This window comes from Triticum aestivum, chromosome 4D (genome assembly GCF_018294505.1).
Source record: "Triticum aestivum cultivar Chinese Spring chromosome 4D, IWGSC CS RefSeq v2.1, whole genome shotgun sequence".
Classification (NCBI taxonomy): Eukaryota; Viridiplantae; Streptophyta; class Magnoliopsida; order Poales; family Poaceae; genus Triticum; species Triticum aestivum.
This window is the reverse complement of record NC_057805.1, coordinates 258744947-258889125: the sequence shown is the minus strand read 5'-3', so window position 1 is coordinate 258889125 and position 144179 is coordinate 258744947.

The following is a 144179-nucleotide window of genomic DNA, read 5'->3' as shown; positions in this document are numbered from 1 at the left end:
CAGATTGCATATTAACATTATAGAGGACAAATCACTAGAAGGCACTGGCGGTGGCCTCGAGAAAACATCACGAACTGTATTTTAAAGTAGACAACCGCGTGGAGGTGTCTACGGTGGCCTCGAAGACGAGGTGCTCCTCCAAGATCTGGCGGTCGACACGCATGGTAGCCATAGCGACCTTGTTCGTGCATGCGGCCGCATGCTACTCAGCTCCACGTTATACTGCGCGTAAAATGGCTGTGGGCGGCGCTTAATTGGAGGAGGGGGTAGTGATTTCGGTGGAAGGTGTCGCTTCGTCGGTCGGGGCATGTGGGACGGGAAAGGAGGAGGATGGTGTGGGTGGGGTGTGGATTACCTGACCATATCAACGATGCCGTGCAGCAAGAAGAAGGGTCGGCGGCGAGGAGGCCGCACAGCAATAAGAAGGCTTGCCCGCGAGGAGGCGGCGCTGCAAGAAGAAGGGTCGCCGGCGAGGAGGCGGCGCTGCAAGAACAAGGGTAGCCCGCGAGGAGGCGGCGCTGCAAGAAGAAGTGTCGCCGGCGAGGAGGCTGAGCTGCCAGTAAGTAGCAGTGAAGATTTGAACTTGGAAAGCAAGGAGGAACGGTGGAAATGTGGCTTTTGGTAGGAGGGAGGGGGCGGGGAGATAGATATTTCTGCGGTGGCCAAAAAATTTCGCTCGGTGCCGCGAGAAACTGGCGCGCAAGTGTGGTTCAAGCGGGGGCGATGGATTGTAGACGACGAAGATTCCCACTTAAGCTAGACAAGACGGTGCGCCAAGATATTTTATATCGCATCCCACACGATTCTTTCAAGTAAACTGTTTGTGGTATACCTGATTTTTTCATTATGTTTTGAAAGACAAAATGGTGTTACGAAGGGAAACGATGGTGTTTGAATTGCTAGAACATTTACGTATAGTGAACAAGCAACTAGTACATGAGTGTTGTGTTTAAATTTTGAATTATTCCAGGTTTGTTTGGCATTTTTATGCATTAATTGAGTTTCTGGGCATTTAATGTGCATAATTCAAATTTGAACTACAAGCATATGCTCCAATGCACCAAAGTTGTTTGAAAAATCACATGTGTGTCCTTGGGTGAATTTCTAGGTCCCATGCAAGAGATGGGAGTGAAATTCAAACATCTGGGCGTCGTGGCTTGGCCAGAAAGATTGAGAAACTTGGTTTTTTAATTCCTGTAAATCCAAAACACGCCTGAAAATAATGAAACTTGGCATGGTGTCATGACATGGCACCAACATGCAGCGGTAATTTTTTTGGCCGAATTGGGACAAGCTTTGGTGTAACCTTCTTGCAAACCGGAGCTTCCCTCAAGAAGGCTCGTGGTTCTGAGAGGGAACGTGTCACCTCCGTGTGCGAAACGACATACATACAGTGCCTTCTCCTGCCTTAATTTTTTTACATAGGCAGATTAGACCAAATGGAAGTACCGCGCTAAATTTTGGCATTATTCCGGGTTTGTTTGGCCTTTTTATGCATTAATTGAGTTTCTGAGCATTTAATGTGCATAATTCAAATTTGAACTACAAGCACAGGCTCCAGTGTACCAAAGTTGTCTGAAAAATCACATGTGTGTCCTTGGTTGAATTTCTAGGTCCCATGTAAGAGATGGGAGTGAAATTGAAACATCTGGGCGTCGTGGCTTGGCCGAAAAGATTGAGAAACTTGGTTTTTTAACTCCTGGAATTCCAAAACACGCCTGAAAATCATGAAACTTGGCATGGTGTCATGACATGGCACCAACATGCCGCGCTAATTTTTTTGGCCGAATTAGAACAAGCTTTGGTGTAAGCTTCTTGCAAACAGGAGCTTCCCTCAAGAAGGCTCGTGGTTCCGAGAGGGAACGTGTCACCTCCGTGTGCGAAACGACATACGTACACCGCCTTCTCCCGCCTTAATTTTTTTACACAGACAGATTAGACCAAATAGAAGTACCGTGCTAAAATTTGGAATTATTTAGGGCTCGTTTGGCCTTTTTATGCATTAATTGAGTTTCTGGGCATTTAATGTGCATAATTCAAATTTGAACTACAAGCATATGCTCCAATGCACCAAAGTTGTTTGAAAAATCACATGTGTGTCCTTGGGTGAATTTCTAGGTCCCATGCAAGAGATGGGAGTGAAATTCAAACATCTGGGCATCGTGGCTCGGCCAGAAAGATTGAGAAACTTGGTTTTTTAATTCCTGTAAATCCAAAACACGCCTGAAAATCATGAAACTTGGCATGGTGTCATGACATGGCACCAACATGCTGCGGCAATTTTTTGGGCCGAATTGGGACAAGCTTTGGTGTAACCTTCTTGCAAACCGGAGCTTCCCTCAAGAAGGCTCGTGGTTCTGAGAGGGAACGTGTCACCTCCGTGTGCGAAACGACATACATACACTGCCTTCTCCTGCCTTCAATTTTTTTACACAGGCAGATTAGACCAAATAGAAGTACCGTGCTAAATTTTGGCATTATTCCGGGTTCGTTTAGCCTTTTTATGCATTAATTGAGTTTCTGAGCATTTAATGTGCATAATTCAAATTTGAACTACAAGCGCAGGCTCCAGTGCACCAAAGTTGTTTGAAAAATCACATGTGTGTCCTTGGGTGAATTTCTAGGTCCCATGCAAGAGATGGGAGTGAAATTCAAACATCTGGGCGTCGTGGCTCGGCCGGAAAGATTGAGAAACTTGGTTTTTTAATTCCTGTAATTTCGAAACACGTCTGAAAATCATGAAATTTGGCATGGTGTCATGACATGGCACCAACATGCCGCGGTATTTTTTTGGCCGAATTGGGACAAGCTTTGGTGTAAGCTTCTTGCAAACCGGAGCTTCCCTCAAGAAGGCCCGTGGTTCCGAGAGGGAACATGTCACCTCCGTGTGCGAAACAACATACGTACACTGCCTTCTCCCGCCTTAATTTTTTTACACAGGCAGATTAGACCAAATAGAAGTACCGTGCTAAAATTTGGAATTATTCCGGGTTCGTTTAGCCTTTTTATGCATTAATTGAGTTTCTGCGCATTTAATGTGCATAATTCAAATTTGAACTACAAGCACAAGCTCCAGTGCACCAAAGTTGTTTGAAAAATCACATGTGTGTCCTTGGGTGAATTTCTAGGTCCCATGCAAGAGATGGGAGTGAAATTCAAACATTTGGGCATCATGGCTCGGCCGGAAAGATTGAGAAACTTGGTTTTTTAATTCCTGCAATTCCAAAACACGCCTGAAAATCATGAAACTTGGCATGGTGTCATGACATGGCACCAACATGCCGCGCTAATTTTTTTGGCCGAATTAGAACAAGCTTTGGTGTAAGCTTCTTGCAAACAGGAGCTTCCCTCAAGAAGGCTCGTGGTTCCGAGAGGGAACGTGTCACCTCCGTGTGCGAAACGACATACGTACACCGCCTTCTCCCGCCTTAATTTTTTTACACAGACAGATTAGACCAAATAGAAGTACCGTGCTAAAATTTGGAATTATTTAGGGCTCGTATGGCCTTTTTATGCATTAATTGAGTTTCTGGGCATTTAACGTGCATAATTCAAATTTGAACTACAAGCATATGCTCCAATGCACCAAAGTTGTTTGAAAAATCACATGTGTGTCCTTGGGTGAATTTCTAGGTCCCATGCAAGAGATGGGAGTGAAATTCAAACATCTGGGCATCGTGGCTCGGCCAGAAAGATTGAGAAACTTGGTTTTTTAATTCCTGTAATTTCGAAACACGTCTGAAAATCATGAAATTTGGCATGGTGTCATGACATGGCACCAACATGCCGCGGTATTTTTTTTGGCCGAATTGGGACAAGCTTTGGTGTAAGCTTCTTGCAAACCGGAGCTTCCCTCAAGAAGGCCCGTGGTTCCGAGAGGGAACATGTCACCTCCGTGTGCGAAACAACATACGTACACTGCCTTCTCCCGCCTTCATTTTTTTACACAGGCAGATTAGACCAAATAGAAGTACCGTGCTAAAATTTGGAATTATTCCGGGTTCGTTTAGCCTTTTTATGCATTAATTGAGTTTCTGCGCATTTAATGTGCATAATTCAAATTTGAACTACAAGCACAAGCTCCAGTGCACCAAAGTTGTTTGAAAAATCACATGTGTGTCCTTGGGTGAATTTCTAGGTCCCATGCAAGAGATGGGAGTGAAATTCAAACATTTGGGCATCATGGCTCGGCCGGAATGATTGAGAAACTTGGTTTTTTAATTCCTGCAATTCCAAAACACGCTTGAAAATCATGAAACTTGGCATGGTGTCATGACATGGCACCAACATGCCGTGCTAATTTTTTTGGCCGAATTAGAACAAGCTTTGGTGTAAGCTTCTTGCAAACAGGAGCTTCCCTCAAGAAGGCTCGTGGTTCCGAGAGGGAACGTGTCACCTCCGTGTGCGAAACGACATACGTACACCGCCTTCTCCCGCCTTAATTTTTTACACAGACAGATTAGACCAAATAGAAGTACCATGCTAAAATTTGGAATTATTTAGGGCTCGTTTGGCCTTTTTATGCATTAATTGAGTTTCTGGGCATTTAATGTGCATAATTCAAATTTGAACTAGAAGCATATGCTCCAATGCACCAAAGTTGTTTGAAAAATCACATGTGTGTCCTTGGGTGAATTTCTAGGTCCCATGCAAGAGATGGGAGTGAAATTCGAACATCTGGGCATCGTGGCTCGGCCAGAAAGATTGAGAAACTTTGTTTTTTAATTCCTGTAAATCCAAAACACGCCTGAAAATCATGAAACTTGGCATGGTGTCATGACATGGCACCAACATGCTGCGGCAATTTTTTGGGCCGAATTGGGACAAGCTTTGGTGTAACCTTCTTGCAAACCGGAGCTTCCCTCAAGAAGGCTCGTGGTTCTGACAGGGAACGTGTCACCTCCGTGTGCGAAACGACATACATACACTGCCTTCTCCTGCCTTAAATTTTTTTACACAGGCAGATTAGACCAAATAGAAGTACCGTGCTAAATTTTGGCATTATTCCGGGTTTGTTTGGCCTTTTTATGCATTAATTGAGTTTCTAAGCATTTAATGTGCATAATTCAAATTTGAACTACAAGCACAGGCTCCAGTGTACCAAAGTTGTTTGAAAAATCACATGTGTGTCCTTGGTTGAATTTCTAGGTCCCATGTAAGAGATGGGAGCGAAATTCAAACATCTGGGCGTCGTGGCTCGGCCGAAAAGATTGAGAAACTTGGTTTTTTAATTCCTGCAATTCCAAAACACGCCTGAAAATCATGAAACTTGGCATGGTGTCATGACATGGCACCAACATGCCGCGCTAATTTTTTTCGCCGAATTAGAACAAGTTTTGGTGTAAGCTTCTTGCAAACCGGAGCTTCCCTCAAGAAGGCTCGTGGTTGCGAGAGGGAACGTGTCACCTCCGTGTTCGAAACGACATACGTACACTGCCTTCTCCCGCCTTAATTTTTTTACACAGACAGATTAGACCAAATAGAAGTACCGTGCTAAATTTTGGCATTATTCCGGGTTCGTTTAGCCTTTTTATGCATTAATTGAGTTTCTGAGCATTTAATGTGCATAATTCAAATTTGAACTACAAGCGCAGGCTCCAGTGCACCAAAGTTGTTTGAAAAATCACATGTGTGTCCTTGGGTGAATTTCTAGGTCTCATGCAAGAGATGGGAGTGAAATTCAAACATCTGGGCGTCGTGGCTCGGCCGGAAAGATTGAGAAACTTGGTTTTTTAATTCCTGTAATTTCGAAACACGTCTGAAAATCATGAAATTTGGCATGGTGTCATGACATGGCACCAACATGCCGCGGTATTTTTTTTGGCCGAATTGGGACAAGCTTTGGTGTAAGCTTCTTGCAAACCGGAGCTTCCCTCAAGAAGGCCCGTGGTTCCGAGAGGGAACATGTCACCTCCGTGTGCGAAACAACATACGTACACTGCCTTCTCCCGCCTTAATTTTTTTACACAGGCAGATTAGACCAAATAGAAGTACCGTGCTAAAATTTGGAATTATTCCGGGTTCGTTTAGCCTTTTTATGCATTAATTGAGTTTCTGCGCATTTAATGTGCATAATTCAAATTTGAACTACAAGCACAAGCTCCAGTGCACCAAAGTTGTTTGAAAAATCACATGTGTGTCCTTGGGTGAATTTCTAGGTCCCATGCAAGAGATGGGAGTGAAATTCAAACATTTGGGCATCATGGCTCGGCCGGAAAGATTGAGAAACTTGGTTTTTTAATTCCTGCAATTCCAAAACACGCCTGAAAATCATGAAACTTGGCATGGTGTCATGACATGGCACCAACATGCCGCGCTAATTTTTTTGGCCGAATTAGAACAAGCTTTGGTGTAAGCTTCTTGCAAACAGGAGCTTCCCTCAAGAAGGCTCGTGGTTCCGAGAGGGAACGTGTCACCTCCGTGTGCGAAACGACATACGTACACTGCCTTCTCCCGCCTTAATTTTTTTACACAGGCAGATTAGAGCAAATAGAACTACCATGCTAAAATTTGGAATTATTCAGGGTTTGTTTGGCCTTTTTATGCATTAATTGAGTTTCTGCACATTTAATGTGCATAATTCAAATTTGAACTACAAGCACAGGCTCCAGTGCACCAAAGTTGTTTGGAAACTCACATGTGTGTCCTTGGGTGAATTTCTAGGTCCCATGCAAGAGATGGGAGTGAAATTCAAACATTTGGGCATCATGGCTCGGCCGGAAAGATTGAGAAACTTGGTTTTTTAATTCCTGCAATTCCAAAACACGCCTGAAAATCATGAAACTTGGCATGGTGTCATGACATGGCACCAACATGCCGCGCTAATTTTTTTGGCCGAATTAGAACAAGCTTTGGTGTAAGCTTCTTGCAAACCGGAGCTTCCCTCAAGAAGGCCCGTGGTTCCGAGAGGGAACATGTCACCTCCGTGTGCGAAACAACATACGTACACTGCCTTCTCCCGCCTTAATTTTTTTACACAGGCAGATTAGACCAAATAGAAGTACCGTGCTAAAATTTGGAATTATTCCGGGTTCGTTTAGCCTTTTTATGCATTAATTGAGTTTCTGCGCATTTAATGTGCATAATTCAAATTTGAACTACAAGCACAAGCTCCAGTGCACCAAAGTTGTTTGAAAAATCACATGTGTGTCCTTGGGTGAATTTCTAGGTCCCATGCAAGAGATGGGAGTGAAATTCAAACATTTGGGCATCATGGCTCGGCCGGAATGATTGAGAAACTTGGTTTTTTAATTCCTGCAATTCCAAAACACGTCTGAAAATCATGAAACTTGGCATGGTGTCATGACATGGCACCAACATGCTGTGGTAATTTTTCTGTCCGATTTTTGAAGGCGCACACATTAACAATCAACAAAGTCATTTTGGAACAAGTGTTGTCACGTTACAAATCGGAAACACAAGTATTATTGAAACCGTGGATGTTCTACTTACCAATTACGTGCGGCCACGCGTCCCCTTTTTTTATTGGCTAGGAGGTGTCGTGCGGGGTAGCTATTTGAGTACGGGAGGCGTGTGATCGGACCCTAGCGCGTGCTCATCGGGAGGAGGGCCCTTTGACCGTTACTCGCTGCACACCTCCCCCACAACGTCTCCATTAATGGCGCCCGAGCACCTGTTCTACGACGTGGCTATATGTCTCACGGGACTGAGATTTAAGAGAGAAAAATGAAAATCTGAAAAGAAAGTTTTGCATGGATCTTGATGTAATATCCGACGGACTTATATAGCATCGACTGCGACTTATAGCAAGCATGATGAATATAAGGACGATGACAGTGGATAATAATTGTCTTACATATCTAGAAACATAATTACAAAAAGCCACATGCGGCAACGCCCGAAATACACAAGGGCAAAAGAAGAAGGAAGACAACGATCTGGCTCGCTGATCTCTACTTTCTTGATGCGTTGCTGCAGGCCACAGGAACTAGTCTCCGCGGCGAGCGGCGACAAGTTCTTTCTTGTCCTCAAGATGCTTCTTGAGTGCATCCACGGATTCCTCCACCAGCCTTCCGCGCTCGATGCGCAACATGACATTCTCGTCCATAAGTTTCTCAACGATGACGCTGGTCCTCTTCAACAAGGCAGTGGTCTGCTCCTGCTGCTCCGCACTTCCGACGATCTTCGCCCTCAGCAGGTCGCGCTCGGCCTAGAGCTTCGCATTGCTCTCATTTAGTTGCCGGATGACGCCGGTAGACTGTTCAAACGAGGCTTTCAGGTCATCCTGCAACCTCGCCCACCTGGAGATCTGATCCATCTGCCTAAGGACGAGGGCACGCATGCGCCTGTAAGAGTCCTCGCCTGCCCGCGAGACATTTTCCCAGGCCGCCGCGGCACAGGAGGACATCTCTGCTGCATTCGCGGCACGGCGGGACATCTCTTCTGCTTCCGCGGCGCGGCCGGCCAAGTCTGCTGCATCGACGGTGCGGCGGGACCTCCGTGCTACTTCGGCGGTGCGGCGGAACCTCTGTGCTGCTACGGCCGTGCGGCGGGACATGTTGGTTGCTTTCGTGGCGAGGCGGGACATCTCTCGTGCTTCCGCTTGCAGGCTCGCCTCTCCCTGGTGGCAATCTCTCGACCCAGAACTCACGCTGGCCATGGCGGATGCAATGGAACGATGATGAATGACTTGTTTGTTTTTAACTTTTTGTGGATGAGGAGTTGAGGAGGAATGTGCAGTCATCTTGGAGTAGTAGTATTTATAACCGCGTAGTAATATGCTCCTAAGTGGGAAACCGTTTTGGTTTTGATCGGTGTGAACAGGTTTGAAATTTGGAATGTGATGGGACGCATGCTCAAAATTTACTGACGGTTATAAGTGCGGCACTATTCCCGGAAGGCGTAACGTGGGCACGTACGCCTTCTCGGCCGCGTACATGGCGTTTGCACCATAGGGTGGACCGCAATAGGCAATGTTAGCACATGTCTTGTTCCAACAACCGTGCGCGCTCGTTATTACCATCGCACATGCTTCTTTTAATTAGAATGTGTGTGCCCGTCTAGCGCACACACGTTGATCTATCTAACTGTTTCAGTTTGTTGTGGCTAATCGCAAACAGTTCATCCATGCAAAGTGTATGCCATCAATCGCAGACACTTTGATCTGGCTGACCCGTTTCTGTTCTGTTGCCTAATCGCAAACAGTTAATCCTTCTGAAGTGTATGCCCTCAATCACACACACCTTGATCTGGCTGACCGTTTCTTTTGTGTTGCCTAATCACAAACAGTTCATCTGAGTGAACCGTATGCTCTATATCGCACACGCCTTCATCAGGCTGCCCGTTTCTTTTGTTCCGCCTCATCGCAAATAGTTCATTGGACTGAACCGTATGCCCTCTATGTATGCCAAAACTGGGGTAAAGATAACTATTGCTACATCTCGCACCGGCCCCCTGCACTGGCGAGCCGATGTAGCGGGAAAAAATCAGGGACCCGGACTCCGGAGCACGTAGTTGCTCTGACGCCCAGTTCCTTCATGCCATAAAGATTTAGTATTTTACTGCTTGGCTGCTCGGATGTGTGGGCCAATGTTGGCTGCACAAACTGCTGAAGCGATGGCAAATAATTTTCTAATGGCACCGCTGATGAGATGGCAACAATTTAAGATACTAGGTACAAACTGTGACACTGTCTTAGGATGCGTTTGGTTGAAGGTGTGGTATGAATGGGTTGGGAGCGTGATAGTGTCTGAATCACATCTAACAAATGATATGTAACAACAAAAGAGGGTCTGACCTTCTCTGCACATGCCAAAAACATCCTCCCACTGTCCACAGAATCAAACGCAAGTAGCTTCACGCATGGAGATTGATGGTGACAACGAGCAGATAGATCTTCAGCCACCTCGCTCCATTCGTTGCCACTGATGGTCCTAGGGAGCTACAAGAGGAAGAAATGGCTCAAATCGACCGCCTGGTAAAAATCCTTCATTCCAAGTCATAGCCCGAGAGAGAGAAGAGAGGCATACCCGGGTGGTGAAGGAGTAGTCGCCGGAGGAGGAACCGCTGGAGAGGTCTTTGAAGAAGACCATGGCGACCCTGGCGGTAGGATGCGAGACGGCGAGAGCGAGGAAGCGGCTATAGCTTAGCAAGGAAGGAAGGAGGAAATAGGGGAAATGTGACTTGTGGTCGGTGAGAAAAGGGGGTGGGGAAGGGGGGAAGGGCGCGGGGGTAAATATTTTGGCGGTAGGCCAAAATTTTGGAAATGTGGAGGGAAACTTTGCGCGCGGTGCTGCCGTACCATTCACTTTGAATGATTGTGTGCATCGCAAACGATTCTTCTGCTTTACGCGCATGGGATGAGTTTGATAATTCAAATTTTGGTGAAAATTTCCCCGGGTACGTCATTGCATAATTTAACATCGCTTGCTAATTTGGGCACACAAAAGAGCGTACAGCAGATAGACCACACTTACTGAATTGAGCAATTTTAGTAATTAAACAAAGCTAATTGGCCTAAACATTGCTCTAACAAAAGACGAGCATTAAAAACAAAGCCTAAGTACGCATAATTTTAACAAATCCGCTGCCGTGGCGGCCTTTGCATCGCCGGTGTGAGATTAGACGTCGATGACTTGTCCTGGCGACATGCCACAGTTGGTGGACTCCGTGTCCCCCTGCTGAAGTCGACCGCGTCCTCATCCTCGTCCTCGTCCACGACGCCGCCCTCAAGGTTGTAGTACTCATAGTAGTGGCTGCGCCAGAGCTTGCGTTGGTACTCCACCATCGATTCCTCGACAGAGAGACTCTTCTCTACCTCGACCTCGGCCACGCGCAACTCCTCCTTCCGGCGCTCCTCGATCTCTGCCGCCTCCTGCACCTCCAGCTTCCACTCGGCGACCTCATGAGGAAGCAGGTGCTCCATGGCCACCGCCGCCTTTTCAGACATGGGTTGCATGCTGGAGTCTAAGGTGGCCTGAAATATCTTGGCGTGTGCATCCTTGATCTTGGCGTGGATGGCCTTAACCCGGGACAGGGTGACATCAGTGGCACAGATGGCAGCTCGAGCGCTCTCGGTGTTTGCAGCCGCCGTTGCAGCAGCAGTTGCAGCTGTCTCGGCTACTGCAGCTACCCTGTCAGTTGCCGCAGACGCCCTATCGGCGGAAGCGACCATGCTCAATGCGGATGCGGCGGCACTCTCGGCGTAGGCGGCCGTGCTCTCGGCGCAGGCGGCGGCGCTCCGGGGGGGGACGCGACCATCGTACGAGCCTTCACGAAGCGTTTCTGCGACGTCATCTTTGCAAGAAGGGGGTGCGGGAATCGAGATCGAGATTCGTGGATTCAGGGGTAACCGGCACTGGAGCAGACGAGCCGGCGAAGCTTAAGGAGGGACACTTAAATGGACCCAGATATTTTCATCGTAAACGGTTCCTAAAAACAACTGTGTGTGATGTTGTAGATATTTTTTGTTAGCTGTGAAGGACGAATTTGGAGTAAAGTGCCAACAGATGGTGTTTTAAATGAACGAGAAATTTTGTAGTAATAATACAACCGTCATGTCAAATTTTGGAAAATTTCAGGGGTCATTTGACCTTTTAAGACATTTAAGTGATTTTCTAGCCATTTAATGACCGTAATTGAAATTTGAATTACATGTACATGCAACAGCTAACCATAACGGTTTGAAAACTCATATTTCGTGTACTTATGTGCGATTTAATTCCATGTGCAGTAAATTGGAAGGAATTTTCAAACATATTGGTCTAACGGCTATGACACAATTAAGCATGGAGTGACATGGCATTTTAATTCCAAAAAATAAAAAAAATCATAAGCACATGAAACCTTGGTTGATGTAATGTCATGCCACCAAGATGATGTGGTAAAAAAATTGGCATGTTTGACGAAAGTTTGGACACACACCCCTCAAAAACCGGAGCAACTCACTAGAAGGCTCGTGGTTCCGAGAGGGAACAATGCATGTTTGATGACGAACGGGAGATAGCTTCCTCTTACGGCCTTCAAAGTTTTTTCCTATGTTTAACGTGCACTAATACAACTGTCATGTGAAAATTTGGAAAATTTCAGGGGTCATTTGACCTTATAAATGCATGTTCGATGACGAACGGGAGATAGCTTCCTCTTACGGCCTTCAATTTGTTTTCTACGTCTAACGTGCACTACTACCACTGTAATGTGAAATTTTTGAAAATTCTAGCGGCCATTTGACCTTTTCAAGACATTTAAGTGATTTTCTAGCCATTTAATGACCGTAATTCAAATTTGAACTACATCTACATGCAACGCCTAACCGAAACGGTTTGAAAAATCATATTTGTGTACTTGTGTGCAAGTTAATTCCATGTGTAGTAAATTAGAAGGAATTTTCAAACATATTTGTCTCACGACATGGACACATGCATGCATACGTATGCATGGAGTGACATGGCATTTTAATTCAAAAAAAATCAGAAACACATGAAACCTTGGTTGATGTAATGTAATGCCACCAAGATGTTGTGGTAAAGAAATTGACATGTTTGACCAAAGTTTGGACACACGCCCCTCACAAACTGGACCAACTCACTAGAAGGCTCGTGGTTCCGAGACAGAACAATGCATGTTTGAGGACGAACGGGAGATAGCTTCCTCTTACGGCCTTCAATTTTTTTCTACGTCTAACGTGCACTACTACAACTGTAATGTGAAATTTTGGAAAATTCTAGAGGTCATTTGACCTTTTAAAGACATTTAAGTGATTTTCTAACCATTTAATGATAGTAATTCAAATTTGAACTACATCTACATGCAATGCCACACCAAAACGGTTTGAAAAATCATATTTGTGTACTTGTGTGCGAGTTAATTCCATGTGTAGTAAACTAGAAGGAATTTTCAAACATATTTTTCTGACGACATGGACACATGCATGCATACATATGCATGGAGTGACATGGCATTTTAATTCCAAAAAAATCAGAAACAAATGAAACCTTGGTTAATGTAATGTCAAGCCACCAAGATGATGTGGTAAAGAAATTGGCATGTTTGACGAAAGTTTGGACACACACCCCTCACAAACCGGAGCAACTCACTTGAAGGCTCGTGGTTCCGAGAGGGAACAATGCATGTTTGATGACGAACGGGAGATAGCTTCCCCTTACGGCCTTCAATTTTTTTCTACGTCTAACATGCACTACTACAACTGTAATGTGAAATGTTTGAAAATTCTAGTGGTCATTTGACCTTTCAAAGACATTTAAGTGATTTTCTAATCATTTAATGACCGTAATTCGAATTTGAACTACATCTACATGCTACGCCTAACCAAAACGGTTTGAAAAATCATATCTGTTTACTTGTGTGCGAGTTAATTCCATGTGCAGTAAATTAGAAGGAATTTTCAAATATATTGGTCTCACGACATGGACACATGCATACGTATGCATGGAGTGACATTGCATTTTAATTCCAAAAAATAAAAAAATGATCAGAAAAACATGAAACCTTGGTTGATGTAATGTCATGCCACGAAGATGATGTGGTAAAGAAATTGGCATGTTTGACGAACGTTTGGATACACACCCCTCAAAAACCGGAGCAACTCGCTAGAAGGTTCATGGTTCCCAGAGGGAACAATTCGTGTTTGATGACGAACGGGAGATAGCTTCCTCTTACGGCCTTCAAATTTTTTCCTACATTTAACGTGCACTAATACAACTATCATGTGAAAATTTGGAAAATTTCAAGGGTCATTTGACCTTTTAAAGACATTTAAGTGATTTTCTAACCATTTAATTACCGTAATTCAAATTTGAACTACATCTACATGCAACGCCTAACCATAACGGTTTGAAAAATCATATTTTTGTGTACTTGTGTTCGAGTTAATTCCATGTGCAGTAAATTAGGAGGAATTTTCCAACATATTGGTCTCAAGGCATGTGCTCATGCATGGAGTGTCATGGCATTTTAATTCCAAAAAAATGAACAGAAAAACATGAAACCTTGCTTGATTTAATGTCATGCCACCAACATGATGTGGTAAAGAAATTTGCATGTTTGACGAACTTTTGGACACACACCCCTCACAAACCGGAGCAACTCGCTAGAAGGTTCGTGGTTCCAAGAGGGGCCAATGCATGGTTGATGACGAACGGGAGATAGCTTCCTCTTACGACCTTCAAATATTTTCCCACGTTTAACGTGCACTAATACAACTGTCATGTGAAAATTTGGAAAATTTCAGGGGTCATTTGACCTTTTAAAGACATTTAAGTGATTTTCTAACCATTTAACGACCGTAATTCAAATTTGAACTACATCTACATGCAACACCTAACCATAATGGTTTGAAAAATCATATTTTTGTGTACTTGTGTGCGAGTTAATTCCACGTGCAGTAAATTAGAAGGAATTTTCAAACATATTGGTCTCAAGGCATGGGCACATGCTGGAGTGCATGCCATGGCATTTTAATTCCAAAAAAATAAAAAATGAACAGAAAAACATGAAACCTTGCTTGATTTGATGTCATGCCACCCAGATGATGTGGTCAAAAAATTGGCCTGTTTGACGAAAGATTGGACACACACCCCTCACAAACCGGAGCAACTCGCTAGAAGGTTCGTGGTTCCAAAAGATAACAATGCATGTTTGATGACGAACGGGAGATAGCTTCCTCTTACGGCCTTCAAAGTTTTTTCCTACGTTTAACGTGCACTAATACAACTGCCATGTGAAAATTTGGAAAATTTCAGGGGTCATTTGACCTTTTAAAGACATTTAAGTGATTTTCTAACCATTTAATGACCGTAATTCAAATTTGAACTACATCTACATGCAACGCCTAACCATAACAGTTTGAAAAATCATATTTTTGTGTACTTGTGTGCGAGTTAATTCCATGTGCAGTAAATTAGAAGGAATGTTCAAACATATTGGTCTCAAGGCATGGGCACATGCATGGAATGCATGCCATGGCATTTCAATTCCAAAAAAATTAAAAATGATCAGAAAACCATGAAACCTTGCTTGATTTAATGTCATGCCACCAAGATGATGTGGTAAAAAAATTGGCCTGTTTGAAGAAAGTTTGTACGCACACCCCTCACGAACCGAAGCAACTCGCTAGAAGGTTCGTGGTTCCGAGAGGGAACAATGCATGTTTGATGACGAATGAGAGATAGCTTCCTCTTACGGCCTTCAAATTTTTTCCAACGTTTAACGTGCACTAATACAACTGTCATGTGAAAATTTGGAAAATTTCAGGGGTCATTTGACCTTTTAAAGACATTTAAGTGATTTTTTAACCATTTAATGGCCGTCATTCAAATTTGAACTACATCTACATGCAACGCCTAACCATAACGGTTTAAAAAATCATATTTTTGTGTACTTGTGTCCGAGTTAATTCCATGTGCAGTAAATTAGAAGGAATTTTCAAACATATTGGTCTCAAGGCATGGGCACACGCATGGAATGCATGCCATGGCATTTTAATTCCAAAAAATTTAAAAATGATTAGAAAAACATGAACCTTTATTGATTTAATGTCATGCCACCAAGATGATGTGGTAAAAATATTGGCCTGTTTGACGAATGTTTGGACGCACACCCCTCACAAACCGGAGCAACTCGCTAGAAGGTTCGTGGTTCCGAGAGGGAACAATGCATGTTTGATAACGAACGGGAGATAGCTTCCTCTTACGGCCTTCAAATTTTTTCCTACGTTTAACGTGCACTAATACAACTATCATGTGAAAATTTGGAAAATTTCAGCAGTCATTCGACCTTTGAAAGATATTTAAGTGATTTTCTAACCATTTAATGACCGTAATTCAAATTTGAACTACATCTACATGCAACGGCTAACCATAAATGTTTAAAAAATCATTTTTTGTGTACTTGTGTGCGAGTTAATTCCATGTGCAGTAAATTAGAAGGAATTTTCAAACATATTGGTCTCAAGGCATGGGCACATGCATGGAATGCATGCCATGGCATTTTAATTCCAAAAAATTTAAAATGATCAGAAAAACATGAAAGCTTGCTTGATTTAATGTCATGCCACCAAGATGATGTGGTAAAAAAATTGGCCTGTTTGATGAAATTTTGGACGCACACCCCTCACAAACCGGAGCAACTCGCTAGAAGGTTCGTGGTTCCGAGAGGGAATAATACTTGTCTGATGACGAACGGGAGGTAGCTTCCTCTTACTGCCTTCAAATTTTTTCCTACGTTTAACGTGCACTAATACAACTGTCATGTGAAAATTTGAAAAATTTCAGGGCTCATTTGACCTTTTGAAGACATTTAAGTGATTTCCTAACCATTTAATGACCGTAATTCAAATTTGAACTACATCTACATGCAACGCCTAACCATAACGATTTAAAAAATCATATTTTTGTGTACTTGTGTGTGAGTTAATTCCATGTGCAGTAAATTAGAAGGAATTTTCAAACATATTGGTCTCAAGGCATGGGCACATGCATGGAGTGCATGCCATGGCATTTTAATTCGAAAAAATTAAAAAATGATCAGAAAAACATGAAACCTTGCTTGATTTAATGTCATGACACCAAGATGATGTGGTAAAAAAATTGGCCTGTTTGACGAAAGTTTGGACACACACCCCTCACAAACCGGAGCAACTCACTAGAAGGTTCGTGGTTCCGAGAGGGAACAATGCATGTATGATGACGAACGGGAGATAGCTTCCTCTTACGGCCTTCAAATTTTTTCCAACGTTTAACATGCACTATTACAACTGTCATGTGAAAATTTGGAAAATTTCAGGGGTCATTTGACCTTTTAAAGACATTTAAGTGATTTTCTAACCATTTAATGACCGTAATTCAAATTTGAACTACATCTACATGCAACGCTCAACCAAAACGGTTTGAAAAATCATATTTTTGTGTACTTGTGTGCGAGTTAAAAAATCATCAGACGATGTTAATATTTGGTGTTCAAAAAAGAAATGTAAAGATCTGGCAAGACAACCGGCCCCCACACGATTGGCACTCTGTCTCGCGGCTCGAGGTTTGGTAGGTGATTGGCGGGGATCATTAATTAGACATGGTTCTGTATTGGAAACCATCTGCTATTATGTTCACACATGGATTTTGCTGCGGGAATCGTTTGTCATTCAAACTACAATACTCGTAAATTCCAGTGTACTGTCCCCGTCGATCTAGATTCCGGCCGCCAATAAATACTACCTTGCTCACGTTGTCCCGCCTGCATTCTCATCTACATCCTCCCCTCGCTCGCCCTCTCTCTCTCTCTCAAATCTCTGCCATGGCGCCGCCGGTCTACCCACGCGCCGACGAGGAGTCGCCGCCCACCGAGGATGCTCACTCGATTAGAAGTGAACAGGACCCCTACGTGCCGCCTGACGAGGTTGCGCCGGACACCCGAACTTTGGATTGGATTTGGGGCCAGTACAATCTTTGTCTGTGGAAGTCGCTGCTGCCGGCTAAGAAAGCCAGGCAAGTGGCGTTCAAGAAGGAGATGGCGGAGGAGGAAGCTAGGTATCAGGCGGCCTGTGAAGCCCGTGATGCCGCCTAGAAAAAGGAGTCGGCGGAGCTTTGGGGGCGGGCGCGTCGTCGTGCCGAGGAGGTGTACGAAGACGTGTACTTCGCGAGGAAGGTCATAGGCGTTGGGCGCCTCGTCGCTGCGTGGGTGTGTGCCGATACGCTACATCATGCCATCGACGAGGAGCTCCGGTGGGCGCCCAATGAAATGACAAGATCGGCCGCACGCGTCCGCCAGCAAGAGGCAGATCGGTACGTCAAGCGCTGTGAGGCCGAGGAGTCGGAGTACTGCCTCCGCACTGGGAAGACGCCGCACACCAGGGAGCTGCTGGTGAGGGGCTGCCGGAATACTGGCCCCAGGAGGGATTATTAGTTTTAGTATTGTTTGTTTTTAATTTTATGCATTGTACCTAGTAGTTAAGTATCATCACGTATATGTGATGATATTTTATATATATATATATATATATATATATATATATTCTGTGATGAACTAATGAACAATTAATATATATATATATATATATTATGAATTCCATTTTCTATCTGTTTTTGTATACTAATTTGAATCTAGCTGTTATCATCCACATATACAGAATGGAAAGCGTATACACACACATTGAAACAGAACATATAAGATGGAAAACAGATTACACACATTGAAACAGAGCAATAAACAGAGCAATACTATGATTGCTGTGAGTACATAGCTATCCACGTCGAAATGACTTTTCAAAATAAAACGCGTCCATGAGACCATGACCAGCATCCCTTGCCTAGGGTAGCTCTTGGCTCTGCCTGAACTCGTGCAGGCGTTCGTCCAAGCGGTCGACACGCTCGCGGTACATCTGGAGCGCGATCCCGAGCTCCAAGTTGGCTATTTCATCAGAGATCACCAGCTCGAGGATGTGACGGCCATGTTCCTCTACAGCACCCAGGTGGACACGTGGGCCAAGGAGGCGGTCGAGCCTATGGACGAGTGCGTTGGCATCCAGCGGGCCGCGGACAAGGCGAACGGTGGCACCCATGCGAACGGCGCGGCGGGCGTCCGGTGCAAGTATGGCGCGGCCGACCTCTAGTGCAAGTACGGCGCTGAGGGCCTCTGCCCACTCCTGGCGAGGAATGGGGGTACTGACGGACGTGTACCCAGCTGCGATGCCGTGTCGACAGCAGGCAAGCGCCAATGGATCCGCTCTTGCTGTGCGGTGCGCCGTTCCTCTCGCTCTGCGGCACTCCAACGGTCTCGCCGCGCCGCGAGCCGCAACCTATCGGTGCAGACGCGCCTAGCTTACTCTGCGGCTCGCCATCGATTATGTTGTGCGGCGAGCTGCAGCCTATCGGCGCAGACATGCCTATCTTGATCCGCGACGCTCAAGCGCCATGCGCCAAAGGTCTGCTCAACCCTGGCGATGACACGCATCACGGCGTCGTCCATCGCGTTGCCGGGGAGCGCCTCGGCCTCGACGGGCTGTGGCGCCTGCTCGTTTTCCTCGTCGACGAGGTTGATGGCGGAGGCAGCGCTTTGGTGGGTTGGCATGCTTGGAAAAGGTGGATGTGCTACAGGCTGCGCTTGTCGGCTCCATGCGTCGTGTGCCGCCTATGCGCAATATAGCTGGTTGGCAGGAAATAGGTGAGGAAATGGCGGGAAACGGTGGCGTGTTCATAAAACACCATCAATTAATGGAAACTTAGCATAAAAAGAACATTGAGCTAGAACAAGAGGTAGATGATGATCAGATGAACACGAACCACACTAGGGAACCCGTCGGTGATGAATTCATCAATCCCAAACGGTTGAATACTAGCAAGCGTTTTCCCACAACACACACGGCCTATTCCATCACAAACAGGTCGGATGGATCAACTGTATGCCACGTATCGCACATTGTCAAAAAGTAATGCGATAGACCTTCTTTAACATGTGTTAAAAAAACAAGGACCTCGAGGTTAAATTAACTCATGGGATGGGTCGTATCAGTCATTTAATTTGACAGGTATGACCCATCCTATCAGTTAATTTAACATCAACACAACTTCCCATCTAGTCACCCATCTCATGGCTGCTCCAGCCTGAGCACACTTAACTTGAGAGTTTTCTTACATAAGCTACTGGTGGAACAGCTAGTCCTTGCTGATAGGATGCCTCTTCGCATCCTTACGGCGTATCCGGATGACCGCCCGTCCCCCAATGGCCAATAGATGTTGTGTAGACAGGGCATATCACACGTCTTATTAGCCACAACCGTCTGTATTATTATCGGTCGTCGCACACATTTCTGATTACAGACCTGTTTGCCGCGTATCACACACATCTTGTTATATTGAACCGTTTCTGTTCTCTTGTCTCAACGCAAACAGTTCATCCGAGTGAACCGCATGCCGTATACCGCGCACACCTTCATCTGGCTGACCGTTTCTTTTGTGTTGCCTAATCACAAACTGTTCATCCGAGTGAAGCGTATGCTGTATATCGCACACACCTTCATCTGGCTGCCCGTTTCTTTTGTTCCTCCTCATCGCAAACAGTTAATTGAGCTGAACCGTATGCCCTGCATCGCACACGCAACTAAAATCTGAACCTAGTTTGATGCATCCTCCATCGCAAATGTTTTGCAACTTTTTTGACGGTTATTTTACACCACCGTTTGCGATTATGGCATCGCACATAGTTTCGTAGAAGGGTCTCTGATCATTGTGTCGTGTTTGCAGCAACCTGCAGTAGTGACATGCTAGAGCACACCTCACGAGGATCAAGAAGTTGGTAATACCTTTGAATCACCTTCGCCCCTCCCGCGTGTTGAACATGTGCAGGTGGACTTGTTGCTCCACGTTCTGCAGCTGCAGGCGCATCTTCATTTTACTGCCTGTTTTTGCTAACCAATGTGCCAATGGAAGCATGCATGGTTTGGATATATGAAGTTCATCAAATCATAAAAGAGTGAATAGGTGTTGTCTTCAGAGTGCTAGCTCATATACGCTAGCAGGCGAAGCACGTACGTGCAAGCTAACTTCAACAAAGCAGACTAGTAGCTTAATTGATTCTTTGTTAGCTAGCAGTACTCAGACGTGCAGTCTCATGTATACGTATGAGCTTAGCAGAGCTAGCTAAGCTAGCACCGATCGATCCGATTTCTTGCGGCAGACCGTAGCGACTTCGTAACTCAGTGAACTAAAAAACGATGGAGATTTTGTGCATAGTCACAGGGGCGTGTCGCTCCTGGCTTTCTTTGTATTGATTTGGTCGATTTAGAAAGATTACAATGGCTAGGTGCACTTATGGTGCACTTAGTGTGCCACCTCTAGATGACTGACTGACTATGTATTTGTACTAGCGCGTGCCGACGAAGCAAGAACACACCTAGTGCCCTGGCAGGAACACAGAGTTGCGGAGAGCAGCAGCTCGCAATCGTGGTCAAGGACCGACCATCCAAGAGTAGACCATGGAGACATGGAGTTCAGTCCAGGCAGTTCCTTGTAATATTTTGGATCTCATTTTTGTTATGATGAATTGATATATAATGATGTTTGATCTGCTTCTGCTTGATTCCTTGTTGTAGGACATTGCAGTCATATACATTTTGCTGGTTGTGGCATTGCTTGAATTTGGGTTATTGGATAGCTGGAGCTGCGTAGGATTTCATCTAATTTACTCCAGGAGACGAAGACCACGCTTCATGAATTCAGGTGCTCTCTCTCATTTTTCTTCTAACAATGTTGCCAAAAAGGCATTTATCTGGTTGTGACCAAATAAAAGAAAGAAGAAACTTGTAGATAAAATCATTGGAGCTTGTATCCTAATCCTATAATTACATACTCTATCCGCTCCCAGGGCGATGCTGAGGTGGTCATGTGGGATCCTCTCGAACAGCTCATGCTCACTGTCGACTACGATGGCAGGGTCACCCGCTCCATCGGCCCCCTCTCCGACGGGATGTACTACTCGGATTTGATCCCCTACGTCAACTCATACATAGAGATCTACATGTACTACTTGGATTAAACTCTGTTCTGCTGTACAATTACACTCGCAAGCTGTCTTACCGTATTATTGGATCTATTAATCACTGCCTACATGTTAGATCGGTTTGATTTTGAGATGCAGCGAGACTTTGATGTTTCTAAATTGTGATTTGAAAGCATGTCTACATTAGTTGAACTTTGTACGTCTGTTCCTGTAGAACGATGGTGATATCAGCATGCATCCTAATTGTCAATCTGGAGTCTGCACTTCTGTATGTTTTTTATGTGAAGCACTTATGCATGACTAATTGTTAAGATGATACAATTTCTTTGGTAGACAAGCATGGAGATATGTATTAACTTTCCTGAAAATTGAGCTTTTCTTAACTAATCAAGAACTCCCCTCATTATGTGAAACACCTATGCATATGACTAATTTTGCACGGCAATTCTGTTCAACTCTGATTTCTTTGGTAGTCAATTCTGTTCAATTGTGAAACACCTATGCATATGACTGTGAAAGCATGTCTACATGAGTACAACTTTGCATGCATATTTTATTGACTAGATATATACGTGTTGACTGTTCGTCTGTTCCTATGTGTTGCATATTGTGTAATGGAGTTTGCTTGTATGGTGTTTTCGAAAATGTTTGTATGAAAATAATTGACATTGGTGACAGTGTACATGGCCATTAGAAACGCGGAAGCGTACATCGGCCACGGCCGCCCACGCCCCGCTTCTCCTGGTCTCTGTGTACCCTGCCTGCATACTGTCTGTTTGCGATTTGTTCTAGCAAGTATCTGTTCATGAGAAATAATCTCTCTAGGATTCACTGGACCAACAACTACTTGTTCTAGCATGTTTATTTCAAGCAATTTGTGATTCATGATGTTTGATGAGCTAGTGCCCATGTCGGGAGACCAGCAGAACTTGCAAACTTCAGTTTTCTCAAGAGTGGTCACTTATCCCGCTGTTCATGTCCTTACGACATTTGTATTGGTTCTATGTTACAGCTGCTGCAAACAATTTATTAATGTGGGATTTGGCTCTATGTCCAGTTCTATTTCTCTTCTAAAGAAACCCCCTCTGCCTCTGGTGATAGATGCGGGGGTCTCAATCTTTCGGTGAGATGATAACTATCGATTTGGTGGAGACGACTTTGACGATCCGACTACAAACATGCAACGACGTTGCGCCTTAGCAATCATTAAACCAACTCCGAAAGGTTATTGACCACGCCGGAGCACGATCAACCTAACCACAAAGGTCTATTCCTGCAAGCAATCCAAGAACAAGCAAGAATATGATTAAGCAATCTGAATATTGCGAATATGGATGAAGTATTGATAAAGGTGGGGTTTCATATGCGGCCTTGGTCTGGTCGTTGGACACAAACGAAGTACATGAAGTTGCAGCGATGGCTAACTTTTAACTAAATAAAACCCAAGTCTAAATGATGCCTTAAGGGCTATATTTATAGGGGAAAAGAGAGGGATTTCGTCCTCACTTGGCGAGGTGGGACTAAAATACCTGCCGGTTCGTTTCCCCTACAATATGGACTCTAAAAACACCCTATGAAGTAGTATTTCAAAATTACATGGGCCTGGCCCAAAAATAAGGTGGCGCAACACCAATAATAAGCTATGAACGAAATTTATAAAAGGCCATCTTGTATATTTCGTCCATCTTCTTGTATGTCATCATGGTGGCTTCAAAGTCCGAAAATATCCACTACAAACTCTGTTCTTGTTCTCTTCGCATGTGCCTTCGTCTTCATGCTTGATAATGCTCCAATGTTCATCCTTCTTGTCCATGCTAGGCCCTTCAACTGTAAGCAACATAAATGTATCGAAGATAGGCAACATCATATCATGAACTTCAGAAACATTACCAAGAAATGAAAGTACCTGATAATATAACTGGCGTGCGCGATCTATACTAATCGATCCAATAGGTATAGCAATAGGGGCTGTGGGTGTAACTACGGCCTCCATGTCCTCATCATCATCCCTTTCTTGAAAACAAAGCCGTCCTCAGCGTTGGTTAATCTGAAATGTGGCTAACAAAAGAGACGAGGTGTACAAGTTGTATATGTATATGTCATCCATTTTTAGTGATCTCAGTTGTGGCACATGTGACACAGTTATACAATAGCACCCTTCAAAAGTCGTGAAATATAAAGCCAATACATTATCACAAGAAGTGAAAGGCATGAAAATATTGCAACTCAATTTCACATATAAGTGAAGCTCTTATTCATATCAAAAGATTGACAATGCTTATCATTAAACCATCACAACATTGGTGAATAAACTTTAATTGTTTCAAAATTACATGCTACAACATGCTTAAATAAGCTAACATGCAACAAGTTATTTGACACGGAATCATCACCAAGATTGGAGGTCATATCAAAATGATTAAACATTCGCACAATTATTTTCAAATGTATTTGATCCAAATCAGAGTTATTCCCTGATTCACATGGTTCTTTCGCATCAACAGTTAGTTCAATGAGTGCACTCAAAATTGTTGTTATTGCATTCATTTGATCACATGGTGAAGTCAAATCATGAACATAGTCCTCTGAAATAAGTGGTGTGATCAAAGTAGTGGGTAGCTCATCACATGGTGCATTTAAATTGACAAGGCATCCATTATAGTCATGTGGAGGTGGAAGATCGGTACCTTTGTCATTACCTCTTATGATCAACTCAGATGATGTAGGCACTCTCGGCGGTGACAGGTCACGTGGTGGAGGTGATGTAGTGCTCTCAACAACGGATGTTGTTGTCATGGGTGCAATGGAAGGAACAATCGTATCATCTATTGGAATTTGCACCTTCCGCTTATTCTCCTTGTGGACAACACGTCGTTTTATTTCCTGTTCAGCTTCGCAAGCAAGATGAAACAAACGGTCCATAGGATAACACTCTTCATGAATTAGTATCTCCTGAATATCACGGTTTAATCCTCCCCAAAATCTATCCATAAAATCATCTTCACTTTCCTCGAACAACGAATGCAACAAGGTAGTTCGTAAACCATCATAATATTTTGTTATAGTGTCACTACCTTGTTTTAAATGTTGTAGTTTTTTAATCATGCCACGAATATAATAAACATCGACAAATCTATCTCTCATGACAATTTTTAAATCATCCCAAGTAGTAGGTACATAATCAGGGTATAACCGACAATGTTCACTCCACCAAACAATAGCAAAACCAATGAATGTACCAACCGGGACCTTAACTTTTTCACATTCAAAATAATTATGGGAAGCAAATACAGCATTTATTTCGAACTCCCATTCAATATATTAATCAGGCTTAAAACGACCATTAAAAGGTGGCATGGAAACAAGAACCTGATCATGTGCATTTGGACTTGTGTGCACCTCTCGTGATAGTTGTGGTATTTGCTCCGGTGGTGACACGTCTCCCACGATCGACAAAGCCCATGAATTGACTCTAGATCCTGTCATGATTAATAGAAACAAGAAATAAAATCCAAAAATAATGTTCCTATAAACTACTGGGATGTGGTGGTAAAATGCTCACAGTATAGCAAATATCAAAGCCTTACAAGTTCTTACCATGCAGAGGTGGTGACCGGCAACCAGTGGTGTCAAGTAACTCCAAAAGTTGTGTAAAGTAATTGCCAGGTGAACGTATGTATGCACGATGTAGAAATATGTGGAGCTGAGTTAGCTTTATATATGTGAAAAATGCTACAACCACGTTAATTAATGCAGGCTGAAATTTCGCTCAAAGTGGTCGAGTGCTAGTCCTAGGCTAGACTGTACTAGAGACGCGAGCTTAAGACACAGATGAAAATTCACGCATTGAACAAATATGAATGACCATCGGGAGAGGCAAATTATGCCTCAACGCGACAAGATGTGTACACAACAGTACAAATAGATATATCAAGCAAAAACATAGTTGTGGCTGAAAGCAGTGCCCAATCACAGGATCAGAATCACACTCTAGATCATACCTTTCACGTAGACAAGGTAACAAATGCACACAATGAGTTTGATGTGCAGTGATACGTCTCCAACGTATCTATAATTTTTGATTGCTCCATGCTATATTATATTCTGTTTTGGACATTATTGGGCTTTATTATACACTTTTATATTATTTTTGGGACTAACCTATTAACCGGAGGCCCAGCCCATTGCTGTTTTTGCCTATTTCAGAGTTTCGGAGAAAAATAATATCAAACGGAGTCCAAACGGAATGAAACCTTCGGGAACGTGATTTTTGGAACGAACGTGATCTAGAGGACTTGGACCCTATGTCAAGACTTCAACCAGGAGGCCACGAGGTAGGGGGCGCGCCTACCCCCCCAGGCGCGCCCTCCACCCTCGTGGGCCCCACGTTGCTCCACCGACGTACTTCTTCCTCCTATATATACCTACGTACCCCCAAACTACCAGATACGGAGCCAAAAACCTAATTCCACCGCCGCAACCTTCTGTACCCGTGAGATCCCATCTTGGGGCCTGTTCCGGAGCTCCGTCGGAGGGGGCATCGATCACGGAGGGCTTCTACATCAACACCATAGCCTCTCCGATGAAGTGTGAGTAGTTTACCTCAGACCTTCGGGTCCATAGTTATTAGCTAGATGGCTTCTTCTCTCTTTTTGGATCTCAATACAATGTTCTCCCCCTCTCTTGTGGAGATCTATTCGATGTAATCTTCTTTTGCGGTGTGTTTGTTGAGACCGATGAATTGTGGGTTTATGATCAAGTTTATCTATGAACAATATTTGAATCTTCTGAATTCTTTTATGTATGATTGGTTATCTTTGCAAGTCTATTCGAATTATCAGTTTGGTTTGGCCTACTAGATTGATCTTTCTTGCAATGGGAGAAGTGCTTAGCTTTGGGTTCAATCTTGCGGTGTCCTTTCCCAGTGACAGTAGGGGCAGCAAGGCACCGATTGTATTATTGCCATCGAGGATAACAAGATGGGGTTTATATCATATTGCATGAATTTATCCCTCTACATCATGTCATCTTGCTTAAAGCGTTACTCTGTTCTTATGAACTTAATACTCTAGATGCATGCTGGATAGCTGTCGATGTGTGGAGTAATAGTAGTAGATGCAGGCAGGAGTCGGTCTATTGTCTCTGACGTGATGCCTATATACTTGATCATACCTAGATATTCTCATAACTATGATCAATTCTGTCAATTGCTCAACAGTAATTTGTTCACCCACCGTAAATACTTATGCTCTTGAGAGAAGCCACTAGTGAAACTTATGGCCCCCGGGTCTATTTTCCATCATATTAATCTCCCGACAACAAGCTATTTCTGGCGCCGTTTTTATTTTGTTTACTTTACTTTGCATCTTTATCATAAAAATACCAAAAATATTATCCTATCATATCTATCAGATCTCACTCTCATAAGTGACCGTGAAGGGATTGACAACCCCTTATCGCGTTGGTTGCGAGGATTTATTTGTTTGTGTAGGTGCGAGGGACTCGTGCGTGGCCTCCTACTGGATTGATACCTTGGGTCTCAAAAACTGAGGGAAATACTTACGCTACTTTGCTGCATCACCCTTTCCTCTTCAAGGGAAAACCAACTCAGTGCTCAAGAGGTAGCAAGAAGGATTTCTGGCGCCGTTGCCGGGGAGTCTACGCAAAAGTCAATATACCAAGTACCCATCACAAACCCTTATCTCCCGCATTACATTATTTGCCATTAGCCTCTCATTTTCCTCTCCCCCACTTCACCCTTGCTGTTTTATTCGCCCTCTCTTTTCCGTTTGCCTCTTTTCCGTTTGCTTGTCGTTATGGCTAGTCCTCTATCTACTCCGCTGTCCCCCGAGTTTGAAGTCTTTCACTTCAAGCAAAGACAAGGAGAAAACTTAAAAGATGCCTGGTTTAGAATGGTGGAGTCTTACCGAAATTGTACCTTTGAAGTGAACCTCAGAATTTTCTTCGCAATTTTAATGTTGGATTGAATATGTCTCATAGACAACTCTTGGATTGCGTTGCCAAAGGCAATTTTATTGAAATTGATACCCATATTGCGCATGAAGTTATAGAAGGTATAGTGGGAACACTACCTCAACAAAAGGGGCCACAACATACTCAGGAAGAGACACAAGTTTTCGAAAAAAATTGTGAAGTAACTAAGATTTTACAAAAGTCTCTTGAACCTCTTAAGAACGTTAGTGGAAATATTCACCGCATGAATATGTTGATTACTCTTTGCAATAAGCGGTTGGATTCTTTAGATCTAAAAATTTATGAATATGAAGGGAAACGTAAAGAACCTCCCGGATTCGAGCTTGATTCCGCTAAAAAATTGAAAGCCAAAGATGGCAATACCTAGATCTATCCTTGCTTTTATGCCTAGCTAGGGGCGTTAAACGATAGCACTTGTTGGGAGGCAACCCAATTTTTTTTTTTTTTTGCTTTTTGCTTCTGTTTAGGAATAAATCTTTGATCTAGCCTCTGGTTAGATGTGTTTTTATGTTTTAATTAGTGTTTGTGCCAAGTTTAACCTATAGGATCTTCCTGGATGATAGTTATTTGATCTTGCAGAAAACTCCAGAAACTTTCTGTTCACAAAAACAATTGTTAAAAATCACCAGAACGTGATAAAATATTGATTCCAACTGTTGCTGATCAATAAACAAATTCTCTAGGTCGTCCTATTTTGGCCGAATTTTTGGAGTTCCAGAAGTTTGTGCTAGTTACAGATTACTATAGACTGTTCTGTTTTTGACAGATTCTGTTTTTCGTGTGTTGTTTGCTTATTTTGATGAATCTATGGCTAGTAAAAGAGTTTATAAACCATAGAGAAGTTGGAATACAGTAAGTTTAACACCAATATAAATAAATAATGAGTTCATTACAGTACCTTGAAATGGTCTTTTGTTTTCTTTCGCTAACGGAGCTCACGAGATTTTCTGCTAAGTTTTGTGTTGTGAAGTTTTCAAGTTTTGGGTAAAAGATTTGATGGATTATGGAACAAGGAGTGGAAAGAGCCTAAGCTTGGGGATCCCATTGAACCCCCAAGATAATATAAGGACACCTAAAAGCCAAAGCTTGGGGATGCCCCGGAAGGCATCCCCTCTTTCGTCTACTTCCATCGGTAACTTTACTTGGAGCTATATTTTTATTCACCACATGCTATGTGTTTTGCTTGGAGCGTCTTGTATGATTTGAGTCTTTATTTTTTAGTTTACCACAATCATCCTTGCTGTACACACCTTTTGAGAGAGTCACACATGATTCGGAAATTATTAGAATACTCTATGTGCTTCACTTATATCTTTTGAGCTATATAGTTTTGCTCTAGTACTTCACTTATATCTTTTTAGAGCAAGGTGGTGGATTGTTTTATAGAAACTATTGATCTCTCATGCTTCACTTAGATTATTTTGAGAGTCTTAAATAGCATGGTAATTTGCTTAAATAATCCTAATATGCTAGGTATTCAAGATTAGTAAAAACTTTCTTATGAGTGTGTTGAATACTAAGAGAAGTTTGATGCTTGATGATTGTTTTGAGACATGGAGGTAGTGATATCAAAGTTGTGCTAGTTGAGTAGTTGTGAATTTGAGAAATACTTGTGTTGAAGTTTGCAAGTCCCGTAGCATGCACGTATGGTAAACGTTATGTAACAAATTTGAAACATGAGGTGTTCTTTGAGTGTCCTCCTTATGAGTGGCGGTCGGGGACGAGCGATGGTCTTTTCCTACCAATCTATCCCCCTAGGAGCATGGGCGTAGTGCTTGGTTTTTGATGACTTGTAGATTTTTGCAATAAGTATGTGAGTTCTTTATGACTAATTTTGAGTTCATGGATCATACGCACTCTCACCTTTCCATCATTGCTAGCCTCTTCGGTACCGTGCATTGCCTTTTCTCACATTGAGAGTTGGTGCAAACTTCGCCGGTGCATCCAAACCCCATGATATGATACGCTCTTTCACACATAAACCTCCTTATATCTTCCTCAAAACAGCCACCATACCTACCTATTATGGCATTTCCATAGCCATTCCGAGATATATTGCCATGCAACTTTCCACCGTTCCGTTTATCATGACACGTTCATCATTGTCATATTGCTTTGCATGATCATGTAGTTGACATAGTATTTGTGGCAAAGCCACCATTCATAATCCTTTCATACATGTCACTCTTGTTTCATTGCATATCCCGGTACACCGCCGGAGGCATTCATATAGAGTCATACTTTGTTCTAGTATCGAGTTGTAATCATTGAGTTATAAATAAATAGAAGTGTGATGATCATCATTTTCTAGAGCATTGTCCCAAGTGAGGAATAAAAAAAGGAGAAAGGCCAAAAAAAGGAGAAGGCCCAAAAAAATGAGAGAAAAAGAGAGAAGGGACAATGTTACTATCCTTTCCACACTTGTGCTTCAAAGTAGCACCATGATCTTCATGATAGAGAGTCTCTTGTTTTGTCACTTTCATATACTAGTGGGAAATTTTCATTATAGAACTTGGCTTGTATATTCCAACAATGGGCTTCCTCAAATGCCCTAGGTCTTCGTGAGCAAGCAAGTTGGATGCACACCCACTTAGTTTCTTTTGTTGAGCTTTCATATATTTATAGCTCTAGCGCATCCGTTGCATGGCAATCCCTACTCCTTGCATTAACATCAATCGATGGTCATCTCCATCTTGTTGATGTGAGACTTTCTCCTTTTTTGTCTTCTCCACATAACCCCCATCATTATATTCTATTCCACCCATAGTGCTATATCCATGGCTCACGCTCATGTATTGCGTGAAGGTTGAAAAAGTTTGAGATTACTAAAGTATGAAACAATTGCTTGGCTTGTCATTGGGGTTGTTCATGATGAGAGCCTTCTTGTGTGACGAAAATGAAGCATGACTAAACTATATGATTTTGTAGGGATGAACTTTCTTTGGCCATGTTATTTTGAGAGGACATAATTGCTTAGTTAGTATGCTTGAAGTATTGTTATTTTTATGTCAATATTGAACTTTTATCTTGAATCTTTCAGATCTGAATATTCATACCACAATTAAGAAGAATTACATTGAAATTATGCCTAGTAGCATTCCACATCAAAAAATTTGTTTTTATCATTTACCTACTCAAGGACGAGCAGGAATTAAGCTTGGGGATGCTTGATACGTCTCCAACATATCTATAATTTTTGATTGCTCCATGCTATATTATATTCTGTTTTGGACATTATTGGGCTTTATTATACACTTTTATATTATATTTGGGACTAACCTATTAACCGGAGGCACAGCCCAGAATTGCTGTTTTTGCCTATTTCAGAGTTTTGCAGAAAAAGAATATGAAACGGAGTCCAAACGGAATGAAACCTTCGGGAACGTGATTTTCGGAACGAACGTGATCCAGAGGACTTGGACCCTACGTCAAGACTTCAACCAGGAGGCCACGAGGTAGGGGGGCGCACCTACCGACCCAGGCGCGCCCTCCACCCTCGTGGGCCCCCACGTTGCTCCACTGACGTACTTCTTCCTCCTATATATACCTACGTACCCCCAAACTACCAGATACGGAGCCAAAAACCTAATTCCACCGCCGCAACCTTCTGTACCCGTGAGATCCCATCTTGGGGCCTGTTCCGGAGCTTCGCCGGAGGGGGCATCGATCACGGAGGCCTTCTACATCAACACCATAGCCTCTCCGATGAAGTGTGAGTAGTTTACCTCAGACCTTCGGGTCCATAGTTATTAGCTAGATGGCATCTTCTCTCTTTTTGATCTCAATACAACGTTGTCCCCCTCCCTTGTGGAGATCTATTCGATGTAATCTTCTTTTACGGTGTGTTTCTTGAGACCGATGAATTGTGGGTTTATGATCAAGTTTATCTATGAACAATATTTGAATCTTCTGAATTCTTTTATGTATGATTGGTTATCTTTGCAAGTCTCTTCGAATTATCAGTTTGGTTTGGCCTACTAGATTGATCTTTCTTGCAATGGGAGAAGTGCTTAACTTTGGTTTCAATCTTGCGGTGTCCTTTCTCAGTGACAGTAGGGGCAGCAAGGCACGTATTGTATTGTTGCCATCGAGGATAACAAGATGGGGTTTATATCATATTGCATGAATTTATCCCTCTACATCATGTCATCTTGCTTAAAGCGTTACTCTGTTCTTATGAACTTAATACTCTAGATGCATGCTGGATAGTTGTCGATGTGTGGAGTAATAGTAGTAGATGCAGGCAGGAGTCGGTCTATTGTCTCGGACGTGATGCCTATATACATGATCATACCTAGATATTCTCATAACTATGCTCAATTCTGTCAATTGCTCAACAGTAATTTGTTCACCCACCGTAAATACTTATGCTCTTGACAGAAGCCACTAGTGAAACCTATGGCCTCCGGGTCTATTTTCCATCATATTAATCTCTCGACAACAAGCTATTTCTGGCGCCGTTTTTATTTTGTTTACTTTACTTTGCATCTTTATCATAAAAATACCAAAAATATTATCCTATCATATCTATCAGATCTCACTCTCGTAAGTGACCGTGAAGGGATTGACAACCCCCTTATCGCGTTGGTTGCGAGGATTTATTTGTTTGTGTAGGTGCAAGGAACTCGTGCGTGGCCTCCTACTGGATTGATACCTTGGTTCTCAAAAACTGAGCGAAATATTTGCGCTATTTTGCTGCATCACCCTTTCCTTTTCAAGGAAAACCAACGCAGTGCTTAAGAGGTAGCATGCAGCCCAACCAAAAAAAAGTTACATGAGGCCCTTTGACACGACAGGAGTTTTATTCCCTTCTACCAAACCAGAATTTAAAATGATGTAACCAACGTGCCAACACCATTAGCTTTTTAAGTTATCTCCTTCTATTTTTTTTCCTTCTCCACGTATCACTTTAGATGTGCATCAAGTCTGGTTCCCTTTTTCCTCTATAGGATTAATCGAATCTGTACTATCTCATTTTTTCTTCCAAACTCTCTCTCTCCAAAAGAAACAGATCTCTTTCCTTTGTTTTATCAAACAAGCCAGGTGATGCCTTAAAAAATAAATCACGTGATGCCTTCTTTTAACAAGAGAATCTTCCACAAACGAACTAGTACTACTAGTCTTGATATTTCCCTGTTTTTTTTTACTTCCAACGGAACTTGCTCTTTTTTTTTAACTCTCTCTTAGGAAACAACCTCTCTCTCCAAAGAAAAGTCAAATCTGCATGGAACTCGCTTATTTATTTTCTTATTTTAAGCTGAGCAAAAAAAAATCTCAGCCTATTATTTCGGGATTTCCAAGAGAGCTAAAAATCTGCACTTTGTATTTCCTGGCCGAACCAATCTCTTCCCTTCTTCTCTCACCTCAAAACGCTCACACTTTCCTTGTAACGTTGTCTTCTTTCTTTTTTTTTTGCTGCGATCTCCACTTCTCCCGTAATGGATTTTGTTCCTTTTTTTTTTAAACATCAGACGTGCAACGCTAGGACACCCAGATCCGAAGATGCCAAATCTGTTTTTTGCGTGTTACTTTCCAAGTAGTAGCACACAATTCACGCCCTTCTTTTATCATTTTTAATAGCGAACTGCCCAACAAAATTTGCTGCGAACCAAACCGATTGGCCGTTGCCCTCCAATAGAAAATGATTCTGTTTTTAAGACCTTCCAAACCTGACGTGAACAACCCTCAATCTAGGCACTCTTCACATTTTTTATGGCCGATCTTTCCAAATGAAAACCGACTAGCTCTTTCCTTGTGAGTATTTCTCTCGCTCTTTTAAACTCACTTTTCACAAACGTAAACGGCTAGGACTCCAATCGGAACAGCTTTTTTTATTCTTCTTTTAAATCTCCTTTTCTTTCCTCTTCACCAAACTCCAAACGTGGCAACTACCAAAGGCCAGCACAACCTCTTTTTCCAGCGATCCAAACTTTCCTCTCATCCCTAACAGCAAACAGATCACTTTTTTTTTCACATTGTTTCCTCTCTTTCCAAGATGAATCAAGATAGCAACGAACGAAAGATGATGGCTACAATGATAACGGCAAGTGGATATGGTAATGGCGATGAATATTTGATGTGGTAGCGGAAGATGTCAATGAAGTGGACAATGGTGCGTGCGGATGCGGCGTGAACAAAACGTGACTAGAACTCAAAACTATAATAGGTTAGACACTAAAACCAGCAACTCAAACACATTATGCAACCGAAAATTCAACAATGCAAATACTAAGTGGCAATGGCGAAAAGGCTCAGACTGTCTGGGATATGATGAACTAATCTAACTTTTTATTGTGGCTTCTTTTTTGGACTCTATGTATGAAGAACAAATGCGATCTAGACTATGAAAAACTGGAAAAATCTCACCGAGCAGAAAATTGATACCACTTGATAGATGCGGGGGTCTCAATCTTTCGGTGAGATAATAACTATTGATTTGGTGGAGACGACTTTGACGATCCGACTACAAACATGTAACGACGTTGCGCCTTAGCAGTCGTTAAACCAACTCCAAAAGGTTATTGACCACGCCGGAGCATGATCGACTTTACCACGAAGGTCTATTTCTGCAAGCAATCGAAGAACAAGCAAGAATATGATTAAACAATCTGAATATTGCGAATATGGATGGAGTATTGATAAAGGTGGGTTTTCATAAGCGGCCTTGGTATGGTCATTGGACACAAGTAATAGGTGCTGTGGGTGTAACTACGACCTCTATGTCCTCATGATTTGGTGTGCAGCAAGTTGATTGTTCTGTCTCTATATTATTGTGCAGATTAGCCAAGTGTTAGTCGATCTGCAAGCCGGTTTAAGAGCTGGATTGGCCGGTCCAATTCAACATGGACCTGAGTGTATGTTGAAACTTTTCGTCCATAAACGCCGCCTTGCCGCCTCCGGCCGCCCCGACGACGCCCTCGCCTTCGCCAACCTCCACTCCTCCATGAGGTACGCATGCACTTCTGTTGCTATTGCTCGCTGTCGGTGTCAAAACCGGCGGATCCCGGGTAGGGGGTCCCGAACTGTGCGTCTAAGGCGGATGGTAACAGGAGGCGGGGGACACAATGTTTACCCAGGTTCGGGCCCCCTCGATGGAGGTAATACCCTACTTCCTGCTTGATTGATCTTGATGATATGAGTATTACAAGAGTTGATCTACCAAGAGATCGTAGAGGCTAAACCCTAGAAGCTAGCGTATGGTATGATTGTTGTTGTCCTACGGACTAAACCCTCCGGTTTATATAGACACCGGAGGGGGCTAGGGTTACACAGAGTCGGTTACAAGGGAGGAGATCTACATATCCGTATCGCCAAGCTTGCCTTCCACGCCAAGGAGAGTCCCATCCGGACACGGGACGAAGTCTTCAATCTTGTATCTTCATAGTCCAACAGTCCGGCCAAAGGATATAGTCCGGCTGTCCGAGGACCCCCTAATCCAGGACTCCCTCAGTAGCCCCTGAACCAGGCTTCAATGACGATGAGTCCGGCGCGCAGATTTGTCTTCGGCATTGCAAGGCGGATTCCTCCTCCGAATACTCCATAGAAGATTTTGAACACAAGGATAGTGTCCGGCTCTGCAAAACAAGTTCCACATACTACCGTAGAGAGAATAATATTTCCACAAATCTAATCTGCTGACACGTTTGGCAGCATGACATCATACCACGGCCCGGTCATTATTCGAACCATTTTTCTCAACCAACTACTGCACGTATTGGGAGGCGGTTTTCTTGGCACGTCTTGTCGAAGCAGAGATCGTGTCCCCTTATCACGGGATTCTCATCAATACGGATGTGGGTAACCCAACCGCGCCATCAATTACGGCGCTTGGGGAATAAGCGAGTTTTACTAGGCAGGTGGGGAGGCGTATAGTTTCCTCTACCCCCTATAAAGGGACAAGGATTCCTCTTTTTATCCACGCCTTCTTCCTCCTTGCTCATCCATTCTTGCGCACTCGAGCTCCAGCACCCAAGTTCGCGTTTTCCCCCTCAAACCAGTCCAAGCATGTCCGGAGCGGGAGGCAAGTGGATGGTCTCCTCCGTCACGGAGGAGAACATCACGAAGCTACGGGGAGCCGGATATCTGGCCACGGACATCGCACACCGGCTTCTAGATGCGGGGCAGATCATCCCTACGCCCGAACCCCATGAGAGGGTGGTTTTCCTTACCCACTTTGTCTGCGGACTGGGATTTCCCCTCCACCCTTTTGTCCGTGGGCTCATGTTCTACTACGGGCTGGATTTTCATGATCTGGACCCCAATTTCATCCTCAACATCTCGGCGTTTATCATCGTGTGCGAGGCCTTCCTCCGCATCAGGTCCCACTTCGGCCTGTGGCTGAAGACCTTCAATGTTAAACCGAAGGTGGTGGTCGGCTAGCAAGCAGAGTGCGGAGGCGCCATGGCGGGCAAAATGCCTAATGTCACCTGGCTCGAAGGCTCCTATGTGGAGACCATAAAGGGGTGGGAATCGGGGTGGTTCTACATCACCGAGCCGCGCGACACCAACTGGGTGGCGGCCCCCGAATTCCGATCCGGAATCCCCACGCGGCTCACCTCCTGGAAAGAGAAGGGCCTGTCCTGGGGTTCATCGGTGGAGCTGACCAGACTCCAGAAATGCATCAGAAACATGATGAGCAAGAAAATCAAGCTTGTCAACATGGTCCAGGTCATGCTCTTCCGCCGGTCCTTGCGTGTCAACGACGTGCATTCAATTTGTGGGAGTTCGACCCGGCCGAGCACCAGGCGCTGCGAGAGCTCTTCAACACGACGCGCAAGGACGTCTGGAAGGTGCTGTTCAAGGGCGCCGAGGTACCTCCTCCCCTTACCGAGGACCGCGGACTCAGCGCAAAGCGCCATGCCAATCCGGTAAGTTTTTTCATATCTCACAGGATGTTTATTTTCCCCAGTTTAATCATGTGCGGGATCTAAGCCTCCATGCCATTAACAGGACTGGGTAGAGACAGCGGAGCAGATCGATTGCCCAGCCCCCCTGCCTGAGGATCCAACAGATGCTCTCCTAACGGAGATGCTGGTTCCGGCGCCTTACGAGGTGCCGGTGAAGAAGGCCACGGGGACCCGAAAGGGTCTCCGGCGCAAGGTTATATCGGACTCATCATCCGAAAACTCCGAGGCGCACTCCTCCCACGAAAACGAGGAGGAGGAAGAGGAAAGTTCTCCCCCCCAGCCGGGGGAGACAAGAAAAGGAAGGCCGCCCCAACCGGGGAGGCCGAAGGGTCCAAGAAGGGAAGGACCCTCCTTCCGGACTGCTCCACGACGGCCGCCTACAGCGACGACGAGTGGTTTCCCAAGGACAAGCCCCTGGCGTCGTAAGTATCCGGATACCATAGCAATTCATGGTATGTTTTATTGCACTGCTTCTCATCACGCCGAACATGATTATGCAGTCCGTCCCGAGCCCGTATCGACGTATCTTCGTCAGAAGGTTCTTTGGGCCCGTCGGATATGAATACCAATTCACTTCCGACCGCCCCCACCCCTCGCCCTACGGACAACGTCGAGGTGTTGTCTCAAAGGGCACCGAGCCGAGGGGAGGTAGTCCTGGAGGCGCCTCGAGGCGACATTCCGGACCCTGGGCGCAAAGGGAGCAAGACTCCCATGGGCTCCGAATTCGGCCTCCAGCCGAACACTGCGCCAGAACCTCCAGTGGTTCCGGACTCTGTCAGGCGACCCCCCGTTAAGAGGGGCAAGCCGCCCGTGCCGGTGGCCTCTGTCCATCCAGAGGCACCGGACAACTTGCTGGAAGCGCTTCGCGGCGCTTCCATCGACGAAGAGCACCGCACTATCATGAGTGCGGTGATCGAGAAGGTTCAGTCCGCCAAAAGCGGACTAACTGAAGCTTGTGCCAGCCTCCTAACAGGCTTTCAGGTAAGTAATCAATTATAGGAAAATATTACCGCATAGACAGTAGCCCCTGATGCTCTGTTTGGCGTTCGCGAAGAAAGGCCGAATAGAGGATCAAATAATGACTCAGGAGTCTAATCAGAATATGTCTATGTGCATATGCAGGCTTCACTGCTGGCCGCTGCCGCACGTACTGCGGAGGTCGCTGCACTGAAGCAGGACCTTGAGCGGTCCAAGGAAGAGCTCGGCCTTACCAAGAGGCAGCTCGAAGAGAACAAAGGTAAGCGATACCCTGTCTATATATTAAAAAGAAATTTGGTTGTAAAATAATAGGATCATCATGAATTTGCCAGGGGCCACGACCGAAGTGGCGACCCTGAAGAAGGCGCTGTCCGAGGCCGAAGACAAAGCGGCCAAGGAGCGCATCGAGCGAGAAAAGCAAGAAGCCCGGGTAGGCGAGGTGCAGCAAGAGCTCCAGGCTCTCGCCAAAAAACACGAGTCCTTGGAGCTTGACTCTAAGACGCGAGAGTCCGAGCTTGCGAAGGCCCTCGAAAGCGCACAAAACGCCAAGGCTGAAGCCCACAAGGCCCTCCAGGAGATTGAGGCGGTTAAGAAGATAGCAGCGGGTAAGGCATTCATTATGCAAAGCAAGCATGTGAAGGAAACTTTCCTTTTACTTACCCGAGTTCGGAGCTCTCCAGGAGCGTTCGCAGATCTTCCCCGCAGTGTGTTGGATGCCGCGGAGTTTTACCGGGCTGAGGAGGGGAGCTCGACGGAGAAGTTGTTCTGGTCTCAGTATACTGGGACCGAACACCCAATGCCCTTGAGCGACCAGCTGAAGCAACTGGTCGAGCTCCACAAGGCGGCCGAACAGGCCATGAAGGGTCTTATAGTCCGGATGTGGCCTGGCGATCCCCTGCCTGACAGCTACTTCGGTCTGGTGAGGCGGCTTGTGAATGCCTGCCCACGGCTTGAAGTCATAAAGCGGTCCGTCTGCATCGAGGGTGCGCGCAGGGCTTTTGCCCGGGCGAAGGTGCACTGGGCGAAGCTGGACGCCGTAAAGCTGGTGAAGGAGGGGCTCGCCGGAAGGCAAGGAGCATCGCCACCCCGAAATGTATTATGACAGTGTCCTGAAGGGTTCCCGCCTTGTGGCGGAGGAATGTGCTAAAGATGTAATATTTGAATGAACGTACTCATGTGATCCTGTAATGTGAAACGAGTTCATTTGCGCTATGCAACGCTTGTTAATTTAAAATATTACCTTCTGTGCGGCCGTTTATGAAATCTGAGAGTTGGCCAGTCGTCGGCTTCTGCCCCCATGTAACTAGTACTGGGGTGTTCGGGATAAACCTGAGCACTCTTTATCCCAATTTTGGGTCCTTCGAGGGAGGTGTTCAGCACAACGAACCAGGCAATCGGACTATAAGGCTTTATCACTCTCACTTAGCCATAGAAGTCTACAATTTTAAATTTTGGCGAAGCCCCTAGTATTCGGAAGGCCGAATTTGGGGCGCTATATACGCCTAAGTCGGGCAAGGCCGACTCCTCGCCCGAAGCGGAAAAAGTCTTTAAGGACTTGAGACCTCTCGAACAGCGACCAGCTCTCGCCTTATCATGATAGTCAGTTTTCGGCTTTCTCTACTGGGGTGCTCGTCTGGAAGAACCGGGACACAATCGCAGTAGTTCTCCCAGCGCTACCTTAGCCGATTTTGCGGAACGTAAGGTACCAAAACATGGGAGCCGGGCAAACCCAACTATTGACCCAAGACATGATTCGGAGCTGATGCATATAATGCTATAAGTTCGGGGTGCCGCACTGTCGAAAGTGTTCGGACTTCTCATGCCGTATTATGGGGTATACTGAAGCCCCTGGCGTATTGGTCGTACCAGAATGTACGGGTGCAAGTTGTCGTAAATAAACAGACAAGAAAAAGGAAGGGTAACGCAATAATAGACTAATGCTATGCATTGTTATTTAAATAATATGTCGAAGCGTACTGATACAACTAGTGCGATAAGCAAAAAATAGGACTATTTGACATGTCCTATCCAAGGGCAAGCTGTGTATGGGTATTAAAAATGGGTACTTCGATTGTTATCAGAGACCACCTGGGGATTCCCTTGTACGTCTTAGCTTCTTGCCTCCTTGGTTGTTCCTTCCCGTAATGTGTCCAGCAATCAGGCTGCCGGAAAGGGCTTCCAGAGAGTAAGGTCCTGAAAGAGAGGAAATGATAAAGGTATACAGCCCCTGGGGCGGTTGAGCCGCATTGTGGGACGTGCCCTGGTCGTGCCCCCGCCTATGCCCATGGTATTTTAGTGCGTAATTATGTACGCGCGGCACAGATTTCGTCGCTTGACTGGGACTAGGACGGGGGCCGAATTGCTAGGCAAGCTCTGAACGTGCCAGGCGATCCTGTTGCAGGTTACTCCGGACTCGCTTGAAGGTGTCCGAGGGGCTTTATCGCCGAATTGGCGGTTTGCCTTAAAAGGCTGCTTTGTGCCTCAGCTGCGAGGGCCGCAGTGTGCTCCTCCGTGCGGAGCGAGCGTTCTGTGTTTCCATTGACTGTTATAACCCCACGAGGTCCTGGCATTTTGAGCTTGAGGATGCATAATGCGGTACCGCATTGAATCTGGCAAATGCGGTTCGCCCGAGCAGTGCGTGATAGCCACTGCGGAACGGGACGATATCGAAGATTAACTCTCGCTTCGGAAGTTGTCCGGAGATCCGAAGACCACTTCCAGTGTGATTGAGCCCGTGCAATGGGCCTCTACACCTGGGATGACACCTTTAAAGGTGGTTTTAGTGGGTTTGATCCTCGAGGGGTCTATACCCATTTTGCGCACTGTATCCTGATAGAGCAGGTTCAGGCTGCTGCCGCCGTCCATAAGGACTCGAGTGAGGTGAAATCCGTCGATGATGGGGTCAAGGACCAATGCGGCAGATCCGCCATGTCGGATACTAGTGGGGTGGTCCCTGCGATCAAAGGTGATCGGACAAGAGGACCATGGGTTGAACTTTGGGGCGACTGGCTCCATCGCATAGACGTCCCTTAGTGCACGCTTCCGCTCCCTCTTGGGAATGTGGGTTGCGTATATCATGTTCATCGTTGTCACTTGTGGGGGGAACCTCTTCTGTCCTCCCGTGTTCGGCGGCCGGGGCTCCTCCTCGTCGTCGCTATGCAGCCCCTTGCCCTTGTTTTCGGCGTTCAGTTTGCTGGCCTGCTTGAACACCCAGCATTCTCTGTTGGTGTGATTGGCTGGCTTGTCGGGGGTGCCGTGAATTTGACACGAGCGATCGAGTATGCGGTCCAAACTGGACGGGCCCGGAGTACTTCTTTTGAATGGATTTTTCCGCTGACCGGATTTAGAGCCACTGAATCCGGCATTGACTGTTGTATCTTCGGCGGTATCGCCGTTGTTGCGGCGCTTGTGTCTGTTACGACTTGGTCTACCGTTAGTATCTTTGGTATCTGAAGTGCCAAGATTCCTTGATGTGTTGTTGCTGCGAGCCAGCCAGCTATCCTCGCCCCTGCAAAAGCGGGTCATGAGTATCGTGAGAGCTCCCATAGACTTCGGCTTCTCCTGGCCGAGGTGCCGGGCGAGCCACTCGTCATGGATGTTATGCTTAAATGCCGCTAAGGCCTCTGCATCCGGACAGTCGACAATTTGGTTTTTCTTAGTTAGGAACCGTGTCCAGAATTGCCTGGCCGATTCCCCTGGCTGCTGAGTTATATGGCTCAAGTCATCAGCATCCGGTGGTCGCACATAAGTGCCCTGGAAGTTGTCAAGGAATGCATCTTCCAAATCCTCCCAACTGCCAACGGAGTCTGCTGGCGAGCTATTCAGCCAATGCCGAGCTGGTCCTTTGAGTTTTAGTGGGAGGTACTTGATGGCATGTAGATCATCACCGCGAGCCATGTGGATGTGGAGGAGGAAATCCTCGAGCCATACCGCGGGATCTGTTGTACCATCATATGATTCAATATTTACGGGTTTAAAACACTCTGGGAATTCATGATCCATTACTTCATCAGTGAAGCATAGGGGGTGTGCGGCGCCTCTGTGCGGGGCTATATCACGACGCAGTTCATATGAGTCTTGTCTGCTGTATTTGGCCCGGCCGGATTTACTTTTAGTGTATCCGGCGTGACGGTCATCGTCCCGCGTTGGTGCGCGCCCCCGTGATCCGTAGATCGATCTTGCATGTTTTGCCTTGTTTTCCAATACGTCTTGCAGGTCCCGCGTGTTACCCGGGCCTTGGTATTTTTGTTTGATTGGCGGCGGGGTGCGGGCTGGACTTCGGGCTGAAATGCCTCTCTGTCTCGGCCACGAGGTGGTCGATCAGCCGCATCATACATTGGTGATGTAGGTTTCAATGCTTCCTCCTCGAGGTGAGGTAGCAACCTGTGCTTTGGATAACTCTTGGTTGGGCGCTCGAGTTCATATTCCTCGGCTGCCAGGACTTAGGTCCATCTATCCGCTAGCATATCTTGATCAGCTCGAAGCTGTTGTTGCTTTTTCTTCAGGCTGTTTGCTGTGGCTATAAGCCGGCGCTTGAAGCGCTCCTGCTCGACGGGATCCTCAGGCACGATAAATTCTTCGTCGCCGAGGCTCACCTCATCTTCGGAGAGAGGCATGTAATTGTCATCCTCCGTTTCTCCATCTGCTGCCTGTTCTGGAGGGCTAGCTTGTTCATCCTCCCGCTCTAAATCTGGCTGGAGGGGATTGTCGTCGTCTTTGGCACTATCCAGAGTGTTATTGTCTCTTATGCCGGTATCACTGCTTTTGCTATGGCGGGACTTAGAGCGGCGCCGCTGACGTTGATGCTTGGGTTGCTTCTTGGAGGGGTCATCCTCCGCTGTCTTATCACCATCGCCTTCTTTGGGGGTATCCACCATGTATATATCATATGATGAGGTGGCGGTCCAGCGCCCTGTGGGCGGTGGTTCCTGTTCGTCTCCTGCATCATCGTCCATACCGTCGATGTCTTCGGAGTCAAAGTCGAGCATGTCGGTTAAATTGTCGACAGTGGCTACTAAGTGGGTGGTGGGTGGGGAGCGAATTTCTTCGTCGTCCGCATCCCCTTCTAGCCGGACATAGTTCGGCCAAGGTTCTCCTGACAAGGAGAGACACCTTAATGAACTTAGCACATCACCAAAAGGCGAGTGCTGAAAGATATCCGCGGAGGTAAACTCCATGATCGGTGCCCAATCGGATTCGATAGGCACGGACGCAGGCAGCTTGGAGCCCATGACCGGGGACGAATCCAATGGTTCGGCAACACGACTCTCGTAAGGGGTGAAGTCAGTATTCGGCTCTATCGCCGCTGAGAGTGCGGCCTCCATGGCGGGGTCTATCCACCCGTCCTCGGATGGTGCAATTTGTTCCGGATTGAGGGCCGGAGTAGCTGCAGGTGTGATCTCCCGAGCGCTGTCCGACGGCAGAGTTATGTCATGCTCGTCGTGATTGTGCGGCGCACCCGACATGGGTTCGAATCCGTCGAAGATCAAGTCTCCGCGGATGTCGGCAGTATAGTTCAAGTTTCCGAACTTGACCTGATGGCCAGGGGCGTAGCTCTCGATCTGCTCCAGATGGCCAAGCGAGTTGGCCCGCAGTGTGAAGCCGCCGAATACGAAGATCTGTCCGGGGAGGAAAACCTCACCCTGGATCGCATCGTTGCCGATGATCGAAGGAGCCATCAAGCCTTACGATGACGGCACAACAGAACTCTCAATGAAAGCACCAATGTCGGTGTCAAAACCGGCGGATCTTGGGCAGGGGGTCCCGAACTGTGCGTCTAAGGCGGATGGTAACAGGAGGCGGGGGACACAATGTTTACCCAGGTTCGGGCCCTCTCGATGGAGGTAATACCCTACTTCCTGCTTGATTGATCTTGATGATATGAGTACTACAAGAGTTGATCTACCACGAGATCGTAGAGGCTAAACCCTAGAAGCTAGCCTATGGTATGATTGTTGTTGTCCTACGGACTAAACCCTCCGGTTTATATAGACACCGGAGGGGGTAGGGTTACACAGAGTCGGTTACAAGGGAGGAGATCTACATATCCGTATCGCCAAGCTTGCCTTCCACGCCAAGGAGAGTCCCATTCGGACACGGGACGAAGTCTTCAATCTTTTATCTTCATAGTCCAACAGTCCGGGCAAAGGATATAGTCCGGCTGTCCGAGGACCCCCTAATCCAGGACTCCCTCACTCGCACTTTGTTCCTGATGTATTCCTTTGACTAATGAATCTAACAGCATCAAAGTCCAGAATATCCACACCAAAATGCATTGGCTTGCTGAACCCTTGTGCTAGTTAGAAATGCAGAATTGTGATATTGTGCTGGGAGCACTCTTGCTACAGTCATCAGTTAGATTTCAGCTTTGCATCTTTTCAGGTTTAATTGGTGGTTTACATTGAAACTGTTAGGCAAGTATCAAATTGAGTGCATAGTGTGCAATTTGTGTATAGTAATCTAGTAGCTCATAACCATCAGACCATATGTTTTCTTATAATCGAACTATATTGATGGTTGCAAGATAAGTTAAAATATACTAGTGCTACCTTGATTTTTATATTGCTTGCCATTTATTTCTTCGTTTGATGTTTTATATGCTTCTGATGCGTGATCCTTCTAATGCTAGGTGATCTGTTTCTTGGAATTTGGAAGAGGAAGACGATGAAGCGTGGTGGTTATCTATCAATATGCCTTGTGTTCTGGTTGTACTTCATAGCAAGTTACATTGTATTCTGTACTGGTCAGCATATCTGGTTGTATGAATACTATGTAAAGATTGTAATACGCTAATTTTGGCTATCATTTCAAGTATATAGTTCTATTTCATTTGAAATATTTGTCATCTATGCACTATGAAAATGTGAGAAATAGAAAGATGATGAGTTGGACCTACTTGTTGGTAGAGGCCAAGGCCCAAAACGTAAATAGCCTGCAAAAAGGCTGAGGCCCAAAATAGAAGTTGACTGTAAAAAGGCTGAGGCCCAAAAAGAAATGGACCGTAAAAGTTTTATGTCTTAGAAACCAAAAAGGCCGAATTGTTGGGCATGGCCCATGTAGCTGATCAAAATCGATACGAAAAATAATAATAAATGGGCTGAATTGTTGGACTCGGCCCATATAGACATCGAGCTGGACCGGGCTGATTCTTATTAGCGACCTTTTCATTTGGTCGCAATTTTGCCACGTTAGCTTGCCATGTTGGATCTAACGTGGCCTGGGCAGACATCTAGCGACCAAAATAGAAGGTCGTAGGATCAACGACCTTTTGTTTTGGTCGTTGGCTTCAACGACCTTATCACAAATAAGGTCGTTAATTTCCATTAAAAACAGTCAGCTTTTGACCATCTATTTTTGGTCACGAAAAGGTCGCAAATGAAAAACAGTGACCATTTAGCGACCAATAGTGATGGTCGCAAGTCGACATATTTCTTGTAGTGCACTACTACAGGATGGTCCAAACATGACAGTCCAATCAGAGACCCTTCCACGAAATTATGTGTGATGCATTAATCGCAAATGATGGTGTAAGAAAACAGTCAAAAATGAGACTAACTGTTTGCGACTGCGCAGACATCAAACACGATTCAGATCAGAGATGCGTGTATGATGTGTATCATACGGTTAATCCATTGCGCGCTACATCGAGTACCTGCGGGAGGAGGAGAGCACCTCGTCGAGCACACAAAGAGCCTTACCGCCGCCGTGGCCACAACACACGCCGCCGCAGAGGCGAGTAATGAGGGAATCTACGAGGAGTCCGCCGCTTTGAGAGGGGTCAACTAGAGCGACAGAGGACGTTCGAGGTGAGCATCGCTGAAGGTGCAGCAGCGGAAGGCACCGGATCACAGTTGTCCAGCTCGTCGGTAGGCTCCTCCTCCTCTGCCTCTTACTGAGCATGCTCAGCAGAGGAGAGGCTGCTGGAAGTAGTACAAATCCCCTTCGTAGTAGTAGTATTCAGGGGCTAATTTGTTCAGTTCATCTGACTATAGATGTGGTTTAACTGTACAACGTACTTAAAATTAGCTAGTATATATAGTTGAACTAGCTATTTTAGTATGTGGTTGGCAACAATTGGTGAAAAGTTTGGTTGGTTCAGCTGTCGAGTTGAACTATTTGTATAAATAAAGACTGCTTAATCTATGAATGAAATCTATGCTTACTGAATTTTAGTTGCAATTTTTTTGACTAATGGCACTGTTACAAGGTTGACAATGTGGCGATCCGACCTCAGACGGTTAAATCTCTGTATTCAGCGTCATCCCTGGACCGGTAATGCTGACACACACAGTACTTGAATGGATTTATAACAGAGTAGCAATCACACTCTTATTGCATCGATAGTCTCAAGAGAGAACTTATTACAATAAATATGGCTTAAGGCCATCTAAATAAGATAACAACGGAAGGCTTGGAAGATAAAGTGAGTCCATCAACTCCAACGGCATAGCTGAGTGCACGACAAACGACCTAGCGCACCTTACTCTTCGTTTGAAAAGTCTGCAACATGATATGTTGCAGCCCGAGTAGGGTCAGCACAGGGAATATGCTGGCAATATAATACAGTAGAGCAATGGACAGAATAAATTATATCACTACATGCATATATTGTTGGTGGAGGCTCTATGGTTATAGTGTTTTGCGAAAACCTGATTTTTCCCTACAACAAAGGAATGTATTTTATTTAACTATCATGGTGGTTGAAACATTGAGAAGGTTCATCCAACTCAATCCCAATTAAAAAGTAATTATCAACCCAGCAAATTAATTTAGAGTGATGAGATCAAATCAATAATTCAAGTACCAGATACTCAAGATGTCCATAACCGGGGACACGGCTAACCATGATTAGTTTGTACACTCTGTAGAGGTTTGCGCACTTTTCCCCACAAGACTCGATCTCCTCCATTGGATTTCTCACACTACATTGTGTTTGATAAACGGATGACCGAGACACAGTCTTTCAGAAGCAATAACTCTAACCCTGGGTAGACAGTACCAACATACATCCCCTACATCTGCTAGCCTACCACTGGAAGAGGTCATGCAACATACTCAACTATGCTAGAGCCCATAATAGCTTGTGGCTGCACACGGAAGTTTACAGCATGAATAATCTTATGATCCCTTTGAGCCTGGGTGGCGAGCCGTAGGATGATCACACTAGTCCTCCGGGATATCCTAGGACAACACTGGATTCTCCAGGTGCCCGCAACCAATCCACCCAGATGTGTATTTAAGTAGCCACCTTAAGTAAACCATTAATTAACAATCTCACATCTGTCATGGATACACTCAAACCCAATCCACGTCTACGAGGATAGCATGTCAATATAAGCATAACGTAGAAGTAACTCCCAAGGGTTTGATAATAAAACAGGTAATAGGTTCTACCTCATCATCTATTTCCCAATTCCCACAAGTTAATCACATACTAATCATGTGGTGTTTGATGGATTGTAACTAATGCATAAAAACTGGGTATGAAAAGAGTATGATCAATGTGTTACTTGCCTTGCTGACGATCCGCAAACCCTAGAGACTCGTAGTAACACGCTTCGCACTCCGGGAATTCTATCGCAAACAAACAATAGCATACATAAGCAATCAAGCAAATAAGCATGGGTAAAACTCAAATAAGAAGATCGAATCTGAAAGTTCAACTGAAGAGATTCGATCTGCAAAAAGAATCAATCGAATCAGAGCTACGGAACTGGAACTACGGTCAAAAGAACTTAAAATTCAAATCTGCTTGAAACCAAATTTTAAATTATCGAAACCTTGTTCAAGTTGATTAAACATAAAGAGGGGCTCGAGACAAAGATTGTGGCGTTGGTTTCACTGGATTTGGACAAACGGTTAAGAAACGGCGAGGGTTTGAAAATCAGGGGCTAATCTGCGATAAAAATAATCGCGGATAGGTCCCTGGCCGAAAAATAAAATAAAAAGAAAAGACTAATGAACAAACATTCGTTGTCTAAACCTAATCGGCGAACAACGTTCGTTAAAACGAACGAACGGATGAACGTCCGCTAAATAAACTAAACCGACGAAAAACCGATCTAAGAAAATAAACCGGAAACTAAGAAAAATAAACTGGGGTTAACAAAAAAAACTGACCGGTCAACGGTCAACGGCGGCGGTTCCGGCGGGATTCCGGCGGCGGCGGCGCGGTCGACGTCGGCGGCGGCGGCGGCGCGCGGCGAGCGGAGTGCGGCGGCGCGACGCGGTGGTGCGGGTGGCTGGCGGCGGCGCGGGCGGCGGTGGCGGGGCGGCGCTAGGGTTCGGGGCAGCTCCTTGGGCTGGGGGCAGCCTCGGCCTCGCCTTATAAAGGCTGGGCGGGCGGTGTTTGGCTCGGGCACGGCCCATTTAGGTCGGTTGAATTTTAAAAAAGAATACAGATTCCGCCGAGAAAAATCCTGAATAAATATAAAAAAATTCTAAAAATGCCAAAAACAATTTTCACCGTCTAAATAGAATATTTAGAACAAAGTGAACATTTTCTTGGCCTAAAAAAATGCAATTTTGCAAAATGCATATTTTCTAATTCAAATAAAATAACAATAAAATCCGAATAAAATTATTTATTTGATTTTAACATTTTTCCTCCAATATTTCATTTATTTTGGAGAAGTCATATTATCTCCTCCATATATTTTTAATTGGAAATATTTTTGGAGAGAAAAATAATAAAAATCAAAATGATCCACTTTTTAAAATTTGAGAAAATTTCAAATATGAAAATAATAAAATCCCCAACTCTCTCCGTGGGTTCTTGAGTTGCATAGTATTTTTAGGATCACTCCCCAAAATGCAAAATAAAATATGAACGCATATGATTTCCTATGTATAACATTCCAAATTGAAAATTTGGGATGTTATAAACCTACCCCCTTAAGATGAATCTCGCCCTCGAGATTCGAGTTGGCTAGAGAATAGGTGTGGGTGGTCTTTGCGTAGATCATCCTCTCGTTCCCAGGTGGCTTCATCCTCGGTATGGTGGCTCCACTGAACTTTGCAAAACTTGATAACCTTGCTGCGTGTAACTCGGCTGGCAAACTCAAGAATCTTAACAGGTTTCTCCTCGTAAGTCAGATCACTATCCAACTGAATTGCTTCCAGGGGCACTGTATCTCTCAGAGGAATATCGGCCATCTCAGCATGGCACTTTTTCAGCTGGGAAACGTGGAATACATCATGAACTCCGGACAGTCCTTCTGGTAACTCCAACTTGTAGGCTACTTCTCCCATAAGTTCCAAAACTCGGTATGGTCCTACAAATCTTGGGGCTGACTTTCCTTTAACTCCGGATCGTTTTACTCCTCGCAGAGGTGATACACGAAGATATGCTCTGTCTCCAATTTCATAGACTACCTCTATGCGTTTCGAGTCTGCATAACTCTTTTGCCTGGACCGAGCTACCTTTAGTCTATCCCGAATCAACTTAACCTTCTCTTCTGACTCTTTAATCAAATCAGGTCCAAACAACTGACGGTCTCCAACTTCATCCCACATCAACGGTGTCCTGCACCTCCTTCCATACAGGGCTTCGAAAGGTGCCATCTTCAAACTGGCCTGGTAGCTATTGTTGTATGAGAACTCTGCGTAGGGCAAGTTGTCATGCCAACTAGATACATAATCTAGCGCACAAGCTCTCAACATGTCCTCCAGTATTTGATTGACTCTCTCGGTCTGTCCATCTGTCTGCGGATGAAAGGCTGTACTGAACTCTAGCCTGGTACCCAAAGTCTGGTGCAGCTGGTGCCAAAACTTTGAAGTAAACGGTGTCCCTCTATCTGATACGATGGTCCTCGGAACTCCGTGCAGACATACGATCCTGGTCATATATATATCTTGGCCAACTTCGCACTTGTATAGGTGGTCTTCACTGGGATAAAGTGAGCCACTTTGATCAAACGATCCACTACTACCGAGATAGAATCATATCCCGATCGGGTCCTGGGTAATCCGATGATAAAGTCCATGCCAAGCTTGTCCCACTTCCATTCAGGTATCGGCATAGGCTGCAGTAGTCCTGCTGGCTTCTGATGTTCAGCCTTCACTCTCTGACATACATCACACAAGGCTACATACTCGGCAATATCCTTCTTCATACCAGTCCACCAGAAACGCTCCTTCAAATCCAAATACATCTTGGTGTTTCCGGGGTGTATCGAGTATGGTGAGTCGTGAGCTTCCTGTAGTATCAATTTCTTGATTTTTGCATTATTAGGCAGATAAACACGGTCCTCAAACCACAGTTTGTCATGATCATCCTCACGAAAACCTTTGGCCTTACCTTTACTCATTCTCTCCTTTATCTGGGCAATTTCTTTGTCATCCTTCTGAGCTTCTCGAATCTTTCCCAGTAATGTTCACTGAACCTCCAGTGTTGCAACAAAACCTCTAGGAACTATCTCCAAACGAAGCTCCCTGAGATCCTCAGCTAACTCCTTTTGCAATCCTCCGCTTACGAGGGTATTGGCATAACTCTTCCGGCTCAAAGTGTGTGCTACGACATAGGCCTTTCCTGGATGATAATGCAACTTCATATCATAATCCTTTATGAGCTCCAACCATCTCCTTTGCCTGAGGTTCAGCTCCTTCTGAGTGAAAATGTACTTCAAACTCTTATGATCCGTGTACACATCACAACGGTTTCCAATAAGAAAATGTCTCTAGGTCTTGAGTGCATGCACTACGGTTGCTAACTCCAAATCATGCGTGGCATAATTCAACTCATGTGGTCGAAGTTGTCGTGAGGCATATGATACAACTCTTCCGTCCTGCATAAGCACTCCTCCAAGTCCTAAGCGAGAAGCATCGCAATACACATGGAAATCCTTGCGTATATCCGGCAGAATCAGCACTAGGGCTGTAACCAAACGTTTCTTCAACTCCTGGAAACTTGCTTCACAGTCTTCAGTCCATTTGAATTTGATGTCCTTCTTCAGGAAATCCGTCATAGGCTTCGCAATCTTAGAGAAATTCTCAATGAATCTCCGATATTATCCCGCGAGTCCAAGGAAACTACGGATCTCTCCAACTGAGGTGGGTGCCAACCACTCAGTAACTGACTGAACCTTGGTAGGATCCACTGCTATACCTTCTCCTGATATAACATGTCCAAGAAATCCTACGTCCTTCAACCAAAACTCGCATTTGCTGAACTTGGCATATAACTGATGTTCCCTGAGCTTCTCGAGAACTAACCGCAAGTGCTCCTTGTGTTCCTCTTCATTCTTCGAGTATACAAAGATATCATCAATGAACACCACGACAAACTTATCCAAGAACTCCATGAATACCTTGTTCATCATGCTCATAAAATAGGCAGGGGCATTAGTCAATCCAAATGACATAACCATATACTCTTATACCTGGTGGTGAAGGCTGTCTTAGGTATATCCTGTTCTCGGATCTTCAACTGGTGGTATCCTGATCGCAGATCGATCTTGGAGAATACTTTAGCTCCTTGCAGCTGGTCAAACAAGTCATTGATCATCGATAGTGGGTACTTGTTCTTGATCGTCACTTCATTCAACGCACGATAATCAACAACCATTATCAATGATCCATCCTTCTTCTCAACAAAGAGCACTGGGGCTCCCCACGGTGACGAACTTCGCCGAATGTAACCTTTCTCCAATAACTCCTTAATCTGCTTCTTAATCTCCTCCAGATCATTTGCAGGCATCCGGTATGGTCTCTTCGATATCGGTCCGGTGCCTGGCAATAACTCTATCGAAAACTCAATGTCTCGATCCGGCGGCATGCCTGGTAAATCTTCTGGAAATACATCTGGGTAATCCTTCACTACAGGTGAGGGAGTCCTGGACTAAGGGGTCCTCGGGCGTCCGGCCTGTTATCCTTTGGGCCGGACTGATGGGTTGTGAAGACATGAAGACCGAAGACTGCACCCGTGTCCGGATTGGACTCTACTTGCCGTGGAAGGCAAGCTTGGCAACCGACTATGTAGATTCCTTCTTATGTAACTGACTCCATGTAACCCTAGATCTCTCTGTGTCTATATAAACCGGAGAGAGTAGTCCGGATAGGGGGAGACTCATTACCATATTCACATAGGCTAGACTTCTAGGGTTTAGCCATTATTATCTCGTGGTAGATCAACTCTTGTAACACTCATATTTCATCAAGATCAATCAAGCAGGAAGTAGGGTATTACCTCCATAGAGAGGGGCCGAACCTGCGTAAACATTGTGTCCCCCGTCTCCTGTTACCATCGATATTAGACGCACAGTTCGGGACCCCCTACCCGAGATCCGCCGGTTTTGACACCGACATTGGTGCTTTCATTGAGAGTTCCACTATGCCATCGGACAAAGGGCTCGATGGCCCCTTCGGTCGTCAGTAATGACGTTGCCCAGGGAGAAACCTTGCTCCCCAGACAAATCTTCGTATTCGGTGCCTTTGTACTGTGGGCCAACTCGCTTGGCCATCTGGAGCAGATCGACAGCTACGCCCCTGGCCATCAGGTCAGATTCGGAAGCTTGAACTACGTTGCGGACGTCCGTGGAGACTTGTGAAGGAAATATGCCCTAGAGGTAATAATAAAGTATTATATATTTCCTTATATCATGATAAATGCTTATTATTCATGCTAGAATTGTATTAACCAGAAACATAATACATGTGTGAATACATAGACAAACAGAGTGTCACTAGTATGCCTCTACCAGACTAGCTCGTTAATCAAAGATGGTTATGTTTCCTAGCCATAGACATGAGTTGTCATTTGATTAACGGGATCACCTCATTAGGAGAATGACGTGATTGACATGACCCATTACGTTAGCTTAGCACCCGATCGTTTAGTATGTTGCTATTGCTTTCTTCATGACTTATACATGTTCCTATGACTATGAGATTATGCAACTCCCGTTTACCGGAGGAACACTTTGTGTGCTACCAAACGTCACAACGTAAATGGGTGATTATAAAGGTGCTCTACAGGTGTCTCCAAAGTTACTTGTTGGGTTGGCGCATTTCGAGATTAGGATTTGTCACTCCGATTGTCGGAGAGGTATCTCTGGGCCCACTCGGTAATGCACATCACTATAAGCCTTGCAAGCATTGTGACTAATGAGTTAGTTGCGGGATGATGTATTATAGAACGAGTAAAGAGACTTGCCGGTAACGAGATTGAACAAGGTATCGAGATACCGACGATCGAATCTCGGGCAAGTAACATACCGATGACAAAGGGAACAACGTATGTTGTTATGCGGTCTGACCGATAAAGATCTTCGTAGAATATGTGGGAGCCAATATGGGCATCCAGGTCCCGCTATTGGTTATTGACCGGAGAGGTGTCCCGGTCTTGTCTACATAGTTCTCGAACCCGAAGGGTCCGCACGCTTAAAGTTACGATGACAGTTATATTATGAGTTTATATGTTTTGATGTACCGAAGGTTGTTCGGAGTCCCGGATGTGATCACGGACATGACGAGGAGTCTCGAAATGGTCGAGACATAAAGATTGATATATTGGACGACTATATTCGGACACCGGAAGTGTTCCGGAGAAGTTTCGGATGAAACCGGACTGCCGGAGGGTTACCGGAACCCCCCGGGGAAGTATTGGGCCTTAGTGGGCCTTGAGGGGAGAGAGAAGGCAGCAGCCAGGAGGTGGCGCGCCCCCTCCCAGGAGGAGTCCTAGTTGGACTAGGAGAGGGGGGCGCAGCCCCCTTTCCCTCTCCCTCTCCCTCTCTTTCCTTCCCCCCTTCTTTTCCTAGTAGGACTAGGAAAGGGGAGTCCTACTCCTACTAGGAGGAGGACTCCCCCCTCTCTTTGGCGCGCCAAGGGCAGCCGGCCTCCCCCTTGCTCCTTTATATACGGGGGCAGGGGGCACCTCTAGACACACTTGATATACGATATTTTAGCCGTGTGCGGTGCCCCCCTCCACCATATTACACCTCGATAATACCGTTGCGGAGCTTAGGCGAAGCCCTGCGTCGGTGGAACATCATCATCGTCACCACGCCGTCGTGCTGACGAAACTCGCCCTCAACACTCGGCTGGATCGGAGTTCGAGGGACGTCATCGAGCTGAACGTGTGTAGAGCTTGGAGGTGCCGTACGTTCGGTACTTGATCGTTCGGATCGTGAAGACGTACGACTACATCAACCGTGTTGTGATAACGCTTCCGCTGTCGGTCTACGAGGGTACGTGGACAACACTCTCCCCTCTCGTTGCTATGCATCACCATGATCTTGCGTGTGCGTAGGAATTTTTTTGAAATTACTACATTCCCCAACAGTGGCATCCGAGCCAGGTTTTATGCGTTGATGCTATGCACGAGTAGAACACAAGTGAGTTGTGGGCGATATAAGTCATACTGCTTACCAGCATGTCATACTTTGGTTCAGCGGTATTGTGAGATGAAGCGGCCTGGACTGACATTACGCGTACGCTTACGCGAGACTGGTTTCACCGTTCGGAGCACTCGTTGCTTAAAGGTGGCTGGCGGGTGTCTGTCTCTCTCACTTTAGTTGAACCGAGTGTGGCTACGCCCGGTCCTTGCGAAGGTTAAAACAGCACCAACTTGACAAACTATCGTTGTGGTTTTGATGCGTAGGTAAGAACGGTTCTTGCTAAGCCCGTAGCAGCCACGTAAAACTTGCAACAACAAAGTAGAGGACGTCTAACTTGTTTTTGCAGGGCATGTTGTGATGTGATATGGTCAAGACATGATGTGATATAATTTGTTGTATGAGATGATCATGTTTTGTAACCGAGTTATCGGCAACTGGCAGGAGCCATATGGTTCTCGCTTTATTGTATGAGATGCAATCACCATGTAATAGTTTTACTTTATCACTAAGCGGTAGCGATAGTCGTAAAAGCAATTAGTTGGCGAGACGACAACGATACTACGATGGAGATCAAGGTGTCGCGCCGGTAACGATGGTGATCATGACGGTGCTTCGGAGATGGAGATCACGAACACGGTGCTTCGGAGATGGAGATCACGAACACGGTGCGCCGGTAACGATGGTGATCATGACGGTGCTTCGGAGATGGAGATCACGAACACGGTGCGCCGGTAACGATGGTGATCATGACAGTGCTTCGGAGATGAAGATCACAAGCATGGTGCTTCGGAGATGGAGATCACAAGCACAAGATGATGATGGCCATATCATATCACTTATATTGATTGCATGTGATGTTAATCCTTTATGCATCTTATCTTGCTTTGATTGACGGTAGCATTATAAGATGATCTCTCACTAAAATTTCAAGATAAAAGTGTTCTCCCTGAGTATGCACCGTTGCGAAAGTTCTTCGTGCTGAGACACCACGTGTTAATCGGGTGTGATAGGCTCTACGTTCAAATACAACGGGTGCAAAACAGTTGCACACGCGGAATACTCAGGTTAAACTTGACGAGCCTAGCATATATAGATATGGCCTCGGAACACAGAGACCGAAAGGTCGAGCGTGAATCATATAGTAGATATGATCAACATAGTGATGTTCACCATTGAAACTACTCCATCTCACGTGTTAATCGGACATGGTTTAGTTGCTTTGGATCACGTAATCACTTAGATGATTAGAGGGATGTCTATCTAAGTGGGAGTTCTTAAGTAATATGATTAAATGAACTTAAATTTATCATGAACTTAGTACCTGATAGTATCTTGCTTGTCTATGTTAATTGTAGATATATGGCCCGTGCTTTTGTTCCGTTGAATTTTAATGCGTTCCTTGAGAAAGATAAGTTGAAAGATGATGCTAGCAATTACACGGACTGGGTCCGTAACTTGAGGATTATCCTCATTGCTGCACAGAAGAATTACGTCCTAGAAGCACCGCTAGGTGCCAGGCCTCCTGCAAGAGCGACGCCAGAAGTTATGAACGTCTGGCAGAGCAAAGCTGATGACTACTCAATAGTTCAGTGTGCCATGCTTTACGGCTTAGAACCGGGTCTTCAACGACGTTTTGAACGTCATGGAGCATATGAGATGTTCCAGGAGTTGAAGTTAATATTTCTACCATCTTGTGGCGATCTGACCTCAGACGGTCAAATCTCTGTGTTCAGTGTCATCCCTGGATCGGTAATGCTGACACACACAGTACTTGAATGGATTTATAACAGAGTAGCAATCACACGCTTAGTACATTGATAGTCTCAAGAGAGAACTTATTACAGTAAATATGGCTTAAGGCCATCTAAATAAGATAACAATGGAAGGCTTGGAAGATAAAGTGAGTCCATCAACTCCAACGGCATAGCTGAGTGCACGACAAACGACCTAGCGCACCTTACTCTTTGTCTGAAAAGTCTGCAACATGATATGTTGCAGCCCGAAACGGGTCAGCACATGGAATATGCTGGCAATATAACACAGTAGAGCAATGAACGGAACTAATGCTATCACTACATGCATATATGGCTGGTGGAGGCTATATGGTTATAGTGTTTTGCGAAAAGCTGATTTTTCCCTACAATAAAGGAATGTATTTTATTTAACTATCATGGTGGTTGAAACATTGAGAAGTTTCATCCAACTCAATCCCAATTAAAAAGTAATTATCAACCCAGCAAATTAATTTAGAGTGATGAGATCAAATCAATAATTCAAGTACCAGATACTCAAAATGTCCATAACCGGGGACACGGCTAACCAGGATTAGTTTGTACAATCTGTAGAGGTTTGCGCACTTTTCCCCACAAGACTCGATCTCCTCCGTTGGATTTCTCGCACTACATGGGGTTTGAGAAAAGGATGACCGAGACACAGTATTTCAAAAGCAATAACTCTAACCCTGGGTAGACAGTACCAACCTACATCCTCTACAACTGCTAGCCTACCACTAGAAGAGGTCATGCAACATACTGAACTATGCTAGAGCCCATAATAGCTTGTGGCTGCACACAGAAGTTTCCAGCATGAATAATCTTATGATCCCTTTGAGCCTGGGTGGCGAGACGTAGGATGATCACACGGGTCCTCCGGGATATCCTAGGACAACACTGGATTCTCCAGGCCCTCAACCAATCCACCCAGATGTGTACTTAAGTAGCCACCTTAAGTAAACCATTAATTAACAATCTCACATCTATCATGGATACACTCAAACCCAATCCACGTCTACGAGCATAGCATGGCAATATAAGCATAACGTAGAAGTAACTCCCAAGGGTTTCATAATAAAATAGGTAATAGGTTCTACCTCATCATCTATTTCCCAATTCCCACAAGTTAATCACATCCTAATCATGCAGTGTTTGATGGATTGTAACTAATGCATAAAAATTGGGTATGAAAAGAGTATGATCAATGTGTTACTTGCCTTGCTGACGATCCGCAAACCCTAGAGACTCGTAGAAGCACGCTTCGCACTTCGGGAATTCTATCGCAAACAAACAATAGCATACATAAGAAATCAAGTAAAGAAGCACGGGTAAAACTCAAATAAGAAGATCAAATCTGAAAGTTCAACTGAAGAGATTCGATCTGCAAAAAGAATCAATCGAATAAGAGCTACGGAACTGAAACTACGGTCAAAAGAACTTCGAATTCAAATCTGCTTGAAACCAAATTTTAAATTATCAAAACCTTTTTCAGGTTGATTAAACAGAAAGAGGGGCTCGAGACGAAGATTTTGGCGTTGGTTTCACTTGATTTGGACAAACGGTTAAGAAACAGCGAGGGTTTGAAGATCAGGGGCTAATCTGCGATAAAAATAATCGTGGATAGGTCTCTGGCCGAAAATCAAAATAAAAAGAAAAGACTAACGAACGAACGTTCGTTGTCTGAACCTATTCGGAGAACAATGTTCGTTAAAACGAACGAACGGACGAACGTTCGCTAAATAAACTAAACCGACGAAAAACTGATCTAAGAAAATAAACCGGAAACTAAAAAAATAAACCGGGGTTAACAAAAAAAACCGACCGGTCAACGGCGGCGGTTCCGGCGGGATTCCGGCGGCGGCGCGCGGCGAGCAGCGTGCGGCGGCGCGGCGCGGTGGTGCGCGCGGCTGGCGGCGGCGCGGGCAGCTGCAGCGGCGGGGCGGCGCTAGGTTTCGGGGCGGCTGCTTGGGCTGGGGGCGGCCTCGGCCTCGCCATATAAAGGTCGGGCGGGCGGTGTCCAGCTCGGGCACGGCCCGTTTAGGTCGGTTGACTTAAAAAAACAGATTGCGCCGAGAAAAATCCTAAATAAATATAAAAAAATTCTAAAAATGCCAAAAACAATTTTCACCGTCTAAATAGAATATATAGAACAAAGTGAACATTTTCTTGTCTTAAAAAAATGCAATTTTGAAAAATGCATATTTTTCTAATTCGAATAAAATAACAATAAAATCTGAATAAAATTATTTGTTTGATTATCCGAGCAACGTACGAGAGACTACATCGACAACAAGCTCGACGAACACAAACAAGAGAATGATGCAAGAATGGACGACATTCGTGCCTTGTTGGTCAACCACTCTTCTACCACTTTGTCCTACTCAAGACAGAGCCGCTCGAGTCGACACTCCGCCGACACTATCTCCGGCTCAAGTACTCCGACATCAAACACTCTTCGTCGTGCCGCGCATCAAGATCGTCACGCAAACTGCAATCCTCTACATGACTACGATTCTCAAGAGCAAGCTCGCGCGTAAGAACATCGTCTCTGTCAAAACCAAGCTACTTTTGTGCAAGCACAGGAACGACAACGTCTATGCCAACAACAAGAGGAAGAGCATGTGCGCAACACCAAGATGCACAAGATGCCGAGGCACAATGCCAAGAACAACAACTACGTGAAGCTCAAGCACTTGAGGCGTAACGTGCCCTCCGAGATTCAAGTTGAGCCGTAGCCACGCGCAACCGACAAGCTCGTGAGCAACAAGAAGCACTTGGTGATGAAGTTCAAGAACGAATATATCAAGCTCCCGTGCATCGTCAAACTTGACAAGCTCCTCCACAAGCTCGTCAAGTCAATTAGATTCACCAAGAACAAGACGATGATGGAAATCCTCCAAGACAAGAGCAAGTTGAGGGAGACAATCCTCCTCGTCAAGGACGTCATCATCCCCGACCCCAACACAATGAAGAGCGACGCTACGGCAAGCTAAAGTTCACCATGCCCAAGTTTTCCGGAAGCAATGATCCCGAAGAGTACCTTTCATGGGCATCGAAGGTTGACAAAATCTTCCGTTTGCACAACTATGAGGAAGAGAAGAAGATCGCGATGGCATCCCTTGAGTTCCAAGACTATGTACTCATTTTTTGGGAACAAGTCACTGAGCGCCGAGCGGCAGGAGGTGGACCACCCATCAATACTTGGGCGCAAATGAAGGATCTCATGAGAGCACGTTTCGTGCCTACCAACTGATAACCCACAAGTATAGGGGATTGCAACAATTTTCGAGGGTAGAGTATTCAACCCAAATTTATTGATTCGACACAAGGGGAGCCAAAGAATATTCTCAAGTATTAGCAGTTGAGTTGTCAATTCAACCACACCTAGATAACTTAATATCTGCAGCAAAGTATTTAGTAGCAAAGTAGTATGGAAGTAACGGTAACAGTGGCAAAAGTAACAACAGCAGTTTTGTAGTAATCGTAACAGTGGCAATGGTAAAGTAACTAAGCAAGGATCAATATGTGAAAAGCTCGTAGGCATTGGATCGTTGATGGGGAATTATGTCAGATGTGACTCCTCATGCAATAGTTATAACATAGGGTGACACAGAACTAGCTCCAGTTCATCAATGTAATGTAGGCATGTATTCCGTATATAGTCATACGTGCATATGGAAAAGAACTTGCATGACATCTTTTGTCCTACCCTCCCGTGGCAGCGGGGTACTATTGGAAACTAAGGGATATTAAGGCCTCCTTTTAATAGAGTACCGGACCAAAGCATTAAGACATAGTGAATACATGAACTCCTCAAACTACGGTCATCACCGGGAGTGGTCCCGATTATTGTCACTTCGGGGTTGCCGGATCATAACACATAGTAGGTGACTATAGACTTGCAAGATAGCATCAAGAACTCACATATATTCATGAAAACATCATAGGTTCAGATCTAAAATCATGCCACTCGGGCCCTGGTGACAAGCATTAAGCATAGCAAAGTCATAGCAACATCAATCTCAGAACATAGTGGATACTAGGGATCAAACCCTAACAAAACTAACTCGATTACATGATAAATCTCATCCAACCCATCACCGTCCAGCAAGCCTACGATTGAATTACTCACGCACGGCGGTGAGCATCATGAAATTGGTGATGTAGGAAGGTTGATGATGACGACGGCGACGGATTCCCCTCTCCGGAGCCCCGAACGGACTCCAGATCAGCCCTCCCGAGAGAGATTAGGGCTTGGCAGCGGCTTCGTATTGTAAAACGCGATGAATCCTTCCCTCTGATTTTTTTCTCCCCGAACGTGAATATATGGACTTGGAGTTGAGGTCGGTGGAGCACCAGGGGGCCCACGAGGCAGGGGGCGTGCCCGGGGGGTAGGTGCGCCCCCACCCTCGTGGATAGGGTGTGGGCCCCCTGGCCTTGATTCTTTTGCTAGTATTTTTTATATAATCCAAAAATATTCTCCGTGAAGTTTCAGGTCATTCCGAGAACGCTAATCTCGTGAGCGCTAAAGTTTCTGTTTTTTACAGCAAGATCGAAAAGACTTCACCCAAGTCTTCCCAAAGGTTCTACTTGGCACAAACACTAATTAAAACAAAAAACCACATCTAACCAGAGGCTAGATAGATTATTTATTACTAAATAGGATCAAAAATCAAAGAACAAAAATAAGATTGGGTTGTCTCCCAACAAGCGCTAACGTTTAACGCCCCTAGCTAGGCATGATGATTTCAATGATGCTCACATAAACGAAAAGATTTGAAACATAAATAGAGCATCATGAAGCATATGACTAGCACATTTAAGTCTAACCCACTTCCTATGCATAGGGATTTTGTGAGAAAACAACTTATGGGAACAATAATCAACTAGCATAGGAAGGCAAAACAAGCATAACTTTAAAAATTTAAGCACATAGAGAGGAAACTTGATATTATTGCAATTTCTACAAGCATAAATTCCTCCCTGATAATAATTTTCAGTAGCATCATGAATGAATTCAACAATATAACCAGAACCTAAAGCATTCTTTTCATGATCTACAAGCATGGAAAATTTACTACTCTCAACATAAGCAAAATTCTTCTCAATCGGAATAGTGGGAGTATCATAAGAGACTCGAATACTATAAATTGTTTCCACATTGAAATAAAGTTCAGAAAAAGGGTAATCATAATCATGAAATTTTTTATAAATATAATCATCATTAATTTTTATAGCATACGTATCATCACAATAATTATCATAAATAGGAGGCATTCTATCATCATAATAAATTTGCTCATCAAAACTTGGGAGGCTAAAAATATCATCTTCATTAAACATAGCATCCCCAAGCTTGGGAGAAACATTAATTGCAGCAAATATATTCTCAAACTTGTTATTCTCATCAAACATAGCATCCCCAAGCTTGGGCCTTTTCATATCATAAGCATAATCACTCTCATCGTTAATAGTATGAATAGCACCAATAGTATAGCAATTATCATCATCACAATGAGTAATAGGAGCAACGTCATTTGGGAGGGATACCTTTTTACCTTTGTTTCTCCGTCTTTTCTTTTTCTTCTTCACATCATGTGTGGGTTTAACCCTCTTTTTTGAGCTCCTTATTGATGAGATTGGTTGGATAGAAGGCTCCTCCTCGTTACCTGATTCATCATAAGAAATAATAGGAGGATATTGGGAAGCCTCTTCCCTTTCATTAGTATTCTCTTCATCCTCTATTTGTTTTCTTTTCTTTATGTAATTGGCAATATAAGGATTTTCAATACAATTCACCGCACAATACATAAAAATTTCTTCTAGATCAATATCGAGGAATTTCTCAAGGTTATATTCTGGAATATGCTTAGTTGTACGTTTCATTTCTTCATAACCCAAAAGCAAACTAAGTTCATTATGATGTGCAAGGGAAATCAAATCATCACAATTTTTGGACACAATACGATCATGAAACAATTTGCATTGGAGATTTAAATGACCATGTTCATTGCAAAGTTCACAAGTATGGTGAAGAAATTTTAAATTTTTAGCACAAACATCTAGCCTCTCTTGCAACCATTTAGTTTCCAAATACTTATGCCTCTTGCAAAATCTATTTTCCCTAATTGGTGTGTACTTGCAAACTCTATGCACTCCACAAAAGTCGACATGCTTATAAGAGACATTTTCATCATGACTAGTGCAATCATCATTAGTACTATGGATATTCAAGGAGTTCATACTAACAACATTGCAATCATGCTCATCATTCAAAGATTTAGTGCCAAACATTTTAATGCATTCTTCTTCTAACACTTTGGCACAATTTTCCTTTCCATCATACTCACGAAAGATATTAAAAAGATGAAGCGTATGAGGCAAACTAAATTCCATTTTTTGTAGTTTTCTTTTATAGACTAAACTAGTGATAAAACAAGAAACTAAAAGATTCGATTGCAAGATCTAAAGATATACCTTCAAGCACTCACCTCCCTGGCAACGGCGCCAGAAAAGAGCTTGATGTCTACTATGCAACCTTCTTCTTGTAGACGTTGTTGGGCCTCCAAGTGTAGAGGTTTGTAGGACAGTAGCAAATTTCCCTCAAGTGGATGAACTAAGGTTTATCAATCCGTGGGAGGCGTAGGATGAAGATGGTCTCTCTCAAGCAACCCTGCAAACAAATAACAAAGAGTCTCTTGTGTCCCCAACACACCCAATACAATGGTAAATTGTATAGCTGCACTAGTTCGGAGAAGAGATGGTGATACAAGTGCAATATGGATGATAGATATAGGTTTTTATAATCTGAAAATATAAAAACAGCAAGGTAACTAATGATAAAAGTAAGCACAAATGGTATTCCAATGCGTTGAGACAAGGCCTAGCATTCATACTTTCACTAGTGCAAGTTCTCTCAACAATAATAACATAATTGGATCATATAACTATCCCTCAACATGCAACAAAGAGTCACTCCAAAGTTACTAATAGAGGAGAACACACGAAGAGATTATGGTAGGGTACGAAACCACCTCAAAGTTATCCTTTCTGATCGATCTATTCAAGAGTCTGTAGTAAAATAACACGAAGCTATTCTTTCCGTTCGATCTATCATAGAGTTCGTACTAGAATAACAACTTAAGATACAAATCAACCAAAACATTAATGTCACCTAGATACTCCAATGTCACGTCAAGTATCTGTGGGTATGATTATACGATATGCATCACACAATCTCAGATTCATCTATTCAACCAACACAAAGTACTTCAAAGAGTGCCCCAAAGTTTCTACCGGAGAGTCAAGACGAAAACGTGTGCCAACCCCTATGCATAAGTTCACAAGGTCACTGAACCCGCAAGTTGATCACCAAAACATACATCAAGTAGATCACGTGATATCCCATTGTCACCACAGATAAGCACATGCAAGACATACATCAAGTGTTCTCAAATCCTTAATGACTCAATCCGATAAGATAACTTCAAAGGGAAAACTCAATCCATTACAAGAGAGTTGAGGGGGATAAACATCATAAGATCCAACTATAATAGCAAAGCTCGTGATACATCAAGATCGTACCACGTCAAGAACACGAGAGAGAGAGAGAGATCAAACACATAGCTACTCGTACATACCCTCAGCCCCGAGGGTGAACTACTCCCTCCTCGTCATGGAGAGCGCCGGGATGATGAAGATGGCCACCGGTGAGGGATCCCCCCTATGGCAGGGTGCCGGAATAGGGTCTCGATTGGATTTTGGTGGCTACAGAGGCTTGCGGCGGCGGAACTCCCGATCTATTCTGTTCCCCGATGTTTTTAGGGTATATGGACATATATAGGCGAAAGAAGTCGGTCAGGGGAGCCACGAGGGGCCCACGACGGTGGGGGCGCGCCCAGGGGGGCAGGCGCGCCTCCCTGCCTCGTGGCCACCTCGAACCTTCCCTGACGTGTACTCCAAGTCTACTGGATTGCTTCTGTTCCAAAAATAACTCTCCCGAAGGTTTCATTCTGTTTGGACTCCGTTTTATATTCCTTTTCTTCGAAACACTGAAATAGGCAAGAAAACAACAATTTGGGCTGGGCCTCCGGTTAATAGGTTAGTCCCGAAAATAATATAAAACTGTATAATAAAGCCCATAAACATCCAAAGCAGATAATATAATAGCATGGAACAATCAAAAATTATAGATACATTGGAGACGTATCATATGCTCATTACCATTAACATGAAAAGTGACATTGCATTTGTTGCAATCAATAACAGCCCCTGCAGTATTCAAAAAGGGTCTACCAAGGATAATCGACATACTATCGTCCTCGGGAATATCAAGAATAACAAAGTCCGTTAAAATAGTAACGTTTGCAACCACAACAGGCACATCCTCACAAATACCGACAGGTATAGCGGTTGATTTATCGGCCATTTGCAAAGATATTTCAGTAGGTGTCAACTTATTCAAATAAAGTCTACGATATAAAGAGAGAGGCATAACACTAACACCGCTCCAAGATCACATAAAGCAGTTTTAACATAGTTTGTTTTAATGGAGCATGGTATAGTTGGTACTCCTGGATCTCCAAGTTTCTTAGGTATTCCACCGTTAAAAGTATAATTAGCAAGCATGGTGGAAATTTCAGCTTCCGGTATCTTTCTTTTATTTGTAACAATATCTTTCATATACTTAGCATAAGGATTCATTTTAAGCATATCAGTCAAACGCATACGCAAAAAGATAGGTCTAATCATTTCAGCAAAGCGCTCAAAATCCTCATCATCCTTTTTCTTGGATGGTTTAGGAGGAAAAGGCGTGGGTTTCTGAACCCATGGTTCTCTTTCTTTACCGTGCTTCCTAGCAACAAAGTCTCTCCTATCACAACGTTGATTCTTTGATTGTGGGTTATCAAGATCAACAGCAGGTTCAATCTCTACATCATTGTCATTACTAGGTTGAGCATCAACATGAACATCATCATTAACATTATCACTAGGTTCATGTTCATTACCAGATTGTGTTTCAACATCAGAAATAGAGATATCATTGGGATTCTCAGGTGTGTCAACAACAGGTTCACTAGAAGCATGCAAAGTCCTATCATTTTTCTTTTTCTTCTTTTTAGAAGGACTGGGTGCATCAACATTAGTTCTCTGAGAATCTTGCTCAATTCTCTTAGGGTGGCCCGCAGGATACAAAGGTTCCTGAGTCATTTTACCCCTCTAGTCATAACTCTAACATCATTATCATTTTTCTTATTATTTAATTCATTGAGCAAATCATTTTGAGCTTTAATAACTTGTTCTACTTGAGTCGTAACCATAGAAGCATGTTTACTAAAAAGTTTAAGTTCACCCTTAACTCTAGACATACAATCACTCATGTGTTCAATCATATAAGCATTGCGTTTCAATTGTCTACCAACATAAGCATTGAAGTTTTCTTGTTTAACAATAAAATTATCAAACTCATCTAAGCATTGGCTAGCAGACTTATAACAAGGAATATCACCTTCATCAAATCTATAGAGAGAATTTACCTTTACTACATGTGTCGGGTTATCAAGACCGTGTATTTCTTCAAGAGGCGGCAAATTAAGACCATGTATTTCTTCAATAGGAAGTAAATTCTTAACATCTTCAGCTTTAATACATTTTTCTTTCATAGATTTCTTTGCCTCTTGCATATCTTCAAGACTGAGAAATAGAATACCCCTTTTCTTCGGAGTTGGCTTAGGAGTTGGTTCAGGAAGTGTCCAATTATTTTCATTAGTCAACATATTATTCAATAGCAATTCAGCTTGATCAACTGTTCTTTCCCTGAAAACACAACTAGCACAACTGTCCAGGTGGTCTCTGGAAGCATCGGTTAGTCCATTATAAAAGATATCAAGTATTTCATTTTTCTTGAGAGTCATCAGGCAAAGCAATAAGTAATTGGAGAAGCTTCCCCCAAGCTTGTGGGAGACTCTCTTCTTCAATTTGCACAAAATTATATATTTCCCTTAAAGCAGCTTGTTTCTTATGAGCAGGGAAATTTTTAGCAGAGAAGTAATAAATCATATCCTGGGGACTACGCACACAACCAAGATCAAGAGAATTAAACCATATTTTAGCATCACCCTTTAATGAGAACAGAAATAACTTAAGGATATAGTAGTAGCGAGTTTTCTCATCATTAGTGAACAGGGTGGCTATATCATTTAATTTAGTAAGATGTGCCACAACCGTTTCAGATTGATAGCCATAAAAAGGATCAGATTCGACCAAAGTAATTATCTCAGGATCAACAAAGAAATCATAATCCTTATCAGTAACACAGATAGGTGAAGTAGCAAAAGCAGGGTCATATTTCATTCTAGCGTTCAAAGATTTTTCTTTCAGCTTAGCTAATAATTTATTAAGATCATATCTATCATTGCAAGCAAGAAAGTCTCTAGCAGTTTCTTCATCCATAACATAACCCTTAGGCACAACAGGCAATTCATATCTAGGGAGAGAATCTTCATCATCACTTTCATCAATATTATCAGTTTCAATAATTTCGTTCTCTCTAGCCCTAGCAAGTTGGTCATCAAGAAATTCACCTAATGGCACAGTAGTATCAAGCATAGAAGTAGTTTCATCATAAGTATCATGCATAGCAGAAGTGGCATCATCAATAACATGCGACATATCAGAATTAATAGCAAAAGCAGGTTTAGGTGTCGCAAGCTTACTCAAAATAGAAGGTGAATCAAGTGCAGAGCTAGATGGCAGTTCCTTACCTCCCCTTGTAGTTGAGGGATAAATTTTGGTTTTCTCGTCTTTCAAGTTCCTCATAGTGACCAGCAGATATAAATCCCAAGTGACTCAAAGAATAGAGCTATGCTCCCCGGCAACGGCGCCAGAAAATAGTCTTGATAACCCACAAGTATAGGGGATCGCAACAGCTTTCGAGGGTAGAGTATTCAACCCAAATTTATTGATTCGACACAAGGGGAACCAAAGAATATTCTCAAGTATTAGCAGTTGAGTTGTCAATTCAACCACACCTGGATAACTTAATATCTGCAGCAAAGTATTTAGTAACAAAGTAGTATGGAAGTAACGGTAACGGTGGCAAAAGTAACATTAGCAGTTTCGTAGTAATCGTAACAACGGCAATGGTAAAGTAACTAAGCAAGGATCAATATGTGAAAAGCTCGTAGGCATTGGATCGGTGATGGGGAATTATGTCGGATGCGAATCCTCGTGCAATAGTTATAACATAGGGTGACACAGAACTAGCTCCAGTTCATCAATGTAATGTAGGCATGTATTCCGAATATAGTCATACGTGCTTATGGAAAATAATTTGCATGACATCTTTTGTCCTACCCTCCCGTGGCAGCAGGGTCCTATTGGAAAATAAGGGATATTAAGGCCTCCTTTTAATAGAGTACCGGACCAAAGCATTAAGACATAGTGAATACATGAACTCCTCAAACTACGGTCATCACCGGGAGTGGTCCCGATTATTGTCACTTCGGGGTTGCCGGATCATAACACATAGTAGGTGACTATAGACTTGTAAGGTAGGATCAAGAACTCACATATATTCATGAAAACATCATAGGTTCAGATCTAAAATCATGCCACTCGGGCCCTGGTGACAAGCATTAAGCATAGCAAAGTCATAGCAACATCAATCTCAGAACATAGTGGATACTAGGGATCAAACCCTAACAAAACTAACTCGATTACATGATAAATCTCATCCAACCCATCACCGTCCAGCAAGCCTACGATTGAATTACTCACGCACGGCGGTGAGCATCATGAAATTGGTGATGCAGGAAGGTTGATGATGACGATGGCGACGGATTCACCTCTCCGGAGCCCCGAAGTGACTCCGGATCAGCCCTCCCGAGAGAGATTAGGGCTTGGCGGCGGCTCCATATTGTAAAACGCGATGAATCCTTCCCTCTGATTTTTTTCTCCCCGAACGTGAATATATGGAGTTGGAGTTGAGGTCGGTGGAGCACCAGGGGGCCCACGAGGCAGGGGGCGTGCCCGGGGGGTAGGTGCGCCCCCACCCTCGTGGACAGGGTGTGGGCCCCCTGGCCTTGATTCTTTCGCTAGTATTTTTTATATAATCCAAAAATATTCTCCGTGAAGTTTCAGGTCATTCCGAGAACTTTTATTTTTGCAAAAAAATAACACCATGGCAATTCTGCTGAAAACAACGTCAGTCCGGGTTAGTTCCATTCAAATCATGCAAGTTAGAGTCCAAAACAAGGGCAAAAGTGTTTGGAAAAGTAGATACGATGAAGACGTATCACCTACTACAACCGCGACCTCTTCAAGAAAATCCAACTCCTCAAGCAAGGAACCAAGAGCGTTGAAGAGTACTACAAGGAAATGGAGATTGCCATGATACGAGCCAATGTCACGGAAGATGATGAGCAAACTATGGCACGTTTCTTGAATGGACTCAATCATCCTATCAAGAAGATAGCCGACTTCCAACCATACTCGAACCTCATCGAGCTAGTGCACGAAGCTACCAAAGCGGAACGCCAAGGGCAAGATGACTTCAAGTATGCCAAGTTCTCATCCAAGTCCTATAGTTTCTCCAACAACCAAGCTTCAACGACTCCAACGCCTTCTACCTCAACCAAGCCATCTACAAGCAACGGCGACAAGTCAAGTTAGAAGAAAACTTCGACAACCTCAAGTCGTCCTCCTACTTCAAGCAACTTCAAGACGAGAGCTTCATCATCATCATCTACCCCAACCGATGAGACCATCAATACAATTTCCTTCAAATGCTTCACATGCGGCGGCCAAGGCCACAAGTCCTTTGAGTGTACAACCAAGCGCACCATGATCCTCAACGACGACAGAACCTATGACTCCATGAGTGAAGGATAAATGGAAGCCCTTGAGCAAGTGGCCATGCACCGGCAAGTGAACGATGATGAAGATCATCAAGTATTTTGTGATGAAGATTCGAGCCCCGTTCTTGTTGTCTCCAAGGTCCTGACTCTTCAACATCAACAAGAAGAAGACCAAAGAAGCCATATCTTCCACACCAAGGCCGGTATCAATGGACGGTGCGTCAAGGTCAGCATCGATGGAGGGAGTTGCCATAACTTAGCAAGTGAAGAACTATGCTCCAAGCTCCAGTTGGTCAAGATGAAGCACCCGCACCCCTACAAGGTTCAATGGCTAAGCGACTCTAGCACTATCCAAGTCGAGCATAGGGTACAAGTTTCCTTCAAGATCGGAGCTTACGAAGACACTTTGGAGTGTGATGTCGTTCTGATGTCCGTTTGCCACCTCCTTCTTGGACGGCCATGGCAATTTGACCGAGGCATCATCCACAACGGGCGTACAAATCACAATAGCTTCAAGATGAAAGGAAAGGAGTACATGCTATGACCTATGTCTCCAAGTCAAGTGATCGCGACAAGCAAGCCACCCATCGTGGAGAGAATAGTGAGAGAGCGACTCACCAAAAAGAGAGTGAGCGCCACAAGCCCAAATTGAGTGCCTCCACGATGAGCGACAAGAAGAACTTAGTCCTATTCGCCACTAAATGTGAGATGAGAGAAGTGTGTGAGAACCCATCAAGTGTCATGCACTATGTCCTTTTGTGCAAGGATGAAGCACCAAAAACTAACAAATTCACAATCTACCTTTAGTGTTATCTTCTCTATTGCAGGAATTCCAAGAAGTTTTCCTCGACGAGCTACCTCCGGGTCTACCTCCTCTACGAGGCATCAAGCACCGAATCAACCTCATCCCCGGAGCACCCCTTCCAAACAAGGCTCCCTACCACGTCAACCCCGAGGAAACTAAGGAGATCCAGCGGCAAGTACAACAACTCATCGACAACGGCCATGTATGAGAGAGTTTGAGCCCTTGTGCCGTCCCGGTAATCCTTGTTCCCAAGAAAGATGGTACATTTCGCATGTGTTCCGATTGTCGTCGAGGAAAATGCTATTACTGTGCGTTATCGTTACCCTATTCCACGCCTAGATGATATGCTTGTTGAACTTACCGGAGCCACCATTTTCTCTAAAATTGACCTTAAAAGTGGCTACTATCAAATACGCATCCAAGAAGGTGACGAATGGAAAACCGCATTTAAGACCAAGTTCGGCTTATATGAATGGGTTGTTATGCCAATGGGTTTATCCGAAGCACCCGGTACCTTCATGCAACTCATGCATTTTGTTCTTCGACCCTATATTGGTGTATTTGTTGTGGTCTACTTTGACGACATTCTTGTGTTTAGCAAATTTCTGAAAGATCATGTCACCCATCTTTGGACCGTATTGCAAACCCTCAAGAAAGAGCGCCTTTAAGCTAATATGGAAAAATGCCTTTTGGTGTTGATAAGCTTGTTTTCTTGGGTTTTGTTGTGTCTTCTAAGGGTGTTAATGTTGATGAATCTAGGATCAATGCTATTAAAACTTGTCCCCAACAAACCAACTTGCAACAAGTGCGTAGCTTCCTTGGTTTAGCAAGTTTCTACCATAGATTTGTGAAGGATGTTAGCACAATTGCATCTCCTTTACATGCTCTGAGCAAGAAGAATGCACCCTTTGTTTGGGGACCATCTCAACATAACACATTCAATGAGATTAAGAATTTGCTTACTCATGCTCCCGTGCTTGCATTACCAAAATTTGACAAACCCTTTGAAATTCATTCCGATGCTAGTGGTAATGGCATAGGAGGTGTGTTAACACAAGAGAAGCGCCCAATTGCTTACTTTAGCGAAAAACTTTCCGGAGCGCAACTCAATTACCCCATCTATGACAAAGAACTATATGCTTTAGTGCGAGTCTTGCATGAATGGGAACATTATCTTCGCCCTCATGAATTTGTCATCCATACCGACCATGAAACGCTTAAATATCTTAAGGGTCAAACTAAGTTGAACAAGCGTCATGCTAAATGGAGTGAGTTCATTGAGTCATTTCCTTATGTCATCAAGTACATTAAAGGTAAGGAAAATGTTGTGGCGGATGCGCTTTCCCATATATGCATGCTTGTTACTCAACTTGAATTGAATGTCATTGGTTTTGAGCACAGAAAAGACTTGTATGTGCATGATCCTACTTTTTCTATTCCTTATGCCAAGTGTTTTACGCATACATCTTGGGAATGCTATTGCATCAAACATGATTATCTTATGAGAGCTAACAAACTTTGCATCCCCGAGTCTTCTCTTCGTTTGTTACTTTTGCAAGAATCTCCTGGAGGACTACTAATGGGACACTTTGGACGCGACAAGACATTTGCCACACTCTCCAAGAACTATTTTTGGCCCAAGATGTTCCGCGACGTCTCACGCTTCACCACTCGATGCTCTACATGTCGCAAAGCTCAATCTAAAGCTCAATCTCATGGACTTTATATGCCCCTTCCAATTCCATATCACCCATGGGAGGATATTAGCATGGATTTTGTCCTTGGTTTGCCTAGAACTAGAAATGGAAAGGATTTCGTGTTTGTTGTTGTGGACCGATTCTCTAAAATGGCACATTTCATTCCATGCAACAAGATAGACGATGCTTCACATGTTGGAAATATTTTTTGTAGGGAAATCTTGCGACTACATGGAGTGCCAAAGACGATTGTCTCAGACCGCGACGTCAAGTTCTTGAGTTTCTTTTGGGAGACCTAATGCGCCAAGCTCGGAATCAAGCTCTTGTTCTCTTCGGCATACCATCCTCAAACCGACGGCCAAACGGAGGTGACGAACCGCACACTCTCCACTCTACTACGTGTGTTGATAAAGAAGAACATCAAGGAGTGGGAGGAGTGCCTGCCTATCGCCGAGTACGCCTACAACCGTGCAAGACATTTGACTACCGGCAAGTCCCCCTTCGAGGTCGTCTACGGTTTCAACCCGTTGTCCCCATTGGACATTCTTCCTCTAGCACTACAAGAACGCACAAACATGGACGCGAGTGCCCGAGTGAACTACCTCAAGAAGATGCATGAATATACAAGGCACACCATTAAGCGCCAAGTACAATGACTCGCGACCAAGCTCAACGTCAACAAGCAACCCATGATATTCAACATTGGAGATCTTGTGTGGCTACATGTAACACCCACGATGCGGCTATATCTCCCACGTGTCGAGGCACGACTTAGAGGCATAACCGCATTGTAGGTATTGTCGCAAGAAGGGTCATCTTCACACAATCCCATGTAATGAATAAGAATGGGATAAAGAGTTGGCTTACAATCGCCACTTCACACAATACATAAATAAATTCATACATCATTCAAGACACACACATAGATCCGACTACGGAACCAAAACAAAAGAAGACAACCCCAAATGCTAGATCCCCGATCGTCCCAACTGGGCTCCACTACTGATCATCCGGAAAACGAAACATAGTAACGACCACGTTCCTCGTCGAACTCCCACTTGAGCTCGGTTGTGACACCTGCACTGGTATCATCGGCACCTGCAACTGTTTGGAAGTATCTGTGAGTCACGAGGACTCAGCAATCTCACACCCGCGAGATCAAGACTATTTAAGCTTATAGGAATGGATGGGGTAATGAGGTGGAGCTGCAGCAAGCACTAAGCATATATGGTGGCTAACATACGCAAATAAGAGCGAGAAGAGGAGCAACGGAACGGTCGTCAACTAGTAATGATCAAGAAGTGATCCTGAACTCCTACTTACGTCAAACATAACCCAGAAACCGTGTTCACTTCCCGGACTCCGCCGAGAAGAGACCATCACGGCTGCACATGCGGTTGATGCGTTTTAATATAAGTCGAGTGTCAAGTTCTCTACAACCGGGTATTAACAAATTCCCATCTGCCACATAACCGCGGGCACGGCTTTCGAAAGATATTACCCTGCAGGGGTGTCCCAACTTAGCCCATTATAAGCTCTCACGGTCAACGAAGGATATTCCTTCTCCCGGGAAGACCCGATCAGTCTCGGAATCCCGGTTACAAGACATTTCGATGATGGTAAAACAAAACCAGCAAAGCCGCCCAATGTGTCGACAATCCCGATAGGAGTCGCACGTTTCTCGTTCTCAGGACACACCGGATAAGCGAAGCGTACAGGTACCGACATAACCCAAGTTGCCAAGGGATGGTCCCGCACGATGCTCTAGTTTGGACCAACACTTAGACAAGCACTGGCCCGGGGGGGGGGGGGGGGGGGGTAAAATAAAGATGACCTCGGGATGCGCGACTCCCAAGGGAAAAAGGCTAGGTGAGGCAAATGTAAAACCAAAGTTGGGCCTTGCTGGAAGAGTTTTATTCAAAGCGAACTGTCAAGGGGGTCCCATAAATCACCCAACCGCGTAAGGACGCAAAATCAAGGAACATAACACCGGTATGACGGAAAGAGGGGCTAAGCAAAAGCGGTAACATAGCCAAACAACGCTTTGCTAGGAAAGGTGGGTTAGCGGCTTGACATGGCAATATGGGAGGCATGATATAGCAAGTGGTAGGTAGCGCAACATAGCGATAGAGCGAGCAACTAGCAAGCAAAGATATAAGTGATTTCGAGGGTATGGTCATCTTGCCTGAAATCCCGCTAGGAAGAAGAACGAATCCATGACGAAGACAAAAAGATGTAGTCGAACGAATCCTCACAACTCCAGAACGAAACCGAAGCTAACAAGAGAAGCAACCTGGAAAGAAACAAACAACATAGTAAACAATCATCACATAAACATGGCATGATGCACCAACAAGTATGATGCATGTCCGATTTAATGAGGCATGGCAAAATGCAATTAACAACACTACAAATTAAGTGGAGCTCAATATGCAACGAGTTGCATATTGACGAAACGCCACATTCAAGTTATTTAGTTCGCTCTTGTTTATGTACCCAACAATATTAAATGTTGATTAACATGGAAAGAGGTGAAGCATAAGTAAACTAACTATTTAGGCAAGTTTAAATGAGGCCGGAACAACAAACAACAATTCTGGAAAAACCTCATGTACATATTTTAGATTTGGTACTGTTCTGCCCTAAACACAATTTTAATGTTCTTAAACAGCAAAATAAAGTGCACCATGTTAAACTAGGCATTTTTCTACCCCATTTACATATAAAGTTTATTTAATTTGGAGCTACGGTTATTTAGTTACGAAATAAATCATTTTGACATGGCATTTATGAAAAATTAAACAAACAGCAAGTTTAAACATTTTAAACATGGATGAAAGTTGCATATTATGAAACTAGATAAAATTCTAAGAATTTTACATATATAAAACATTTTAATCCGATGCATGGTTAGTGAGATATTAAATGCATGATGAACAGGGGCTTTTCTGCAAAACCGGCGTTCTCTGGATTAATGGGCAAATTCACAGACATGAAAAAAAAACACTACGCGGGCCAAAACTGCTGGGCAGACTGGGCTGCTCACCATGGGACAAGCCCAGTCGATGGAGAGGAGCGTGGGCTGGAAGGGGAGCTGGAGCAGGCTGGGCCTTGGCCAGCGAAGCAGAGATGCGCTGACGAGACTCGCACGGTTAACGGGGCGAGCGGCTGCATCCAGTCGAGCGAAGCAGAGGAAGTGTCAGGCAGCAGGTCGACGCCGCGGGGGCGTCTGGCAGCGGCGGCGCTTGGCGACAGGAGGCGGGCTTGGCAGGGGCGCGGCGGCTGCTCAATCCGGCGAGGACGGGCGAAGGGGCGCCGGATCCGGGCGACGGCAGGAGGTGGCTCCCGTGCATTCTGGCGACGGGGTTCTCCTGACCATGGGAGAGAGACAGAGATAAGACATGCAACGGGAGAACGCGGGAGGAAAAGGAAGATGGGAGGAGGGAGACGGCGACCTGCGGGGCTTCACTAGCGTCTGCACTCGCCGGAGATGGCGACCGGAAACAGGGAAGGCTGGACGAGGCGGGCGCTCGCTCGTTCTCGAGCGAGACGATAGCAGGCGGGGGCGCAATGCAGGGGACTTGGCGCGGCGGCGCGGCTTGATGCAGAGAAGACGACGACGCGGGAGGAACTCGCCGGCGTGGACGAAAAGACAGGGCGCGGGGATCCGGGCGAGGAGGGCGTTCTCCGGCGAGGTGGCGTGCGGGCGGAGCTGAAGAAGGCAGCAGCGCTGCTTGTTCTTCTCGGTCGAGGCCGAGGCGAAATGGGGCATGGCGGGCGGACTTGGCGCAGATGAAGGAGGTCTGGCGGGGACCCAGGTCTCCAGGGCGTCGGATCTGGCCGGCGTCGAGGAGCTCCAGGTGGCTGGACTCGTTCTGTAGGCAAACAAAGAGGGAGGGGAGTCGGGTAAGAGAGAGATGAGAGAGCCAGAGGAAGGAGGAGCCGAAGCAGAGGTGCAGCAGCCTGCTGGTGCTTGATGGCGAAGGGACGAAGCAGCTTCGGCGGTGGCGCTCGCCGGCGCGGTGCTAGAGACGGCAGAGGCAAGGGCAAGGGAGGAGCACGGCGCAGGGGCTCCTCGGGCTCAGACGCGAGGAAGGAGGAGGCAGCTGCGGGCTGGTTGGTCCGGTGAAGAAAATGAGGGAGGATTTTTGGATCGGGAGGGGATCCCGAGGTGGGAGACGACCAGGTGGAGTGTGGCGGCGGCTAGGATGACAAGGGGGAGGATTTCTAGGGTTATCCAAAATGGACTAGGAATTGACTATATATATGGAAAGGAGGGAAGTTTGGATCTTCTGATTGAAATCTGACGGACGAGAATAAATAGGCTACGGAGTCCAATAAATAAAACAATGATATCTTAGGGATACTTGGAGATGATCCGGATCCATCGGTAACGACAGCCGGGTTCGGGTTCGGGACAATTTTCGGACGCGCGCGAGGGGTGGTCTGAGAGGGGTCGACAAAGACAAAGTGTCTGACAAAAGGCCCCGGAGAAGACAAGAGAGAAAACGAGGAGCAACGTTGCAAGTGAGGTTGGTCTCGAAACGGTCAACGAAAACAAAGGGGGGACGCGGCAACTATGATCGGATACAAGCTTTATGAAAACATGCAGATGCAATGCTCATGATGACATGATGAAATGCAACAAACAAATAAAACACACGACGGTCACGCAAAACATGGCAGGTGTCTGGAGCGTCGGTCTTGGGGCGTTACACTACACCTTCGCAAGGACCGCTTCCCCAACAAACAAAAGTCCAAACTTCTACCACGAGCCGATGGACCCTTCAAGGTGCTTGCACGCTACAATAACAACGCCTACAAGATCGACATCACACGCGACAAGTACTCCGTGAGCGACATCTTCAACGTCAAAGATCTCTCCCCGTACCATGGTGATGAGGATTTCGATCCGAGGTCGGATCATTCCCAAGGGATGGGAGATGATGCAGAGAATCCTATGGTCATCCACATGGACCTACCATCGTCTCACCAACTGCCAAGAGGACCTATGAAACGAGCACGAGCTAGAGCCCTCGAGACTGAGGTGACTTCCTTCCTTATTGATATCACATATGATCCACTCAAGACATTGCTACTACCTAAGTCCGAGGTGTTGTGCATGATTAAGTACCAAGAGGACCCTCCTGAAGATGCACGTGAAGACGGACAAGTCCCCAAGTTCATGGAAGAAGAGAACCAACGGAAGGAGTCAAGTACAGCTCCCAGGTCCCGGACATCCGGCCATGACCCCGGACATCCGGCCCCTGGAGGTGTCTGATGACCCACAAGTATAGGGGATCTATCGCAGTCCTTTTGATAAGTAAGAGTGTCGAACCCAACGAGGAGCAGAAGGAAATGACAAGCAGTTTTCAGTAAGGTATTCTCTGCAAGCACTGAAATTATCGGTAACAGATAGTTTTGTGATAAGGTAATTCGTAACGGGTAACAAGTAACAAAAGTAAACAAGGTGCAGCAAGCTGGCCCAATCCTTTTTATAGCAAAGGACAAGCCTGGACAAACTCTTACATAAAGGAAAGCGCTCCCGAGGACACATGGGAATTATCGTCAAGCTAGTTTTCATCATGCTCATATGATTCGCGTTCGTTACTTTGATAATTTGATATGTGGGTGGACCGGTGCTTGGGTACTTCCCTTCCTTGGACAAGCATCCCATTTATGATTAACCCCCTTCATAAGCATCCGCAACTATGAAACAAGAATTAAGGTAAACCTAACAATAGCATGAAACATATGGATCCAAATCAACCCCTTACGAAGCAAGGCTTAAACTAGGGTTCAAGCTTCTGTCACTCTAGCAACCCATCATCTACTTATTACTTCCCAATGCCTTCCCCTAGGCCCAAACAATGGTGAAGTGTTATGTAGTCGACGTTCACATAACACCACTAGAGAAGAGACAACATACATCTCATCAAAATATCGAACGAATACCAAATTCACATGACTACTTATAACAAGACTTCTCCCATATCCTCAGGAACAAACTTAACTACTCACAAATCATATTCATGTTCATAATCAGAGGGGTATTAATGTGCATAAAGGATCTGAACATATAATCTTCCACTGAATAAACCAACTAGCATCAACTACAAGGAGTTATCGACACTACTAGCAACCCACAGGTACAAGATCGGATACAAGAGATGAACTAGGGTTTGAGAGGAGATGGTGCTGGTGAAGATGTTGATGGAGATTGACCCCCTCCCGATGAGAGGATCGATGGTGATGACGACGGCGACGATTTCTCCCTCCCGGGGGGATGTTTCCCCGGCAGAACAGCTCCGCCGGAGCCCTAGATTGGTTCCTCCTCGAGACAGCGGCGCTTCGTCCCGAAAGCTTCCTTATTATTTTTTCCAGGGCAAAAGACACCTTATACCATATGATGGGCATCGGGGTGCTTCCAGGTGGCCCACGAGGCAGGGGGCGTGCCCAGGGGGTAGGGCGCGCCCTCCACCCTCTTGGACACTGGGTGGCCCCCCTCTGGTGCTTTCTTCGCCCAATATTTTTAATATATTCCAAAACTTACTTTCGTGGAGTTTCAGGACTTTTGGAGTTGTGCATAATAGGTGTCTAATATTTGCTCCTTTTCCAGCCCAGAATTCCAGCTGCCGGCATTCTCCCTCTTCATGTAAACCTTGTAAAATAAGAGAGAAAAGGCATAAGTATTGTGACATAATGTGTAATAACAGCCCATAATGCAATAAATATCGGTATAAAAGCATGATGAAAAATGGACGTATCAACTCCCCCAAGCTTAGACCTCGCTTGTCCTCAAGCGAAAGCCGATATCAAAAAATATGTCCACATGTTTAGAGATAGAGGTGTCGATAACATAGAATACTGACATGAGGGCATCATGATCATTCTTAGAATAGCAACACATATATATATATATATATTTTTCATATGATTTCTTATGCTAAAGTAACAATCTATTCAGCATGTAAAGTATGAATCAGAAACTTCACTGAAAACTAACAAACTATAATCTCAGTCATTGAATCAATTGCAATTTATCATAACATCGGAAAGAGTCAATATAAGAGCTTTTTAGCAAGTCCACATACTCAACTATCATTTAGTCTTTCACAATTGCTAACACTCACGCAATACTTATGGGTATGAAGTTTTAATCGGACACAGAGAAAGATAGGGGCTTATAGTTTTGCCTCCCAACCTTTTACCTGAAGGGTAACGTCAACAAGAATGCTTTATGAAAACCCACATCCAATTGGATATATATATATCAGGATCTTTCCAACACATAGTGCTTGCCAAAGGATAAACTGTAAAAAGGAAAGGCGGAGATCACCATGACTCTTGTATAAGGTATAAGACAAAAATAAAAGATAGGCCCTTCGCAGGGGGAAGCAGAGGTTGTCATGTGCTTTTATGGTTGGATGCACAAAATCTTAATGCAAAAGAACGTCACTTTATATTACCACTTGTGATAGGGACCTTTATTATGCAGTCCGTCACTTTCGTTTCTTCCATATCACAAGCCCGTATAAAGCTTATTTTCTCCACACTAATAGATCATACATATTTAGAGAGCAATTTTTATTGTTTGCAACAACGACAACTTACTTGAAGGATCTTACTCAATCCATAGGTAGATATGGTGGACTCCCATGGCAAAAATGGGTTTAAGGATATTTAGAAGCACAAGTAGTATCTCTACTTGGTGCAAAGAATTTGGCTAGCATGAGCGGGAAAGGCAAGCCCAACATGTTGGATGATCCATGACAATATAATTTATTTGAGATATAAGAAAACATAACCCATTACGTTGTCTTCCTTGTCCAACATCAACTTTTTAGCATGTCATATTTTAATGAGTTCTCACAATCGTAAAAGATTTCCATGATAGTATATTTATATGTGAAAACGTCTCTTTCTTTATTACTTCCTATTAATTGCAACGATGACCAAAACTATGTTTGTCAACTCTCAACAACTTTTATTCATCATACTTTTTATATGTGAACTCTATTACTCTCCATAAGATCAATATGATCTCTTTATTTATTTTCTTTCTTCCCTTCTTTTTCTTTATTTTACCCCTCAAGATCATATCAAGATAACCAAGCCCTCAACTCAATACTAATCTTTATTATATATAGCTCACGGACTCGATTACATAGATAAGGATCAACACAAAAACTCGAAGCTAGATCATACTAAACTTTATTCTACTAGATCAAGATATAACCAAAAGGATCGAACTAAGAAAAATGGTAAAGATAGAAGTGTGATGGTGATACGATACCGGGGCACCTCCCCCAAGCTTGGCAGTTGCCAAGGGGAGTGCCCATACCCATGTATTTATGCCTCTTTCTTCGGAGGTGGTGATGATGGAGTTGTTGATGATGTAGGCTTGTCCAGCTTCCAAGGCATAGGCTCACCATCATAGAAAGATGATCGAGTCTCCGGGATCCTCAAATCTGTAGCCAAACTCATCCCCTTGAATCTATATTCATACTCACAGTTTTGGTTTTGCAGGTCATAGATCTCGGCATGGAGGTGCTTGATTTTCTTGTGAAGCTTGAAGATGGTCTCCCCAATGTCCTTGGCATCCAGCTTGTGGTTGTTGGTGAACTCCGCGATCATCATGTGGTTGGCGTTGAGTCCGCGTTCCACCATCCCCTGGTACTTGAAAAGTTGTTGCTCCATTGCTTCGAGTCTTGTCTCCACGCTTCTGGTCCTCCTTGGTCCCTTAACATCGTGGATGTGCAGCACCCCCTCACGCATCTCAATGGGTTGATGGTGTTGCAGCACCTCCGCGAGGTAGGGATTGATGACCTTCTCAAAAAAATTGTCCTTGGGGGCGCTTGAAGACGTCATGGTGATCTAGATCTGTCAGAAAAATAGCTCGAAACAAAAGCAGAGGATTGTGTCGTGGTACGGTGGTCAAAACCTTCAGGAGATTATATAATGAATTTTTGCAGACCACAAAGAAGTACCGTGCAAGAAAACGGAGTCTGGAGGGCACACGAGGTGCCCACGAGGCAGGGGGCGCGCCCAGGGGGGTAGGGCGCGCCCTCCACCATCGTGGATGCTTCGTGTCCCTTTCAGACTACTTCTTATTTTCCTATTTTCTTAAATATTCCAAAACGGAGAAAAATTGCTAATAGAACTGTTTTGGAGTCGGTTTACTTACCGTACCACATACCTATTCCTTTTCGCAGTCTGAAATGTTCTAGAAAGTGTCCCTTATGTACTCCTCCGGGGTTACGGTGTCAATAACATTGGTTTCAACATTTATGGGATTACCTGAGATATAATGTTTGATTCTTTGACCGTTCACCACCATTGGATTTGTGCCTTCGAAGTTGTTGATTTTTATGGCACCAGAACGATAGACCTCCTCCATAACGTAAGGACCTTCCCATTTAGAGAGGAGTTTTCTTGCAAAAAATCTTAAACGCGAGTTGTATAACAAAACATAATCACCTACATTAAACTCACGCTTTTGTATCCTTTTTTCATGCCATCTTTTAACTTTTTCTTTAAACAATTTGGCATTCTCATAGGCCTGGGTTCTCCACTCATCAAGTGAGCTAATGTCAAATAGTCTCTTCTCACCGGCAAGTTTGAAATCATAATTGAGCTCTTTAATGGCCCAATATGCCTTATGTTCTAGTTCGAGAGGTAAGTGACATGATTTTCCATAATCCGTTTTATACGGAGACATACCCATAGGATTTTTATATGCAGTTCTATAGGCCCATAATGCATCATCAAGTTTCTTGGACCAATTCTTTCTAGATCTATTAACAGTCTTTTGCAAAATTAATTTAGTCTCTCTATTACTCAGTTCTACTTGACCACTAGACTGTGGGTGGTATGGAGATGCAATTCTATGATTAACATCATACTTAGCAAGCATTTTACGAAAAGCACCATGAATAAAATGTGAACCACCATCAGTCATTAAGTATCTAGGGACTCCAAACCTCGGAAGAATAACTTCTTTAAGCATCTTAATAGAGGTCTTATGATCAGCACTACTAGTTGGAATAGCTTCTACCCAGTTAGTAACGTAATCAACATCAACTAAAATATGTGTATACCCATTAGAGGAAGGAAACGGTCCCATATAATCAAAGCCCCAAACAACAAATGGTTCAATAACAAGTGAATAGTTCATAGGCATTTCTTGACGTCTACTAATATTACCAATTCTTTGACATTCATCACAAGACAAGACAAACTTACGGGCATCTTTGAAAAGAGTAGGCCAATAAAAACTGGATTGCAATACCTTATGTGTAGTTCTATCTCCAGCGTGGTGTCCTCCATAAGCCCCGGAGTGAAACTTGCGTAGGATCTGTTCCTGTTCATGCTCAGGTACACAACATCTAATAACACCGTCTACTCCTTCTTTATAAAGGTCTGGGTCATCCCAGAAGTAATGTCTTAAATCATAGACAAACTTTTTATTTTGCTGGTATGTGAAACTAGGTGGTATGAATTTAGCAACAATGTAATTAGCATAATCAGCATACCATGGAGCAGTATGAGAAGTATTTATGACAGCTAATTGTTCATCAGGAAAGCTATCATCAATAGGTGGTGGGTCATCAAGAACATTCTCTAACCTAGATAAGTTGTCTGCAACGGGGTTCTCAGCTCCCTTTCTATCAATAATATGCAAATCAAATTCTTGTAGCAAGAGAACCCATCTAATAAGTCTAGGTTTAGCATCTTTCTTTTCCATAAGATATTTATTAGCAGCATGATCGGTGTGAACAGTTACTTTAGAATCAACAATATAAGGTCTGAACTTATCACAAGCAAATACAACTGCTAAAAATTCTTTTTTCGTAGTAGCATAATTTCTCTGGGCACTGTCTAGAGTTTTACTAGCATATTGGATAACATTTAATTTGTTATCAACTCTTTGTCCTAGAATAGCACCTACAGCATAATCACTAGCATCACATATAATTTTAAAGGGTAAAATTCTAATCAGGTTGCTGAACAATAGGAGCAGAAATCAAGGATTTCTTATGTATTTCAAATGCTTATACACAATCATCATCAAATACTAAAGGAACATCTTTTTGTAAGAGATTAGTCAGAGGCCTAGAAATTTTTGAGAAGTCTTTAATGAACCTCCTATAAAAACCGGCATGACCAAGGAAACTTCTTATACCTTTAATGTCCTTAGGACACGGCATCTTTTCAATAGCATCAACTTTAGCTTTATCAACTTCAATACCTCGTTCAGAAATTTTATACCCCAAGACAATACCTTCAGTAACCATAAAGTGGCACTTCTCCCATTTCAAGACAAGATTAGTTTCTTCACATCTCTGCAAAACTCGATCAAGGTTGCTTAAATCATCAAAAGAAGTTCCATATACGGAGAAATCATCCATGAAAACCTCAACAATCTTTTCACAAAAGTCAGAGAATATAGCAGTCATACATCTTTGAAAGGTAGCAGGTACATTACACAAACCAAAAGGCATACGTCTATAAGCAAAGGTACCGAAAGGGCAAGTAAAATTGGTATTTTCCTGATCATCTTTTGACACATGTATTTGAGAGAAACCAGAATAACCGTCTAGAAAGCAGAAATGTGTATGTTTGGATAATCTTTCTAGCATTTGATCAATAAAAGGTAAGGGGTAATGATCCTTTCTAGTAGCTTTATTTAATTTGCGGAAGTCAATTACCATTCTATAACCTGTAACAATTCTTTGTGGGATCAATTCGTCTTTATCATTAGGAACAACAATAATACCTCCCTTCTTAGGGACACAATGGGCATGACTTACCCACTGACTATCAGGAACGGGATAAATTATACCTGCCTCCAGAAGCTTTAGTATTTCATTTCTTACCACTTCTTTCATCTTAGGATTTAACCATCGTTGGTGATCAACAACCGGTTTGCGTCTTTCTCCAAAAAAAAATTGTGCTGGCATAGAGTGGGACTAATGCCCTTAAGATCATCAAGAGTATATCCAATAGCAGCATGGTTCTTTTTTAGAGTTTTCAATTATTTCTCTTCTACCTGCTCTGAAAGGTTAGCACTAATAATAATAGGATATACCTTCTTTTCATCAAGATAAGCATATTTAAGAGTATCAGGTAATGGTTTAAGCTCAAACACGGGATCACCCTTGGGTGAAGGAGGATCCCCTAAAATTTCAACAGGCAAGTTGTGTTTCAAAATAGGTCCCTGTTTAAAGAATACTTCATTGATTTTCCTTCTTTCATTCATAAACATATCATTTTCATGGTCTAGCAAATATTGTTCTACAGGATCATTAGGAGGCACGACAATAGAAGCAAGACCAATAATTTCATCTTTACTAGGCAATTCTCATGGGGTTGTCTATGAAATTTAGCAAAATTAAAATCATGAGGACATATCCCCTAAACCAATAGTAACAATACCCTTTTCACAGTCTATCTTAGCATTAACAGTATTCAAGAAGGGTCTACCAAATATAATGGGACAAAAGTCATCTTGTGGGGAACAAAGAACAAGAAAATCAGTAGGATATTTAACTTTCCCACACAAGACTTCAACATCTCTAACAATCCCAATTGGTGAAATAGTATCTCTATTGGCAAGCTTAATTGTAACATCAATATCTTCTATCTCAGCAGGTGCAATATCATGTATAATTTCTTTGTATAAGGAACGGCGTATTGCACTCGCACTAGGACCCATATCAAATAAGCCATGATAGCAATGATCTCCTATTTTAACAGAAACAACATGCATGCCTACAACAGGTCTATGTTTATTTTTAGTACCGGGTCTAGCAATTCTAGCAGCTTCATCACAGAAGTAAATAACATGCCCCTCAATATTATCTACCAAGAGATCTTTAACCATAGCAATAATAGGTTCAACTTTAGTTTGCTCAGGGGGTGTAGGTGTTCTAGCATTACACTTACGAACAACATTTGAAGCTTTAGCATGATCCTTTATTCTAACAGGGAAAGGTGGTTTCTCAATATAAGCGGTAGGAACAATAGGATCAACATTATAAATGATAGTCTTTTCTTCAACTTTAATAGGTTCAACTACTTTTACTTTAACAAGAGGATGATATTTCAACCACTTCTCCTTAGGGAGATCAACATGTGTAGCGAATGGTTCACAGAAAGAAGCTACTATCTCATAGTCTAGTCCATATTTAGTGCTAAATTCACGAAAAGCATCGGTATCCATAAAAGATTTAACACAATCAAACTTAGGTGTTATACCTGACTCCTTACCTTCGTCGAGTTCCCAATCTTCAGAGTTGCGTTTAATTCTTTCCAATAAATCCCATTTGAATTCAATAGTCTTCATCATAAAAGAACTAGTACAAGAAGTATCGAGCATGGAGCGATTATTGAGAGAAAGCCAAGCATAAATTTTTTGAATAATAATTTCTCTTGAGAGCTCATGATTGGGGCATGAATATAACATTGACTTAAGCCTCCCCCAAGCTTGAGCGATACTTTCTCCTTTGCGAGGCCAAAAATTGTATATATAATTACGATCACAATGAACCAGATGCATAGGATAAAACTTCTGATGAAATTCCAATTTCAATCGGTTGTAGTTCCATGATCCAATATCATCACATAGTGTAAACCATGTCAATGCCTTTCCCTTCAAAGATAAAGGGAAGACCTTCCTCTTGATAACATCCTTGGGCATAGCTGCAAGCTTAAATAATCCACAAACTTCATCCACATAGATTAGGTGCATATCGGGATGTAATGTTCCATCTCCTGTAAAAGGATTAGCTAGCAGTTTCTCTATCGTACCCGAAGGAATTTCAAAGTAAAAAAATTCAGTAGGTTCAGTAGGTTGAGGAGGAACTCTTTGCTCTACTGGTTGTGGTGAAGATACCCCGAACAAGCCCCTCAAAGGATTATTTTCCATAGTAACAAGTGACAGTAAATTTCAGCACACTATATAAATTTTTCCTTACCAAATTCCACCTACCAAAGGCGCTTCATTCCGCAGCAACGACGCCAGAAAAGAGTCTTGATGACCCACAAGTATAGGGGATCTATCGTAGTCCTTTCGATAAGTAAGAGTGTCGAACCCAACAAGGAGCAGAAGGAAATGAAAATAGGTTTTCAGTAAGGTATTCTCTGCAAGCACTGGAATTATCGGTAACAGATAGTTTTGTGATAAGGTAATTTGTAACGGGTAACAAGTAACAAAAGTAAACAAGGTGCAGCAAGGTGGCCCAATCCTTTTTATAGAAAAGTACAAGCCTGGACAAACTCTTATATAAAGGAAAGCGCTCCCGAGGACACATGGGAATTATCTTCAAGCTAGTTTTCGTCATGCTGATATGATTCATGTTCGTTACTTTGATAATTTGATATGTCAGTGGACCGGTGCTTGGGTACTGCCCTTCCTTGGAGAAGGATCGCACTTATGATTAACCCCCTTCGCAAGCATCCGCAACTACGAAAGAAGAATTAAGGTAAACCTAACCATAGCATGAAACATATGGATCCAAATCAGCCCCTTACGAAGCAACGCAGAAACTAGGGTTCAAGCTTCTGTCACTCTAGCAACCCATCATCTACTTATTACTTCCCAATGCCTTCCCCTAGGCCCAAAAAATGGTGAAGTGTTATGTAGTCGACGTTCACATAACACCACTAGAGGAGAGACAACATACATCTCATCAAAATATTGAACAAATACCAAATTCACATGACTACTTATAACAAGACTGATCTGAACATATAATCTTCCATCGAATAAACCAACTAGCATCAACTACAAGGAGTAATCAACACTACTAGCAACCCACAGGTACCAATCTGAGGTTTTGAGACAAAGATCGGATACAAGAGATGAACTAGGGTTTGAGAGGAGATGGTGCTGGTGAAGATGTTGATGGGGATTGACCCCCTCCAGATGAGAGGATTGATGGTGATGACGATGGCGACGATTTCCCCCTCCCGGAGGGATGTTTCCCCAGCAGAACAGCTCCGCTGGAGCCCTACATTGGTTCCGCCAAGGTTCCGCCTCGAGACGACGTCGCTTCGTCCCGAAAGCTTCCGTATTATTTTTTCCAGGGCAAAAGACACCTTATACCAGAAGACGGGCATCGGGGGGATTCCAGGTGGCCCACGAGGTAGGGGGGCACGCCCAGGGGGTAGGGCGCGCCCTCCACCCTCGTGGACAGTGGGTGGCCCCCCTCTGGTGCTTTCTTCGCCCAATATTTTTAATATATTCCTAAACTGACTTTCATGGAGTTTCAGGACTTTTGGAGTTGTGCAGAATAGGTCTCTAATATTTGCTCCTTTTCCAGCCCAGAATTCCAGCTGCCGGCATTCTCCCTCTTCATGTAAACCTTGTAAAATAAGAGAGAAAAGCATAAGTATTGTGACATAATGTGTAATAAGAGCCCATAATGGAATAAATATCGATATAAAAGCATGATGCAAAATGGACGTATTAGTGTCGCCTGCAATAACGGACCAGCGGCCAAGTCTACAGGGTCCAGACATCCGGCCCCAACCCGGACATCTGGCCCGATAGCCCGGAAAACCGGCCCCCGCCCAGAAATCCGGCGCCCATCACAGAACGCACCTGAAGCTGAACCATGTCAGCCCGGACATCCGGCCAGAGGCCCGGACATCCGGCTCTTCCCGAGCCGTCGAACATCCGGCCCCCAGCCCGGACATCCGAACCCCGCCTCTCCAGAGAGCGTCAAGGCCAGCCTCGACTGCCTGGACATCCGGCGCAAGCCCGGACATCTGACACCTCATGAAGGCCCGGATATCCGGCCTGACGCTCGGATATCCGGCCTCCCCTGTCTGCGGACAGTGTAAGGGCCCGAGGCCCATGTACCCCTTCGCCCACCTAGACTATATATACTCCTCCTCCCTCTTTCTAGGGTTAGCGTTGTGTTAGCTCATATGTGAGATAGAGCTTCGCTCATCCATCCGAATCTACTCCATCGTGAGGGACCGTTACCTCTTCAGAGAAGATCCACTTGGATTCAAGACCCCTAATGGGAAGACCTCAAGACCTCCTCTTGGAGAAGAACCGGTTACCTTTGTATCATCCTTTGTTGATCGTGGATCTTGTATCTCATCTCGTGTTTCGAGGATCTAGCATATGTGTGACCTAATCTCGTTGGTTTGAGTGTTTCTCTTGTGTTTCCCTTCGTGATTTCCCCTTGTGTTCTTCGTGTTCATCGCGGGATCCGCTCCTTTCGTGAAAGATCGGCCATATAGGGTTCCACTCTACATCACTTGTCCAAGTAAGGACAACACCCAAGCCCCGGTCCACCCACATATCAAATTATCAAGGTAACGAACGCGAATCATATGAGCACGATGAAAACTAACTTGACAGTAATTCCCATGTGTCCTCGGGAGCACTTTGCTTTATATACGAGCTCGTCCAGGCTTATACTTTGCTACAAAAAGGATTGGGCCACCTTTCTGCACCTTTGTTACACTTGTTACTTGTTACCCGTTAAGAATTATCTTATCACAAAACTATCTTTTATTGATAATTTCAGTGCCTACAAAAAATACCTTGCTGAAAACTGCTTGTCATTTCCTTCTGCTCCTCGTTGGGTTCAACACTCTTACTTATCAAAAGGACTACGATTGATCCCCTATACTTGTGGGTCATCAAGACTCTTTTCTGGCACCATTGCCGGGGAGTGAAGCACCTTTGGTAAGGAGACATTTATATTACGTGCTGCAATTTACCGTCACTTGTCACTATGGAAAATCATCCTCTGAAGGGCTTGTTCGGGGTATCTTCACCACGACCGGAAGAGCAAAGAGTTACTCCTTAACCTACTGCACCTACTGAAAATATTTATTATGAAATTCCTCCGGGTATGATAGAGAAACTGCTAGCTAATCCTTATGCAGGAGATGGAACGTTACATACGGATTTGCATCTAATCTATGTGGATGAAGCTTGTGGATTATTTAAGCTTGCAGGTTTACCCGAGGTTGAGACCAAGTAGAAGTTCTTCCCTTTATCTTTGAAGGGAAAGGAATTATTGACATAGTATAGGCTATGTGATGATATTGGATCTTGGAATTACAACCGACTGAAATTGGAATTTCATCAGAAGTTTTATCCTATGCATCTAGTTCATCGTGATCGGAATTATATATATAATTTTTGGCCTCGTGAAGGTTAAGTATCACTCAAGATTGGGGGAGGCTTAAGTCAATGTTATATTCATGCCCCAATCATGAGCTCTCAAGAGAAATTATTATACAAATTTTTTATGCTCGGCTTACTCATAATGATCAATATATGCTCAATACTTCTTGTACTGGTTCTTTTATGAAGAAGACTATTGAATTCAAATGGGATCTTTTGGAAAGAATTAAATGCAACTGTAAAGATTGGGAGCTCGACAAAGGTAAAGAGTCATGTATATACCTCGAGTTTGATTGTGTTAAATCTTTTATGGATACCGATGTCTTTCGTGAATTTAGCACTAAATATGGACTTGACTCTGAGATAGTAGCTTCTTTCTCTGAATCATTTGCTACTCATGTTGATCTCCCAAAGGAAAAGTAGTTTAAATATCATCCTCCCATTGAAGTGAAAGTTGTATAACCAATTAAAGCTGAAGAAGAAACCATTACTTATAATGTTGATCCAGTTATTCCTACTGCTTATGTTGAGAAACCACCTTTTCCTATTAGGATAAAAGAACATGCTAAAACTTCAGCTGTGGTTCGTAAGAGTTATACAAGACCACCCACACCCCCTGAACAAATTAAAGTAGAACCTAGTGTCACTATAGTTAAAGATCTCTTGGGTGAAAATATTGATGGGCATGTTATTTACTTCTATGATTAAGCTACTAGAATTGCTAAACCCGATGGAAAAGATAAACATAGACCTATTGTTGGCATGCCTGTTGTCTCTATTAAAATAGGAGATCATTATTATCATGTCTTATGTGATTTGGGTGTTAGTGTGAGTGCAATCCCTTTTACTTTATATCAAGAAATTATGAATGATCTTGCACCTGCTGAAATAGAGGATATTGATGTTACTATTAAGCTTGCTAATAGAGATACTGTCACACTGATACGTCTCCAACGTATCTATAATTTTTGATTGCTCCATGCTATATTATCTACAGTTTTGGACAATATTGGGCTTTATTATTCACTTTTATATTAATTTTGGGACTAACCTATTAACTGGAGGCCCAGCCCAAAATTGCTGTTTTTTGCCTATTTCAGAGTTTCGCAGAAAAAGAATATCAAATGGAGTCCAAACGAAAAGAAACCTTCGGGAACGTGATTTTTGGAACAAACAAGATCCAGGAGACTTGGACCCTACGTAAGAGAAGCTTCCAGGAGGCCACGAGGTAGGGGGCGCGCCCACCCCCCAGGGCGCGCCCTCCACCCTCGTGAGCCCCACGATGCTCCACCGACGTACTTCTTCCTCCTATATATACCTACGTACCCCCAAACGATCAGATACGGAGCCAAAAACCTAATTCCACCGCCGCAACCTTCTGTACCCACGAGATCCCATCTTGGGGCCTGTTCCGGAGCTCCGCCGGAGGGGGCATCCATCACGGAGGGCTTCTACATCAACACCATAGCCTCTCCGATGAAGTGTGAGTAGTTTACCTCAGACCTTCGGGTCCATAGTTAGTAGCTAGATGGCTTCTTCTCTCTTTTTGGATTTCAATACAATGTTCTCCCCCTCTCTCGTGGAGATCTATTCGATGTAATCTTCTCTTTGCGGTGTGTTTGTTGAGACCGATGAATTGTGGGTTTATGATCAAGATTATCTATGAACAATATTTGAATCTTCTCTGAATTCTTTTATGTATGATTGGTTATCTTTACTCTCGTAAGTGACCGTGAAGGGATTGACAACCCCTTATCGCGTTGGTTGCGAGGAGTTATTTGTTTTGTGTAGGTATGAGGGACTCGCGTGTAGCCTCCTACTGGATTGATACCTTGGTTCTCTAAAACTGAGGGAAATACTTATGCTACTTTGCTGCATCACCCTTTCCTCTTGAAGGAAAAACCAACGCAGTGCTCAAGAGGTAGCAAGAAGATTCTGGCGCCGTTGCCGGGGAGTTTACGCAAAAGTCAACATACCAAGTACCTATCACGATCCCTTATCTCACGCATTACATTATTTTCCATTTGCTTCTCATTTTCCTCTCCCCCAATTCACCCTTGCCATTTTATTCGCCCTATCTTTTTCGTTCGTCTATTTTTCGCTTGCTTTTTGTTTGCTCGTGTGTTGGATTGCTTGTCATGATGGCTCAAGATAATACCAAATTATGTGACTTTACCAATACCAACAACAATGATTTCCTTAGCACTCCGATTGCTCCTCTTACCAATACTGAATCTTGTGAAATCAATGCTGCTTTGTTGAATCTTGTCATGAAAGATCAATTTGTCGGCCTTCCTAGTGAAGATGCCGTTACTCATCTAAATAGCTTCGTTGATTTGTGTGATATGCAAAAGAAGAAAGATGTTGATAATGATATTGTTAAATTGAAGCTATTTCCTTTTTCGCTTAGAGATCATGCTAAAGCTTGGTTTTCGTCTTTGCCTAAAAATAGTATTGATTCTTGTAACAAGTGCAAAGATGCTTTTATCTCTAAGTATTTTCCTCCCGCTAAGATCATATCTCTTAGAAACGATATTATGAATTTTAAGCAACTTGATCATGAACATGTTGCACAAGCTTGGGATAGGATGAAATTAATGATACGTAATTGCCCTACTCATGGTTTGAATTTGTGGATGATTATACAAATTTTTTATGCCGGATTGAATTTTGCTTCTAGAAATCTTTTAGATTCGGCCGCGGGAGGCACTTTTATGGAAATCACTCTAGGAGAAGCTACTAAACTCCAAGATAATATTATGGTTAATTATTCTCAATGGCACACTGAAAGATCTACTAATAAAAAAGTGCATGCGATATAGAAATTAATGTTTTGAGTGGAAAGATGGATGAACTTATGAAATTATTTGCTAGTAAGAGTGTTTCTTCTGATCCTAATGATATGCCTTTGTCCACTTTGATTGAGAATAATAATGAATCTATGGATGTGAATTTTGTTGGTAGGAATAGTTGTGGTAACAACGCGTATAGACGAAATTTTAATCCTAGGCCTTATCCTAGTAATTCCTCTAATAATTATGGTAATTCCTACAACAATTCTTATGGAAATTTTAATAAGGTGCCCTCTGATTTTGAGACTAGTGTTAAAGAGTTTATGAATTCGCAAAAGAAGTTCAATGCTTTGCTTGAAGAGAAATTGCTTAAAGTTGATGAATTGGCTAGGAACTTTGATAGAATTTCTCTTGATGTTGATTCTTTAAAGCTTAGATCTATTCCTCCTAAGCATGATATCAATGAGTCTCTCAAAGCCATGAGAATTTCCATTGATGAGTGCAAAGAAAGAACCGCTAGGATGCGTGCTAAGAAAGATTGCTTTATGAAAGCGTGTTCTTCAAATTCCTATGAAAATAAAGATGAAGATCTAAAAGTTATTGCTTTATGAAGCTTAAATCTTTGTTTTGCAATATGAATCTTGATAATGATGGGACTGAATATGATCCACCTTTACCTAGAAGGCGTTCCAAGAATTCGGAGTTTTTAGATCTTGATGCTAAATTTTGATAAAAGTGGGATTGAAGAAATCAAAACCCTAGATGTTGCTAAACCCACTATTTTGGATTTCAAGGAATTTAATTATGAAAATTGCTCTTTAATTGATTGTATTTCCTTGTTGCAATCCGTGCTAAATTCTCCTCATGCTTATAGTCAAAATAAAGCGTTTACTAAACATATCGTTGATGCCTTGATGCAATCTTATGAAGAAAAGCTTGAGTTGGAAGTTTCTATCTCGAGAAAACTTTATGATGAGTGGGAACCAACTATTAAAATTAAGCTTAAGGATCATGACTTCAATGCTTTATGTGATTTGGGTGCTAGTGGTTCCACTATTCCCAAAACTTTGTGTGATTTGCTAGATTTCCGTGATTTTGATGATTGCTCTCTAAACTTGCACCTTGCGGATTCCACTATTAAGAAACCTATGGGAAGAATTAATGATATTCTTATTGTTGCAAATAGGAATTATGAGCCCGTAGATTTTATCATTCTTGATATAGATTGCAATCCTTCATGTCCTATTATTCTTGGTAGACCTTTCCTTAGAACGGTTGGTGCAATTATTAATATGAAGGAAGGGAATATTAGATTCCAATTTGCATTAAAGAAAGGCATGGAACACTTCCCTAGGAAGAAAATAAAATTGCCATATGAATCTATCATGAGAGCCACTTATGGATTGCCTACCAAAGATGGCAATACCTAGATCTATACTTGCTTTTATGCCTAGCTAGAGGCGTTAAACGATAGCGCTTGTTGGGAGGCAACCCAATTTTATTTTTAGTTTTTTGCTTTTTTTGCTTCTGTTTAGGAATAAATCTTTGTTCTAGCCTCTGGTTAGATGTGTTTTTATGTTTTAATTAGTGTTTGTGCCAAGTTAAACCTATAGGATCTTCTTGGATGATAGTTATTTGATCTTGCAGAAATTTCCAGAAACTTTCTGTTCACGAAAATAATTGTTACAAATCACTAGAACGTGATAAAATAGTGATTACAATTGCTGCTGATCAATAAAAAAATTGCCTAGGTCTTCCTATTTTTGCTGATTTCTTGGAGTTCAAGAAGTTTGCGTTAGTTACAGATTACTACAGACTGTTCTGTTTTTGACAGATTCTGTTTTTCGTGTGTTGTTTGCTTATTTTGATGAACCTATGGCTAGTAAAATAGTTTATAAACCATAGAGAAGTTGGAATACAGTAGGTTTAACACCAATATAAATAAAGAATGAGTTCATTACAGTACCTTGAAGTGGTCTTTTGTTTTCTTTCGCTAACGGAGCTGACGAGATTTCTGTTGAGTTTTGTGTTGTGAAGTTTTCAAGTTTTGGGTGAAAGATTTTGATGGATTATGGAACAAGGAGTGGAAAGAGCCTAATCTTGGGGATGCCCATGGCGCCCCCAAGATAATCTAAGGACACCAAAAAGCCAAAGCTTGGGGATGCCCCGGAAGGCATCCCCTCTTTCGTCTACTTCCATCGGTAACTTTATTTGGAGCTATATTTTTATTCACCACATGATATGTGTTTTGCTTGGAGCGTCTTGTATGATTTGAGTCTTTGCTTTTTAGTTCACCACAATCATCCTTGTTGTACACACCTTTTGAGAGAGCCATACATGATTTGGAAATTATTAGAATACTCTATGTGCTTCACTTATATCTTTTGAGTTATATAGTTCTGCTCTAGTACTTCACTTATATCTTTTAGAGCACGGTGGTGGATTTGTTTTATAGAAACTATTGATCTCTCATGCCTCACTAGATTATTTTGAGAGTCTTAAATAGCATGGTAATTTTCTTAAATAATCCTAATATGCTACGTATTCAAAATTAGTAAAAACTTTCTTATGAGTGTATTGAATACTAAGAGAAGTTTGATGCTTCATGATTGTTTTGAGATATGGAGAATAATATCAAAGTCATGCTAGTTGAGTAGTTGTGAATATGAGAAATGCTTGTGTTGAAGTTTGCAAGTCCCGTAGCATGCACGTATGGTAAATGTTATGTAACAAATTTGAAACATGAGGTGTTCTTTGATTGTCCTCCTTATGAGTGGCGGTCGGGGACGAGCGATGGTCTTTTCCTACCAATCTATCCCCCTTGGAGCATGCGCGTAATGCTTGGTTTTTGATCACTTGTAGATTTTTGCAATAAGTATGTGAGTTCTTTATGACTAATGTTGAGTCCATGGATTATACGCACTCTCACCCTTCCATCATTGCTAGCCTCTTCGGTACCATGCATTGCCCTTTCTCACATTGAGAGTTGGTGCAAACTTCGCCGGTGCATCCAAACCCCGTGATATGATACGCTCTTTCACACATAAACCTCCTTATATCTTCCTCAAAACAGCCACCATACCTACCTATTATGGCATTTCCATAGCCATTCCGAGATATATTGCCATGCAACTTTCCACCATTCCGTTTACCATGACAAATTCATCATTATCATATTGCTTAGCATGATCATGTAGTTGACATAGTATTTGTGGCAAAGCCACCGTTCATAATTCTTTCATACATGTCACTCTTGGTTCATTGCATATCCCGGTACACCGCCGGAGGCATTCATATAGAGTGATACTTTGTTCAAATGTCGACTTGTAATCATTGAGTTGTAAATAAATAGAAGTGTGATGATCATCATTTTCTAGAGCATTGTCCCAAGTGAGGAATAAAAAAAGAGAGAAATTCCATTAAAAAAAATAGAAGGCCCAAAAAAAGGGAGAAAAAATGAGAGAAAAAGTGAGAAGGGACAATGCTACTATCCTTTGCCACACTTGTGCTTCAAAATAGCACCATAATCTTCATGATAGAGAGTCTCTTGTTTTGTCACTTTCATATACTAGTGGGAATTTTCAATTATAGAACTTGGCTTGTATATTCCTACAATGGGCCTCCTCAAGTGCCCTAGGTCTTCGTGAGCAAGCAATTTGGATGCACACCCACTTAGTTTCTTTTGTTCAGCTTTCATACATTTATAGCTCTAGTGCATCCGTTGCATGGCAATCCCTACTCCTTGTATTGACATCAATCGATGGGCATCTCCATAGCTCATTGATTAGCCTCGTTGATGTGAGAGTTTCTCCTTTTTTGTCTTCTCCACATAACCCCCATCATCATATTCTATTCCACCCATAGTGCTATGTCCATGGCTCGCGCTCATATATTGCGTGAAAGTTTATAGGTCTGAGATTACTAAAGTATGAAACAGTTGCTTGGCTTGTCATCGGGGTTGTGCATGATGAGAGCATTCTTGTGTGACGAAAATGGAGCATGACTAAACTATATGATTTTGTAGGGATGAACTTTCTTTGGCCATGTTATTTTGAGAAGACATAATTGCTTAGTTAGTATGCTTGAAGTATTATTGTTTTTATGTCAATATAAACTTTCATCTTGAATCTTTCGGATCTGAATATTCATACCACAATTAAGAAGAATTACATTGAAATTATGCCTAGTAGCACACCACATCAAAAATTATGTTTTTATCATTTACCTACTCGAGGACGAGCAGGAATTAATCTTGGGGATGCTTGATACGTCTCCAACGTATCTATGATTTTTGATTGCTCCATTCTATATTATCTACTGTTTTGGACAATATTGGGCTTTATTATTCACTTTTATATTATTTTTGGGACTAACCTATTAACCGGAGGCCCAGCCCAGAATTGTTGTTTTTTGCCTGTTTCAGAGTTTCGCAGAAAAAGAATATCAAACGGAGTCCAAACGGAATGAAACCTTCGGGAACGTGATTTTTGGAACAAACAAGATCCAGGAGACTTGGACCCTATGTAAGAGAAGCTTCCAGGAGGCCACGAGGTAGGGGGGCGCGCCCTCCACCCTCATGGGCCCCACGATGCTCCACCGACGTACTTCTTCCTCCTATATATACCTACATACCCCCAAACGATCAAATACGGAGCCAAAAACCTAATTCCACCGCCGCAACCTTCTGTACCCACGAGATCCCATATTGGGGCCTGTTCCGGAGCTCCGCCGGAGGGGGCATCCATCACGGAGGGCTTCTATATCAACACCATAGCCTCTCCGATGAAGTGTGAGTAGTTTACCTCAGACCTTCGGGTCCATGGTTAGTAGCAAGATGACTTCTTCTCTCTTTTTGGATCTCAATACAATGTTCTCGCCCTCTCTCGTGGAGATCTATTGGATGTAATCTTCTCTTTGCGGTGTGTTTGTTGAGACCGATGAATTGTGGGTTTATGATCAAGATTATCTATGAACAATATTTGAATCTTCTCTGAATTCTTTTATGTATGATTGGTTATCTTTGCAAGTCTCTTCAAATTATCAGTTTGGTTTGGCCTACTAGATTGATCTTTCTTGCAATAGCAGAAGTGCTTAGCTTTGGGTTCAATCTTGCGGTGTCCTTTCCCAGTGGCAGTAGGGGCAGCAAGGCACGTATTGTATTGTTGCCATCGAGGATAACAAGATGGGTTTTTTTTATCATATTGCATGAATTTATCCCTCTACATCATGTCATCTTGCTTAAGGCATTACTCTGTTTTCATGAACTTAATACTCTAGATGCATGCTGGATAGCGGTCGATGAGTGGAGTAATAGTAGTAGATGCAGGCAGGAGTGGTCTACTTGTCTCGGACGTGATGCCTATATACATGATCATACCTAGATATTCTCATAACTATGCTCAATTCTGTCAATTGCTCAACAGTAATTCATTCACCCCCCGTAAAATACTTATGCTCTTGAGAGAAGCCACTAGTGAAACCTATGGCCCCCGGGTCTATCTTCATCATATTAATCTTCCAACACTTAGTTATTTCCTTTGCTTTTTACTTTGCTTTTTATTTTACTTTGCATCTTTATCACAAAAATACCAAAAATATTATCCTATCATATCTATCAGATCTCACTCTTGTAAGTAACCATGAAGGGATTGACAACCCCTTATCGCGTTGGTTGCGAGGAGTTATTTGTTTTGTGCAGGTATGAGGGACTCGCGCGTAGCCTCCTACTGGATTGATACCTTGGTTCTCAAAAACTGAGGGAAATACTTACGCTACTTTGCTGCATCACCCTTTCCTCTTCAAGGAAAAACCAACGCAGCTCTCAAGAGGTACCAAGAAGATTTCTGACGCCGTTGCCGGGGAGTCTACGCAAAAGTCAACATACCAAGTACCTATCACAATCCCTTATCTCACGCATTACATTATTTGCCATTTTCCTCTCGTTTTCCTCTCCCCCACTTCACCCTCACCGTTTTATTCGCCCTCTCTTTTTCGTTCGTCTATTTTTCGCTTGCTTTTTGTTTGCTCGTGTGTTGGATTGCTTGTCATGATGGCTCAAGATAATACCAAATTATGTGACTTTACCAATACCAACAACAATGATTTCCTTAGCACTCCGATTGCTCCTCTTACCAATACTGAATCTTGTGAAATCAATGCTGCTTTGTTGAATCTTGTCATGAAAGATCAATTTGCCGGCCTTCCTAGTGAAGATGCCGCTACTCATCTAAATAGCTTCGTTGATTTGTGTGATATGCAAAAGAAGAAAGATGTTGATAATGATATTGTTAAATTGAAGCTATTTCCTTTTTCGCTTAGAGATCGTGCTAAAGCTTGGTTTTCGTCTTTGCCTAAAAATAGTATTGATTCTTGGAACAAGTGCAAAGATGCTTTTATCTCTAAGTATTTTCCTCCCGCTAAGATCATCTCTCTTCGAAACGATATTATGAATTTTAAGCAACTTGATCATGAACATGTTGCACAAGCTTGGGAGAGGATGAAATTAATGATACGTAATTGCCCTACTCATGGTTTGAATTTGTGGATGATTATACAAAATTTTTATGCCCGATTGAATTTTGCATCTAGAAATCTTTTAGATTCGGTCGCGGGAGGCACTTTTATGGAAATCACTCTAGGAGAAGCTACTAAACTCCTAGATAATATTATGGTTAATTATTCTCATTGGCATACTGAAAGATCTACTAATAAAAAAGTGCATGCGATAGAAGAAATTAATGTTTTGAGTCGAAAGATGGATGAACTTATGAAATTATTTGCAAGTAAGAGTGTTTCTTCTTATCCTAATGATATGCCTTTGTCCACTTTGATTGAGAATAATAATGAATCTATGCATGTGAGTTTTGTTGGTAGGAATAATTTTGGTAACAACGCGTATAGAGGAAACTTTAATCCTAGGCCTTATCCTAGTAATTCCTCTAATAATTATGGTAATTCCTACAACAATTCTTATGGAAATTTTAATAAGATGCCCTCTGATTTTGAGACTAGTGTTAAAGAGTTTATGAATTCGCAAAAGAAGTTCAATGCTTTGCTTGAAGAGAAATTGCTTAAAGTTGATGAATTGGCTAGGAACGTTGATAGAATTTCTCTTGATGTTGATTCATTAAAGCTTAGATATATTCCTCCTAAGCATGATATCAATGAGTCTCTCAAAGCCATGAGAATTTCCATTGATGAGTGCAAAGAAAGAACCGCTAGGATGCGTGCTAAGAAAGATTGCTTTATGAAAGCGTGTTCTTCAAATTTCTATGAAAATAAAGATGAAGATCTAAAAGTTATTGATGTGTCCCCTATTAAATCTTTGTTTTGCAATATGAATCTTGATAATGATGGGACTGAATATGATCCACCTTTACCTAGAAGGCGTTTCAAGAATTCGGAGTTTTTAGATCTTGATGCTAAAATTGATAAAAGTGGGATTGAAGAAATCAAAACCCTAGATGTTGCTAAACCCACTATTTTGGATTTCAAAGAATTTAATTATGAAAATTGCTCTTTGATTGATTGTATTTCCTTGTTGCAATCCGCGCTAAATTCTCCTCATGCTTATAGTCAAAATAAAGCGTTTACTAAACATATCGTTGATGCCTTGATGCAATCTTATGAAGAAAAGCTTGAGTTGGAAGTTTCTATCCCTAGAAAACTTTATGATGAGTGGGAACCAACTATTAAAAATAAGATTAAGGATCATGACTTCTATGCTTTATGTGATTTGGGTGCTAGTGTTTCCACTATTCCCAAAACTTTGCGTGATTTGCTAGATTTCCGTGATTTTGATGATTGCTCTCTAAACTTGCACCTTGCGGATTCCACTATTAAGAAACCTATGGGAAGAATTAATGATATTCTTATTGTTGCAAATAGGAATTATGAGCCCGTAGATTTTATCATTCTTGATATAGATTGCAATCCTTGATGTCCTATTATTCTTGTAGACCTTTCCTTAGAATGGTTGGTGCAATTATTGATATGAAGGAAGGGAATATTAGATTCCAATTTGCATTAAAGAAAGGCATGGAACACTTCCCTAGGAAGAAAATAAAATTTCCATATGAATCTATCATGAGAGCCACTTATGGATTGCCTACCAAAGATGGCAATACCTAGATCTATCCTTGCTTTTATGCCTAGCTAGGGGCGTTAAACGATAGCGCTTGTTGGGAGGGAACCCAATTTTATTTTTAGTTTTTTTGCTTTTTGCTTCTGTTTAGGAATAAATCTTTGTTCTAGCCTCTGGTTAGATGTGTTTTTATGTTTTAATTAGTGTTTGTGCCAAGTTAAACCTATAGGATCTTCTTGGATGATAGTTATTTGATCTTGCAGAAATTTCCAGAAACTTTCCGTTCACGAAAATAATTGTTAAAAATCACAAGAACGTGATAAAATAGTGATTACAATTGCTTCTGATCAATAAACAAATTTCCTAGGTCTTCATATTTTGGCTGATTTTTTGGAGTTCCAGAAGTTTGTGTTAGTTACAGAATACTACAGACTGTTCTGTTTTTGACAGATTCTGTTTTTCGTGTGTTGTTTGCTTATTTTGATGAATCTATGTCTAGTAAAATAGTTTATAAACAATAGAGAAGTTGGAATACAGTAGGTTTAACACAAATATAAATAAATAATGAGTTCATTACAGTACCTTGAAGTGGTCTTTTGTTTTCTTTCGCTAACGGAGCTGACGAGATTTCTGTTGAGTTTTGTGTTGTGAAGTTTTCAAGTTTTGGGTGAAAGATTTTGATGGATTATGGAACAAGGAGTGGCAAGAGCCTAAGTTTGGGGATGCCCATGGCACCCCCAAGATAATCTAAGGACACCAAAAAGTCAAAGCTTGGGGATGCCCCGGAAGGCATCCCCTCTTTCATCTACTTCCATCGGTAACTTTACTTGGAGCCATATTTTTATTCACCACATGATATGTGTTTTGATTGGAGAATCTTGTATGATTTGAGTCTTTGCTTTTTAGTTCACCACAATCATCCTTGGAGTACACACCTTTTGAGAGAGCCATACATGATTTGAAAATTATTAGAATACTCTATGTGCTTCAATTATATCTTTTGAGTTATATAGTTTTGCTCTAGTACTTCACTTATATATTTTATAGCACGGTGGTGTATTTGTTTTATAGAAACTATTGATCTCTCATGCCTCGCTTAGATTATTTTGAGAGTCTTAAATAACATGGTAATTTGCTTAAATAATCCTAATATGCTAGGTATTCAAAATTAGTAAAAACTTTCTTATGAGTGTGTTGAATACTAAGAGAAGTTTGATGCTTGATGATTGTTTTGAGATATGGAGGTAATAATATCAAAGTCATGCTAGTTGAGTAGTTGTGAATTTGAGAAATGCTTGTGTTGAAGTTTGCAAGTCCCGTAGCATGCACGTATGGTAAACGTTATGTAACAAATTTGAAACATGAGGTGTTCTTTGCTTGTCCTCCTTATAAGTGGCGGTCGGGGACGAGCGTTGGTCTTTTCCTACCAATCTATCCCCCTAGGAGCATGCGCGTAATGCTTGGTTTTTGATGACTTGTAGATTTTTGCAATAAGTATGTGAGTTCTTTATGACTAATGTTGAGTCCATGGATTATACGCACTCTCACCCTTCCATCATTGCTAGCCTCCTCGGTACCGTGCATTGCCCTTTCTCACATTGAGAGTTGGTGCAAACTTCGCCGGTGCATCCAAACCCCGTGATATGATACGCTCTTTCACACATAAACTTCCGTATATCTTCCTCAAAACAGCCACCATACCTACCTATTATGGCATTTCCATAGCCATTCCGAGATATATTTCCATGCAACTTTCCACCATTCCCTTTACCATGACACATTCATCATTGTCATATTGCTTAGCATGATCATGTAGTTGACATAGTATTTGTGGCAAAGCCACCGTTCATAATTCTTTCATACATGTCACTCTTGGTTCATTGCATATCCCCGTACACCGCCGGAGGCATTCATATAGAGTCATACTTTGTTCTAGCATCGAGTTGTAATCATTGAGTTGTAAATAAATAGAAGTGTGATGATCATCATTTTCTAGAGTATTGTCCCAAGTGAGGAATAAAAAAAAGAGAGAGAAAGGCCATAAAAAAGAGAAGGCCCACAAAAAGGGAGAAAAAATGAGAGAAAAAGAGAAGAAGGGACAATGCTACTATCCTTTGCCACACTTGTGCTTCAAAATAGCACCATAATCTTCATGATAGAGAGTCTCTTGTTTTGTCACTTTCATATACTAGTGGCATTTTTTCATTATAGAACTTGGCTTGTATATTCCTACAATGGGCCTCCTCAAGTGCCCTAGGTCTTCGTGAGCAAGCAAGTTGGATGCACACCCACTTAGTTTCTTTTGTTGAGCTTTCATACATTTATAGCTCTAGTGCATCCGTTGCATGGCAATCCCTACTCCTAGCATTAACATCAATCGATGGGCATCTCCATAGCTCATTGATTAGCCTCGTTGATGTGAGACATTCTCCTTTTTTGTCTTCTCCACATAACCCCCATCATCATATTCTATTCCACCCATAGTGCTATGTCCATGGCTCGCGCTCATATATTGTGTGAAAGTTTATAGGTCTGAGATTACTAAAGTATGAAACAATTGCTTGGCTTGTCATCGGGGTTGTGCATGATGAGAGCATTCTTGTGTGACGAAAATGGAGCATGACTAAACTATATGATTTTGTAGGGATGAACTTTCTTTGGCCATGTTATTTTGAGAAGACATAATTGCTTAGTTAGTATGCTTGAAGTATTATTGTTTTTATGTCAATATAAACTTTCATCTTGAATCTTTCGGATCTGAATATTCATACCACAATTAAGAAGAATTACATTGAAATTATGCCTAGTAGCACACCCCATCAAAAATTATGTTTTTATCATTTACCTACTCGAGGACGAGCAGGAATTAATCTTGGGGATGCTTGATACGTCTCCAACGTATCTATGATTTTTGATTGCTCCATTCTATATTATCTACTGTTTTGGACAATATTGGGCTTTATTATTCACTTTTATATTATTTTTGGGACTAACCTATTAACCGGAGGCCCAGCCCAGAATTGTTGTTTTTTGCCTGTTTCAGAGTTTCGCAGAAAAAGAATATCAAACGGAGTCCAAACGGAATGAAACCTTCGGGAACGTGATTTTTGGAACAAACAAGATCCAGGAGACTTGGACCCTATGTAAGAGAAGCTTCCAGGAGGCCACGAGGTAGGGGGGCGCGCCCTCCACCCTCATGGGCCCCACGATGCTCCACCGACGTACTTCTTCCTCCTATATATACCTACGTACCCCCAAACGATCAGATACGGAGCCAAAAACCTAATTCCACCGCCGCAACCTTCTGTACGCACGAGATCCCATCTTGGGGCCTGTTCCGGAGCTCCGCCGGAGGGGGCATCCATCACGGAGGGCTTCTACATCAACACCATAGCCTCTCCGATGAAGTGTGAGTAGTTTACCTCAGACCTTCAGGTCCATAGTTAGTAGCTAGATGGCTTCTTCTCTCTTTTTGGATCTCAATACAATGTTCTCCCCCTCTCTCGTGGAGATCTATTGGATGTAATCTTCTCTTTGCGGTGTGTTTGTTGAGACCGATGAATTATGGGTTTATGATCAAGATTATCTATGAACAATATTTGAATCTTCTCTGAATTCTTTTATGTATGATTGGTTATCTTTCCAAGTCTCTTCGAATTATCAGTTTGGTTTGGCCTATTAGATTGATCTTTCTTGCAATAGCAGAAATTCTTAGCTTTGGGTTCAATCTTGCGGTGTCCTTTCCCAGTGACAGTAGGGGTAGCAAGGCACGTATTGTATTGTTGCCATCGAGGATAACAAGATGGTTTTTTTTATCATATTGCATGAATTTATCCCTCTACATCATGTCATCTTGCTTAAGGCGTTACTCTGTTTTCATGAACTTAATACTCTAGATGCATGCTGGATAGCGGTCGATGAGTGGAGTAATAGTAGTAGATGCAGGCAGGAGTCGGTCTACTTGTCTCGGACGTGATGCCTATATACATGATCATACCTCGATATTCTCATAACTATGCTCAATTCTGTCAATTGCTCAACAGTAATTCGTTCACCCACCGTAAAATACTTATGGTCTTGAGAGAAGCCACTAGTGAAACCTATGGCCCCCGGGTCTATCTTCATCATGTTAATGTTCCAACACTTAGTTATTTCCTTTCCTTTTTACTTTGCTTTTATTTTACTTTGCATCTTTATCACAAAAATACCAAAAATATTATCCTATCATATCTATCAGATCTCACTCTCGTAAGTGATCGTGAAGGGATTGACAACCCCTTATCGCGTTGGTTGCGATGAGTTATTTGTTTTGTGCAGGTATGAGGGACTCGCGCATAGCCTCCTACTGGATTGATACCTTGGTTCTCAAAAACTGAGGGAAATACATACGCTACTTTGCTGCATCACCCTTTCCTCTTCAAGGAAAAACCAACGCAGTGCTCAAGAGGTAGCACACACCACTCGGGATTTTTAGAGATGTTGAAGTCTTGTGTGGGAAAATAAAATACCCTACTTATTTTCTAGTTCTTGGTTCCCCACAAGATATTTTTGTCCCATTATATTTGGTAGACCTTTCTTTAATATTGTTAATGCTAAGATAGATTGTGAGAAAGAAACGATCAGTGTTAATTTTGGTGATGTGTGTCTTGAGTTTAATTTATCCACGTTCTGCAAACAATCTCGTGATAAAGAATTGCCTAGTAAAGATGAAATTATTGGTCTTTCTTCTATTGTCGTGCCTCCTACTAATCCTTTAGAACAATACCTGCTAGACCATGGAAATGATATGTTTATGAATGAAAGAAACGAAATAGATGTCATATTCTTTAAACAAATGCCAGTTTTGAAACACAATTTTCCCGTTGAGACTCTTGGAGATCCTCTTCCACCCAAGAGTGATCATGTGTTCGATCTTAAACAATTACCTGATACTTTGAAATATGCTTATCTTGATCAAAAGAAGATATATCCTGTTATTATTAGTGCTAACATTTCAGAGCATGAAGAAAAGAGATTATTGAAAACTCTAAGGAAGTGATGACCCACATGTATAGGGGATCAATCGTAGTCCTTTCGATAAGCAAGAATGTGGAACCCAACAAGGAGTAGAAGGAAATGACAAGGGGTTTTCAACAAGGTATTTTCTGCAAGCACTGAAATAAACAGTAAAATGTAGTTTGATAGCAAGATAATTTGTAACGGACAAGTAACAATAATGGTAAATAAGGTGCAGTAAGGTAGCCCAATCCTTTTGTGGCAAAGGACATTCCAAAACGGTCTCTCATAATAAGCAAAGCATTCTTGAGGGCACACGGGAATTTCACCATGTCACTTTCATCATATTAGTTTGGTTCATGTTTGCAACTTTGATAATTTGATATGTGGGTGGATCAGTGCTTACGTGTTGTTCTTACTTGAACAAACCTCCTACTTATGATTATGTTGGGGAACGTTGAATGGGAAACAAAAAATTTCCTATGCTCACCAAGATCAATCTAGGAGATGACCATCTACGAGAGGAGAGATTGGATCTACATACCCTTGTAGATCACTAAGTGGAAGCGCTAAGAAACGCAGTTGATGTAGTCGAACATCTTCACGATCCAATCACGATCCGTCCCGCGAACTCCCGATCCAAGTGCCGAACGGACGTCACCTCCGCGTTCAACACATGTGCACCTTCACCTCCTCGATCCAGCGAACGATGGTGAAGTAGTAGCTCGAGTCCTCCAGCAGCACGACGGCGTGGTGGCGGTGGTGGTGGCGCAATCTCAACAGAGCTTCGCTAAGCACTACGGAGAGGAAGAGGGATGCGAGGGAGAGGAGAGGCAGCGCCGTGGCGTGGATATGTGTTCTCTGGGGTGCGTCTGCCCTCTCTCTACCTCTCGATATACAGGGGAAGGGAGAAGGGGGTGGCGCCCCTAGGGTTTCCCCTAGGGGGGTGGCGGCCAGGGCAGATGGGATCTTCCATAGGGTGACTTGCCCCCCAAGTCGGGAGGTGGGAAGCCCTAGGGGGCACCCCCAACCCTCCTGGTTACGTGGGATCGGCAACGAGGCGCTCAGCCCCTTAGTTGGCTGGTTTGCCACCTTCCCTTGGCCCATGGGGCCCCCAACACTTGCCGGGGCCCCCAAAACCCCTTTCGGTGACGCTGGTCATCACCCGGTACCCACGGAACAATTCCGGACTCCAATACCCTTCATCCAATATATCAATATTCACATTCGGACCATTCTGGAGTTCCTCGTCATGTCCGGGATCTCATCCGAGACTCCGAACAACCTTCAGTAACCACCATAATGACTCAACTATACTTATATCATCGCCAAACGTTAAGTGTGTAGACACTGCGGGTTCGAGAACTATGTAGACATGATCGAGACACCTCTATGGTCAATAACCAATAGTGGGACCTGGATGCCCATATTGGTTCCTACATGTTCTACGAAGATCTTATCGGACGAACCTCGATGTCAAGGATTCAGCTAATCTTGTATGCAGTTCCCTTTGTGATGAGGACATCAATACCATTGGTACACCCACAGCCCCTGCTGCTATACATACTGGACCAATTACTAGAGCTCATGCACACAATTTGAATTATCAGGTACTTTTGTTTCTTGGTAACGATTCTAATGTTCATGAGAATATGACGCTGCCTAAATTGGATACATTTGTTTTGCTTACAAATGAAGGGCCTAGCATGGACAAGAGGGATGATCAATTGAGCAAGATCAAGCATGGGATGATGGCATGTGCAAGGGAAACAAGACTGGAGTTTCAAGTGATGATTTCAGGACTTTGAAGCCACCATAATGACTGTATGAAGGCTTGGACAAAATACACAAGATGCCACTTCTAAATTTCGTCCAGAGGCTAGTATAGGTGCCGCGTCGCCTTATTCTAGGGCTAGGCCCATGTAATTTCGAAATACTATAGTATAGGCTGTTTTTAGAGTCCGTATGTGTGGGGAAACAAGGGATAGGTTTGGTTTCGGATCCCTTCCCCAAGGGCCATGAAATTCCCCCCTCTTCCTCCATATATACAACCATTAGGGCGTCATTTAGAGTTTGGGTTTTGTTTAGATTAAAAGTTCGCCAAAGCTGCAACTTCGCGTACTTCATTTATGTTCAACGACCAGACAAAGGCGTCACAGAACCCCACCTTCATTAATAAAGCTTTCCTCTTATATTCGCAATATCCAGATTGCAATCTCAGTTTCTTGCTTCTTCTTCGTTTGCTTGCAGGAAACAGACCCTCGTGGTTAGGTTGATCGTGCTCCGGCGTGGTCAATAACCCCTCGGAAGTTGGTTTAGCGATTGCTAAGGCGCGACGTCTCGCACGTTCGTAGTCGGATCGTCAAGGTCGACTCCCACAGAAAACGATAGCCACCATCTCATCGAAACATCGGGACACCTTCGTGAAGGAAATATGCCCTATAGGCAATAATAAAGTTATTATTTCATTTCCTTATATCTTGATAAATATTTATTATTCATGCTAGAATTGTATTAATCGGAAACTTGATACATGTGTGAATACATAGACAAACATAGTGTCCCTAGTATGCCTCTATTTGACTAGCTCGTTAATCAAAGATGGTTAAGTTTCCTAGCCATAGACAAGTGTTGTCATTTGATGAAGGGATCACATCATTAGAGAATGATGTGATGGACAAGACCCATCCGTTAGCTTAGCACTATGATCGTTTAGTTTATTGCTATTGCTTTCATCATGACTTATACATGTTCCTATGACTATGAGATTATGCAACTCCCGAATACAGGAGGAACACTTAGTGTAGCGACCCGACCCGAATGGATCAAATCTCTGTGATTAAGTGTCATCCCTAGATCGGTATGCTGACACACACAGTACTTGAGGATTTATAACAGAGGTAAATCACATGTATAAAGTAACGTAAATATTATTACCTCAATCCAAATAGCGGAAGTAACAACAAGGGTGTGGATTTCCATCAACACCAACGGCAAATTGAGTGTAGACATCGTAAACCTAACGTATCACTTACTCGTCGTAAGATTCCTGCAACATGAGACATTGCAACCATGTAGGTCAGTACATTGAATGTACTGGCAATTTCACACTGTAGAGCATACTTTTCATACCCAGTTTTTATGCATTAGTTTTACCCTCAAACATTGCATGAATAGGAATTGATAACAAGTGGGTATTGGGAAGTAGTTGATGAGGTAGGAACCTATTGTCATCCCAAAATTCTAAATTTTGGAATGTTATACTAAATAAATAGTTTTGATTGTTTGTTTGATTGTTGTGTGGTTGTTTGTGTGAACTTGAGTGAAATTTGAAACTTTTTGAAAGTTAAATGAGATGGAATAAAAGGACTTTCCAAAACTTTCACCTTGCATTTATGATCTCCATGAATTCAAATTCATTCCACCACAAAACCCTAGAGAGAAGATGACATGACTTCTTCCATTTAAAATGAAAAGGGTTTTTTGAAAATATTTGAATTTCATTTGGAAATATTCCAAATTCAGAAACTTTAAGCAACTCAATGATTTTCACGAGAGAAGATAAGATGACTTTTTAAAAACATATGCAATATGAGTTGGAATTTTAAAAGAATCAAATTTAAAGTCCCTTTCATGTACTTCGAAATTATTTTTAATTTGGAGTTATTTGGGCTTTATGCAAATTATTTTTGTCCAAAAATAAAATATATGGAAAATAGGGTAAAATGATTCCCTACAGTAGAAAATTGGAGAGAAATAAATTTGAAATCATTTTGGTATTTTTAAAATGATTTTTTTGGTTTTATTGCAACAGTAGCACTCTTTGCTTTATTTGTTTTTTTGGATTTTATTTTAGGCTAGAAAAAATTTCATGTTGTAGAAAATCTTTTTCTGAAAATTTTGATATCTAATATGCCTATATTATTATTTTTTGTCGTGTCTGTTTTTTTTAAAGCCGCAGCCGAACTGGGCCAATCCAGCCAACCGGGCCAGGCCACGGCCCAGCCAGCGCGCCTGCTCATCCCCGAGCTCAGGACAGAGTCCTGAGCAATCCCACCGCCGCCGCCGTGTCGCGGCCGGACTCCACCGCCGCCTCCACCTTTGCCCCTCCTCCACGCCCCCTGGCCCCTTTAAATAGCGAGGGCCCCGGCCCTCTCTCTCCTCCTTCCCCTCACCCCGCGCCGGCACCGCTCGCCATCGCCGCCACACGCGTCAGTCGCCACTATTCGCCATCGCCACCGCCTCTCGCACCCGGAGCCGCCACGCCCTGCCGCACTTCGCCGCCGCAGACCGCCGCTCCACCCGCCGCTGAAGCCGCAGCCGCGCCCGAGGCCGAAGCCGAAGCCGCCGCCGCCGTTCGTCTCGCCATCGCCGCCGTCGCTGGTAAAAACCGCCACAAAGCCGTCGGTTTTGCTTTCTTTTTTAAACCCTAGAACGGTTTTGTTTTGAAAACCTAGACCTGTTTTTTAGGTTTAGTTATTTATCGAACGCTCGCTGTTTATCTCTTTGCAGTGAACGAATCCGTTCGTTAGGTTTTCCTAACGGACGGTCGTCCGGTAGATTTTTCTTTTTCTGTTTAATTTGGGCCAGGGACCTAGATGCAATTAGTTTATTTATAGTTTAGCCCGTGATCTTCTAATCTTCGCTACTTTTTACTCGTTTGTTCAAATCCAACGAAACCAATGCCCACTTCTTCGTCTTGATCCCCTCTATCCAGATAACCAACTTGAACATGCTTTTGAAAATTTCAAATTTGGTTTCAAACAGATTTGAATTCAAACTTCTTTTGTTCATAACTTGAGTTTCGTAACTCCGATTTAATTGATTCTTTTTTGCTAATTAAAGCTCTTGACCTAAACTTTCTGATAAGACCAATTCCACCCAATTTTGTTACAGTTAGAAATTGTTTTCTGTTGCAAGAGTTGATTGCTTGTTTTCAAAGTTTTTCGAGATCTTTTCTTCGATTCTTTTGCATGCGTGCTTATGTATGCAATTGCTTGCTCATGATAGATTGAACGGAGTGTGACGAGTAGAACTATCAGGAGTTATGAGTGTGAATCATCTTCGTCAACAATACAAGGCAAGTTCACACTTTGATCATACTTTTCATACCCAGTTTTTATGCATTAGTTTGACCGTCAAACATTGCATGAATAGGAATTGATAACATGTGGTTATTGGGAAGTAGTTGATGAGGTAGGAACCTATTGTCTTGCATTCAAACCCAGGGTATTATCGTGTTATGCTTACACTGCTATGCTATGCTCATAGACGTGGTTTGGTATGTGAGATTTCATGGAAGATGTGAGAGTTATTGTTAACTAAGGGAATCTTAAGGTGGCTACTTTAATACACATCTGGGTGGATTGGTTGGGGCACCTTGGGGATACCAGTGGATTGCCCGGACACCTGGGGAATCCAGTGTTGTCCAAGGAGATCCCGGGGTACCCGTGTGATCATCCTATGGTTCGCCACCCAGGCTCAAAGGGATCGTAAGATTATTCATGCTAGAAACTTCCGTGTGCAGCCGCCAGCCATTATGTGCTCTGGCATAGTTGAGTAAGTTGTGGGAAACCTTTCCATGATAGGCTAGCAGATGTATGGGATTGTAGGTGTACCGGCCTATCTATCGGTTAAGGGGACCTCTTCAGAAAGACTGTATCTCGGTCATCCGTTTCTCAAACATCATGTAGTGCGAGAAATTCAACGGAGGGGATCGAGTCTTGTGGGGAAAAGTGCGCATACCTCTGCAGAGTGTACAAACTAATCATGATTAGCCGTGTCCCCAGTTATGGACATCTTGAGTATCTGGTACTTGAATTATTGATTTGATATTAGCACTATACTTAAATAATTTGTTGGGTTATTGATGTTAATTTGGGATTGAGTTGGGGTTCATTCTCAATATTTTCAACAAACTTTGTAGTTACATAAAATATATTCCTTTGTTGTAGGGAAAAATATCTTTATGCAAAACTAAAATTAGAGCCTCCACCAGCCAAATATGCATGTAGTGATAGCCATTATTCAGCATTGATCTACAATGTGAAATTGCCAGAACATTCAATGTACTGACCTACATGGCTGCAACGTCTCATGTTGCAGGAATCTTACGACGAGTAAGTGATACATTAGGGCTACAATGTCTACACTTGTAACACCCCGGATGTAACTTTCCATATTTGTAACTCCAACTCTTGCCATTTTCGGCTGTGTGTTATGATATTCCCTCCGTGGTCGGGTTTTGTCTTTCGTTTTGCATTTTGTTTTTGTCATGCATCTCATATCATGTCATCACGTGCATTGCATTTGCATACGTGTTCGTCTCATGCATCCGAGCATTTTCCTCGTTGTCCGTTTTGCAATCCGGCACTCCCATCTCCTCCGACGCACCCCTCTTGTTTTCTTTTCGTGAGTGGGTGTTGAACGTTCTCGGAATGGACCGAGTCTTGTCAAGTGGCCTTGGTATACCACCGGTAGACCACCGGTCAAGTTTCGTTCCATTTGGAGGTCGTTTGGTACTGCAACGGTTAACCGGGTAACCGCAAAGTCCTTTGGTGTGTTGCAGCAAAACCCCTCTCTAAACAGCCCAAAACCCCTCTAAGTCATCTCCATGCTCTAGGTCGTTCGATCCCGATCGTGTGGGCGAAAACCGCACTCCGTTTGGAGTCTCCTAGCTCCCTCTACCTATAAAAAACACCTCCCCCCTCCAAAATCTCGGGCAAAAACCACCCTAACCCTAGTCCCCTTCCCCTCTCTGCGGCCGGACGCGTCTGCCGCCGCCGGACGTACCAGCACCGCCGCGCCCGGCCAATCAGGAGCCGCCACGGCAGCGCCCCGCCGCCCGTACGCCGCGGCCCGCCGAAGCCCGCAACCGGCCCACGCGGGCCCGTGCGCCCCGAGCCGCCGGCGCCCTCCTCCCCGCGCGCGCCGCCCGAGGCCCTTCCTCCGCCCGCGCCTCGCCCTTCCCCGCCGGTCGCCGCCCCGTGCGCTCCGAGCCGCCGGCGCCCTCCTCCCCGCGCGCGCGCGCCGCCCGAGGCCCTTCCTCCGCCCGCGCCTCGCCCTCTGTGTCTGCTGTTATTTTGTTGCTATGTATCCATGTGGCTACTTAGAGATCTATGATCCTTTTGGAGATGTTCAATAAGGATGTTTGGTAGATATTGTGGTAATTGATCCATTCATGCCCTTATTTGCAATTATAGAGTGCCATAGCATGACTCAATCTTGCTCTACTTTTGCTATAAAATATTTCTGGCAGATTGTTTACATGTTATTCAATTTTGCCAAGCTTGTTGTAGTTGATCCATACATGCTATGTACTTGCTCTTGCCATGGATAGCTTCATAAAGATGCCATCTTGCTGTAGGTATGCTTGTTTTGTCATGGATTGCTTTGTGGTGAGTGCATCAAGCTCACTAAGATGCCTTCATATTATTGTTTCTGCCATGCTCTGTTTTCTGCCAAGACTGAAACCTGTTAACGAAAATTGCTATGTTTACATGGTTGCCATCATATCTTCTGGTTCTTTTTGGCTTATGGTCAGTAAGGGACTTTTCTCATATGCATTTAGTAGAATACTGCCATGCCTTGTTTTGCCATGTTAAGTTCCTGTAGCATGTTGATTTCGTGCTCTGAACATTTCTACCTGATGTTGTTTCAGGCATGTCCAGTAATTTCACCAAGTCTGTGAACCTAATATCTTTTGTACTTTTGCCATGCTTGTTTGAACCTGTTATGTTGTGATCTAGCCGTAGCTCGCTGTCCATCTTTTGTCAAGAATCTTCTTTAGATTACTGCCATATGCTTTGTTGCTATGTTGGAGTGCTGTAGCATTGTTACTTGTTGCATTCTAAGTGATATCATGCGGTTAATCGCAGATTCGTGTCATTCTTGTTTTGCTTGCCATTTGCAAACCGTTTCCGGTGATCTTTATATCGATTTCAACCGAAATTATCTCATCTTTCCAGTGGCATTCTTGGTTTTCCAAGTTACTGCCTTGTTCATCATTTTTCGTCCGGAGCACGCATATGCATCGCATATCATATCTTGCATATCACTCATGTATTGCATCATGTTGCTTGTGCATTCCCCGTGATTGATTGTGGTTCCGTTGCATGTGTCCTTGTTTTGGGTAGAGCCGGGAGACGAGTTCGTGAACGAGGAACCTGTTGAGTATGCTTACGAGGATCAAGCTTTCGACAACTCTGAGAACCTTGCAGGCAAGATGACCATACCCTCGAAATCACTTCTATCTTTGCTTTGCTAGTTGTTCATTCTATTGCCATGCTGTGCTACCTACCACTTGCTATATCATGCCTCCCATTTTGCCATGTCAAGCCTCTAACCATCCTTTCCTAGCAACCCGTTGTTTGGCTAAGTTACCGCTTTTGCTGAGCCCTTCTTATAGCGTTGTTAGTTGCAGGTGAAGTTGAAGTTGGTTCCATGTTGGAACATGGATATTTTTGGAATATCACAATATCTCTTATTTAATTAATGCATCTATATATTTGGTAAAGGGTGGAAGTCTCGGCCTTATGCCTGGTGTTTTGTTCCACTCTTGCCGCCCTAGTTTCCGTCATACCGGGATTATGTTCCTTGAGTTTGCGTTCCTTACGCGGTTGGCTGATTTATGGGACCCCCTTGACAGTTCGCCTTGAATAAAACTCCTCCAGCAAGGCCCAACTTTGGTTTTACCATTTGCCACCTAAGCCTTTGCCCCCGGGTTTTCGCGAGCCCGAGGGTCATCTTTATTTAAACCACCGGGCCAGTGTTCCTCTGAGTGCTGGTCCAAACTAGAGCCACTTGCAGCGCCACCTTGCGGAAACTCGAGAATTGGTTTTAGTTGTACGTAGTGTTCATCCGGTGTGCCCTGAGAACGAGATATGTGCAGCTCCTATCGGGATTTGTCAGCACATTCGGGCGGCTTTGCTGGTCTTGTTTACCATTGTCGAAATGTCTTGTAAACCGGGATTCCGAGACTGATCGGATCTTCCTGGGAGAAGGTTTATCCTTCGTTGACCGTGAGAGCTTATGATGGGCTAAGTTGGGACACCTCTGCAGGGTCATATCTTTCGAAAGCCGTGCCCGCGGTTATGAGGCAGATGGGAATTTGTTAATGTCTGGTTGTAGAGAACTTGTCACTTGACTTAATTAAAATACATCAACCGTGTGTGTAGCCGTGATGGTCTCTTCTCGGCGTAGTCCGGGAAGTGAACACGGTTTCTGGGTTTTGTTGCCGTAAGTAGTTTCAGGATCACTTCTTGGTCACTTCTAGCTTCGCGACTGTTGCGTTGCTTCTCTTCTCGCTCTCATTTGCGTATGTTATCCACCATATATGCTTAGTGCCTGCTGCAGCTCCACCTCATTACACCTTCCTTTCCTATAAGCTTAAATAGTCTTGATCTCGCGGGTGTGAGATTGCTGAGTCCTCGTGACTCACAGATTCTACCAAAACAGTTGCAGGTGTCGACGATGCCAGTGCAGATGATGAAATCGACCTCAAGTGGGAGTTCGACGAGAAACGTGGTCGTTACTATGTTTCTTTTCCTAATGATCAGTAGTGGAGCCCAGTTGGGACGATCGGGGATCTAGCATTTGGGGTTATCTTAATTTCATTTGGATTTAACCGTAGTCAGTCTATGTGTGGATTTTGGATGATGTATGAATTATATTTATGTTTTGTGTGAAGTGGCGATTGTAAGCCAACTCTCGTTATCCCATTCTTGTTCATTACATGGGATTGTGTGAAGATGACCCTTCTTGCGACAAAACCACAATGCGGTTATGCCCCTAAGTCGTGCCTCGACACGTGGGAGATATAATGTATCGTGGGCGTTACTAGTTTATAATCAGAGCCATCCCCGACTTAGGAGCCCCCTACTTGATCGAATCGCTGGCGTTGTTGAGCCTAGAACAAAAATGTTTTGAGTCTTAGGATTATATATATATATATATCAGAGAATAGGATTCTTTTTACTCCTCAGTCCCTTCGTTGCTCTGGTGAGGCCTCCTGACGTAGAAGTTTTGACTCTTCTCTCCTCAAATTTCACAAAAAAAAATTAGGATCACGCGGGTATCTTGGAATCGTTCCGATGGTTTTGTGACGAGAACATTGTTCTTGGTGCCTCCTGACATTTAGGGGTTGTGGCAGTGTCCCGGGGAGTTGAGCTCCGAGGTGTTGTCATCACAATTTTATCGTTGCTGTTCTGGAATACCTGAGTTTCGCCGACATCGAAATATCTTTTATGCAGTTGTTGGTGAGATCACCTCGACGACACCCAGTACTGGGGCGGGAGTTCGGGAGTATTGCCATAACTCGTATAATGGATGCTTTTCGAAGGTTGAGGTACACGATTTCCGAAGGTTTCTTGGTTATGTGTTGACGGATGGATACAGCTGGATCTAGGGATTGCTAGTTTGGGTGATATATTTTGTGTCTCTTGTATCCCCAACACCAGATTGCATAACCAGAAAGTTTCGGGAGTTTATAGGTGGGATTCAAGTAGCTCTTAGCATTTCTTCCCGCAGATATTTGGTTTGTGATTGGGTAATCCTTACCACTTATTTGTTCCACTCGTACCTTTTTATTTTATTCATCAATCTGTTATCAAGTGGTTTCTCACCTTAATGGAAGTGTGATGATTTACTATGGAATTCATTCGTTCATCCTCGTTCGAATGTTTATTGTGAAGACTATATGTTGCAATTTCTATCCGTTGATTCTACTTGTCTATTTGTCTATCAAGATGCTAATGGATGTCACCCTCTTCAGGATGGCTCCGCCAACGCGTCAGAATCCAGATCGCAATGAAGGGAGTCAGGCGAACCCTCCGCCACAACATGGCACTGAAACAAGAGGCTGCTCAGCTCAAGTGTGAGGCTTCTAAGAAGAGAGTCAGAGACGCAGTTCAGTCTTCTTCTTCCTCACTAGTGGCTGCTAAGCAACAGAAGTTCTGGTTGCCTCCTCCTCCTCCGTTTCGCCAGCCTTACCAGCAGAAGAACAAAGGTGCCATGGATCTTCCCAATCTTCCAACCCTGGCTATTAGAACAAGTCTCATAATCAAGCTCCAAAGTCGAATGCTCCTTATCACCGTCCACTCTCAGAGGTGACTTGCAACAAGTGTCAGCAGAAAGGTCACTATGCTAACAAGTGCTTCAACCAAAGGCGTGGTCAAGCATAATCCCAAGTCTGCAAAGGTGAACATGATGAATGCAGCTCAAGCGGAGGAATCTACTGATGTGATAATGGGTAATCTCTCAGTTAATGATATTCCTGCAAAAGTTCTTTTTGATACTGGTGCATCTCTTTCTTTCATTTCGAGACCTTTTGTTGCCAAGCATGAGTTTGTGACGGACAAGATTCCTATCCCGTTGAAGATTGTGTCACCGGGTAAGCAAATGACATCTAATAATTGTGTCCCGGATGTTTCTATCAAGATGGGGAACTATAAATTTCTGTCTAAACCAATTGTTCTTGGTGACTCGGATATTGATCTGCTTCTCAGGATGGACTGGCTTTCTAAGCACAAGGCTCAACTTGATTGTGCTGCCAGGGAAATTCAATTGACACACTCTTCTGAGGATGTTATCATTTATGCCGCTCGTGATGAAACCATTCAGTTATTTTCTCTCAATGAGAAGGGCGAATTGAATGCCATCTCTCAGATTCCAGTCATTTGTGAGTATCAAGATGTCTTTCCAGAAGAGCTTCCGGGTATGCAACATCACCGGCCAGTTGAGTTCGTTATCGATCTTGAGCCCGGCACTGAACCCGTTTGCAAGCGTCCATACAAGCTTGGACCCAACGAGCTGAAGGAATTGAAGAAACAGCTCGATGAACAAGAGCGTCTGGGTTTGATCATACCGAGTTCTTCTCCATGGGGTTGTGGTGTTCTTTTTGTCCAGAAGAAGGATGGCACGGAACGACTTTGTGTCGACTACCGTCCATTGAACAAGAAGACAATCAAGAACAAGTATCCACTTCCCAACATCAATGAGGTATTCGAGCAACTCAAAGGTGCAAAAGTATTCTCCAAGCTTGACCTTCGTATGGGTTATCATCAGATTCGCATTCGTGAAGAGGATATTCCCAAGACAGCATTCAGAACAAGCTTTGGTTCTTATGAATATACTGTCATGTCTTTCGGCCTTGTCAATGCTCCTCCAACATTCTCTCGGATGATGAATTTCATCTTCAACCCCTATACCAATGAATTCGTTCTGGTGTATCTCGATGATATCTTGGTCTTCTCCAAGAATAAGAAGGATCATGCCAAACATTTGCGATTGGTGCTCAACAAGCTCAGAGAGTATCAATTCTATGTGAAGTTTTCAAAATGTGAGTTTTGGCTTGATGAAGTTCTTTACCTTGGTCATATCATCTCTGCCAAGGGCATTGCTGTTAATCCCGAGAAGGTGTCCGCAATTGTGAATTGGGAACCTCCTCAAAATGTCAAGCAGCTTCGCAGTTTTCTTGGTCTTGCAAGCTATTGCCGAAGATTCGTTGAGAATTTCTCTAAGATTGCAAAGCCTCTTTCCAACCTCCTCCAGAAGCATGTGAAGTATGTCTGGTCTCCTGAGTGTGACGTTGCTTTCAACGCTCTCAAAGGGAAACTCGTCACAGCTCCTGTCTTAACTCCTCCTGACGAATCCAAGCCTTTCGAAGTTTTCTGTGATGCTTCTCTCCAAGGTCTCGGTGCTGTGTTAATGCAAGAGAAGAAAGTTGTGGCCTATACCTCTCGTCAGTTGAAGCCCAACGAAAAGAACTACCCCACTCACGATCTTGAGTTGGCGGCAGTTGTCCATGCATTAATAACATGGAGACATCTCTTGTTGGGAAGAAAAGTGGACATATTCACCGATCACAAGAGTCTCAAGTACATCTTCACTCAGCCCAACCTCAACCTCAGGCAAACTCGATGGGTCGAAATGATTCAAGAGTACTATCCGACTATTGAATATACTCCAGGCAAGGCCAATGTCAATGCAGATGCTTTGAGCAGGAAGGCTTATTGCAATAGCCTAATTCTCAAGCCATTCCAACCGGATCTTTGTGAAGCTTTCCGCAAGCTGAATCTCCAAGTTGTTCCTCAAGGCTTTCTTGCCAACCTCATAGTCTCTCCTACTTTGGAAGATCAAATTCGTGAGGCACAACTCCTGGATACCATGGTGAAGAAGGTGAAACGTGGTATTGACAAGGGTCTTTCCAAATACAAGTGCTATCGCATTGATGACAGAGACACTTTATTCTTCGAGGACCGGATTGTGGTTCCTAAAGGTGATCTAAGGAAAGTCATTATGAATGAGGCGCACAATTCTCTTCTTTCCATTCATCCTGGAAGTACGAAGATGTACCATGACCTCAAGCAATCGTATTGGTGGACTCGAATGAAGCGAGAAATCGCTCAATTCGTGAATGAATGTGATGTTAGTCGAAGGGTGAAAGCAGAACACCAACGACCAGCTGGTCTCCTCCAACCTCTTGCTATCCCAGAATGGAAGTTTGATCATATCGAAATGAACTTCGTGACTGGTTTTCCAAAGTCCAAGCGTGGAAATGATGCTATCTTCGTTGTCATCGACAAGCTTTCTAAAGTGGCTCATTTTCTTCCACTCAAAGAATCTACCACAGCAGCTTAGTTGGCAGAGCTATACACCTCCAGGATTGTCTCCTTGCACGGCATTCCACAATTGATTTCTTTAGATCGTGGAAGCATCTTAACTTCTAAGTTCTGGGACTCCTTCCAGAAGGCCATGGGCACCAACATTCGCTTCAGCACAACTTTCCATCCTCAAACTAGTGGCCAAGTCGAGCGAGTAAATCAAATTCTTGAAGATATGCTCAAGGCTTGTGTCATTTCCTTTGGCATGAAATGGGAAGATTGTCTTCCATATGCCGAATTCTCCTACAACAACAGCTTCCAAGCAAGTTCGGGCAAGGCCCCATTCGAGATCCTCTATGGCAGAAAGTGTCGTACTCCTCTCAATTGGCCGGAGACTGGTGAACGCCAACTTCTTGGCAATTACTTAATCACAGAGTCTGAAGAAATGTGTAAAGTCATCCGTGAAAATCTCAAAGCCGCGCAATCGCACCAGAAGAGTTACTATGATAGTAAGCACCGTGATTTGGCTTTCGAGATCGGAGACCATGTCTACCTCCGCGTCTCTCCAATGAAAGTCACTCGTCGCTTCGGTGTAAAAGGGAAGCTTGCCCCTAGATACGTGGGTCCTTTCAAGATCATTGGCAAAAGAGGCGACCTCGCCTATCAACTTGAGCTTCCTTCCAACTTCGCGAACGTGCACGATGTGTTCCACGTGTCACAGCTTCGTAAGTGCTTCAAGACGCCCGAGCGCACCATCAACTTCGAAGAGATTGACCTCCAAGAAGATATGTCTTATCATGAGCACCCCGTTGCTATTCTTGAAGAAACTGAGCGCAAGACTCGCAACAAGTCAATCAAATTCCTTAAAGTGAAGTGGTCGCACCATTCCGACCGAGAAGTCACCTGGGAACGCGAGGACCACCTCCATTCCGAATATCCGGAGTTCTTTCAGTCCTAGATCTCGGGACGAGATCCTCTCGTAGTGGTGGAGTGTTGTAACACCCCGGATCTAACTTTCCATATTTGTAACTCCAACTCTTGCCATTTTTGGCTATGTGTTATGATATTCCCTCCGTGGTCGGGTTTTGTCTTTCGTTTTGCATTTTGTTTTCGTCATGCATCTCATATCATGTCATCATGTGCATTGCATTTGCATACGTGTTCGTCTCATGCATCCGAGCATTTTCCCCGTTGTCCGTTTTGCAATCCCGCACTCCCATCTCCTCCGGCGCACCCCTCTTGTTTTCTTTTCGTGAGTGGGTGTTGAACGTTCTTGGAATGGACCAAGTCTTGTCAAGTGGCCTTGGTATACCACCGGTAGACCACCGGTCAAGTTTCGTTCCATTTGGAGGTCGTTTGGTACTCCAACGGTTAACCGGGTAACCGCAAAGTCCTTTTGTGTGTTGCAGCAAAACCCCTCTCTAAACAGCCCAAAACCCCCCTAAGTCATCTCCATGCTCTAGGTCGTTCGATCACGATCGTGTGGGCGAAAACCGCACCCCGTTTGGAGTCTCCTAGCTCCCTCTACCTATAAAAAACACCTCCCCCCTCCAAGATCTCGGGAAAAAACCACCCAAACCCTAGTCCCCTTCCCCTATCCGCGGCCGGACGCGTCCGCCGCCGCCGGACGTACCAGCACCACCGCGCCCGGCCAATCAGGCGCCGCCACGTCAGCGCCCCGCCGCCCGTACGCCGCGGCCCGCCGAAGCCCGCAGCCGGCCCCCGCGGGCCCGTGCGCCCCGAGCCGCCGGCGCCCTCCTCCCCGCGCGCGCTGCCTGAGGCCCTTCCTCCGCCCGCACCTCGCCCTTCCCCGCCGGTCGCCGCCCCGTGCGCCCCGAGCCGCCGGCGCCCTCCTCCCCGCGCGCGCGCCGCCCGAGGCCCTTCCTCCGCCCGCGCCTCGCCCTTCCCCTCCGGTCGCCGCCGGCGCCACGCCGCCGCGCCCTCCGCCGCCGTCGTCGTCCGCCGGAGCCCGAGCTCCAGCCCGCGCCGCCGTTCGCCACGCCCGTCGCCACCTCCCCGGCGCGCCTCCCTCCGGCCGCCTCCTCTTCCCCCTCCGTCGCCGGCCGCCATCTCCCCCGCGATCTCCGGCGAACTCCACCAGATCCCAATCCAAAATCCCTAAGGTTGACTTTCTCCCTCTCCCGAAAATCCCAAGTCCTGAGAATTATACAATAGATGCTCATGTTCTTCGCATCATAACTCTCTGCATATAGCTCCGTTTCGTGCGTGTAATATATCGAAATGTTCTTCTCGAGATGCACTTCATTTTGTTCCATTGCACCATGTTCATTTGAGTCCATATTGATGCCCAAATCTCTGGTGCAAGAGTGCTAGTTGCTGTTATCTGCTGTTACTTATCAGAACTTGAGGATTTGTTATTTTTGTTGCATTTAATGTGTGCATCTTATGGGCATGAGCTCTACATGTGTTTTGTTGTATGCCATGCCATCTTGACAGAGGTGTATGGCATGTATTTTTGTGATATCTGTGGTGACTAGCACAAGCATGCAAACTAGGCTTCGTAATGTTTCTGATTTCAGGGACTTAGTAATTTTACCAAGTCTGTGACTGCTGTTATTTTGTTGCTATGTATCCATGTGGCTACTGAGAGATCTATGATCCTTTTGGAGATGTTCAGTAAGGATGTTTTGTAGATATTGTTGTAATTGATCCATTCATGCCCTTATTTGCAATTATAGAGTGCCATAGCATGACTCAATCTTGCTCTACTTTTGCTATAAAATATTTCTGGCAGATTGTTTACATGTTATTCAATTTTGCCAAGCTTGTTGTAGTTGATCCATACATGCTATGTACTTGCTCTTGCCATGCATAGCTTCATAAAGATGCCATCTTGCTGTAGGTATGCTTGTTTTGTCATGGATTGCTTTGTGGTGAGTGCATCAAGCTCACTAAGATGCCTTCATATTATTGTTTCTGCCATGCTCTGTTTTCTGCCAAGACTGAAACCTGTTAATGAAGATTGCTATGTTTACATGGTTGCCATCATATCTTCTTGTCCTTTTTGGCTTATGGTCAGTAAGGGACTTTTCTCATATGCATTTAGTAGAATACTGCCATGCCTTGTTTTGCCATGTTAAGTTCCTGTAGCATGTTGATTTCGTGCTCTGAACATTGCTACCTGATGCTGTTTCAGGCATGTCCAGTAATTTCACCAAGTCTGTGAACCTAATATCTTTTGTACTTTTGCCATGCTTGTTTGAACCTGTTATGTTGTGATCTAGCCGTAGCTCGGTGTCCATCTTTTGTCAAGCATCTCCTTTAGATTACTGCCATATGCTTTGTTGCTATGTTGGAGTGCTGTAGCATTGTTACTTGTTGCATTCTAAGTGATATCATGCGGTTAATCGCAGATTTGTGTCATTCTTGTTTTGCTTGCCATTTGCAAACCGTGCATCCGTTCCGGATCTTTATATCGATTTCAACCGAAATCATCTCATCTTTCCAGTGGCATTCTTGGTTTGCCAAGTTACTGCCTTGTTCATCATTTTTCGTCCGGAGCACGCATATGCATCGCATATCATATCTTGCATATCACTCATGTATTGCATCATGTTGCTTGTGCATTCCCCGTGATTGATTGTGGTTCCGTTGCTTGTGTCCTTGTTTTGGGTAGAGCCGGGAGGCGAGTTAGTGAACGAGGAACCTGTTGAGTACGCTTACGAGGATCAAGCTTTCGACAACTCTGAGAACCTTGCAGGCAAGATGACCATACCCTCGAAATCACTTCTATCTTTGCTTTGCTAGTTGTTCATTCTATTGCCATGCTGCGCTACCTACCACTTGCTATATCATGCCTCCCATTTTGCCATGTCAAGCCTCTAACCATCCTTCCCTAGCAACCCGTTGTTTGGCTAAGTTACCGCTTTTGCTCAACCCTTCTTATAGCGTTGTTAGTTGGAGGTGAAGTTGAAGTTGGTTCCATGTTGGAACATGGATATTTTTGGAATATCACAATATCTCTTATTTAATTAATGCATCTATATATTCGGTAAAGGGTGGAAGGCTCGGCCTTATGCCTGGTGTTTTGTTCCACTCTTGCCGCCCTAGTTTCCGTCATACCGGGATTATGTTCCTTGAGTTTGCGTTCCTTACGTGGTTGGGTGATTTATGGGACCCCCTTGACAGTCCGCCTTGAATAAAACTCCTGCAGCAAGGCCCAACTTTGGTTTTACCATTTGCCACCTAAGGCTTTTCCCCCGGGTTTTCGCGAGCCCGAGGGTCATCTTTATTTAAACCCCCGGGCCAGTGTTCCTTTGAGTGCTGGTCCAAACTAGAGCCACTTGCAGCGCCACCTTGGGGAAACTTGAGGATTGGTTTTAGTTGTACGTAGTGTTCATCCGGTGTGCCCTGAGAACGAGATATGTGCAGCTCCTATCGGGATTTGTCGGCACATTCGGGCGGCTTTGCTGGTCTTGTTTACCATTGTCGAAATGTCTTGTAAACCGGGATTCCGAGACTGATCGGATCTTCCTGGGAGAAGGTTTATCCTTCGTTGACCATGAGAGCTTATGATGGGCTAAGTTGGGACACCCCTGCAGGGTCATATCTTTCAAAAGCCGTGCCCGCGGTTATGAGGCAGATGGGAATTTGTTAATGTCCGGTTGTAGAGAACTTGTCACTTGACTTAATTAAAATACTTCAACCGTGTGTGTAGCCGTGATGGTCTCTTCTCGACGTAGTCCGGGAAGTGAACACGGTTTCTGGGTTATGTTGCCGTAACTAGTTTCAGGATCACTTCTTGATCACTTCTAGCTTCGCGACCGTTGCGTTGCTTCTCTTCTCGCTCTCATTTGCGTATGTTAGCCACCATATATGCTTAGTGCCTGCTGCAGCTCCACCTCATTACACCATCCTTTCCTATAAGCTTAAATAGTCTTGATCTCGCGGGTGTGAGATTGCTGAGTCCTCGTGACTCACAGATTCTACCAAAACAATTGCAGGTGTCGACGATGCCAGTGCAGATTATGCAATCGACCTCAAGTGGGAGTTCGACGAGAAACATGGTCGTTACTATGTTTCTTTTCCTGATGATCAGTAGTGGAGCCGAGTTGGGACGATCGGGGATCTAGCATTTGGGGTTATCTTAATTTCATTTGGATTTGACCGTAGTCGGTCTATGTGTGGATTTTGGATGATGTATGAATTATATTTATGTATTGTGTGAAGTGGCGATTGTAAGCCAACTCTCGTTATCCCATTCTTGTTCATTACATGGGATTGTGTGAAGATGACCCTTCTTGCGACAAAACCACAATGCGGTTATGCCTCTAAGTCGTGCCTCGACACGTGGGAGATATAGCCGTATCGTGGGCGTTACAAGTTGGTAATCAGAGCCATCCCCGACTTAGGAGCCCCCTACTTGATCGAATCGCTGGCGTTGTTGAGCCTAGAACAAAAATGTTTTGAGTCTTAGGATTATATATATATATATATATATCAGAGAGTAGGATTCTTTTTACTCCTCAGTCCCTTCGTCGCTCTGGTGAGGCCTCCTGACGTAGAAGTTTTGACTCTTCTCTCCTCAAATTTCACAAAAAAAAATTTAGGATCGCGCGGGTATCTTGGAATTGTTCCGATGGTTTTGTGACAAGAATATTGTTCTTGGTGCCTCCTGACATTTAGGGGTTGTGGCAGTGTCCCGGGGAGTTGAGCTCCGAGGTTTTGTCATCACAATTTTATCGTTGCAGTTCTGGAATACCTGAGTTTCGCCGACATCGAAATATCTTTTATGCAGTTGTTGGTGAGATCACCTCGACGACACCCAGTACTGGGGCGGGAGTTCGGGAGTATTGCCATAACTCGTATAATGGATGCTTTTCGAAGGTTGAGGTACACGATTTCCGAAGGTTTCTTGGTTATGTGTTGACGGATGGATACAGCTGGATCTAGGGATTGCTAGTTTGGGTGATATATTTTGTGTCCCTTGTATCCCCAACACCAGATTGCATAACTAGAAAGTTTCGGGAGTTTATAGGTGGGATTCAAGTAGCTCTTAGCATTTCTTCCCGCAGATATTTGGTTTGTGATTGGGTAATCCTTACCACTTATTTGTTCCTCTCGTACCTTTTTATTTTATTCATTAATCTGTTATCAAGTGGTTTCTCACCTTAATGGAAGTGTGATGATTTACTATGGAATTCATTCGTTCATCCTCGTTCGAATGTTTATTGTGAAGACTATATGTTGCAATTTCTATCCGTTGATTCTACTTGTCTATTTGTCTATCAAGATGCTAATGGATGTCACCCTCTTCAGGATGGGTCCGCCAACGCATCAGAATCCAGATCGCAATGAAGGGAGTCAGGCGAACCCTCCGCCACAACATGGCACTGAAACAAGAGGCTGCTCAGCTCAAGTGTGAGGCTTCTAAGAAGAGAGTCAGAGACGCAGTTCAGTCTTCTTCTTCCTCACTAGTGGCTGCTAAGCAACAGAAGTTCTGGTTGCCTCCTCCGTTTCGCCAGCCTTACCAGCAGAAGAACAAAGGTGGCCATGGATCTTCCCAATCTTCCAACCCTGGCTATCAGAACAAGTCTCAGAATCAAGCTCCAAAGTCGAATGCTCCTTATCACCGTCCACTCTCAGAGGTGACTTGCAACAAGTGTCAGCAGAATTATATTTATGTATTTTGTGAAGTGGCGATTGTAAGCCAACTCTCGTTATCCCATTCTTGTTCATTACATGGGATTGTGTGAAGATGACCCTTCTTGCGACAAAACCACAATGCGGTTATGCCTCTAAGTCGTGCTTCGACACGTGGGAGATATAGCCGCATCGTGGGCGTTACAACACTCAACTTTGCCGTTGGTGTTGATGGGAATCCACAACCTTGTTGTTACTTCTGCTATTTGCATTGAGGTAATAGTATTTACGTTACTTTATACATGTGATTTACCTCTGTTATAAATCCTTGAGTACTGTGTGTGTCAGCATACGGATCCAGGGATGACACTTAAGCACAGAGAATTGATCCATTCGGGTCGGGTCGCTACACTTAGTGTGCTATCAAATGTCACAACATAACTGGTCGATTATAAAGATGCTCTACAGGTGTCTCCGATGGTGTTTGTTGACTTGGCATAGATCGAGATTAGGATTTGTCACTCCGTGTATTGGAGAGGTATCTCTGGGCCCTCTCGGTAATGATCATCACTATAAGCCTTGCAAGCAATGTGAGTAATGAGTTAGTTGCGGGATGATGCATTACGGAACGAGTAAAGAGACTTGTCGGTAACGAGATTGAACTAGGTATGATGATACCGACGATCGAATCTCGGGCAAGTAACATATGGATGACAAAGGGAACAACGTATTTTGTTATGCGGTTTGACCGATAAAGATCTTCGTAGAATATGTAGGAGCCAATATGAGCATCTAGGTTATGCTTTTGGTTATTGACCGGAGATGTGTCTCAGTCATGTCTACAGAGTTCTCGAACCCATAGGGTCCGCTCACTTAACGTTCGATGACGATTTGTATTATGAGTTTATGTGATTTGATGAACGAAGGTTGCTGGGAGTCCCGGATGAGATCACGGACATGACCGAGGAGTCTCGAAATGGTCGAGACATAAAGATCAAAATATTGGAAGGCTATATTCGAACATTGGAAAGGTTCTTAGTGATTCGGGTATTTTTCGGAGTACCGGAGAGTTACGGGAATTTGCCGGGGAAGTAGTGGACCTTAATGGGCCATACGGGAAAGGAGAGAAGGGCCTCAAGGGGTGGCCACGCGCCCCCCATGGGCTGGTCCGAATTTGACTAGGAGGGGGCAGCGCCGCCCTCCTTCCTTCTCCCCTCCTCCTCCTTCCCTCCTTCTCCTACTAGGAATAGGAAAGAGGAGGGGAATCCTACTTGGACTGGGGAGTCCTAGTAGGATTCCCCACACCTGGCGCGCCCTCCTAGGGCCGGCCACCTCTTCCCTCCCCTCCTTTATATACGTGGCCAAGGGGCACTCCATAGAGAGACAAGTTGATTCTTAGTGGTGTGCAGTGCCCCCCTCCACATATTTCCACCTTGGTGATATTGTCGCGGTGCTTAGGTGAAGCCCTGCGTCGGTAACTTCATCATCACTGTCACCATGCCGTCGTGCTGGCGATACTCTCCCTCGACCTCCGATGGATCTAGAGTTCGTGGGTCGTCACCGAGCTGAACGTGTGTAGATCGCGGAGGTGCCGTGCGTTCGGTACTTGGATCGGTTAGATCGCGAAGACGTTCGACTACATCAACCACGTTACTAAACGCTTCCGCTTTCGTTCTACGAGGGTACGTGGACACACTCTCCCCGCTCGTTGCTATGCATCTCTTAGAAAGATCTTGCGTGATCATAGGATTTTTTTTTTGAAATATTGCGTTCCCCAACAGTGGCATCCGAGCCAGGTCTATGCGTAGATGTTATATGCACGAGTAGAACACAAAGAGTTGTGGGCGATGATAGTCATACTACTTACCAGCATGTCATACTTTGATTCGGTGGTATTGTTGGATGAAGCGGCTCAGACCGACATTATGCGTACGCTTACGCAAGACTGGTTCTACCGACGTGCTTCGCACACAGGTGGCTAGTGGGTGTCTGTTTCTCCAACTTTAGTTGAATCAAGTGTGACTACGCCCGGTCCTTGTTGAAGGTTAAAACAGCAAACTTGATGAAAAATTGTTGTGGTTTTGATGCGTAGGTAAGAACGGTTCTTGCTAAGCCCGTAGCAGGCACGTAAAAGTTGCAACGACAAAGTAGAGGACGTCTAACTTGTTTTTGTAGGGCTTGCTGTGATGTGATATGGTCAAGACATGATGATATATAAATTGTTGTATGAGATGATCATGTTTTGTAACAGTAATCGGCAACTGGCAGGAGCCATATGGTTGTCGCCTTATTGTATGAAATGCAATCGCCATGTAATTGCTTTACTTTATCACTAAGCGATAGCGATAGTCGTAGAAGCAATAGTTGGCGAGACGACAATGATGCTTTGATGGAGATCAAGGTGTCAAGCCGGTGACGATGGTGATCATGACGGTGCTTTGGAGATAGAGATCAAAGGCAGAAGATGATGATGGCCATATCATATCACTTATATTGATAGCATGTGATGTTTATCCTTTATGCATCTTATTTTGCTTAGTATGGCGGTAGCATTATAAGATGATCTCCCACTAAATTTCAAGGTATAAGTGTTCTCCCTGAGTATGCACCATTGCTACAGTTCGTCGTACCGAGACACCACGTGATGATCGGGTGTGATAAGCTCAAGGTCGAGCGTGAATCATATAGTAGATATGATCAACATAGTGATGTTCACCATTGAAAACTACTCCATCTCACGTTATGATCTGACATGGTTCAGTTTATTTGGATCACGTGATCACTTAGATGATTGGAGGGATGTCTATCTAAGTGGGAGTTCTTAAGTAATATGATTAATTGAACTTTAATTTATCATGAACTTAGTACCTGATAGTATTTTGCATGTCTATGTTGTTGTAGATAATAGCTCGCGATCTAGCTCCCCGTTTATTTTTGATATGTTCCTAGAGAAAAAATTATGTTGAAAGATGATAGTAGCAATGATGCGGACTAGGTCCGTGATCTTAGGATTATCCTCATTGTTGCACAGAAGAATTATGTCCTTGATGCACCGCTAGGGGACAGACCTATTGCAGGAGCAAATGCAGACGTTATGAACGTTTGGCAAGCTCGGCATGATGAGTACTTGATAGTTAAGTGCACCATGCTTTACGGATTAGAACCGGGACTTCAAACATGTTTTGAATACCACGGGGCATATAAGATGTTCCAAGAGCTGAAATTGGTATTTCAGACTCATGCCCGAGTCGACAGGTATGAGACCTCTCACAAGTATTTTGCCTACAAGATGGAGGAGAATAGCTCAACCAGTGAGCATGTGCTCAGAATGTCTGAGTACTACGATCGGTTGAATCAAGTGGGAGTTAATCTTCCAGATAAAATAGTGATTGACAGAGTTCTCTAGTCACTATCACCAAGTTACTAGAACTCCGTGATGAACTATAATATGCAAGGGATGACGAAAACGATTCCTGAGCTCTTCGTGATGCTGAAATCGACAAAGGTAGAAATCAAGAAAAGCATCAAATGTTGATGGTTGACAAGACCACTAGTTTCAAGTAAAAGGGCAAGGGAAAGAAAGGGAACTTCAAGAAGAATGACAGGCAAGTTGCCACTCCCATGAAGAAGCCCAAAGCTAGACCCAAGCCTGAAACTGAGTGCTTCTACTTCGAAGGAAATGGTCACTGAAAGTGGAACTGCCCCAAATACTTGGCTGATAAGAAGGATGGCAAAGCGAAAGAAAGTATATATGATATACATGTTATTGATGTGTACTTTACTAGTGTTCATAGTAGCCCCTGGGTATTTGATACTGGTTCAGTTGCTATGATTAGTAACTCGAAACATGAGTTACAAAATGAACAAAGACTAGTTGAGGGCAAGGTGACGATGTGTGTTGGAAATGATTCCAAGGTTGATAAGATCACCATCGCACACTCCCTTTACCTTCGGGATTAGTGTTGAACCTAAAATAAATTTTATTTGGTGTTTGCATTGAGCATAATATGATTGGATCATGTTTATTGCAATACGGTTATTCATTTATGTCAAAGAATAATTGTTATTCTATTTACATGAATAAAACCTTCTGAGTTCAGACACTCAAAGTGAATGGTTTATTGAATCTCGATTGTGGTGATACACATAATATTGATGCCAAAAGATGCAAAGTTGATAATGATAGTGCAACATATTTGTGGCACCGCCGTTTAGGTCATATTTGTGTAAAGCGCATGAAGAAACTCCATGCTGATGGGCTTTTGGAATCACTTGATTACGAATCACTTGATGCTTGCGAACCATGCCTCATGGGCAAGATGACTAAGACGCTATTCTCCGGAACAATGGAGCGAGCGACTGACTTATTGGAAATAATACATATTGATGTATGCGATCCGATGAGTGTTGAGGCTCGCGGCGGGTATCGTTATTTTTCTAACCTTCACAGATGATTTGAGAAGATATGGTTATATCTATTTGATGAAACATAAGTCTGAAACATTTGAATAGTTCAAAGAATTTCAGAATGAAGTGGAAAATCATCGTAACAAGAAAATAAAGTTTCTACGATCTGATCGCGGAGACGAATATTTGAGTTACGAGTTTGGTCTTCATTTGAAACAATGTGCAATAGTTTCGCAACTCAAGCCACCTGGAATACCATAGTGTAATGGTGTGTCCGAATGTCATAACCGTACTTTATTATATATGGTGCGATCGATGATGTCTCTTACCGTTTTATCACTATCGTTTTGGGAGTTGTGCATTAGAGACAGCTGCATTCACGTTAAATAGGGCACCATCTAAATCCGTTGATACGACACCATGTGAACTGTGGTTTGGCAAACAACCCAAGTTGTCGTTTCTTAAAGTTTGGGGCTGCGATGCTTATGTGAAAAAGTTTCAACCTGATAAAGCTCGAACCCAAATCGGAGAAATGTGTCTTCATAGGATACCCAAAGGAGACAGTTGGGTACACCTTCTATCACAGATCCAAAGGCAAGATATTCGTTGCTAAGAGTGGATCCTTTCTAGAGAAGGAATTTCTCTCGAAAGAAGTGAGTGGGAGGAATGTAGAACTTGATGAGGTAATTGTAGCTTCTCCCGAATTGGAAAGTTGTTCATCATAGAAATCAGTTCCAGTGATTCCTACACCAATTAGTGAGGAAGCTAATGATGATGATCATGAAACTTCACATCAAGTTACTACCGAACCTCGTAGGTCAACCAGAGTATGGTCCACACCAGAGTGGTACGACAATCCTTTCTGGAAGTCATGTTACTAGACCATGATGAACTTACGAACTATGAGGAAGCGATGATGAGCCCAGATTCCACGAAATGGCTTAAGGCCATGATATCTAAGATAGAATCCATGTATGAGAACAAAGTGTGGACTTTGGTGGACTTGGCCGTTGATCGGCAAACCATTGAGAATAAATGGATCTTCAAGAGGAAGACGGACGCTGATAGTAGTGTTACTATCTACAAATCTCGAATTGTCGGAAAAAAGTTTTCGACAAGTTCAAGGTGTTGATTACGATGAGATTTTCTCACTCGTAGTGATGCTTAAGTCTATCCGAATCATGTTAGCAATTGCCACATTTTACGAAACCTGGCAAATGGATGTCAAAAACTACGTTCCTTAATGGATTTCTTAAAGAAGAGTTGTATATGATACAACAAGAAGGTTTTGTCAAGTGTAAATGTGCTAACAAAGTGTGCAAACTCTAGCGATCCATCTATGGACTGGTGCAAGCATCTCGGAGTTGGAATATACGCTTTAATGAGTTGATCAAAGCATATATAGTTTTATACAGACTTGTGGTGAAGCCTGTATTTACAAGAAAGTGAGTGGGAGCACTATAGAATTTCTGATAAGTATATGTGATTGACATATTGTTGATCGGAAATAATGTAGAATTTTCTGGAAAGCATAAAGGACTGTTTGAAAGGAGTTTTTTCAAAGAAAGACCTCAGTAAAGCTTCTTACATATTGAGCATCAAGATCCATAGAGATAGATCAAGATGCTTGATAAATTTTTTCAATGAGTACATACCTTGACAAGTTTTTGAAGTAGTTCAAAATGGAACAGTCAAAGAAGGAGTTCTTGCCTGTGTTGCAAGGTGTGAAGTTGAGTAAAGACTCAAAACCCGACCACGGCAGAAAATAGAAAGAGAACGAAAATTCATTCCCTATGCCTTAGTCATAGGTTCTATAAAGTACGCTATGCTGTGTACCAGACCTATTGTGTACCTCACCATGAGTTTGGCAAAAGGATACAATAGTAATCCAGGAGTGGATCACGGAACAGTGGTCAAAATTATCCTTAGTCGAATAAGGAAATGTTTCTCGGTTATGGAGGTGACAAAGAGTTTGTCGTAAAGAGTTACATCGATGCAAAGCTTTGACACCGATCTGGATGACTCTAAGTCTCGATCTAGATACATATTGAAAGTGGGAGCGATTAGCTAGAGTAGCTCCGTGCAAAGCATTGTAGACATAGAAAATTTGCAAAATACATACGGCTCTGAATGTGGCAGACTCGTAGACTAAACTTCTCTCACAAGCAAAACATGATCACACCTTATTACTCTTGGGTGCTAATCACATAAGCGACATGAACTAGATTATTGACTCTAGTAAACCCTATGAGTGTTGGTCACATGGCGATGTGAACTATTCGTGTTAAATCACATCGCGATGTGAAGTAGATTATTGACTCTAGTGCAAGTGGGAGACTGAAGGAAATATGCCCTAGAGGCAATAATAAAGTTATTATTTTATTTCCTTATATCATGATAAATTTTTATTATTCATGCTAGAATTGTATTAATCGGAAACTTGATACATGTGTGAATACATAGACAAACAAAGCGTCCTTAGTATGCCTCTACTTGAATACCTCGTTAATCAAAGATGGTTATGTTTCCTAGACATAGACAAGTGTTGTCATTTGATGAACGGGATCACATCATTATCATTAGAGAATGATGTGATGGACAAGACCCATCCGTTAGCTTAGCACTATGATCGTTTTGTTTATTGCTATTGCTTTCATCATGACTTATACATGTTCCCATGACTATGAAATTATGCAACTCCCGAATACCGGAAGAACACTTAGTGTGCTATCAAAGGTCACAACGTAACCGCGTGATTATAAAGATGTTCTACAGGTGTCTCCGATGGTGTTTGTTGAGTTGGCATATATCGAGATTAGGGTTTGTCACTCAGTGTATCGGTGAGGTATCTCCGGGCCCTCTCGGTAATGCTTATCACTATAAGCCCTGCATGCAATGTGACTAATGAGTTAGTTGCAGGATGATGCATTACAGAATGAGTAAAGAGAATTGCCGGTAACGAGATTGAACTAGGTATGATGATACCGACGATCGAATCTTGGGCAAGTAACATACCGATGACAAAGGGAACAACGTATGTTGTTATGCGGTTTGACCGATAAAGATTTTCATAGAATATGTAGGAGCCAATATGAGCATCCAGGTTCCGCTATTGGTTATTGACTGGAGATGTGTCTCGGTCCTGTCTACATAGTTCTCGAACCTGTAGGGTCCGCACGCTTAACGTTCAATGACGATTTGTATTATGAGTTTATGTGATTTGATGACCGAAGGATGTTCGGAGTCCCGGATGAGATCACGGACATGACGAGGAGTCTCAAAATGGTCGAGACATAAAGATCGATATATTGGAAGGCTATATTCGGACATCGGAAACGTTCCGAGTGATTCGGTTATTTTTCAGAGTACCGGAGAGTTACGGGAATTCGCCGGGGGAAGTAGTTGACCTTAATGAGCAATACAGGAAAGGAGAAAAGGGCGTGAAGGGGTGGCCACGCGCCCCCCATGGGCTGGTACGAATTGGACTAGGAGGGGGCGGCGCCCCCTCCCTCTTTCTCCCCTCCTCCTCCTTCCCTCCTTCTCCTACTAGGAATAGGAAAGAGGAGGGGAATCCTACTTGGACTGGGGAGTCCTAGTAGGATTCCCCACACCTGGCGCGCCCTCCTAGGGCCGGCCACCTCTTCCCTCCCCTCCTTTATATACGTGGCCAGGGGGCACCCCATAGACAGACAAGTTGATTCTTAACCGTGTGCGGTGCCCCCCTCCACATATTTCCACCTCGGTCATATTGTCGCGGTGCTTAGGCGAAGCCCTGCGTCGGTAATGTCGGATTTTGGGTTCCGGCAAAACCCTTGAGGTTCGAACACTGGGGTGCGCACAAAGATCTCTCCTCCCTCTAGCACTCGCCCCCACCGATATCTCAAGGCTCAACGCGTCGAACTCACAAAACAAAAGGACACAAGGTTTATACTGGTTCGGGCCACCGATGTGGTGTAATACCCTACTCCAGTGTGGTGTGGTGGATTGCCTCTTGGGATGAGGATGAACAGTTACAAAGGGAAGAACAACCTCCTGAGGAGAGGTGCTCTTGTGCTTGGTGAGCTTGTGTGTATGAGGATGATCTGAACGACCCCGGATCAGTTGCCTCTGATCAGTCCGTTGAGGCCCCTTCTCCCACTATGGTGGCTATCCCTATTTATAGAGGCCCTGGTCCTCTCCCCAAATTGTAGGCGGGAAGGGATCCCACAACAGCCAAATTCGAAGGGGGACAACTAGTACAAGTTATCCTGACTAAAGGTGGTCTTCGCCTGCCAAAGGCTCTGGTGGTGACGCTGTCTTGGGCTCCACGGTGACCTCCATCCTGTCGTCCTGCTGGTCTTGGTCTTGTTGCACTGATATGGAAACCTTTGCCTGATGCCTCGGGACTCCTCGCCTGCGCTTGCCTCTTTAGCACCAAAGAGGAAACGAGGACGCTGCGTGCGCTGGCGCCCGCCTGGCCCTAGTCGTCATGGCTTACGTCACAAGAACCTCGTGAGGTGCCCCTTGCCTTGATCTCTCTGCCCCTCGCGAGCCAGCCTGGTGAGGCCGCCCCCGAGGAGGTCTTGCGTCGTCCGCCTCGTGAGGGTCTTGAGTGTTTGCTGGTGAAGATGGGCCGTACGGGGCCGCTGGTGGAGCCACGTCGTGGGCCGCACGCTGGGAAGTCTAGGGGTCCCCGTTCCCTGGACGCCGACAGTAGCCCCCGGGCCCAAGGCATGCTCGGACATGGCTTCGAGGCGAAGCCAAAGGGCAAGTGCGGAGCGCCGCTGGCCCCAACAGCCTGCAGCCTCGGTCGACGCGTGGCGATTGATTGGACGTGGGCATCTCCGCTTCCCCACACTATCTCGGCAACTACCCGACATGACGAGTACCTGCTGCATGCAGAGAAAAATCATCATTAATTGTGATCGTGGGGATCGCCGGTTGGCCTTCTCCCGCTATAAATGAGGAGGGGGCCCAGAGCCCCCGTCGCTCATCTCTTCCTGCTCCGCTCGCTTCTTCTCCCTTGCTTCATTGCTAGTAGCGACACTGATGGTGCCGATACGGAGGTTTTCGGCCGCAGAGAAGGGAAATCCCCCCCCGCGATGAGCCCGGGCCACTTCCGCCGAAGAAGAGGCTGGCCCACCATCGCGACATAGTCGCGAGGCCGGAGGTGTCGAGGCCTTGGTGCGAGCAGCCACTTCCCGGGTATCCGCTGCCTCTGTACGCCCGAGCCGAGGGCTTCGGAGGGAGAGGCGGCGAGCGGCGCCGCCCATGCCGTGGCCTTGGTTGCCGCGCCTTGGTGATGCACGCCGTCGCCCCAGGAGCCCATGCTGCGGAATCCTCGCGCAAACTAGTGATGTGGGCGGCGATGCCTCTACGCACTTGGATTCGCTTTCCGCGGTTTTTCTCTGCCGAGATGCCGCCGAGGGCCCCCCTCAAGCTTTGGCTGCAGCACGCCGACTGCGACGCCCCAGCGACTGGAGCGGAGGTTGAAGCCGTCTCCCCAGGCAAGATTTTCATGACCCGTGGCTGGGGCGAGGTTGCTCGAGTCTGCCGCTCGAAAGGTGCCCTCGCCATCCATTTTGAGTACGATGGCGCTTCCACCATGTTCTTCAAGGTCTTCGACGAGGAAGGCCGCCGCCTGGAGTGCTGTCCAAGAGGGGGTCGTCGTGATGGTGCAGCGGCCCACGCCGAGCCTGCTGCTGGCTTCGCTAGCAGCTCCTCCAGCAGCAGCGGTGGCGCTTGGGAGTCCAGCGACTCTCCTGAGCCCTACGAGACCCCAGAGACGAGCGACGACAGCTACGTGCCCCCGAGCTCTCGCCGCACTCAGAGCAAGGCCGCAGCGTCCGGCCGCCGTCGCTGATCTGGATGGGGTTGGCGCCGGCCTCCCGTGGCCCACTGTTGATGATGGCGTCGGCCGTGCTGGTGCGTGTAGATAGGCCCCCTAGAAACTCCCTTCTTTTGTTCCCTACGAGGAATCGAGATGGACCCCGCGGGGGCGTGTAAAGGGTCTGTGATGTCTTTTGTCGATATTATCCTCATTATGAAAATTTTGCAAACGCATGTCCTGTTTCAGCTCGGTCTTCCCTTTCCAACCCCGCGGCAGCTTGGTGATCTACGCCAACAGGTCCCGGTCCCCAGGGAGGCTGCAGCAGTCGCTGGTATGCCAGGTCGCGATGTCGTGGTCAAGGCCAGGAGGTGAGCGGCCCGAGGTCCAGTAAGAGCTCCTGAGGCGTGATGCTCAGGACGTCCCCTTTAGCGCGCAAGCAGCCACTGAGAGGTAGGAAAGGGAGGTGACGTTGCCGTAATAAGGCTGGAACAAGTGAGAATCCTATGCCGTAGCGCTTGGTCGACCCGAGCGCGAAACTTATCTTGGCAGTCCAGAGTTGGTTCCTTGTGCTCCACCAGACTTGTGCGTCGACTGCTGTAGTGTTGCTAGGTTGGGCCCGCGCAAGCCTCCCCTCCACTCCCTGCTCTTCTATGTGCTCTACGTCCTCAGGTCCCGGCCCTCGAGCGAGCTCAGCCGCCGCTGGTATGCCAGACTGCGGTGCCGTGGTCAAGGCCAGGGGGTGAGGGCTGGAGAGCCAGTAAGAGCTCCTGAGTCGTGATGCTCATGAGCCCCCCTTTCAACGCGCAAGCGAATTGCATGGGACAAGAGGGAACCCGTGGTACCGCCTGCTGTTGTCCTCAGGAGGTTCCTGCAGGTTAGCGTGAGGAGGGACACAGATTGCCACTATGATTGCCGGTCTGCCGCTGGTCGCTCCGCAAGAAGGTGAAGGCACTGAGGGCCTGGTGAGGTGACGTGCGCGGGGTGTGCCGCGAGTCAGAGCTCGACCGCTCAGATTTGTCGGCGTTGCAGGGACGGACCCGAGCACAAGCGTCGTGCCAGCGTGAGTAGCTCCCGTTGCGGGATGAGCATGGGGCTGACGGGCGATGTGGGTGGTCACGATGGGTGACAATCAAGTAGGTGATAACCATAGATAGTCTATGCATGGAAAGCAAACAAGCTTAGGTAAATGCAAGAACGATACATGCCACTGGGTCGGACCCAAGCGGCCTGGGGATGATGCAGCCCGAGGGGCGCCCCCAGCAGAGTAAGCTAAAGATGTAAACGGATACATGCTGCAGGGACAGGCCCACGCGGCCTGGGAAGGATGCAGCCCGGGGGGGCGCTCCCAGCTGAATAAACTTCGAAGATGTCACCTAGTTCCGTTGTCGAAGAGATGTTGGGGTAGCTGAAGGTGCGTGGCGAAGGGGTTGCTCCTCATGAGCCACCGGTGCCCTGACCCTCGGGAGGCTCTGGGGGCCCAGGCGGTTCCTTGAGGACCGTCTCCATCTCTGCCAGGACTGCGTGATGCCTGGCCTCCTGGGTCGCCAGGACGCTCCGCAGGTTGCACTGGAAGGCGGCCGCCATGCTCGGCAGGCCGAATGGCATGCGAACATAGTTGTGAGGTGGCCCTCGCAATGTCCCAAGCGAAAGGCCAGAAGCGCTTCTGAGAGGCGGCCCTGTTGAGCCCTTGGATGTCGACGCAGACGTGCAGCCCGCCATCCTCGCCTGGATGGGGAGCTGCGCCAGGTGGGCGGCGGTCGCCGCGCATGGCTCTTGCATCCTGTATTTCCTAAGTGGTCTCAGCGATGAACCCCTTAGCGCCAGGCGCTCCTCACCCGGTGCCCTCCTGTGGGAAACGTGCCGCAAAGCACGCCTCCACGTGGTGCCCGAGCGCCTCCCTCATGACGTGGGCTAGGTCTGAGGCCCTCCAGAAGAGAGCCCCCGATCGTTGCCCGAGGAGGGCGCCGGGCGTGCCTTCCTATGCGAGGGAGGGAGGCGCCCCAGGCGCAGGCGCTGATCCTGATGTGGCACCGCTAGAGGTGCAGCTCCCCTGAGGCCCTGTGCGGAGTAGTTTCTTCTTCTTCTTGGGGATGGCCTCAGGAGGGTACTGCGCACCATTGTTGTCGGGGTCTTCGATTGCTGCGGCTTGGAAGGCGCGCTCGAGGGAGCACACCGCATCTCTTTCTTCGGAGGGGACTGTGATTATCCCGCCGCTTCCTGGCATCTTGAGGATGTTGTAGCCATGGTGAGTTACCGCCATGAACATGACTAGGGTCGGATACCCGAGGATGGCATTGTGCGACAGACGGATGTGAGCAAAGTCAATGTCGATGAGCTCGGTGCGGTAGTTGTCGCGTTGTCCGAAGGTGACAGGGAGGCGGACCTGCCCTATCGGGGTGGTGGAGCCGTCAGTCACTCCTGAGAAGTGCTTGGTGGGACGGACGGGACGGGCCTCACCCCCGTCCCCGATAAAGCTACGGGACACCTAAGCAATGCATTAAATGCGTCTTGTCCTGTAATACAAGCGATAAGCTCATAGTACTGTATGCCTTTCCACCTCCAGTATGCCACTGTGGCAGCCCCTTTCGACTATAAAAGGAGGCCCATGGCATACTGGAGAGGGATTCGGGCTCTTTGGAACTACTCAGCCACCATAGCTAGTTTGAGGGCTCAAGAACACTCAATACACCCACCAAAGCAGGACTAGGGTTTTACGCATCCTCGCAGCCCGAACCTGGGTAAATGATCCTTGTGCTGATTACTAATCCTGCTCTTCTCGCAACCCTGCTCCCCGGCAACCATAGTAGGGATTCTTGTGATTCCATAGGTGTCGTTCCACACCGACATCTTTGGCGCGCCAGGTAGGGGGCGCAATTGTGAGAATCTGGTCTAGTAGTTACCCTAGCGGTCCTTCATCGCCATGGTTTCTAAAAGAAGAAGATGGCCGGGAGCAAACGGCACCGCCTGCAAGCGCGAAGGACGCCAGCGTGGCAACCAAGCAGGAAAGTTAAGTCATTCAGAGCCTTGTGCTATTTCCTTTTGTATATAAGGTTATCGTCCTCGGAGATCCTGCCTATGTATGGGAAACATGCACGCAAAGGGGCCCTCCCGCGATTGGCAACGCCCTTGTTCTGTTTCGAGTCCGCTCAACAGCTCAAGCGGCCGCGTCGAGAGTGGCGGGGTAGCCTTCCGCACCTGGCAACGCTCTCGATTCTGACTCGAGTCAAGCTCGATAGTTCGGGCGGCCGCGTTAAGGGCGGTAAGGTGGTTCGCCCGGCAGCAAGCGCACCCGGCAGGCCAACGGGGATCCATCCTCAAGATGCCGCCCTGGGTTTACGTGCCGGCAAGCCTACCCGATAAACGTAGGGTGGACATACAGAGAGAGGTCGAACAGGAAAATAACATGCATAATATCAAAGTACTGCAAAAAATTATATTACATCAAATTCTTGCTGCGGTTCTAACTAAAGATAGAAATTGTCTTGGTCATGAACCTGCAGCGGCGATAAGAAACGGGGTGCCTAGTCCCAGCGCTGGCCCTCCACCCTTTGAATTCCGTCGATGAGGCTGATGATGGGCTTGAGACGCTCCCTCCGGCAAGCTGTCCAGCGCGGCGCCGAAGTCAAGAGTGGGGTTCAAGTACGCCACCTTGGTGAGGACCTTGGTCATGGCACCCCGACAGAGCCTCCGAGTCTCGTCAGCCAGTGAAGCCGCCCTGTTGGAGTGGACCTGCTCCAGGGACCCGAGAACACCCTCGAAGAACAGGGTCAGCTTGGCATTGGTGGTCCCGCTGCGCTCTGGGGCATACCTCACATTTGGCATCCCCATGGCGGCTAGCTGCGTGGTGATCCCGCCGGCGACGTCCTCGAGGCGGCTGATCCAGCGATTCTCGCCCACCACGAAATCCTTGTGGCTGGCAGCTTCGTTCCTTTGCTGCAGCTTCTCGGCCTCCACATCCTTGGTCAGGGTCCCCTCTCGGGCCCTCGCCTCCGACAGCATCTTCTCAAGGCCCTCCAGCTTTAGCCTGAGGTCCTTGATGGCGTTGTTGGCCTCAGAGAGCTCCCCGGCCCTACTGACGGCCGTGCCCTGTGCCTCCGTCAGGGCGCTGTTCAGCGTGTCCTTCTCGTGGGACAGCTTCAGGGCCCGCTTCTTCAGCCCGTCCCGCTCCACCTCTAGCTCCTTCACCTTGTCAGCGTGAACCAAAGCCTTGGCATCAAGTGCCTCCTTGTGCCTCTGCTCCAGCTCGCGGGTCCGTTGCAAGATAAGCTTCCCCACCTCTTCATCCTTGCCGCGGAGCGTGGCAGCAAGCTTCTCCTCGCGCGCGGCAAGGTCCTCCTCCTGGGAGTTCGGCGCGGCCTCGGCGGCGGCGGCCATATTTTCCGCCCTCTCTTGGGCCTTCTCGATGTCGGGCAACTTCATGGTGAGCTCCATGTCACGCTTGGCCAGCTCGCCCTGGGCGACCTTCAGCTCCTAGCGAGCCTGGCGGAATGAGTCCTGCGTCTCGACGACGCGCTTCTGGAGGTCCACCTCCCCTTCTCCGCCACTGCCATCCTGGACTTAGCTTTGTCCAGGCAGGCACAGTGGAGCGCCTGGAGCTTCCGGAAGCTAGCGCCCATGGCCTGGAGCAGCCGCTCCTCCTGGGAGCCGTCGCCACCAACGCTCGGCTCATCGACGACCTCGAGCCCGGCGGCGGCGAGCACCTCGTCGTCGAACACCTCTCCCTCGACGGGGGTCCTGGTGCTCGACGCGCCTGGAAGGTGGATGAAGAGGTCGTCGCTCACCTTCAGGTACTTGCCGGACCCAGAGGCAGCAGAGGAGGAAGGCTGGTAATCGACCACCTCCTCCTCGGCAGCAGCCTTGTCGGTCCCTCCGGCAGGCCCCTTGCCAGCCTCCTCGGCAGTAGCTTTGCCGAGCTCCCCGGCAGGCCCCTCGGCGGCGTCCTCCGCAGCACCCCTGGCATTTTCCTCGGCGGCGATCTTCTCGGCCTCCGCCACGGTGCTCTTGGCGATGTCCTCAATGACGGTGTCCAGGTCCTCCCGGTCCGCCGAGAGACGGTCTGGATGTCAAGAAGAGGGTGAGGTGAAGCCAAGACCAAGAATCAGCAAAAAAAGAGAAGAAAGAGCACGGACGGAAGGCCACAGACTTACCAGTGCCAGGCTGGGAAGCAGAAGTCCCCTCCCCGCCAACATCTAGTGCCGAGGGGAAGCCACCAGCGCCGAAGTTCTCCTCGTCCTCCTCCATGTGCGTGGGCTTGGTGCTTGGCGCCCTTGCCGGGGACGCCCCGCGGGGCGGTGTGGTTGATGGGGGCGGCGTGTTAAGAGTGGACCTCTGTAGATCCTCCTGCTGCTGCTCTCCTCCTGCATACGCAGCAAGGTCAGCACCAAAGTGTCATACCCCTGACACATGTCGACGAGGGGTGAGTGGTGAACTTACGCTGGGGGCTGCGCCGAGGGCTGCTGTCCGGGCTGCTCAACACCACCAGTGGCGCCCTAGAAGCACTAGCCGGGGGCTGGCCGCCCGCTGAGGCCTTGGCCCTCTTTACTCTCTGGGCCAGCGTCTCCGCGTCCTTGCAAGGATGAAAACAAGTCAAGACATGCGGCACAGACTAAGGAAACAGAGATGGCGAAAAGGAGCAAGTTGCTTACTCGACATTCATCTCCTCCTCTGTTGCCTTCCTCTTCCTCCTTGGGCTGAGGGACCCATAGTCAAAGTCGACCTCCGTGCCGACATTTGCCGGAGAGGGGAAGAAGGTGGAGTCAAGCTACGCCTGGTCGAAGAGGAGGCAGTTGCCTTCTTCTTCGCCACTTCGGCCTTCGCCAGCTTCCTCGCCGCCGCGCCCCGGGTTTGGCGTGCGGACCCTTCCTGGGCCCGTTACGACGGGACATCCTTCCCAGGCCAGACCAGCTCGCCAGAAATGGCCCGCCACAGGACTCGCCCGCTTCCCGTGACCGGAGGGTCGACGGCAACGACCTCCTCCTCATCGGCCTCCTCCCCCGACGACTCACCGACCATGTCTTCGATGAGAGGAGCCCCGGCGCCGGCACTGCTGGCCTCCCCAGTGGCCTCCGCCCACTGGGCGAGCTCCTTCTCCTCCGCTTCCGCCGCGGCCTTGTCCTCCATGCCGCCGGAGCTGCCGGCCTCCTTGGCAAGCTTCGCCTCCGCCGCCCGGGCGGCGATGTAGTCCAGCTCCACCTGGGTGGTGTCCTGGATGAGCCGCGGCTGATCGGTGACGTACCCCTCGTGCAAGGATTCGAAGAACTGCTGCACCTGGAAGTCCTCCAGCTCGACCCAGCTCGGGTCGAGGCCATGCGCGTTGTAGAGCGGCATCATGGCGATGATGTCGGTCCGGCGCGAGTTATTGCTCAGCGGGACCACTCCTGCCGGCAACCGGAATAAGGACCCCTTGGCAACCTTGCAGGCATTCGCGGCGGCCCACACAGCCTTGCCGGTCCACTCGACCTCGCCGTCGCGGCCCACGTCAAGCTGAAAGAGCTGCTGGCAGAAGTGAGTGTGCCCCATCACCGTGAAGTTGTGGTCCAGGCCGGGGAGAAGCCTCATGATGTCAGCGGCGTTCATGAAGAGCCAGGCCGGCCACCCCTTGTCGTGCAGTGGAGTGATGCGGCGGCGGATGAAGTCCGCCCCGATCATCTCGAGGGTGAGCCCGGCATCGGTGAGCCCAAGGATCCTCGTGGTGGCGATCGTGAGCTTCTCGTCGTCGGCGTCAACGTCGCTGCAATCGCTTCTGCGGACCGGCGGCACCCGGCGAACCTCGCAGAACGCTGGCGGGTATTTCTCCTCGATCCAGCACCACCGGTCCCGCCATACTTCCCACCTCTCCTTCATGGCGCCCTCCGGGTACGCCCCCTTGGACCTTGGGATCCAGGTGATGCAACCAGAGATGGCGCCCCCGGTTGGATCCGAGGGGAGAAATAGTGGCGGAAGAGCGCCGTGTTGGGATGCACCCCGGCGAAGCCCTCGCAGATGTGCGCGAAAAGAGTGATGCACGCCACGGCATTTGGAGTAAAATCCAGCAGGTGGAAGCCGTAGGTGTGCATGACATCGCTGAAGAAATCAGAGAAGGGAGGACAGAGCCCGCAGGAGAAGTAGTCGACGAAGAAAGGGTACCGGTTTGGAGCGGCCTCGGTGCAATTGGCGGGGATGACGCGCTTAGCTGGATGCCCCGTCTTCTCTCCCCCCGTCTTCACCCCCATAGGGGTTTGAAGGCCTCCCGGAGCTTGAACACGTCGACCGTCGAAGGGAAGTAGGCGAGCTGCGTCCTCTGCACCGCCAGCGCGCTCTCCGGCGGCTCCGCCGCTCCGGCGTCCTTGGCCACTCCCTTGCCCTTGGTCGATTTGGGCGCCATGGCGGCTAGGGGGAGCAACAGACAGAAGCCGGCAGAGACGCAGCGGCGGCGAGCAAGAACGAAGATTAGGGAGGAAGGAGAAGGGGGCGGCGGCTCTGAGATTGGAGAAGGCACAAGGGGGTAAAATGAGCAGCGCACCCGCAGTTGTTCCCTTTTACGGGGAAGGCGCGGGCCGCCTCTTTTCCCCATTAACCATGATGTGACGCATGCGAGCGGGAACCGCCCCATGCATGCCGCCCACGTCACGCGCCGCTCCCCCACGTCGCGCGTTCAGCGCGGGTCGTGGGGAAGCGCAGCAGACGGGAAAATTACCATGGTAAAAATGCGCCCCTCCTGCCCGCGCACCGTTCTGGGCCTGGCCCAACAACGTGTCGCGCTTATGTGTGGCCCAGGGCTGGGGGCTCCTGTCGGTGTAAAAAAGTAGGGGTGCACCTTTGTACCCCTTTACTTGTGCATGGGCAGTCAGAGCCACGCGCCACGGCTGTCGGTGTCAAAACCGGTGGATCTCGGGTAGGGGATCCCGAACTGTGTGTCTAGGATTGATGGTAACAGGAGACGGGGGACACAATGTTTACCCAGGTTCGGGCCCTCTCTATGGAGGTAGTACCCTACTTCCTGCTTGATTGATCTTGATGAATATGAGTGTTACAAGAGTTGATCTACCATGAGATCGTAATGGCTAAACCCTAGAAGTTTAGCCTATGAGTATATGGTAATGAATCTGTCCTATCCGGACTATGATCTCCGGTTTATATAGACGAGTCGGTTACATAAGAGGGAATCTTCATAGTCGGTTGCCAAGCTTGTCTTCCACGCCAAGTAGAGTCCAATCCGGACACGGGTATAGTCTTCGGCCTTCACGCCTTCACAGCCTATTAGTCCGGTCTAGTAGATAACAGGCCAGACGCCCGAGGACCCCTTAGTCCAGGACTCCCTCAGTAGCCCCTGAACTTGGCTTCAATGACGAGGAGTCCGGCGCATAGATTGTCTTCGGCATTGCAAGGCGGGTTCACCTTCTTCCGAACTCCAAGATAGTCTTCGGACACTATGATTGTATCCGGACCTATTAAACACCATGCAAAACCGCAGAGAGAATATATATTTTTTACACGAGTTCCATCCGCTAACAGCTTTCTGCATTACGTTCGTTCGGTCACAATTTTGAACCGTTTGTCCCATGTTTCGAGACACGGTCGCTATTGGCACGTCTTGTCGAAGTAGAGATCGTGTCCCCTTATTAGGGGATTCTCATCAATGCGGGCATGGGTAACCCAACCGTGCCGTTTGCACAGCCTTTGGGAATAGGAGAATCTTAGGGCGAGCGAGGAGGCGTTTTAATGTTTACTGCCTTTATAAGAGGATAAGGACCCCCTCTTCCTCTTCTCACGCTTTCTCTCCGTCTCCGCCTTCCCTATCTCAAGCTCCAGCGCCCAAGTTTTCATCTCCTTTCCACTCAAGCAACCATGTCTGGATCCGGTGGTCAGGGCAAATGGATGGTCTCCTTCGTCACAGAGGAGGACATTACTGAGCTCCGGGTGGCCGGATATTTGGCGAAGGAGATTGTCCACCGCCTACCGGTCGAGGGACAGATCGTTCCCACGCCGGAGCCCACAGAGAGGGTGGTATTCCTCCCCCATTTCTTCCGTGGGCTAGGGTTTCCACGCCACCCCTTCGTCCGCGGGTTAATGTATTACTACGGGGTTGATTTCCATGATCTGTCCCCGAATTCCTTCCTCAACATCATGGCGTTTATTGTCGTGTGCGAGGCCTTCCTCCGCATCCAACCCCACTTTGGGCTGTGGCTCAAAGTCTTGAACTTGAAGCCGAAGGTGGTGGATGGCCAGCACGCGGAGTGCGGAGGGGCAATGGTGAGAAAATTGTCCAATGTCTCTTGGCCCAAAGGCACCTTCATGCAAACGGTAAAGGAGTGGCAGAAGCAATGGTTCTACATCACAGAACCACGCAGCACCACCTGGGCCGCAGCTGCCGAATTCCGCTCCGGCGCTCCTATGCGACTCACCTCCTGAGTCGAGAAGAGTCCGGACTGATTTTCTCCTGACGAGCTGATAGCGCTGCAGACGCCCGTTCAGAGCATGGTGACCAAGAGCGTCAAGCTGGTTGACGTGATCGAGGTGATGTTAGTTCGCCGGATCCTTCAATGCCAGCGCCGAAGCCGCCCGCTGTGGGAGTTTAATCCAAAGAGGCACCGGACCCTGGCGAGGCTCTTCGAGACTACGCACGAAGGCGCATGGAAATTGCTCTTCAAGGCCATTGAAAAACCACCGGCCACGGATTCCGACCGTGGTCACGATTGTACATACCCCGCCAGCAAGGTAGGTTATTTCGAATGAGTCCTCAACCTATTTGTTTCGAGGATGATACCCGAGCTTTTATTGCTGCTCTTTCAGGACTGGACAGAGAGGGCAAAGCGGATCCAGTGTCTGGCTCCGTTGCCCGAAGAACCAGTCATCCCGCGCTTGGCGGAGATGCTAGTGTCGGCGCTGGAGAAGAAGGCCAAGAAGAAGGCAAAGGGGGCCAAGAGTGGCCTCCGTCATAAGGGTAT